The sequence below is a fragment of the Ruditapes philippinarum genome, unplaced genomic scaffold (genome assembly GCF_026571515.1).
Source record: "Ruditapes philippinarum isolate M1 unplaced genomic scaffold, ASM2657151v2 ctg530_1_1_1_1, whole genome shotgun sequence".
Taxonomy (NCBI): Eukaryota; Metazoa; Mollusca; class Bivalvia; order Venerida; family Veneridae; genus Ruditapes; species Ruditapes philippinarum.
In genome coordinates this window covers 133,191-255,812 of record NW_026863984.1, presented here as the reverse complement: position 1 = coordinate 255,812, position 122,622 = coordinate 133,191, and the positions used below count along the sequence as shown (strand labels likewise).

General features: G+C 32.1%; 7 protein-coding genes, 2 long non-coding RNA genes and 1 other non-coding gene across 11 annotated transcripts; 4 read left to right on the top strand and 6 right to left on the bottom strand.

Annotated features, from left to right (window-relative positions):
• Nucleotides 1–1,761: 1,761 nt before the first annotated feature.
• LOC132724014 (uncharacterized) lies at nt 1,762–4,943 on the top strand. The gene is made up of 4 exons (XM_060708825.1): nt 1,762–1,919; nt 3,952–4,181; nt 4,485–4,634; nt 4,876–4,943. The coding sequence occupies exons 1-4, from the start codon at nt 1,762–1,764 to the stop codon at nt 4,941–4,943; spliced, it is 606 nt and encodes a 201-aa protein (XP_060564808.1).
• Nucleotides 4,944–6,491: 1,548 nt separating this feature from the next.
• On the top strand, nt 6,492–8,743 carry LOC132724018 (uncharacterized). The gene is made up of 4 exons (XR_009624833.1): nt 6,492–6,598; nt 6,882–6,938; nt 7,944–8,031; nt 8,533–8,743. It is a non-coding gene; the product is annotated as an uncharacterized LOC132724018 (long non-coding RNA).
• Nucleotides 8,744–12,356: 3,613 nt separating this feature from the next.
• On the top strand, nt 12,357–16,079 carry LOC132724013 (uncharacterized). Its single transcript, XM_060708824.1, has 5 exons — nt 12,357–12,524; nt 13,378–13,516; nt 13,820–13,921; nt 15,103–15,658; nt 15,842–16,079. The coding sequence occupies exons 1-5, from the start codon at nt 12,357–12,359 to the stop codon at nt 16,077–16,079; spliced, it is 1,203 nt and encodes a 400-aa protein (XP_060564807.1).
• Nucleotides 16,080–17,600: 1,521 nt separating this feature from the next.
• Nucleotides 17,601–19,558, top strand: LOC132724017 (uncharacterized). The gene is made up of 3 exons (XR_009624832.1): nt 17,601–17,881; nt 18,702–18,789; nt 19,103–19,558. It is a non-coding gene; the product is annotated as an uncharacterized LOC132724017 (long non-coding RNA).
• A 96-nt stretch (nt 19,559–19,654) lies between these two features.
• LOC132724011 (hydroxylysine kinase-like) lies at nt 19,655–28,607 on the bottom strand. Its single transcript, XM_060708823.1, has 6 exons — nt 28,143–28,607; nt 26,716–26,872; nt 25,814–25,930; nt 23,203–23,342; nt 22,492–22,666; nt 19,655–20,116 (listed from the first exon to the last, which is right to left on the bottom strand). The coding sequence occupies exons 1-6, from the start codon at nt 28,263–28,265 to the stop codon at nt 19,659–19,661; spliced, it is 1,170 nt and encodes a 389-aa protein (XP_060564806.1). The 5' UTR covers nt 28,266–28,607; the 3' UTR covers nt 19,655–19,658.
• Nucleotides 28,608–32,096: 3,489 nt separating this feature from the next.
• Nucleotides 32,097–53,819, bottom strand: LOC132724009 (peroxidasin homolog). The gene is made up of 8 exons (XM_060708822.1): nt 53,745–53,819; nt 40,028–40,199; nt 38,747–38,866; nt 37,370–37,555; nt 36,325–36,540; nt 35,101–35,264; nt 34,606–34,708; nt 32,097–33,184 (listed from the first exon to the last, which is right to left on the bottom strand). The coding sequence occupies exons 3-8, from the start codon at nt 38,860–38,862 to the stop codon at nt 33,124–33,126; spliced, it is 846 nt and encodes a 281-aa protein (XP_060564805.1). The 5' UTR covers nt 38,863–38,866; nt 40,028–40,199; nt 53,745–53,819; the 3' UTR covers nt 32,097–33,123.
• A 3,123-nt stretch (nt 53,820–56,942) lies between these two features.
• On the bottom strand, nt 56,943–67,004 carry LOC132724016 (myeloperoxidase-like). Of its 2 annotated transcripts, XM_060708826.1 has the most exons (6): nt 66,850–67,003; nt 63,210–63,521; nt 59,433–59,562; nt 58,790–59,022; nt 57,940–58,116; nt 56,943–57,021 (listed from the first exon to the last, which is right to left on the bottom strand). In XM_060708826.1, exons 2-6 carry the CDS (start codon nt 63,517–63,519, stop codon nt 56,969–56,971), a joined length of 903 nt encoding a protein of 300 aa, XP_060564809.1. In that variant the 5' UTR covers nt 63,520–63,521; nt 66,850–67,003; the 3' UTR covers nt 56,943–56,968. The 2 variants fall into 2 exon arrangements, with proteins under 2 accessions (XP_060564809.1, XP_060564810.1); XM_060708827.1 differs by lacking the exons at nt 56,943–57,021; nt 57,940–58,116 and adding an exon at nt 58,130–58,254 and having other exon boundaries at nt 66,850–67,004.
• Nucleotides 67,005–72,871: 5,867 nt separating this feature from the next.
• Nucleotides 72,872–72,953, bottom strand: Trnas-aga (transfer RNA serine (anticodon AGA)). The gene has a single exon. It is a non-coding gene; the product is annotated as a tRNA-Ser (tRNA).
• Nucleotides 72,954–74,262: 1,309 nt separating this feature from the next.
• Nucleotides 74,263–94,471, bottom strand: LOC132724007 (eosinophil peroxidase-like). Its single transcript, XM_060708820.1, has 16 exons — nt 94,336–94,471; nt 91,089–91,424; nt 90,207–90,336; nt 89,273–89,511; nt 88,074–88,274; nt 87,575–87,626; nt 86,956–87,059; nt 85,757–85,864; nt 84,627–84,731; nt 84,050–84,224; nt 82,402–82,521; nt 81,008–81,202; nt 79,330–79,545; nt 78,630–78,793; nt 77,951–78,053; nt 74,263–74,751 (listed from the first exon to the last, which is right to left on the bottom strand). The coding sequence occupies exons 2-16, from the start codon at nt 91,420–91,422 to the stop codon at nt 74,691–74,693; spliced, it is 2,307 nt and encodes a 768-aa protein (XP_060564803.1). The 5' UTR covers nt 91,423–91,424; nt 94,336–94,471; the 3' UTR covers nt 74,263–74,690.
• Nucleotides 94,472–99,191: 4,720 nt separating this feature from the next.
• LOC132724008 (myeloperoxidase-like) lies at nt 99,192–118,251 on the bottom strand. Its single transcript, XM_060708821.1, has 16 exons — nt 118,099–118,251; nt 115,335–115,667; nt 113,645–113,774; nt 112,674–112,912; nt 111,534–111,734; nt 110,918–110,969; nt 110,448–110,551; nt 109,884–109,991; nt 108,782–108,886; nt 108,200–108,374; nt 106,442–106,561; nt 104,240–104,434; nt 103,697–103,912; nt 102,790–102,953; nt 101,629–101,731; nt 99,192–99,695 (listed from the first exon to the last, which is right to left on the bottom strand). Exons 2-16 carry the CDS (start codon nt 115,663–115,665, stop codon nt 99,635–99,637), a joined length of 2,304 nt encoding a protein of 767 aa, XP_060564804.1. The 5' UTR covers nt 115,666–115,667; nt 118,099–118,251; the 3' UTR covers nt 99,192–99,634.
• Nucleotides 118,252–122,622: the final 4,371 nt, after the last annotated feature.

Genomic DNA, 122,622 nt, shown 5'->3' with positions numbered 1-122,622 from the left:
CAAGAAGAGAAACTGATAGCAAACAGCATGCATCCATGATCAGACTGCGCGGATGTGCAGGCTGGTCTGGATCCATGCAGGTCGCAAACCCATTATGTTGGTTTTGTCGTGACACGGCTCATTATTATGCTATTGTATTGTTACTATTGTGCTTCTCAATAAAGTAAATTATTTATAAAATTATTTAAATTTGTTCTATAAATTACATGATTTATTTCATCGAGTGGTATGAAAATAAACAGTTCGTGAGTTCATGTGTGGCGGTAGCTTCGAGTGAAATATGATAATTTTCATACCTCATGATGAAAATAAATCTTGTATTTATAGAGAAAAGAAGTTCGTTTATTTTATACATTTTTCACTTTATTAACATTGCAATTTGAAAAACATTCCTCTTAAAATGTGTGTATTGGATGAATTTAGACGAAAGTAGCCAGTGAACATACGGAAAATATGTTTCAGTACAGTAAAAATACGGAAAATGAAAATACGCATTCTATTTCATCAATATATCTCAATATTTCATGTTAATGTTTAGATTCGTCTTCATATCATAATGGTAAACAATTTATAATGCGTGACGCATATGTATTTTGTAAATAAGAACCGCAAACAATATTCTAATTATAATTATACAATACTTGTTACTATGTTTAAATTTTATTTGCTTGATTCCGTAGAATCAAAACGGAAAATGGTCACACGCAGCGACAAAAAATGGTTATGCATGGATAACGTTCAACCCTGCACTATACACGAGAAAACTGACCATAAAACACTGGTACGCAGTCCAGTGTTCAACGCTACATGTTTTGGGTTGCAGTCCAAACGGTAAATTAACATTCAGCATTTCAGAAAGTCTACTAGTCCGAACAACATAATTATCTTTTCTTTATAATTGAAGCTAATAAAGTTTGAAAATCTTTTAAAAAGGTCATAGCAATTGAAACTGTTTTCTTAAATTAAGATGAGAAAGAAAATTTATATAAAGGAATCTGATATAAAATAAGGGATCAGTACCCGGAATTAATGACTATACTAGAACCTTAAAGACTGGTTTACATTTGTTACTTTTTTCAAGTCGGTTTTATATATCTTAAAAGATTTAAACGTCGCATACACTTATTTTTCAGAAATGTTTAACCAAACCTTTTGCAAAAATGGCGGCACAGCTATCGAACAAGATCAATGCGCGTGCCCAACCGGATATATTGGATCATCTTGTGACATACCCGGTATTAACATCACTTTATATTTATAAAATTGCACTAAGGCTTTTAGACCAGAAAGTTATCAAGTGGTTCAAAAATCTCGAAAAATATTTCCAGTCCGGTCATATCAAAAACATCAGTAGAGTCTCTTTAAATGATAAAAGATTATAAAAGAAAATACCGAAGACTTTTAAATACAATCTGTTTATAAATAAAGCACGATTTGCGTCCGTCTAACTAATGCCAAGCTTATACATTTAAGAGCCTTATGTTGAAAGGTTCTTATAAATTTTTAGACATTGGCTTTGGCGAAAATATGTATAAAATAAATGGCGCTGTAACACCGCAAAACGTCCTTACCGCAAAACGTACGCATGTAGACGTTTTGCGGTGCATATCGTACTTGGTACGTTTTGCGGCGGGAGTGTGTAATTGCGTCGCATATCGTCCATATAGGAATTGGACTGAGTGAATGACAAAAAATATTAAAATTAAGCTTTGCTTTTGACAATAGCTTTTCATATAATTGCATCATTTTGTGTTCTTGACTATGGAGGTTTGGTTCTACCGTGCATTTTTACGGGGATGGGTGGGGACTTTTGACAGCGTAGTCGTATTTGATCGAGATAGCTATATTGTCATGGAGATAGGGCCTTTTAGCCGCCTCGTCATAATTGAGCACGAGAGCTTTCGTCGCGGGAAGCGAGGGTAGGTATGGGAATCATCTTAGCTCATAAATGAACTTGATCGAGACCTTATTGTAATACATATTCTGAATAAAAAATTTTAAGAATGGAGAAGAAACGAAAGCACTAATAAGGTGAAATATAGCGCGTTTCTTTTTAGATTTAAACTATAATCTAACTTTGTTGAGATTTTATTGTCGTAGATACTCTCTTGAAAGTCGTCAAGATTGAAGAAGAAATGAAAGCGTTGGAGTGGTAATAATGTGAAATATAACAGATATTGTAATTAAAGGGCAAATAACTCTGGCTTAGGGTATGTGGATGTTAGAGTGGTAACAAGCTAAATTTGGACGGGCAGACAGGCGCATACTCCGGTAAAATTAACACACACTAACACCTGATGATAACTGGTCAAATTCAACGAAAATTAAATAAACTTTAAAATATGGACGTTATGCGGCAGGACCATGCCTTTTTGCCGCAAAATGTACGTCAGAAAATTTGGACGATATGCGCTGCAAAACGTCCGTATATGTACGTTTTGCGGTACGGACGTTTTGCGGTGTTACATGGCGCGTATATTGGTGATTTTATTTAAATGATACAGTACAGTTTCTCGCTTTATTGTGATATTTAATTCAAAGACTCTCGTATTCATAGCCATTTGAAATAGACTGAATTTAAACTACAAATATATTTCTATTCTCGTTGAAAAAGTCAATATAAAATTTCGACTTTAGTACCATTTTATATATTAGTTATACACATTTTTACAGCTTATAATGCATGTATTTGTTAAATGAATATGTAGTTGTAAGTATCATATAGCCAAGGTAGTGGGACCAAAATTATATAGTATATAATTGTTTAAACACGACATTAAAAGGTAAAAAATATCAGTAATGTAGGATCCTACATAGGGCTGCATTTGACTAAAAATTGGAAAGGAAATAAAAGAAAGTGAGACAAAAAAAGGTATCAGAAGAAAAGAAAAACGCAGCCGGTCTTTTGTTGTATATAATCTCATTTAAACCGTCGATATTAGATATTCAGACAGTAACGTTTTTTTCGTGTTTTTTTTTATTTCAGTGCGGGACATGACTGTTGATGACTTTGATTTTGTGGTGAATATCTCGAATATCGTTTATACAAAAGACGCAGCGTTTAATATAAGCGGCGAAGTCTCATTTACGTTTGATGATCAATCTACAGACACCAAATCTCGTCGACATTTGCACCACTCACTGGGCCATCTACTTCATGGCTTGGCTCATTTTACTGGTCATGGAGGAAGTCTTCACTATTCGGCGACTAATTTAGCTGGTTTCCTGCACAGTAATCATCACACATATGGGCACCATCCTTCACATAGCATATACTCGGGTCTAAATAATTTCTTAACTGGATTTTCACACTCCGTTCAAGTTAAATATGGCCATAATCACCATCACTCAAATTATCACTATTTTTACACAACACATGGTACAAATCATTTATCACATGGGGCCTCTTTACATTTTCACAACCATTTTCTACATATGAATGTTCACTATGCAAACAGTAACGGCCACCATCACCACTTTCACTTAAATTTCAAATGGAATCCGTTACCGCACATCAAGTACAACATTGTTAGTTCTTTTCAGTAAGTATTTTGAAAATTATTATGTCATAAGCTTATAACGCTTTATTTTTTACTTTTATTTGGGGGAATTTGATGAAATTTACCCAGAACTTTTTTATTTTGTTGGTAATTGGACCATACATTTGGCTTTATGTTATCCATAAATTGCTTTTCAATCGCCATAATTATATTGTTTTGCATTTCTATCAACCAGTAAGTCTGAAACTTACATAGAACTAAGTGGCTGTTTAGGACTTGTGTTCAGTTTATTGTAAAATTTCTTTTAATATTGTCTTGAAATGTTTTGGTATGTTCAATGTGAAATCACGTTAGTTAAATGTACCTTTTTTGCCACTGTTTAGAATAAATCTTATTCTCCTTTTACAAAAGCTGAACAGCTAGATATTCTTATTTTTTGCCAATTTTTCAGCCCACATCTTGGTGCAAGCTTGTTTATCAACGGACATAATGTAGCATCCTTAAACAGGCCAGCTGTCACAGCACCACATAACAACTTTCCAGGCATACCTCAGCCATTGTGTTTCGGACTTTGTGGCGCTAAACCAGGATCTGGGCCGTCAAACCTTACCGTTGGAAATATTGCTGTTGCAGGCGCTAATGTCGCGACAATGGCAAAGAACTTTCTTCTTGGTTTGCTAGGTATTTGCTATACCATATGATAATTTTCAAAAAAAATACCTTTTGTTTGAAATATATATGTAAACAAAGATGGACAAGCCAAAGCCTCCGAGACAGGACTGGAAAAGCACCAGGAGATTATTGCACAAAATGATAGGGCACAAAAAGTATATCATGAATCTGAAATTCATGATGTTAAGAAAAATATTAATTTCAAAGTGCTACTGTATCTAATAAGGGAAACATCAATAGACATTTTCGAAGATTTATTAAAAGAGTTAATAAGTAAATATGAAATTTCAGTAAGATACCCTTCTTTTCCAGGATTGCCAATGTTGAATCTTTTGACACCACAAGCAACAACTTCAACTCCTTTGAAGACCACTGTAGCCACAAAAGTATCTTCAACAACTTCCCATCATGGCGGTTTTACACTTGCACCCACATCAACTCCACCCGCCACAGCTACCGCAGGTTTACTTTATTTTTGTGATTTCTTTATTGTTTTTTTTATTTATTTAGATTTGATACTTTTTGTAAACAATTGAATGTATATGCATGAAAATTGTGAGAATTCGTGAACAATAGAAGCATCAAAAATGTAAAAAATATACAATGGAGATGCATATGTATTGCATTTGTTCATGTACATAAGTATACACATTTAGATCTATTATATGCCATAAACCGTTATACATGTAAGATTTAATAAAAGCTGTAGCAAACGTCCTTATTAGACGCCGCGTTCACGCAGCGTCTAGTAGATATTCATTTGTCTACTGAGCAATTGGGAAAATTTTAGACTTAATTTTGTGTATTTGATTTTATCAAAATCAAAATTGTTTTCAAATCTTCTAATAAAAATAGTTTTTCTGGTATACAACATGTCACCGAGCTTTAAGGAATTAAAAGGAACGCTTAATTGAAGTGATAGTTCCATGTTTAAATAACATATTTTCTTTTTATCATTATCTCATTTTATTTACCTAACAAATAACGTACCAATGAGCCATTCTATAGTCGATCGTTTTAAAACGGTTGAGAGAAGTAACAACTGAGGCAGTGTCACTCAATTCATTTGCTCCACCTCTGTTGAAAAACGGCTCCTCATTGAAGTGTCGCCAAATCTTATATGATGCTCTGTATGCTAGCATTAAGTCTTCGTTGACGCAGGGGGAGGGAACCAGGACAACTTTGATCAATATCACTTCCCTACAAAAGTACGACGAATCATTAAATTGCAAGTTACAAAGCCAAGACCACGCTTACTATCAGAGAGGCGGTTCTCTTTCAACCGCTTAGCTCAACCATTAATTTTAAGACATACCCGTCTAAAGTCTAATGACGGGAACCAAATTCGGGCAGGGATCGGGTGTATGACTAAAATATTCTACAGGCGCAACGGAATTATTTTTTTTTGCAACACTGGCAAAACGTGTGCAATTTCATAAACATAATTAACATTGAAGCTAAAATACAGATTAACTGAGTGAAAAAATACGTTTATTTTAAAATGTATCAAAGATATTTGCTGTAGGTTATTTTGAAGGATTTTATGACGATTGTTTTCTTTTTTATAAAATGTATTTGTTCTATACTTAGATTCCAGGCAAATATCAATCTTGTGTTTAATCAAGTAGTTTAATCTTTTATAAATAAGAAAATAATACTCGTTACTAAGAACCGTTTACATTTAACAATTTATTCATAACTATTATTTGATATTACAGACATATTTTTGCTATTTGTAAAATAAAGAACAGTTCGTCCTCAAAATCATTCGAACATTATGCAAATCGCACCAATATTTAAATGGACATATTCTCGGCGCAACGAAGATACTTTTCCTGAACCTTTGTCTTGAATTTATTTTATGTAAACCAATCATTATCAACTTTACTAGTTATCCATTTATTTTGCTTCGACCAGACCTTTCAATCTTTGTTGCAACAGACAAACATTTCAGACTTTCAGACCTGGAATTACTTTGTGAATTTATGCATTAGGTTCTACTTTTTCACCCAAATATGCAACTCAATTATTAAACAACGAGCACATACCAAAAACATGGAGACAAATATAGTAATGCTTCGGATATTCAACTGTAATAGAGAACGATTTTCAAGATTACCTGTGACTGTTCACATCATTGATGTGCAGCATCAACATTTAACTTGTATGTATCTGAGCTTTGTTTCCAAGAAATACGTACTTTTCAAGAACAGTTTACGGAAAGACACAGCCATATTATTTAGATATTAATGCAATTTGTTGATTAATCTGTTACATAATGTAATTACTGATACATACTTAAATCTATTACAGCTAAGACATTTACAGCAACAACGCCACCAGCTATCGGCCCATCATGTTATTCTTGTATAAACACCAAGTTGAACGGAGCATGTTTTACAACATCGCAGTGTTATGCCGGCGAGGTATGGGGATTTTATATCATAAACTGTTGTTGAGAGAGATAGATGAACTTTTATGTAACCTTGCGTTACACACGTTCAAACTTATAAGATAGATCTAAGATTTTGAGTATGAATCTATGTATTCTCTAACTTAATTCTAATTTATACAAATATGCTTTTTAAGTAAAATAGGACATATCAATGAAAGTAAATAAACAAATAAAAAACATATAAAATAATAAAAGAAATAAAAAAAACCCCAAAAAAGCAATTTTTCATATTAATTTTCTTTTGGCTCTTTCAGGTTTGTGCTGTGTTTGATACAAACAATGGGTTCATTCACAGATGCATGGGTAAACAGGTAATTGTAGTTTATCTTGCAAATAAAGAAATTTTTATTGAGACGGTTGACAGTACTTTCAAAAAAACTAATAGAACTATGCTAACATTTTTGATAAGGCAAAGAAATAAAACATTACAAGGCCCACAGTAATATTCTAAAGTGATATGTCTGGTATCTTAACTTAACCCCCCCCCCCCCAAAAAAAAAAACAAAAAAAAAAACAAAAAAACATTTTTTTTTATTAATGCTGTTGAATGCACAGAACAAGATCAAAATATGTTTACATTTTGCAATCAAGAATGGGGTTTTCTACTTCTTTTTTAAATATACTTTTCGTTTTGTTTTTTTTTTATATTCTAACCTAAACATTTTTCATTATCAATTATTGATCAATCACCATCATCTAATGGCAATCTCTCAACCTAATAGTGAAATAAATGAGCAAAGTGTCACTTTCAAATCAGATTTATTTCAATATGAAACAAATTCAGCATACAGTTTCCAGCAAAAATGTATTGAGAGCTGACATTTGAAAATCAATGGCCCGTTTTCAAAGTATGTCGCAAAATAGATGTATTCTAAAGTTTTCTTTATGTCTCGTGATAATGTTCATGTATATTCGTAGTACTGGGCGTTGGATTATTCCCAATAATCGTATTGTTTTAGTATATTAATTGAGGAATGTGCATTACAACTATTGTTACAGTCACTTCTTTTCGTTTGATAGCTATAATACATGGAATTTATGAATAGAAAATGTAAACCCTGTAGTATGCATGAAGCAAAATGTTTGGGCGTTCTTTAGGGATTTCGATTATTTCTCCATTGTATTAGGTTTAATTCTATTTGTATTCAAAACAAATTTCAACTGTCGATTACATATTACATAGATGGAGTTATTGTTTTTACCTGTTTGCCATATTTATCAAAATTCTGACTTCGTTTAATATATTAACGTGAGCTATACATTAAAGACTATCATAGCATATTATTTATAATTTTCTACTTTTGATACTGTTCCAGTTATGTGACTCTAATATGAAGAGCTCAAATGGCTGCTGGAATTGTTGCACCGGAAACCGATGTAACAAACAGTGTACTTCTGTCGCAAGTGAGTAGAAAAAAGTATCATGTCGTAAAAAAGTATTATTTATATAGTGAAAATAGTATCATATCATATGATTAAATGTTTCCTTCTGTTGACCGGACACATGTGTTACCTTAAGTTTTAAAAAAAGGACTTATGACACGTAATATGCTTATGATTTAAACAAAACGAAACAAAAAAGGTCTAAAACTGTAAAAAAGTCATTTATTAACTTCCATACAAAATTATTTATAAAAATATTTATATAGAAACAGTAGATGGGCTATCTTAAATTGTTGACGTTTTGGAAACGGTCAAAGAATACCAAAAGATAAAGTTTGAAAAAAAGAATGAACTAGCTACATTTTTAAAGCCTAATGAACCTTTTAACTGTATTTGACAATGTACTTGTTTTAATTACTATTACTGTAAATCTAAAAACTAAAAGAAATTCTTCTGCGTATGGGTAATGGTGGAAAAGAAAGCATGATTTCACCCATTTGTTCCGTTTTTGTATATTTACAGCATGTACAGACACACCCCAATGTGCTCGTCTCCGCCTCATAGGTTACAGTGTATGCAGTGACCCTGTTGTGTCGGTATTAAGTTGTTCAAAAACATGTTACAAATGTGCATCAAGCGGGTAGCTTCCTGGCTTTTTACACAATTACTGTCTCACTTAATGTTTTTTAAATGTTGCTTAAATTTGTTTCAAAAATGTTTTAAGAAATTAGAATAAAATATCATTCATGTACAAATCTTAGACTTGTTTCTTTAGCTTGTTCAATAATGAACGTTTATTGCTCCTCTAATCTATGTGCATGCGCGGAAAATGATGGCATGAAAACTTTGGCTGATATATAAAGGTTTTAATTGGATGACTTGTATTGTTATTTTCCAAAAAAAAAAAAAATGGACATTAAAGTGAGAGTTGAATATTAAGTAGTACAGATAAACAACAACATCAATATCATTAAAAAAAACAATTACAACATCCAAAAAAAATAAAAATAAAATAAAATAAATAAAATATACACCAACAAAAAGACAGATATCTATATGTAAATCAAAATCGCGATTGTGTCACCAGGTGATCAAATTACGCATCTACAACACATTACAGCGCCCGAATCGTTTTTAAGTGTGTTTAGTAAACAAAGGTCCGACATGAAACTTAAGGTTCTGTTTGTTATGGGATTTGATTAATCAATGAAAGAATAAAATGAAATCGAATGAGAATATTTAGTTTAATATTTAGCTCTCAATTTATCTAAATTCAATAACGTATCTAATCAAACTATCTGCACTGTAATTTAAGATGTCACAGCTAAAATGGAACATTACATTAGATCGTTGCACACTTGGTTCAAGCGGACGTAATGCTTGCAAACTGAACAAATCCCGACAGACTCGTCATAAAAATTTATAGTGTCCGCCAGTAGTTTGTCCTGTAAGTGTGTTTGTATGTTAGTTTGTAAAAGGATATTTGAAAAGCACCAGATTTGACGATGTTGTTGAAGATATAAAGAGGTCAGATACATACTTATAATTTGATACGTGACTCTTTTGGTCTATAGATTCTAACCTTTAAGTTCAAACAAGACAACATATATTTTGTTTGTCCAAAATAAAAGTTAAGTGCGCAAAAAATATGTCTATTTTGGTTGCAATTTTGCGCGTTGAAAACTAATGATGCACCAACAACATGTGCTATTTTAAGTGGACCCTCTTTCATGAAATAGTAATTCGTACAAATAAGGTAGTTGATTAAGATGATAAGCAAGAGTACAATAACAATAATTAGATATTACAACACTTTTAAATCAACTTCTTGTGAAAATATTTAGAAGTTAAGATATTTTAAGGAATTGAAAAATGAATTTCCATGAAATGTTACAAAAGACGTTTTGTATCCGTTAATTTCAATTGTTCTCAATTCAATTAAAAAGTAATTATTGACAAGATTCAATTAAAGTATACATAAAAAATAAAATAAAATAACAAAAATAAGAATCCATTTGAACAAACATAGCTATATATATATATATGTGTGTGTGTGTGTGTTTGTTTCATTAGTATGTCAAGCGTTGGTAAATATTGAATGAATATCAGGTGCACCATTTTCAAATGTTACGCAACAAAAAATGTAATACCTAAACAACAACTGTCTTTTGAAACAAACCAAATACATGATGGCTGTTTGACACATTTTACTGTTTTCCACGAGAAGCATCAGAAGCTCTTGTACCTTACGCGACAACATCCTGATATGCAATAGCATCAATTGAGATTTAATATTTTCTTATAATATTATTTGCATTTGAATAAACATAACATGTGAAACATTTATATGGTGGAACTTTCATCTTTTACAATATTACAGTGATGACCCGTTTTTTATTTTAGAAGTATCTGTTAATTTCATTTTTTGATATGTTATTCTTCCTCAAGCATTTTTATTTAAGTTATTTGATAACTTCACAGTGGAATTATTAAATTTATTTCCATGCTGTTTTTGACAAGTGACCTGAAAATCATACAATTAATTTTAGAGAAGTATACGCGTGAAAAAGGAAAAAAAAGCAATTTCACAATATGTGCCCTTATTTTATCAAACTGTTATTCCTAAAATGATAAAGAAAAAGATGCATTTGTCTAAAAACAAACATCTTTTAGTAGACATAATAACATTAACTTTGGCACAAAGAAAATGCATACACAAGTAATGGCAATTATATATCAGACAACTTTCAAATGTACCATATTAACAAAATATGCTCTGTATGACGTCCACAGGTAAAAGTCCAGAAGATTGAGATCGGGGTAGTGTGGTGGTTAATCATTTGCAATGTTGTGTAAGAACGCGTACATAATACGTACAATACTAGTCATGGTTTACAAAAACTCGAATAGAATTTTCGTAAATATGCGGTCTGACTACTGAAACGCTACCAATATATTAAGAAGAGACGGCAGTAAATCTCAATCTTTTTTATGTAATACCTTTTTCGTCTAAAAGGATGGTAAAGTGTCATTAGTTTAAATGAACCTACAATAGATAAGACTAAAGAAGAAGAGATAAGGTGAGTATCGACATCAAGTTCACATGATCTATTTTAATAGGCCAAGATGGACCTTCATCTGTATACGTGTTTCTTTTTTATATTTGTTATAGCAGATGTCAATGGTAAGAGTCACTTTTTATAAGTTTCATTGATAATATTTCCTCAAACAAAGAAAAGACGCATCAACATCATTTCAAACGATACAGTTTCATAGATTTTTTTTTCGTTTTTTTTACGACTATGTAATGTTAAAATTTGCACATTTGTCGCTTGTTTTTGTATTCTATATGTATTCGCAACGTATCAAAACAATCCAAAAAGAAAGGGAAAATATATAATACGCACGTTAGAATTTTAGAGACCTACAATACGTTGTATCCCTTCTATATTTTTGCAACATGATTCAGGTTTTGACCCCTGTGTTTTCTGCATTTTTCTTTTTCAAAACTCGATATTTGCCATGCCATATACATGTACGTTTTACGTTTACCAAATTAGATATTTTCAACGAACTTATCCGTCTGTCGATAACACTCAACGGAACAGAAACGATAATCATTACCTGTATCGGTTGCATGAACACAACCAATTTCCGCCAAAAAGGTTAAGGGATAATAACCAGTAGTAACAAAGAAATACTTATTTGAACCTTAAGATAAGATTTAAAATGCAAGAACGTCGTACATTCAGTTCATCATTTTGTATGAGAATTTCATCAATTTATGATATACTAGTAATTTTGAATTTTTTAAGCAGTTGTTTATCTTGTTTTTTGTGTGTCACTGTTTTTTTAACGGACAAAATATGCCAAGTAATCATCTTATTTTTATTAACAGATATTCATTGATGAAACATGCAATAATAACTAGCAGTAGAAGTAGTAGAAGTAGCAGAACCAGCAGTAGCAACAGTAGCAGTAGCAGTAGCAGTAGTAGTATCAGTAGCAGTAGCAGCAGCAGCAGCAGCAGTAGTAGTAGTAGTAGTTGTAGTAGTACTTAGTAGTAGTACTTAGTAGTAGACTTAGTAGTACTCAAAAGTAACATTTAGTAGTAGTTTTTAGTTGTCCTTAGAAGTACTCAGTAGTAGTAGTAGTGAAACTTAGTTGTGGTAGCAGAAGTATTAGAAGCAGCAACAGAAGCAGTAACAGCAATATCAGAAGGAGAAGTAGAAGTAGCAATAGAATTAGTAATAAACTAAAAAGACTAATAAAGGACATCCGATTTAATAAATTTCCTTTTTGAAGCGGGACAATGTCACCACAAGTTACGACGTTTGACATTCACAATGTCAGAACACAACGACAAGTTGACATTGACTCTCCCACAACCCATCATGGTTGAAAGGATAAAAATTCGTCTGTGCGACCATGAACGACCATTGGCCCACGAGAAATTCAATGTTACATTTCTAGACGCGTCGGATTTTACACACCAAGAACGTATTTACTCTCAGGTATTTTCATATAAGTATTTTTTTAATGCATGGGTACCGTATTTTATGCAATATAGAAAAAAACAACACATTGTTTGGTTAGATTTACTTAAACATGATATGATTCCTGAAAAAACTGGTTTAAGCAGGGCTGCAGATTATCACCAAACCAAATAAAATACAGTTTCATTCTTAAGCTCAGATTTTTACTTATTTTAAAATGACTATATAAAAAATAATGCAATGGCACGAAGTTTAATATATATTACTGAAATAAAATTGTAATAAGGTTGTAGTAGAAAACGAAAGTATGACCAACTCGGAATTTACATGTAGGACACTCTGCTATTAAAAAGCAATTTTCAAATCGAATTAAATGTTCCGATGTTTGTGTCAATGGTAAGACGAGTCGAAAATAAGGCAATCCTGTTTATCTACAATTTAAACAACGAGTTTCAGTTCCAATTGTTTATTTTGTTTTTTAATTGATGCCACTTAGTATCCAGTCAGCATTTACTTAAACCACTTGGCTTTTTGTTATTATGTTGATGAGTCCAAATTTTAAAACTGTTTTGATTAGAATTCTGTGATAACTTTTAAATAACGTGAAAAAAAATGTCCGATTTATTTGTTGATGATATCTGCATATCTTTGGTGAGCATGATATTCCTTTTTGAAAAGTCAATTACATGTATGTGTTTTTGTTAATTTGAAACCAGACCAATCAGTTCATATTTAAAAGTGTTGTTATTTTTCAGGCTAATGTTAATAAAAATGGAAACACCGAAAACTCATTTCATTTCTGATAAAATGAATATACCTATATTTCAATTTCAATTATTCATTTCTTCTACATTTGTTTTCATTTCTGTAGGAACTGCTTGGAGAATTTGCGGATGCATCAAACTTCATGGTATTGTTTGAACCTGCCATGTACACGAAAACAGTACACACCAACAAATGGCATGCCTTGAAATGTTCAACATTGCATGTCCTGGGATGCACTCCAAACGGTAAGATTGCTGGATGATGCCGTTGGTAAAATTCATTGTCTTTATTATAAACGACAAAATAAAGGTTTTCTTTTTTCTACTTGATTGTTATTTCGCAAAGCACTATTGCAATCTTTGAATGAATTTCGGTAATTGGCTTAAAGCAAATGCAAAAGTCATCATGCTTCGTCCGTGTTTATTATATGCAAGCAATAAAGAAGACATTTAAATACATTGGTAATATTAAAATAGATAAATTTACCATTATTTAAAATAAAGATATTTAAGCAAAATGAAGACTGTCGATATTTTGAACTGTTTCAGACATGTTTAACCAAAGCTTTTGCCAAAATGGCGGAAAAGTGGTCGGAGATCATTATTGCACATGCCCGACCGGATTTATGGGAGCAACTTGCGAACGTCTTGGTAATTTGATAATTTTTAACATATTTACTCCATGAACTTTTATGATATTATGTTGAAAGAGAAAGGGGACTGTTTTAATGATTACATCACAAACAAAAAGGTGAGAAGTAACAGAATATTTAAGGCACTTACGACAATAACTAAATTAAAACTTTCATCATTCTTTGCCGAATATTGATCCGTAAAATAGTACATGTAATGACAATTAATTTAGAAGTACTTATTTACCCATTACTGCATTAGCATTTTGTGGAAAATGGCTGTTTTCATTTAAAAGCCTCCTGTTACAAGTTCAGACTGTTATGAAACTATATACGATATTTCAATATTCACCAAACTTAACACAAATGTTGACTGCATCATAACCTTTGTAACGGCATGCTCAATCTTTAATTTCCTGTTACCATGGCAACGAGCGGACATTTCAAAATTGCCAAAAATAACTTTTTTGAGTTTTTATTTATTCGAACTGATTTCGAAGTGCTGCAACTTCTCAATGGATTGAGATAGAGACAAAGGCTTTTTAGCGTTGGTTACACGTTATCTTCTGATCAAACTGAGGCCAATTTAAGCCTCACATTAGTCAAAAATCTTCTTGGCAACCCTCTGGCATCACTTTCTAACATTTCCCAAACGAAAACATGTGTTTGGGGCCCAAACAGGATTTCTGGCATCCCTTTCTAACATTGCCCAAACAGGACATTTTTTCACTATTTGAGGCATAAAGTTTGGGGGGGGGGGGGGGGGAGAGGGGCAAAAGTGTATATGAGGTAAAGGGTTAATAATCTATAAATTTAAACCATTCAAACATAATCTTCATTCAAATGTGTAAAAACAGCATTCAAAAAATAAAAGTTTCAATGATTTATCACGTTCATATAGACATCATCTATTCAGTTAATTAATATTTTGAATTTATAACCGGAATCTTATTTTGTTGATTTTTAGTAATGACACTGCAAAGATAGTTCCTTTCAGATGTGAGTGAATTAATTCGCTTGATAAATATTAACATATACTAGTAGTTATTCTATCCATGACCACTTTGTGAAAAAATGGCAGAATTTCAGATGTTAAGCTGAAACATCTCAATGGAATGAAAACAAAAATAGTTATTTATATGGACATTTATGTTGACTTACTTAGACATGAAAATAAAAATTTTCATCACTTGATTTCAGTACAAGAAATTGTCGTTGATGATTTTGATTTTGTCGCCAATATCTCCGATACCGTATTTACAAAAGACGCCGCATTCAATATGAGTGGTGATGTCTCCTTTACGTTTGATGATCAAACTCAGCAGAGCAGTGCTCGACGAAACACACACTTGCACAGGCACCATCTTCACCACGGCTTTGCACATTTTACAGGTCATGGCGGAAGTCTCCATTATACAGTGACTAAAACGGCTGGTTTCCTGCACAGTAATCATCAAACAGCTGGGCACCATCCGTCACATAACATCTACTCGGGCCTTAATAATTTCGTTGCTGGTTTTTCGCACACATTTCAAATTAAATTTGGACATCACCATCACCACCTTAACAGACACTATTTCTACACAACCCATGGGATAAACCATTTTTCACACGGCGCTTCTTTGCATATTCTTAACAATGTTTTGCACATGCACGTGCACTATGCAAACATCAACGGCCACCATCATCACTTTCACTTACATTTCAAATGGAATCCGTTACCAAACATCAACTACAAGGTCGTCAGTTCTTTCAAGTAAGTATTGTGGACTTCAAATAACATATTGAATTACGTACAACACTGCCTGAAGAATATCGATATTTTTAATATGAAACAACACAACTCAAACGTACTTTAATGTGCTACTGTTTAATATTTGTAAGATGTTTCATTTTCATGTACTTAACGACCAATATATACATTTTTTTACATTTCAAGTAAACACTTTGGTGCAACGTTGTACATCAATGGAAATTATGTTGCTTCCCTTACTAAGCCTGCTGTGACACCACCACATAACAATTTCCCAGGGATACCAAAGCCTTTGTGTGTTGGATTATGTGGTGCTAAACCAGGGTCTGGACCATACAACCTTACCATGCAAAATATCCTTGTGGCTGGAGCTAACGTAGCGAATCTGGCAAAGAACAATCTCCTTGGTTTATTAGGTATTTAAAACTTTTTTTGAAGTCCTTGTGCAAAGAGAAAACACACCTTACGTCAGCATTTCTTTTGTGCCAACATTTAGTTATCGTTTCTTTTATTTTGAAGGTTACATTTCTTTGCAAATGGTTATCATATCTGCCAAAATTGGTAGTTAAGGAACGCATTATTTGACATTGATATTACTATGAGTGTTAGCAAGGTTAAAATTTGACAAGGCATGATACTTCTTTTTTTCGGTTTACCAATGTTGAATATATCAACACCACATATGCATCTTAATACAGGAACACAGCAAACGAATTCGATACCTTTGAAGACCACCGTGGTAACAAAAGGACCTGCAACAACTTCTCAGCAGAGTGGATTTACTTTTACACCAACTTCAACTCCACCAGCAACCGCGACATCAGGTTCAAGTCATTATTTTATTACACTTTTATGTTTTATGTTGTACGACATACATGTAGTCTTTGTTGACATCAGATGATAACAATCCGTGATGTTGCTTGGCTACATCACATTTGGGTCCGCTGACATTAATAAACGAACAACACGGGCATACATGGTGCCTGGATTAACAATAAGTCAAATCAAGATGAAGACAATAATTCTAAAGTAAGCAAACTGATCTTAACAAGCATTCCACCAGTTATTATATATACACGACATCTCATCTTCCATAAAAATAAAAATAAAATAATTTCTATGCTATTCAAATCTATGTTAAAGTCATGTATGTAAAAATCCTCAAGACTATAAGTTATAAGTAACTGTTATAAAATAAGAGATGTTTCTGTCTTAAAAATTGGTTGAAATCTCTTCTCTTGTGTAACGATTATTATCAATTTAACGTGTTTCATGTGTAAAATGCTGCAGAATATTAAAAGTAAACGACACTCTACCCATGCAGGTCTCTTTGTAATATATACGAATTCATTAAGTAATCAATACATGTTTTGCTTAGGTTATTCGCATTAATTGTGTTGTAACTGAAAGAAAAAATTGCAATAAAATCTGCATCTCTTAAATAACTACTATGCGATGCCTTTAAGGTTCTTTGCTTTCCAACGTGGGATCAATTACGTCCCAATCATTTTGTAAGAATATAGCATTGTAAAATATATTTAAGGGAACTGTCCAGTCTTACATACAATATGACTTTCAAATTTAAATCACGATCATGGTTAAATTGCCACAATAAATCATCCGAACTTACATTATTCAATGCCCTGATAACGGAGAACTATTCGGATATTCTTATTTTATTACAGCTCATACATACACAGTAACATCACCACCAGCAAGCACTCTACTGTGTTATACCTGTACAAACTTGAACGGAAGTTGTACGATGACATCTCAATGTTTTGTTGGCGAGGTATAGGATCTGTTATTGAATTGTATGGTACTTTTTAAATTTATCATGGAAAAAATGTGTGCCGATATAAATTGACCTTTTTTCTGTACAAACACATTTCGAGTATCTTCTCTTCCATTTTAAACTCTTATTCTTTAAAATAATTTGTCTTTCTCATGCAACAGAAGTATATGATAAATAAATTAGAATAATATATCGCTTGGGTTCAAACCCTGTCAGCGGCAAGCCATTGTTTACATGCATTGCTTAGTACCGGTTGGTTCCAGGAATGGATTCGAGAGTGTTTCAATAAACTAATAGCTTCCATACAAAATCGAACTAAAATAAATTTAAATTTGTATGTAATACTTACATAAACTTTCTGTGACTATTATCAGGTTTGTGCTGTATTTCACACAATCAGTGGGTACACCCATAGATGCATGGGCCAAAAGGTAAATGAGCCGCGTCATGACAAAACCAACATAGTCCGTTTGCGACCAGCATGTATCCAGACCAGCCAGAGCATCAGCGCAGTCTGATCAGGATCCATGGTGTTCGCTAACCAACCCTATCACAAGTAGAGAAACTGATTCGCTGGTCGCAAATCCATTATGTTGATTTTGTCGTGACCCGGCTCAAATGTTTTTTTTTTTTACATGATTAAAAATATTTGAAATAAACAGTTTGAAATAACTGACGCGCATGACTTAGAATATCTAAACATCTATTTTATTCCAGAGGCCAATATTAAAAACTTATTACGGTACATGTAGCAGCTAATCTGTTATTTCTTGTTAAGGTTTCTAGTGGAATTGACCCGTATTATAATAAATAGTCCATGTAGATAAAATGAAATAATGCGAACTGTTAAAAAATAATGTCACTTATACATAAAAACGAAATATGCAGTCAAAATGTCAGAAAGTATGTGCAGTTTCAAAAACAGTTTTGATACTATATAATTAACCCTTTAATATTGAATATTGAACGTAAACAGAATGAAATGTTCCTGAAAAATGTTAAGCCACTAATTGTAGTAATTTGTTAACTGTTTAGCATTGAGCATGTGCATGCGCTATTCGAACAAAAGTCAATATATTCGGCGTGTCCATGTCTAAAATCCTAACTGGGGTCCCTTTAAAGGCTTAAAAAGATAAGTATTTATTTTAAAGTATACTGAGAAGCAATGCAATTCAAAAGTTTGGTTTGACATTTTCAATGAACGTTAATTTCTTTTGACAGTCTTTCTTAATTCCATAATGACCATTTCAGTTATGTGAAGCTAATAAGAAGACAGCTACTGGTTGTTGGAATTGTTGTACAGGAAATTTGTGTAATAAACAGTGTGTTTCTGTAGCTGGTGAGTAATATATTGTGCATTCCTGTTGCGTGGTATGGAATATAGCACCAATTATTGTGTTAGTGTCAGAAAAATATCATGTTTAAATAATCAAATGCTTTGATTCTTTCAATTATAATGACTTTTTGTTGGCTTCCTTTATCTAATCTTTACTCTCATAATATATATAATATAATAAAAACAAAAACGCATGATTAAGATACAAAGGTTGATACTTTTATTTCCTCCAAATATTTGAAAAGCTGATCAAATAATAACAATTATATACAATATAGCATTCTACCCTTCTTAATAAGCCGTCTTGTATTTACAGCATGTGCAGACACTCCCCAATGTGCAAGTCTTCAGTCAATCGGATATAACGTTTGCAATGACCCTGCTGTGTCAGCAACAGCTTGTCCAAAAACATGCAACAAGTGTCCTGCTAGTGGATAGCCATGTTATTATTGCCACTGTGTTCCGTGTGTCTGTTAAAATATTGTTGGAAAATATATCAAGTTCATACCAGAATTATTCATTGCTGTTCTTTTTAAAATCCTAACTGTTTTCCCATAGTACATGTATTAACAAATCTAATGGAGTATGGTGCCATGTAAACATTTGCAGATATGCCGTTTTTGGTATGCCGCAAGTATCAAGCAGTTTTAACTATACTTGGAATCTGGCAAGTTTTTGCGAAGCTGAAATTCCGTAAACTAACATATGAATGTTTAAAATTCAAAGTAGGTACATTACATAAAGTCAGCTAGGAAAGGATGATAAAAAATCTTAGTTGTTCAAAGAACATATTCTCGTTACTCCTGATATCTTGTTACTTCTAATATCTCGTTACTTCTGATATCATATTTGATTACGAAGAGCTCTTTACTTTAATATTCACTCATTATTACTTTCCATTTTGAATATAAATGTTCGGTTGACATTTTCCATAGTTTGTGCAGTAGAGGCCATCCTCGTTTCTGTGTGCTTAAGATGTAATCATTTCCCGGCTGCTGTGCGTATGTATGCGCTCCATAAACAAGGGACTGGCAAAGTCGAGCACATATTAGGATTTTTAAAGCTTCAAACTCATCACTGTTAAGACTACACGTCTTGTAATATCCTGAAAGAAAATGGCCGCCTACGTCTGCTTGGCTTTCATCCGGGCACTCAATACTTATGTAAGCAATGCAGATAGCAATATCAAACACAATGTAAGAGTAAGATATGAAACAGAAATCAATCACAGCAGATACATCATGGATGCGTTGGTCTGTTGGTATGTCGTGTTGTCCAGGGACTTCGTTTACAATAATGTTCTGTTCATTCAGGTCTCCGTGAATTACACCTAGCACAAAAAACGACAGCATTAGAATAGGGCTTTAACATACATATTAAGTGACATTTACCCATTTTTTCAACTGTCAAGACGGGCTGAATAAGTTGACACGTTGCAAAACATTTGTCTATAATCATATAATGATTGACCAATAATTGTTGGTGAAAAAAATTTTAAAGATGAAATTTTAAAGACCAAGGGAAATGGTTCATATCAGATTTTTAAAGGTCAATTATGCAATGTATAGAAAGTTTTGTGGGTGACTTGGATTATTTATCATTTTTGCATCGTTAAGTATAAAGTTGAACACAATTATGATAAAAATATAAAATAATTTAGACTTTTAATTGCACACTCATTATTTACATTTTAATAGCCATAATGTCACTTTGAATTATGAAAACTGTTATTAACTACAACAAAAAAAGAAAAAAAAGAAAAAAGAAAATCATTCATATTTTACATACATATCTGTTTTTTTTCACTATCTGAGTTTGCCGAAGTTCAGAACACGAGAGCTTAAATGAGCGAATACATTTAGACAAATAATTATTTTTGGTGCATGTTGCAAGCAGTTACTGGTTTGACATATGAATTAATCATCTTTAGCTTCTTGTGAAACTTGTCATTTAGTAGACTAAATATTTTGTATGCAAGTCAGTAAAAATACCACAGTGTTCACATTTCACTAGCTATTTCTCAAAATATTTCACAATAACCGCTTTTTCTTCAAGTTATGAACATTAATATCCTATAACTTCATTATAAAAAGTATAAAACACATAATTGCCTCTTTCTAAAAAATAACTAGAACTATCACTAAATGTGATTAATACCCCCGCAAGACTGCTTCAGAGAGGAGGAAGTTACCAGTAACATATTACCTCGCAAAGGAATTGAAATAGAGTTATGGTTGTGGGCAATTAAAGATAATTGTGGTTCTTGTATGTTGCATTTCCTTTCAATGTGGTTGACCATTGATGAAGTTTTTATTAAATTACTCTGTAACAAGTCAAGAAAAAGGTACGCTTCTTGAGCACTGCACTTCCTCTAATTACGCTTGAACATTGTATGAAGTTGCATTGAATTCTAAACATTAGTTTTTAAGTTATGCAACGGACAAGAAAAAGGAACAAATGGCAATAACGGTAATTAGTCCAAAAAGAGTTATGATTCTTGTGCACTGCACTTCATCTCACTGCCCTAGACCATTGTATGAAGTTTCTTTGAATTTCAACCATTAATTTTCAAGTTATGCACTGGACAATAAAAAGTAACAAAGGGCAAAAACACTTAAATGAGTCAAGAAAGAGATATGGTTTCTTTGCACTATGCTTTCTCTCAATATACTTTACTGAAGATGGAGATATGGTTATTGAACACTGCACTTCCTCTTATTAGTCTTGACCATTGTATGAAGTTGTATTGAATTCAAACTACCAGTTTGCAAGTTATGCACTGGACAAAAAGTAACAAAGGGCAATAACGGTAATAAGTCAAAATAGAGTTATGGTTCTTGTGCACTGCACTTCATCTCACTGCCCTAGACCATTGTATGAAGTTTCTTTGAATTCAAACCTTTAATTTTCAAGTTATGAACTGGACAATAAAAAGTAACAAAAGGCAAAAACTCTTAAAAGAGTCAAGAAAGAGTTATGGTTTCTGTGCACTACGCTTTCTCTAAATATACTTTACCATTGTATGAAATTGTATTGAATTTCATTTAGTTGTTTCCAAGTTATGCTCTGGACAAGAAAAAAAAACAATGGAAAAGCAACAAAGGCAATAACTCTATAATTTCTCTAGACAGAGTTATGGTCCTTGTACACTGCACTTTCTCTTAATGTGATTGACGACTGTATGAAGTTGTATTGAATTCCAACTAGTAGTTTTCAGGTTATGCTCCGGACAAGGAAGAGTAACAAAGGGCAACAACTCTGTAATAAGTCAAGATGGAGTTATGGTTCTTATGCACTGCACTTTCTCTCAATGTGCTTGACCATTGTATGAAGTTATATTGAATTCCAACCATTAGTCATCAAGTTGTGGTCCGACAAAAGAAAGCAATGGAAAAGTAACAAAGAGCAATAACTCTGTAATAACTTAAGATAGAGTTATGGTTCTTGTGCACTGCACTTTCCCTTATTATGCTTGACCATTGTATGAAGTTGTTTTGAATTCCAACCACTAGTTTTCAAGTTATGCTCCGGACAAGGAAATTGCAATGGACCGCTGGACTGACTGACCGACCGACCGACCACCGAGTGACTCTTATATACCTACCCCGCCCCCACGCGACCTTCTATTCGGGTGTATAAAAAGACAATGAAGTCATTTCTAGGGCATAGTTAAACACACAATGTATTAATAAATAATCATCAAACCTTTGGTAAATGTGTCATATTTTGGTAACACATACTGTTCAAATGCCTCAACCACTTCTTTGATAACTGTAATGTCGGCTTCACAAGGTAATACATCTTGGAATTGTTTTAGGGAGGGTGTTTGGTGGAGACTCCATATGTTTGTGTGATTGTCCGAGAAGTTGTGATTGAATCCCTAATAATTCATGCAACAAAAGAATTAATATTCAATTCCATGTATATCAAAGTTTTCAAAGAAATCTAATGGAAAGTAAAATTCGTCAAACTTATCAAAACGATAGATATTACATGTATTTGGAAAAAAGGTTTAGTAATGAGTATAAACAGATTTGAAGTAGTGGGGTTTACTGTTAAATGCAACCTAGAGGTAAAACACTTGGTTAACTTAAAGATATATATACTATCCATTGATATTCGGTTACTTATCTTTTGTCAACGAGCGTAAGGGATATTGGACACTTCATTAGTTGATGTGATAATAGCAAATCAATCTTTTACTATTCATTCGTTATGTTTAGGTTAAATGAAACACTTGTATATTTGGAGATCAAAACTTCCTACCTGTTTGTTATATAATCCATTGTTTTGAGTTAACAGTCATAACTTTACAGTATAATTGGTATAATTAAATTTTTTTTTTCTTTCTGTCTTTTGCGTTTGTGTTTCGTTTTGTTAAAACATGTATGAATTATTCAAAACAACCATCTATACCTTCATTTTTGTGTGCAGTCTTCCAACAAACCTTCCAATGTTGAAGAAGGAGCCGGGTACATAGGGTGAGTCTACAAACACTTTACCAGGTACAAACGTCAATAACCGTGTCAGATAAGGACCAGTCTTTATGTATTTACCTGCAAAAAAGGTATCGAAAAGAAAACATCATTTATCATTTTATTTTATCATGATCGATGGTATTCCTGTTGGTCTTATATTTCTATTTATAATTTTCCGACCTTGATCTTATAAATTAATTTTGCCTCAATGGTTTTGGCTCAACATATTACATTGAGAACATTTACTAGAATTCAATCAAGCACTCGCTAGACTAAACTTGATAGATAAATAGCTTTTATTTCAGACTTTGCAAAGCCAGGCAATGCGGGGCTTAACGATACGATGTGCTCTCCGTATAGAAAAGATCTGCCTAGCATAATTTAATTTGAACGTCATAAAATTGTCAATTCGAATTCACTTTATCGAGATTTCAACTAAATGAAACGAATTCATGATTTAAGCTTCATGAATTTACAATTTTAACTTCACATGGTCAATTTCATAATTAAAGGATCTCAACGTCACGAATTAATGATTGTGAAGTCATGAAGTTGAAATCGTTAGGTCATGAAGTCTATATATTGTAAATTTATTAAAACTAAATAGTGAATTCTTGAATTTATAAGATAGTAACAGATATTATAAAGCTTTATAAGATCTTAACTAGATGGATATCCCATCTGCTCAGATAACAAAAAGTTGCGAGAATGTGCAAATAAATTTTACAGCTGCTCGATAGGTGTAAAAAAATGCTGAATCGTGTTTGGCGAGTGGTCACATGTTACATCTCATGAGACTGACGGTAAGATAAACACCAATGTTTGATCGATGAAAATTATGATAGGCCACAAGTCCATATCGTACATCAAAACAAACGCATCATGTAAGAATACATTCAGATTGCAAAATATCATCTTGGCTATAGTTCCTGTATCAGTGTTCAAGAGCGTCACTAGAATCAGTTGTTGAGTCCTTCTATGTACCGGTGTGAGTGGAATCATGCTGCCTGCTTGCAATATGTAAGCCAATAAATCAGCCGCGTTTTTATTTACCTTAGCGGTCACAGCAATTTTCGAACTTGACCACATCTTACGTACACTCATTCTTCATACATAAAGAACTTCATGAATGATGGTCGCATTAAATCTCTTTTCCCGGTGCTTTAATACGACTACCCACAGAAACCTCCAAAATTCACTATACACATTGAAAACTGCATCCGAGTAAAAGGAAATACTTTAAGGGGTTGTAAACAGAATAAATCCAACCACCAATGCAGGGCCACATTGATTATATTTTACACATGCCCTTTGTATATCTTAAACTTCATGACCGTTTTTAGGTTCATACGCAAGTTTTTATAAGTTCTTATTCCCTCTCAAAATTATATAATAAAATATTTCTAATAATTGTTTTTACGTTTAGGACACACGCATTATTTAACTTTTGAACCATATACCGCTGTTTATGAGAGGACATGAAAGTGCCACACTGAAAGCTCCACCATCAACGTCGTATTGATACATTTGCGAATGGTAGATGATCGACTTTAAAATATCATCGCAATTTCTTTTGTGAAGTTGTTTAAATTTAACTCATCATAACAATTTTATGTGTATTTTTTACAGTTAAAATTCTTTTTAAAATGTGATAAACCTTAAAAACATTAGTTGCTGAATACGAAAAAAATGAAAATGTTGCCAGTTTGGTTTGGAAAAGGTTAGATTTGTGATTACGACAGTCGAAGTTTAGTTAAAAGTCCATAAAATATTGGCTTTTATATACTTTACTATATGAATAGAGTTTAACATTCATAAAATAATCTACCTTATACAAGTTTGATAGAAAGTTAAACGTGCATAATGTTAACCGAGGTAATATATACTACGCTCTGTCAGTTGTTAGTACATCAGATAAAACTGTTTTATGTAGTGTGATGGATATTTATATTCCGAAGATGTACTTTTTCAACTACGTTTTTAGCAAAAGATCCTGTATGTTTTGTGATTGCTATTGTTACTGTGTGTATACCATACTTGCAAAAAATTACATATATATATATTTATGCAAATAAAACAATTTTCAAACATCGAAGAATATGTAAAATGTGTACTGCAAATATTTGTGCACATTATGTTTATTATAATAATCAATAAATGACATGCATTCATTTCTTATTGGAAAATTTGACTTATAATTTATAGAAAATAAATTTCTAATTACCTCCCTTTATTTACATGAAATGTTAAATTGGGTAATATCTTTATAAATAATGCTTATTGTAACTTACAATATTGACAAATCTTAATTTGAGCATCATATTAATGAAATAAAACCATGAAAAAATTGTGTTACAGGATCTTTAATGTCTATCGTTTATACACAATTACTACAGTCTTCCCCCACCCCACCCATAAAAAATACATTATACATTTAATTATCATCTTATAAATAACCTGATTTTAGTTGGTTATTGTACATTTTTTATATTTTTAATAAGTGCGTCGCTTTTTGTTGTAAAGTCTTTTTCTTTGAATTTAGAAATTACCTTCAACGATATCTGTGAATGTTTCTAAACTCCACTCCTGTCCTTCTGTGTTAAGAATCGGTATTTGGGTTGGTATTCCATGTTCTCTTAAATACTTGCACAATGCATGTTGTGAACCTATGATACAGAGTTTGTTAGACAACATTCAGTAATTATGGGACATTGCAAAACAATTTGAGTTGTATTACCGGTAACAATTTTCACATACAGGAAAGAAAATGCAAAGCGAGCAATTTTCTATTGGATTCTTAACTATACAATGTATTATATATGATCATGAATGTAAGTAAAATGATAAGCTTTTGAACAGTTTTACACATAAAAAGGTAAATCAGATATCGAAAGCTATCGAAAGCAGTATTTGGTTTGAACATTAATTAACTTTTTATTATATATTTATTGGAGGAAAATTCTTTAAATAGCAATCAGAATTTACTGGTAACCTTCAATTTACAAAAATAGCGGGACAGTCTTTTTAATATTCTATTCTCTATTCTCTCTATTTACATTTAACCCTAATCGTTTTTCCAATATAAACGGTTGGTTAATCACAATTATAACAGTCAATCTTTTGAAGTATATAATTATGTTAATTCAGCTGAACATGAGCATAATGTCACAAAGGGACACATTTTAATAATGCAATAGAACTCGATAAAAAATGTTGTAGATAATGTTGCACTTGCTCTAGAAATACACATTCATGCAAAGAAATATAAAAGTTTTTAAAATCAGTCCAGATAGATTATGTGATTTCCGTTTTCCTAACCAAGATTATTTGAAATGATGAAATAATGAAGTTTATCATCAATTGGATGTCGGCCCGGCCTGGCGGATGGCCATTCCTATATTACCCTTCCAATTTTTGCTGCATGGGATGATAATAAAAAACGAGATTTTACCAATATTATCAGGCTGGAGAGACTCAGTCTTGTTGAGTATTTTCAAAACGTAGCCATCTTTGTTCACTTTTTGTACGTGTTTACCCTCATTATTGCTGCCTGCAGCTATGAAGAAGTTTTGATCGTAATAACTTGGGAGCTTCTTTATTTCTATCACCTACAATATTGATGCTAAAGGTATTATTTCTTGAACATGTATGTACAAAGACTAAGTTTTTGATAGATTGAAAACATGTTTATGCAAAATTTAAGAGCGTATTGAAAAACACTCTCATGTTGTTAGCCAAACTGCAATAGTTTGCTATTTTATCTAAATACTTTAAAAGTCACATCTCTATGCTGTACAGGACCTACAGTACTTGATTACGGTGTAGTTATGAGAGGTCAACAACCTAATGCCACGACTACAGATAACCCTAATAGTAATACAAGTACAAATGTTGCTGCAATGCAGCAATTGAGAAGCTCCGCGCAAAAAATGCACTCATTACAGATACCTTACCAAATTATTCCTACGCACAGGTCATGTTATATTCAGATTAAGTACTATTGTAGATTTTTTTCCGAATGTTTTGTAAACCATTTTTTGCATAATTATACTTATCTTATGCACTGTCCATAATTAAAGAGAGGGGAAAGATACATGTATTTAATATAAAAAAATGCTTTCACTGATGCCTACCTGGTAAGGAAAGTAATTCCATTGAATACAAACAAGACTTACAAGACTTGTAAATGTTATGTGACATGACTGTACTGTGTTCTGTTTGTGTCACTACTGTAGTCAGTAACATAAGATGATAAAAATATCAAAGTCTGTTTTTATTATTATTAGAATTGTAACAAATATACAAATAGTAACAAAAGGGACTAATGTTATAATATAGTAATATTACATGCATTTTTTCATGTCAAATTAAAAAAAAAAATGGTTTCTTTCAATACTGAAAGTCGAACACACTCTGGAATGAAAAATGGGATGAATTTCAAAAAGACCAAATCCAGGAATTTTTTGTTTGTTATACACGCGTTACATGGTGATACAGTATTTTTCAATATAATAGAAGACTGTTACCTGAATTTTAGGCAGGTATGAGGAAATTCACTAACATCATGTTCGTGCGAGTCAAATATATAAAAGCTATTTGACATTGGTGATATATATATAAAAAACTATTGTTAATTGATTTATTGGGAGATCAATATACTTTTTTGTTGAATTGCTTTAAAACCATTAATAAAAAACATTACACTTCTTGTTCAAACTGCATTAATGATGCCATCTATCTATGGCCTATGCCGGGCCTATCCGGGCCCATGGACAAAAAAAAAAATAGTAAACACAAATAGCTCCGCGCCTATGGGCGCGGAGCAATAAAATTATACACCAACTCGAGAAATGCTAACACATAGAAATAACAAGTTACCTTAAGTCCATAAAGTCGCTCCAAAAGTGTAGGAAGACATTTCTCAGAAACACGTGGTTTAACGTCGTCTTCTTGTCTACTTTTACTTGTATATAAATTGTTGCTGGTGATGTTTTCACTCATGTTTTGAATTTTATTTCTAAGAGCAAAAATAAATTCATAGCAAATACAGAATATTTCAATTTAGTTTTGTCTTACAAATTTCCATAACTTTCGAGTATTTCACAGAGTCAATCGCATTTTTCTTTACATGCACAATTAATGTATATTCCTGTATAAATACAATCGTATCCTCTTGTACTTTTAAAATTTAGGAAAGATTTCTGTAAACTATCTTAAAAAACGTTTCACTTATATATAATTTCTCCAACTATTTTTTTAAAGTATCTACACTATTTTCATTGTGTCCTTATAATTTTCAAATTATCCACACAGTTAACATTTTCTTTAAAATCAACTGAAGCAAAGCATGAAAATGTAATAATAAAGGTAATTTAATCTTATGCGAGATAAAATGTAACATTAGAATCTTATTTGCAGGGTTATATGAATTATAACAAATAATAACAAAATTTTATTTACACGCTTAAGTGATTTTATTTGTAATCCAATATAAATTTTGATGAAAAACAGATAATAACGCTATAATTAGCCATCTGAGAATGTAGCTGTGAATCTGACTAAATTTTATTATCTTAATTTAATTTATATTATTTAATTGTTGTAGTAACCAGTTGCTTGTTAGTCAATATTGAGATATTCTTTTGAAATAATTTGGTGGCGGCATAATTAACTACTAACCTACCATATATAGTCACCAAACTTTACAAATATGTTTGCTGGCATGTGAATTGTGCGCATGAGTTTTAATTTATACATACATATATAACTAACAGTGTCATAATCTTTGACGTAGCCAGTAGAAATTTGTTTGATTATTTATAATTTACATGTATTTTGAAGCACTGTTAGTCCTTTAGCACTGAGGAGGCATCTGTAGAAATTAGCAGGGATTATTGCTATGGCAAGATCATTGTCACGCCGTTATAAGTCCAAACGCCGCTATATGTCGTATCTATCGCTAAATGTCGAATCATTGCCGATAAATGTCGCAACCGCCACTAAGTGTCGCAAACTGTTCTATCATTTATTTACATGTCGTAATGGTAACGATTGATGCACAGTTTTCCCTTTCCTTTAAATGTCGCAAAACTACCGTTAAAAGTAGCAAGATGTTTATCGTTTATTTATGGTAAAATAATGTTTACTAGTGGTATTATATTGCAAAAAAAAACATCGAGTTAATATTTGTATATACATGTATTAAATAACTTTGAATTATTAGGGAATGTCCCGATCCATCTGCTTACTTGAGAATAAATATGGTTTTTATTTTTTTTTTAAATTAACATGTAACAGCGATTGATTAAAGTATAATATGCAACTACTAGGTGCAGATAACACTCATAAGCATAATTATTATTTTACGTACTTATACAAGGTAATATCTATACGTTTATGTCCATCTACTTAATCTTTCCCATATCCCAGTGAGTTCGAAACACGCCAGGAACCTGAAGTTATCAACATTGGTTGTTCTATACAGGTCCCTGTTTGTGCCTGAAATAAAGCACGGAGGTTTTCCTCTACCCACAAAATGGCACATTTTGGATTGTACTGTAAGTACTAAAAATCATTCTTCTATCTATTATTTTTTCACAGAAGTTTCTTTAATAATATTTTGAAAATAACTTGTCATGCACATTTAATCTTCGATGAGCTTATGTTTTCGACTGCATCTGGTAAATCATCCTGCTCTCAAGGTTATACAATTTTTGCACAAATTAAGTCTCAATTTGTAGGATTTTCATTGTCAGTGTACATTCTGAGGCACTTTCTGACCAATCAAATACTTAAACTTAAATAATTTCTTTGTAACATTGGATCCAGGATGCGCATCTGTTGCCTATTATTTTCAATTTATTTGACATGTTTCGTTGTTTTCTCAAGGGTAACTGTACTGCCTTGTCAAAAATTCTTCTAAAAACTGAGACGGATTCGTCTGTCTCATCGATATTTGCATAATGAATATTGAATATTGACCCTAGAGCTGAATTTGCTTATTTGCTGAACACGTTATCTGCTTTTTTAAACTGCTATCTTTATTTTTTAATCAGAGCTGACTCTTATTTCACAGCCAGTTCGGCATTAATATTAAATGAATTGAATATCTCAGGACTGGCACTGAATTTGATGTTAGCCCTGTATTCAACTGTTTATAATGCTCTACGTTTGTAACGTCGCTTTTTTTATTGGATACTCGTTACGTTTAAATTGTTTATGTACACGGCTGCAGTTAATATATGAAAAAAAATCAATTTTTTCTCTGAAAGAAAATGATGTTGTGTTTTATAATTAATTCGTTATAAAGATTACAGACAGATAAGCCTAGCGGCTTAGCTTATATTACCTTTCAACCGTTTATATGGTACCACATAACCTGTCTAAATAATATATATAGTTTTTCGACAACTCAGAGGATGCTGTGATTTTGAGACCAGCACAATAAGTTACGCATTTACAAATGTATATCGAGCCTGCGTTCAGCTCAGCCATTCTTATAGTATTACCTTTGGTATTTAAGAATGTTTAACATCGATCTCAGAATTGGCTTTGAATAGATCTGCATTGAATGAATTTTAACTGTCGATCTCAGAATCTCATAATCGCATCAAAACCACATCTGTCGGTCCACTATCCTTTCCTAGGTAAGTTCGTACGAAGAGAAACGGAGCGAAAACAATGATCTGATTTTAATGAGATAGAAACCCCAAGCTTGCTATAAGTTTAAACTGAACTCGAATTTCGCTCATGTAACGAATTTGAATAATTATAAATCTCAAAGCTTGGTGCAAGCATGGCAATTGTCTTTTACAAAAATCATTATCGGTCGCAGAGCTAGCTAGCACCCAAAAAAGATTCGATACATTTTAAAATTCGACTGTAAAATTTCTAATATCGATCTTAGGACAAATTTGCAATTTGAGATACTCTTCCGTTGTTTGAAATGAATGTAGATTTCAAAGTTTGATCGAAATTTAGATTAAGCTCAAATTGTTGATCCTGTAAATTGACGAAAAAGATATAATGGTAAAAAATAATTAAAAAACAATCCCAGGGCCAGGTCGAGATTCCAAGCTAGCTGGATATTGGATTTCGATCTACGTTTTCAGATCTCATTGCTTGGAGATAAATTTATGGACTCCTTCGTCCTTAAATAAATCTTATTTTCCCAACAACTCCGTTTAAAAATTAGTATCAGTGTTGTTATATTTTTCAAGTCCTTTGGGATCATTGATGCCAGCACTATTGAGTGTTGAGAATTGAGTACCGCTCAAGCCGGTGCTAGGGGGCGTGGGGGATGTTGCACGTATTCAGTATCCCTCATATCCAGATTTTTTTGCTTTAGTTTCATCAGTTTTTTGTAAAATCAGTCATCAGTTGTATTCAGTTCTCTGTGGTTAGTTGTATTATAGTTTGAACACCTGCACTTAAGTTACCGTACTGAGAATACAAATAGTGCATGTTCGCTGTGTCGGCTCATTTTTCTGGGGTTTACCTTTTGTGACGATATGGAAAGGGATGACGATAGAAATATCATATTTAGATGCCCGTTCATTGGTTACTTTATTCTGAGGTTTCTTATTCTGACAAGGGAATTTATTTTCGCCTATCATACAAAAGACAAAAAACATTAAAAAAGACTCAACAATCTGATTGATACCTCGTGTTTCCGTGCTCCTTCTATTGTTTATTATAACCGTATATTCAAAAACAAAAATAATTGCCTCTCCGTTTCGAGTGTTGTGATACAAACAGAATTCATGAAACTTCGCTTACTAGATTACTGTATTTAATTATATATTAAATTTTTAAACATAAAAACAAAACAAACTCTGTTATCCATTTAATCATTTATCAAAGTAATAATAGTAAATTTGTTAAAAAGGAAAAAAAGCACAATTAAGTATATAAGAAGTAAACTTATTTAAGATATTGAAAATAAACAACAAAGCACGTTACTGTTAAAACAGTTCAGAAAATAAAAAAAATCATATACATGTAGTTACGCAGTACAAAATGTATTCTTTTTATTCATTAGTACTTTGTTTCAGTTCATGAAATTCTTGAGTATCAAACATCAACAAATACTAGTAGAGAGTAGCAGAAATGAAAACGTATTATATGTTTTGAAAATTGTTAGTTCACTGTTCAACTTCTGAAGAGCAACACCATTTGAGAGTGAAATGTTTTGGCTGTTGCTTAGAACTTATGTTCTGGTGTTGCAATAGAGGTGTTACATTGATTGTGGTCGTACTTTTTGACTGGTTGGAACCGTCGAGGTAAAGAGGTTATGGCTTAACAAAGGGATTTTGCAAAACATGCATTGTAAAAGTTGATAAGAGTTAGTGAAGGTAATATGGCTAGCAGTGATATATATGAAAACAATTTTAAAATATAACAAAAAAATATGTCGCGAAATGAAATAATTAAAGTCCGGCTTCTTCAAAAAAAACACTCCCTTAGGACACACATTTTTGGTTGTTGCTGAAACGTATTGTTATGGAATGGCAAAATGTAAAGAACCTGGAGAAGACAATCTCGATCGGAATGATTGTTATATCAAGAAAGCATTAATTTACAAACAATATTAACATACTTAAGTTAATAAGGTTTGTTAAGCGACATTTAGTTAGTTCTAGAAAATGATTGAAGAAGAAATATAATATTATATATCTAAACTTAAATGCTATAATAATGATAATAAATGAAGAAAATACACAATCTATTATAATGGTATAAAAATGAAATGTCTTTTTAAAGATATATTGTAGCATTTTGTGAAGAACAAGCTTGTCATTTTGATGTTTTTTTCCAACCAATAGTACTACAAACATCGTGTTCATCATTCAACATTCATTTACTTGGGCCAGCTCTTGAAGTCTGTTTCCCCTTTTTTCATAATGTCAGAACATCGTGTCCTGAAACAAGAACTCAATTTTTTTAAGCATCGAAGTGGTGATTTATTAATATCAAAGATACATTTTGTTCGTTAAAACCGTTAGGACCGGGTTGTTCAAAACATTGGTTAAAATTAGCCTATGGATAGCTTATCCACTGGCTAAATCCTTATCCAGCGGCAAGCTTTCCAGTAGATAAAATTTCATTGTTCAATAGTTGGATAGTACACTGGCTACCTAACCAGTGGATAGCGTATTTATTCACTGGTAAAGTACCACAATGCAACAGGGTTGGTTAGTGATTCTGGAAACAAAATGACTGATTTTTTTACATATAATAAATTCATTAGAATCAAAAAGCTCCCAAAAAATATTTTTGCATGTTTTGTGCTTTCTTGTTTTTGGAATTAAACAAAAAGTATATCAGAGGCCTTAAAGTATTGCAGATAGATTTATTTTTCCCTTAGACACACATAAGAAAAAATTCCAAAACAACTTTTTTTCAAATTTGAATTGAAATTACTTCCATTAGATGAGTAATGTTCTAACTAAGAAAATGAGTATTGACACTTGTATGTTTTATCAAAGAATAAGAAAGTTATGACTGTTTAACTGAATTTTCTGAACTACAACAACAACAAATTTAGATTGAAAAAGGGTTCTAAAAGCACTTTTTCAGAAATGTTTCAATTTAATCCTATGCATTTCATATAAAATGTTCTAGTTATGAAAAATTAATCATATTTTTGTTAAAAAATTCGGGTTTAAAACAAGTTTAAATGATTTTTACTGTTTTACCACTGGTAAAGGGCATTATCCGGTGGTCATAGGACTGGTAAAAGTTAACCGCTGGATTACGCATTTTATCCGTTGGATAAGTTTTGAGCAACAGAATTTATCCAACAGACAAAATTTAACCAGCGGATAATGAATTTAACCACTGGTTAACACTAACCAATGTTTTGAACAACCGGATCCTGCTGTCCGATAATAATGATGTTAGAGAAGATGATAACGATGAAAGTGATGATAATGACAACGACGATGATAACGACGACGTTGATGCTGAAGAAGGCAGAAATACCTTTTACGTATATGAAAATCAACAATCGATTTTATTTGACGTTGAGCTGACTTCATACGCAATAAAAGATACACAATTATCTTAAGTAGGACACAGTCTCAGTATTTTAATTATTCAAGCTGAATATTTTTATGAAGTAAACAATATCAGGTTGTCAGCTGTTTGCTGAATTTCAGAAATGAATGACCCATCTCTATTTATGACACTCTTAATCAAACATAAAATATAAAGTTTGTCAGTCAACAGTACAGCGCCTGGTGTCAAACTCTACAGTGCAGGATGCACTGCCTTTATACTACTGACATAGGCTTATAATGTCCATCAAGGCAAGGATTAAAAACAAAAACAAAATGCAAACCATTTTGAGTTCGTCTTGAAGACTTCCTCCCTCATTACAGTGACGCCGAGATTACTGCAAAGGATTCTAGCTAGAGTGACCTTCTTAATTTCACGTAGCTGTTCTGTAATTGAAATAAATAATTATGGAAAAAGTTTTGATTATACTGATGATGATAATTATGAAGACATCGATGATGAACATGATGATGGTGATGATGATATTGATGAGGATGACATTGTGGCTGTGGACACGGTATTGATAATGATGAAGATGACATCGCCGACGACAACGACGAAGATGATGGTGATAGTTATAATGATAATAATGATGAAGACAGATCGATCAGGACGATGATGATGATTATGATGATAATGATGATAATGATTTAACAATAATAATAAGAGGCAATAATAATTGTATTGAAAGTAATCAGATATCAATGCGTTTTTTCTACCAAGTTCAACGTTTTTCAGATACAGGTTTCCAGTTCTTTTATTCATGAATTAAACTTACGACCTTTGAATCCATGATTCTCATTTTCATACCAGAACCTGTCACCATGTTTGATGTTTGAGAAATGTTTAGCCAGAAGACACGACTGTGTGGCACCGGATATAGAACCTGGTAAAGGGGTTTCAGCTATCATACCAGTCCAGAGGTCAACATCTTGGACATCTCTATATAAATATATATTAGATTATATTTCATCTATGCATAATAAGGATAAGTATGACATAACCGTTGTCTAAGTAATAGAAAGAGCATCGTAACACGGGGCTATCTGATTTGTACGAGGAGGCGTAGACCCCGAGTAAATATCAGATTGCCGAGTGTTTTGATGGTCTCTTAGACAAAAATAAAAACACGTTCCCTGATGTCACAATATGAAACCCAAGACAAAATAACCACTCAACGATCATCTGAATATGATATTTCTATCGCGTCGTCACAATATGTAAACCCCAGACAAAATGAACCAATCAATTGGCATGCTTTGGAGTGAGAGGGTAATTAATACCTGCACTCCAGTTAAGGCAATCTGCAGATATACGATTTAACTCTGGCACATTTTCAACAGAAATGTCCCCAAACTATGATATAAGCATAAAAATGGCCCTTTGTGCATACAACTATCATAAGTATTCTTATTTATTATGTAAAATGCATAAAGTATCACTAATTGGATATGTTGTTTTTGTGGATATGTTGTTTTTGTGATGATGGTGATGATGATGATGATGTTGTTGTTATTGTTTTTAACTGCAATATTTTGTTCAGAGGTAAATAGACGGTTATACTACTGAGGCCTCTTTAGCACAATGGTTAGGGCTGCAAATCTATATCTTTTGCCCCTCGCTGCTGTTGGTTCGAATCCCATCAGTGATATTCGATTTTACCTTGTGAGGAAGCTGAAATAGCTTTCCAGCTAGCTTTTAGAATGTCGATGGCTGTACTAATACGCCCGCTTGTGAAATAATGCCCTAAGTGGCCCCGAGGTCTTCATTCACCAGTATACTCTCCAGCACATCGGTCCAATGTTCCACTATCGCTCACACACGTGAGCGTTTTCACTGAGCTGCGATGGGAGCGTCGAATAAGCGTCGTATGACCCTTACAGTGTCGGTGTAACTTTGCTTATAAACTGTAATGCTCATAAAAACCATGACACACGACCTTCATTTCTTGTTTCTTGAAATAAAATACTAAATTTAAATGCATTTCATTAATTGAACTTACTTGTAAACACTCTGCATCTTTTCGATATTAGTTTCACTTGTTGTGTCCTTCAAATCATACCAAGATTTAGGGTCCCCCAGGTCACATAATTTACGGTATACGGTATAAGACGGCGTTCCCCATTCCCGTCCTCTCAGGATATTCAGTGTTGCCAGATCGTTAGAATTTCCGTCTTTGTCTAGGAAGAGCAGATTACGCGTAGCGGAGTTCATTAACCTGGAATATCATGTGTAACGGTTTAAACGGCGATTTAAAGATAATTCTATGTCATTACTCGGTGGTCGGTGCACATTATCCACTTTTCTGGATAATCATATAATGCGTTACCAATTTCTTTAAAGGTAACTGACTGTTAATTCCAAATGATTTCAAAGTTAACTGTGACAAAAAGGACTCTTAGACGCAATGTCCGAGGAACAAGCCTTTAAACTGATTTTTGAAAATTTGTTTTAAAGCAGCACGCCCTCAGATACATGCTAATTTTCGTGAAACTTTCGAAAATGTTTCAAAATGTTAGATATAATTGAAAAGTGAACAAAGAAAAACAATTACATTTTAAACATCACTTGCAAACCATGTAAATAACCAAACAGAGGTCAAAATTACATTATGCAAAATAGCCCTTACTGGGATAGCAAAGCGGTAGCAATACGGTGAAATATACTGCAAAATCGGTCGCAAATCGCACATAAAAAAGACATTATTACTTTTATATTGAATCTTGTTTGTTTTCTTAAAATCTCAGTATTGTTTTCTCAAGTTTGATTTTCTTTAAATATTTTGACTCATCTCGAGGCATGCAGCTTTAATGAATATGCTTACTTATAGAATGTTTATCTTATCTAATACTTATTTTCAGTTTAAGCGCAACAGTTAATTTATGGTTTTATGATTTTAGGCTATTGGATTTCGATGGAGTTTCTTGAATGTATCCTTAATTTTTTTCGGAGGTCAGAAGGATAGTGTTTTTTTATTTATTTCATTCTTTTCTTATCTCTTTTTAAATTTTGCCATTCTAAATCATTGACATACAAAGAGCACAAACCTGTCCACATGTGGGCATTTGCTTACAACCATGCCAAGGGTCACTTCATTAATGCCATTATAGTTATGATTCGTCACATGCAGTGGTGTTCGGATGGCAAACTCTTGATTTTCTTGTTCAAATACCTCAGCAGCATTTCCAGTCTGTCTACCTAGGTTTAGTTTATGCGGCATTAAATTGTGGTACCTGCAAAAGGGTAGACGTATAACGTACAAAACAATAGCCATCTCGTAGGTACGTGTACATTTGAATTATGATAAAAATATATAGGTAATAGTTTATTGTGATGTTCAATTGCAATCAGTTCTCACTGCTCGTTAAAGTTGCATTTGCTGTTACTGTAAAAATGCATGTACTACACTTACGAAATACACATTCATGCGTTGTGAATCGGCTGTTGTATATTCAAATGTTGTACACTCACGAGTTGTACACTTACATTGTGAACACTAAAATGTTGTACACTCTAATGTTGTACACTCACAAGCTATACACTCATATTTTGTGCACTCATATACTATTCATTGACATGCTGTACACCTACATGCTGTACACTCACATGTTGTACACTCACATGTTGTACACTTGCTTTTTGCTTTTGAAATGTTTGCATCTGGGCTAATTAAGTGTACAATTTAAATATTTGTACTGACATCTTTGTGTCAAGTAATAGCGTAAAAAATTGTCTAAATAGCAAGGGTCAAGTAACTTATAGGCCCAGTAAAAGGTAAAGGTAAAGATCTTATTTATTATAGTGTCACCCCTACTGAAAGGGCCAGCCATTTCTGACTTATGAGACATCTTTTGCTTGCATACCATGTACATCCCAACCCCTACCACTATGCCAGGCGCCAGGCGGATAGAAATCGGTAACCATTCATTTTAACTACCTCGCGGCTCACGAAGCGGCCATTTCGAAACGAGTCCCACGAGAAACATTCATCCTTGAATTAACTCTCCCCGTGGGGCTCGAACATTCGACCTCCCGATGCGAAGGCGGACGCCTTAACCACTAGGTCAACGGTACCGGTATGCCCAAGTATGTTTTCTTATTGTTGTTTCTCCTATTTTTAATGTTTCATTTTAGTTTCGAAAAGGTACTCACTAGCCAACTGCTTGGAATTTGTTTTACTTCTGTTGCTTTTTGGCAATTAGTACAAATAAATATCAGTGCTGTTGTATTTTGTATTGACGTTGAAATACTATTATTTTTTATTTTGCTACTTTTGCGACACTCCACACAACTGTCACACTTACACTACATACACTTAAATCATTCGTTTTACGTAACAAAACTAACTTCTATTTGCCCTTGCTAAAGCTGTTTTATTCCGGCATAATCTTTTTTTTATAAAGAATACAGTTGGCTTTAAATACCTGTAACAAATGGAAAACGCTTGTGTCATGGACGCGTCTGTACTTTCATCATACTTATATTCTGTGTTGACTTTATGCTCTCTGAGCACATCTTTATCAAAAAGTACAGGTAACATCTCCCTTAAACAAAACAGAGAATATATGAGCTGCGACACGACAAAACCAACATAATGGGTTTGCGACCAGCATGGATCCAGACCAGCCTGCGCATCCGCGCAGTCTGATCAGGATCCATGCTGTTCGCTATCAGTTTCTTTACTTGTTATAGGGTCTGTAAGCGAACAGCATGGATCCTGATCAGACTGCGCGGATGCGCAGGCTGGTCTGGATCCATGCTGGTCGCAAACCCATTATGTTGGTTTTGTCATGACACGGCTCATATTACTTTTAATAAAGATAATTATGTATTTTCGAATTAAGCCTTAAACAGAATAAAATAAACAACAACAACACTACAATAACTATAACCACTACCAGTACTACCAGCACTTCACTAATACCTAATGAGGCTGTGGGTTCGAATCCCAACAGGGACTTCGGAATATATTATTTAACTTGCTTACGGAACGTGGTTGGATCTACTCACTAGTCAGGTGTTAATTCGTGCCTGAAATAATGCACAGAGGAGCATCTAAGGTCTTCCTCCACCAGTAAAGCTTAAACTTTCCGAAAATCACAACTCAATTTAATCACCACTACAACTACTACAACTACTACTACTACTACTACTACTACTCAGACTTCTACCACTACTTCCACTCTCACCACCAATACCAGTACCACTACCACCACCTGCACTACTACAACTACTACTTCCATCACGACCACCACAACTACTGCTGCTACTGCTACTGCTGCTACTGCTGCTGCTGCTACTGCTGCTACTACTGCCACTGCTACCACTGCTACCACCACTACTACTACTACTACTACTACTACTACTACTACTACTACTACTACTACTACTACTTCTACTACTACTACTACTTCTACTACTACTACTACTACTATACTACTACTACTACTGCTAACATCACCACCACCACTACTACTACCACTACTTCTACTACGGCTATTGATAGTGATGCTGCTGCCACAGCCAATGCCTCTACCACATAACCATTACCTTCACCTCCACTACTACTACAACTATCATACTTAAACATTCACTACCACAACCTATGATAATTACAACACAACTCATAGTCAAAGTAAAATTAATATAAAAAATGAAACAAGTATATCAAATGGGTGTATATTAATAAGAATATGCACACTTACTCGTAAACAATGTGTTGTATAAATGCTGAGATGATTTTCCTGGTCTCTTGAAATATCCTCTCATCACTCCAGTCATGAATTGCCTGGAACTCTTTTGCAATACGGTTATGTTCCCGGACAAACAAAGTATGGTATGTCAGAAGCCCGGGGTGCACGTTCGCTCGTGTATCCCCTAAATAAATTGTAAGAAGAAAATAGATGGAAAATAAATTGTCAGTAAAAAGAAAGGGATATCAGATACTCGTATAACTTCTTTAGTAAATCAGAACATTCCTCCGAAGCAAAAATTACGATTTTATATGGGATTTTTAACAACATGTCGGATTAATTACTAAATAAATAAGAAATAAGAATAGTACAATAAGACTGGGATACACATTTTAAACACATACCGATTAATCTGTTCCTTCAAACAGTCACTAAAAAACTCAAAATGATATTTATGTTTTGCTAAGCAACTATTTACAAATTAAATAATTCTTGAAAACAGATTGGTAACTTGAAAACTGGTTGTATTGACTGAGTCTTTTAAAAAGATACATCTTTTTATGACTTTGAAAAACTGTCATTCGTTTTAATCCTTTGCCTGTTGGCGGAGACTAAATCTATTTATGCGACCAATGCAGACCAAGATCCATTTCAGTGTCGTCTGACCATAGTCTCCATTGTGTGTTAGTGAGTTCAGTGCAGTTTATGAAATTATCACCGAAATCATTCTGGTAGAGTACATACTTAAAATGATGGAGTCTATTCATTTAGCGGGATAATGGTAAACTTTTTTCTCGTAACTGTATTAATTAATGACCAAGAACAGAGACACAAAAGAGAAAGGACATGGTGTGATGTCATTTGCGTTATACAGAACAGAAATATAACAGAAAAGCGTGTCAATAAAAAAAGATTGTTTTCGAATTTTCACAGCCTTTATTTTTGGATTGTGACAAATAGATTATTATCAAATAGAATATTATATTCGTGTAGAGTCACTGTGCACCTGTGCTCGACCAGCCCAGTGCTTGTCCAATACTTCTAGTTATGTACGATTTATGCAATAAAGTAAAAATAAAACTCGGAGTTTGTTTGTGTTATTTGTACCTGACGTATAACCTCGACATGATGTAGAAGAACTCCGGCTTTGGTAGACGCTTACCCATTTTGCAGACGATATCAAACAGTACAAAAATACACTTCTATAACCGAGATTGCAGTAAAAAATCTATATTAGTAGTGAAATAATTATAAATTAGGGCAAAGTTGGACAATATATTGATAAATCAACTTTACACTTACGTTACCAATTGATTTTCATATTAAGAGAAGACCCCGAAAATCATCAAAACCCGGCTTTCCATAAAACGCAAGGGCTATGAACATGAAAACAAATATGGCAGCTGGTCGGTAACAATTAGGGAACACAGTACTAAAAGCGTAGACCAACTAAATATTACATAAAGTATCACACTTAACTATGTTGTGCAGAGTTATTTTATTTAAAAATGTATGAGAAAATATAAAAAAAAAATGTATAAGATCGAAATATATATTTTACCCCGTGAGCAACAAAAGTTCATATTTCACTCGTGGCTGGGCCACTCGTGAATTATACCTTTCAGTGCTCACTCGGTAAAATATATTCCGAACTAAATCTTCACAATTTTTTTTATTATATGCAAAGAAACGTTAAGAAAGTCATTTTATCCTAAAAAGAAATAAAAAGCGCCAAAGAATAATACATTTACGAACTAAAGTATGCACACTGGTATATCACTGAAATAACGTAACGGGCTAAAGCCCGGTAAAGTGAAACAATATTAAATTGATATTTGCACTGTTTCAAATAGTGAAATATCACTTTTTTATTTCACGGATATATTTCTATAAACCACTAAAAATCATGTAATAAAACTGATTATTATATACTTATGAATAAAATATTAAAAAATATTGATGAAATAAAAATATCAATGTCAAATTTATTTTTTTACTGCAGTGAAGCATATTTTCCGTATTTTCACTGGTACCTTGCCTGACTTTCTTCTTAATGCAGTCAATACACAAAATTAAATGAGAAGTCTTAAGAATTGTATGGTCAAAAAAAAGAGAAAAAAGTCTATAATAAACAGAAAATTGAAGTTATATTCTATAAATACAGGATATATTTTCATCTTGTGATATGAAAATTACCATATTTCATTGGTGGCTACCGCCATTCATGAAATATTTATTTTCATACCACTCATTGAAAATAAATCTTGTAGTTATAGAAAAAAACTCGAATACCATCTGTATATTTTATATGTCAATCGTAACGTCAAAGATGTCACGAATGTTTTGCAACAGTAAGATGACGTCACTTAACGACGTCATTTGACAACGTCTCCTAGCAATACCAGAATGAGGGCTGAAAGATATCCACGATGAATGCTGCAATTTGCCATTAGCTGAAATGTCCTCACATAAGGTGAGAATCATAAAAGTTGAGCCCTCAGATGGTACGGGATCTTTACCCCCACTGAGGGCAGATACAAAGAAACTAATGGAACAACAGATTATGCTGACAAATAAAAGAAGTCAAGTTTTTACTTACAAGGGACCAGGACAGACCCGAAGTCGTTCTGTACCTGACAGAACATTTAGAGAGGTCCAATTTACGCATGCAAGGGAACACAGTGTTTCGAGGGCTACAGGGGCGGAATATCGCGATTTTTCCGACTCAAGCGACGATGATTTAGAAGAGGAGGAAGCCAAGCTAACAAATTCACCAAAGCAGAAATTAGAACAACTGGCTGCTGATATAAGTACGAGTTTAGAAGACAAAGAGGAAAATCATAGAAAGTCAATGGATGTATCAGCCAATAAAGTGGTAGAGAGTACAAACATGAAAAACGAGGCGGGAAATAAGGTAAACTTTTCACTCTTATGCTTAGCACAGTACTTATTACTAACTAAAATGAAGATAAACTAATCACAGTGATAATATTTTGTATGCAAATATCTTGACTGATACTTTTTTCATATCTAATGTTTATTATGTATTTGCTATTTGTTACATGTCTACGTCCTCGTGCGGGATTTGACATTAATATGAGGAATATATTTTATTTTTTATACACATGAAACAGGCATGCTTTTGTACTTCACGGAAAATATTCAATACTTCTGGCTTTTGCAATAAAATGGTCTATTAAGGGGTTAAAGTGAGTTATATCTTTTTGAGCGAAAATTGTAAACCCAAGTTTACAGGTGCAATGCACAAACCTATATCAAATTAACAATATGTATGTAAAGATACAGAACAGAATGACATTAAGTGTATCTAATTTGTTCTTTATTAGTGTACCTGACAGTTCACGTTCTTGCTTTAGATTATTGCCGAATAGCTTTGTTTGTCAATTATAATTGGTACTTAGAAATTCCGAATTTATTTCATTCTTTTCATGTATATCATTTATATTACACCAGATACTGCATCATTTATATCACACCAGATTCCTTACCATTTATATTACACTATAGTCTGTCCCATTAAAAATGGAAATGAACTTTTGCCTGGTGTGAATTAACAAAACGAGGTTGAATAAAAATTTAACTATTTTTGTAAACTAAAAAAAAGTCACCCTCGGGATTTTTCAGGATTTTACTCTAAAATGTCTACTTTTCTTGTGAAAGCAAATTTTGATTTCTCTATGGAAAATCTCTGTTGTTTTTTTTCCGTAGCCATTGACGAAGTACTCTTCTTTTGAAAATGAACGGGAGAAAGCACGTGTCATGTTTCTAAAATATACACGAGGTTCTCGGGGTCGTTTCATGATTATTTTACAAAGCTGGATCTACAAGATGTAACAGTTTAGTTGCAATGCATGATGAAAAACTTTAAAAAAATGAAAAATAAGCAACAAGAACACCGAGTCAAATGGATAAAATATCTAGAAATTACACTTACTTTTAAGCTTAATAGAATTCCTATGAATTTCGGAATAGATATTTATAAACGTCCCTTCTGAAGATTCCTTCATTGCCAGTATCTATCCAGTTCCGTAGATCCGATTTTTTCTACTTCGAAACTCCTAAATGACATGACTCCTACACATGATGATCCAGATTTTTTAAACTGTTAATCCCATAGGCACTTGGTTTCGGGATAAAAAGCCTTTTGAAGGGTTTGTAGGACTCAAATTTGATTGAATGTAACGATTTTTTATCGTAGATGTCTCGATTCTAAATTCGACATTTTTCCGATATTACTAAAAAATAGTAATATCGGAAAAATGTCGAATTTAGAATCGAGACATCTACGTTAAAAAATCGTTACATTCAATCAAATTTGAGTCCTACAAACCCTTCAAAAGGCTTTTTATCCCGAAACCAAGTGCCTATGGTTAATCCGTCTCATTATTAAAACATTGTTCAATTTATGGAGTTATCTGGGTTAGCAAATGAAATATGTAAATGAAACACATCATAATTCATTATGTTCCAAATCCATAATTCAAGAACGGCCCATCAATTTTAGTTGTCAACATCACAATGCTTATAACTCTTGAAAATGGATTCCAGACGAAACTTTATTACGTCAACAACAATTTACGAAATATATGACGTAACAATAATGCCTCGCGATTCCAGTTGCGGCATTGACAGAGAGCGGCTAGGCATTATGTAACCTCAAACAGATAATTTTAAGCGTTGAGATGAATTTGTCTTGATGGAATTTAAAATAATTTTTGTATACCCAGATTTTGCAACTTAACTGTAAAAATACACCTTCAATTCACATATGAATAATAAAACTTTTGATAACATTTAGATCATCTAGATAATTTTAAACACACTTAATGACATGAATCTACAACAATACAATACTTCTTCCATTAATTACATATTACATTCGTTTTCATTTTATGTTTTAAACAATTTTACATATTTCTCAGAAATAATTTCCCTACATATAATCTCGTTTTTCATGACTTCTGTAAATCCTACTATTTTAGCTACAAAATATACAATATGCCGTATTTTTCTCCCGCGAAAAATATGCTAGATCTATTGTATTTTCATTGAATATTTTTAAATTTTAGGAAGGCTAAAATTATTGAGAGAAAGTCACTTGGTGTTTCTCTTTGACTCGATCTCCCCTTCATATTAACATAATAATTATATGTAACACTTTGAGTCTAGAAAAACACACATATTGTCGCTTATTGAACACTCCAATTCAATTTATTCAAACTTATTCTTAATAATATCAAATCAGTGAAATCACTGACATTTTTGTTGAATTGTGAGACGGGAAGTTAAATTTGTATTTACAAACTTAAAGTGTATAGGCCTACGTTTGATTGCTCAAACTAGAAAGCATGATATTATTTATATTCTTATAATTTAACATTTTCCTCGAACGCGAGTCTGTGTTCTCTCATTAGCCAGGGAGTTAGTTAAAGTAGACACTGTGGTAACAAGCAAACCAATTCTGAACGTATAGTGATGAATCAGTTTTCCTTTCTATATATTTCTTGTCAGATTTGCATGAAAAAGTAGTATTTGTTGGCGATTTTTTGTGAAAGTTGAAACCTACGGAAAGTTTTAGCGCACGGACATCGCACCCGAAATAAGAAGGGTAACATATTCTTGTATCCCATCGAACCTGGTCAATTTAATTATTTTTGAATAGAAGTGATACATACTAATGGACAGAATTCAGACAACTAAAGAATTGTGTAAATTAAACATTAATTAGCAAAGAACCATTTTTATAGTCTTCTAGCTGGGTCATGTGGGGGTTACGTTCATTGAACGCCGCCTTTCCTTGTTGATATTGTTTATCATATTCTAGCTAGTGTTCCCGCTCCCTACGACATGCTGCGGTAAGATACGCACTTTATTGGAAAGCTATCTAATCAAATCACTTCATTGTTCTTTTTTATCTTAAAAAATACGACAGTTTATCATGGTTATTAATTTAATCTTTGTGTGTAAGAATTTATAAAGCGTTTAGCGATATTTTAGCTTTAAATGATTTTGATTATTTTAATAATAGTTTGCTAGTAAAATTGCCTTTTTGACACCAACTTTGTTCTCATTTTCCATCTTAATGATAACATTTAGCTATTGATCAGTAAGTAAATAAATATAATCAAATTTTTTATAATTAACGAGTACATTTCATCGTAATTGTGAGACGAACCCTAAATGACGTCTATATGGGCGCCGCCTTTTGAAATGGACGTCACGTCAAAGTTACAACGTAAGTCAACGGGGAAAAATATAATTTTAACATTTTGACCATATTACTGACTTTATTGAAAAAAATGAAAAAATGCCTAGAGATATTGACGTCAGGGTTAAGATGACATTAATTTAAATGATTTTACTATTATATTAAATAAAAAATGGAATGTTCAAATTGATGGGACAGACTATAGATAATATATTCATTAACATCACATCAGACTTCTCGGTCATTTACATAACACCATCTACTATACATTTACATGACATTTAATAATATATCAGTTACAAAATCGCACCCAATTACTGCATCATTTACATCACACCAAGATACGATATAATAAAAAACATTGAAGAACATTATTTGTTTCGTTGAATTTAAATTGTATATGTTTGGAAAACCTTTGAATGAAATTGATGTAAGCTGCACCACATTTGTAATACTATCTCTTTATCGGGATTCTTCTTCAATGAAGGGAAAATGAAGACCTTGATAAAAAAGAAAAAGTTGTAAACGCAGAAAAGGAAAACGAATGTGACCAGGAATTTGAGAAAGAAGAAGAAAAAGAAGATGAAGTTATTAACTGTGTTTTTGGTTTCATTATCACATGGATGGCCAAAAGGATAAGAGAAACGTCGGGAAAAAGAAAAGAAAGGCTATAGCTAGCCGCACCCCCACACCAAACGCTAGGTAAGAATTATACTTAGTACACAGTCACACACATCGCTCGCATTTTGTGACAGAGAAAAATTATGAAAATATGAAAGACAAAAATGGGTTTTTATTTTATTTAACAAGATCAAATTGCATGACAATATTATTTCTATTTTAGTTCAATATGAGCATTTCTATTTTAGTTCAATATGAGCATAGAAAAGCACGTGGCGGGGAGTCTTTTACCATTGAAGTAGACTGCAAACCACTCGTTATGAAACCGATATTGCCGCCAATTAAAAAAGCTGACGGGCCTGTAAGTATAAATGTTATATTTTGAATACAACATACTTTCTATGCATACTGGAAACATTTTTGACGCAAAATGAAAATATATATATGTATTAATAAGGCATTTAATGTAACTGCACTATTTGCTATTCGCTTTTCAGTCAGTGTATAAAAATGTTAAAATTTCCCCTATAAACGATCCGTGGTTAAGTAATTTAACAAACGTAATTAAAATAGTAAGTGTTAAAGACATTTGAAATTTGCCCTTCGACCTCAACTAATTAATAAGTTATATTATTATTCTGGAACGTTAAAATGTTATATTTAATCCAATGTGTATTTTCAGCAGACATTGTTTCAAAATAAATTAATCATCCCCGCTATATAAGTACCCGGGGGAAAAACGGGAAATAAGGGCGAGTATTGAACTAACAAAACCCCGGCCCACTTTGGGAAACGTTAAAGGTTGCCAATAGTTATTGTTATTTTTATTTTTGTTACTACAGTTAATATATATAATTTTAGACAAAAATTGGGCGTATTTTTTCAAAAGGGATAAGCTTTGAGCTTGCCTTTTTAATGTGTTACATTTTTTTAAAAAAAAAAACAACCCCAGATACGACTTATTGTGAGGCTCGATAAGAAAACGGCCCGAAGCAAAAGTAGGGAGCTTTTTCTGGCAAGGAACACCAGAGGAAAAAGAAGTTCGATAAGATGTTGTCTAACAACCATTTATATTAACATTTACATGTATATTTGTTACTTAATTTTTACATTTTATAAAAGATATGTGTTTTCGCTAAACCTATGTTCAGACAAGAATTGTATAATTTGACGTTTAATGAATTATTGATTTCGGATATGATAAATATGTATTTAATTATAACACAAATAATGAGTAGCATTAAATACGGCCCAATTTACTTACACCAATAAATTTCTAAATTACCATCAACCAGATATAATTAACCAGTAAAACACATAAAAAATATATCATTACAACTTACACCAGTTACGAAACTATATGATTTATATCACACCAAGATACTTTATCATTTACACTTTACACTTATTTCTAGTTATTTACATCCACCAGATTACATATAATTTTTCCACACCAGATTAAAATTCATTTACATGGCATAAGACACGATATCCATTTACATGACACCATATAAAATATCCATTTATATATACAACCAGATAACTGCATCATTTACATCAACCAGATTTTACCATTTATATTACACTTAGAAATTATTAATTCAACATCACATCAGATACTGTATCATTTTACATAACAGCCATCTACTTTATCATTTACATGGCATCCTAGATACTATAGCTTACATAATAATAATATATCAGTTACATCACGACCCAGATACTGGCCACCATTTTACATCACACCAGAATCGATTATAATGAACATCACACCTGATTCTATCATATTTTTCCATCACACCAGATAAGTATCATTAACTGCACATATATCATTTTAAATAACACCTAAATACTATAATATCATTTACATCACATCCGCCAGATACTTTATCGTTTACATTTACACCAGAAACTGAACCATCTATATTACATCAGATACCATATCATTTACATTACACAATCAACAATATCATTTACATCACACCATATACTATATCACTTACATTACACCAGATACTATATCATTTATATCACACCAGATACTATATCACTTACATTACACCAGATACTATAAGCTATCATTTACAATCACTACAATATTCTATAGTAATTACATCACAGCAGATACTCCATCATTTACATTACACCAGCAACTATATCATTTCATTACACCATCAACTATATCATTTACATTACGCCATCAACTATATCATTTACATTACACCATCAAAACTATATAATTTACATTACACCATGAACTATATCATTTACATTTTCAAATTAGTTAATTTCATTTTTTACATATCAGTATATATCATTTAATCCACTAGATATATAAAATTTTCATTACATATCAGATTATTTACCCAACGGTATATAACATGTACACACTCAAATTACTATTTAATTTTACCATAACCACCAGATACTATATAATTTTACATTATAGTTATATCATTTAATCAGATTTACGTTATTCATTTAATCACACCAGATTAATCATACATCAATTTACTATTTAATTTTACATACAACCAGTACTATATATTTACCTTCAGTCATTTTACTCACATAGATACTATTTTCATTTTACAACACCCAGTACCTTATATTCATATGCTAATTTCACAAACAGATTACTATTTAATTTTTACCATTTACACCAGTCTACTATATTAATTTACATTACATCAGATACTATTATCATTTACATCACACCAGATACGTTATTCATTTACATCACACCAGATTACTATATCATTTTACATCACACTTAGATACCCATATATTCATATACATCACAACAGATACTATTTTATTTTACAATGCAAAAGATACCCTTATATCATTTACAGTCACACCAATACTATATCATTTACATACGACCAAATTATACTATATTCAATTACTATTACATCAATATTTACTATATCATTTATATCACACCAGATACGTTTTTCATCTTAAATCCACACCATATACTATTATTCTTTACATCACGCCAGAATTAATATATTCATTTACATAATATCAGATTACTATTTAAGTTAAACCATACACCATTTACCTATGTTCAATTTACATCACATTTCAGATACTATATCATTTACATCACACCAGATTACGTTATCATTTACATACATCATATAGCTTTATTTTACAATCACCACCAACATCTTACATTCACTTACTCATTACCAGATACTATATTCATTTACATCAACATCAGATACCTACTAATCATTTACCATCAACCATTTACTTTATCAATTTACATTTAACACGAAGATACTATTTACTTTACCATTACACAAGATATTATTTCATTTTTTACCCACACCATACCACCTATATCATTTACATCAACACCCCAGATACTTATCATTCACATCACGCCAAATACGATATTATTTACATAACACCAATATTACTATATCAATTAAAATCACACCAAGTAACTATTATTCATTTACATTTACACAAAATACTATATTATTTACATACACCAAGATACTTATTTCTTTTTATAACGCACCACCATTCACTATATCACTTACATCATACCGAAACAATATCTTTACATCCACATTCAGATACTATTTCATTTACATCACATCAGATACTATATCATTTACATTACACAGATACTATATCATTTCATCACACCATATCCTTATCATTATACTATTTCGTTTATATTACACAAGATATTTATATCATTTTACATCACGCCAAATACTTTATCATTTACATTACACCAGATACTATATCATTTACATCACATCACGATACTATATCATTTACATCACACCATATTACTTTATCATTTACAGTACACAAGATTACTATTCTTTTTACATTACACAAAAAATATTGTTTCATTATTCATCACATCAGATACTATATCATTTACATCACACTATATACTTTATCATTTACATCACACCCATACTATATCATTATAACATCACATCAGATACTATATCATTTACATCACACCATATACTATATCAATTACATCACTCAAAACTATATACTCTACGTTACTCAATTGGATTGGTCAACATACAATTGTCACGTTTTTCTTTGATATATTAAGGATTGAATGCAAGCAAAGAAAGGAGGAGTCCGAACACCGGTTTCAGGAAAGAGTTCGACTCTCTATCAGATATAGACAGGCAGACGCCAGAAGAAGGAAATAGGAGCCGCATGTCGTCCCAAAGAGCCATTAGACCGAATGTCAACCAGAGCAAGAAGCTCACTGGCTGCTTCCTCCTCCTCAGAGTCTGTCGACGAGGGCAATAAAACGCCCTCAAGGTCGGCAGCTCTCATTAAATTTTAAACCCGGCCCCTCCCGACACTCCCTTTTAATAGTAAGCCCATACATTTTTGCTATTGTCACGTGATAGGAAGTTTTTTTTTCAAAAAGACTACAAAATTAAACAATTAAATCTCCTTTTCCCAAATCATTTTTCATTTTTAATGTAAAACTTTCTTTTTACATTTAATTATCAGATGACATTTTTTTTATATATTCGTTTTTCAGCCTTTACTTTTGTGATACTTCTATACGAATTTCAAATCATATTGTTTGTAACATATGTCCATTGCCAATTTATTCATTGCCAATTTTTTTAGTTTGTTTTTACTTTCTTCATTTTCAAAATTATGCTTTTGGGAAACAAAGGTTAATATCATTTCTCCCGTAGTCTTGATAAATTTTCAAATTATCAAATTTTGTGAAATTTCAACACAATTGTTATATTTTCAGCACTATTTTCAGAGACAATACATTTTCGATATATTATTTGATCTAAATGATTAACTTTACTTAACATCTTTGTTTTAAAATCTTTTTAACAACCTGACCGTGATCTGCCTTGAACAAAAAAATACATAAAACCACAAAAGCAAGTATCAAATCTACACTCTGACCTTGATTTATCAACGTCAAGTATGATGATACTTACCAAAAAATCTCATCTCATTTATCATCCAATCATTCATTGTATTCATCAAAAACTCCAAGAAACAAGGCATTGGTCTTACGTTTAAAAAAACTCTAAACCTTTAAAAAATGAATTTCTTGTCATACCATATGTGTACATTACAATCACTAATTGTTATACTTTCTAAGTTTTTATTCATTTTCCCTTTTTTAAAAATCTGTTAGTCCAGAAAGCGCACCTAGATCATTAAGTATTGTTTTTGGACATTCTCTCATCTTTAGGCAACAAGGAAATATTTCCGGCTTACACACTATACATACCTATATAAACTGTTTTTATACATTAAAGTTAAAAATTTACACTTTTTTGATTAATTCATCATAATAATATTTTGTTAACAACCGGACCAGGATGAATATCATCTGCCTTGAACAAAAAAATACATAAAACCACTAAAACAAGTATCAAATCTACACTTTGACCTTGATTTATCAACGTCAAGTATGATGATACTTACCAAAAAAAATTCATTTCATTTTTATCATCCAATCATTCATGTATTCATCATTCCCCCCCACCCCCAGAAAAAAAAACAAAAAAAACAAGGCATTGGTCACTTACTTACAGTTATAAGAAAACTTTAATTTTTTTTTTAAATACATATCTTAACATACCCTACGTGTACATTACAATCCCTGATTTTTTTTCTAAGTTTCTATTATTTCATTTTTTGAAATCTGGCTTGTAAGTTAACCTAAAAATCATTAAGTATATTTTTTGGACATTATCATCTGAGCAACAAAGAAATATTTATGATTTACAATATACACAACATTTAAACTGATTTTTTTTACAAATAATTTTTTACACATTTTTGATAATTCATTCATTATTCTGTTATAGCAATAACTTTTTTTTCATTTGTATTAACAGTTAAAAAACAATATGGTTATAAATATCATTGATATATAATTATAAGTTTAATTTTATAATTATTTTTAATGACTATTCACGTGACATGGCTCCGATATTTTAAAGGCGTAAAGACCCTTTGGCCTGCTGTTATAGGGATGTTGTCGGCTTTGGTTTTTTGCATTTTTTGGCATTTTTGTTTCAAATCTTTCAAAACTTCCCTCTCAAACAGATTGCACATTTGATATTATCACTTAAAATAGGCATATTAGTAAAATAAATACATCTACAGTTTATTTTACACATTCTCCTTATACTTGCATATACAAATAAAAACAATTTTGGATCACAAAGCATACTGCACTTGTTGTTGTTGTTTTACTACCATTTTAACTTCTCGGGAATATAAATCATCGTATCAAGTAATCGAGAATCATAGATCAGAGACCCGTTGTCAAAATTATAAACGTATGTCAGGATACAATTCTTTAGTGTGTTGAAAATTTCAAACATTTACCAATTGAATAGTTCTAAAGCATTTTATGCTTTAATGGTATCATAGTTTTGGGACCTTTCTGTTGAAATGTGTTAAGAGTTAAATCGTTTACATTTATATGCCCATGCGTTAACTGGAATGCAGGTATTAGTTACCCCCACACCAGAGCATGCCCATTGAATGTGTCAATTTTTTGTTTTGGTTTTTACTTGTAGTGATGACAGAGAAAGGGAAAATGATAGAAATATCATATTCAGTGTTCGTTCATTGGGGTTTTATATGTGACAATAGGGAACGTGGTTTTATTGTTTGACTATGATACAAAGGAGAATATAGCACGACCTTGCAAACTGATTCATAATCTGCACTGTTTGTTTTATTTTTCACTCAGGACATATTTTTTGAAAACAATATAAATGGTATTGTCTAGATTGAAAAATTCAGTTCGTGTCCATTTTAGAAAATTGAACGGGGTAATGTTTAAAACTTTTATTCATTATTGTAATAATTAATGTCATTTACCTGCTTCAAAGCAGCTGTCTTTGCGGTGGTCATTTGTGGTAGTTATTACACGGCAGTTCGGAACCACGTGAGAGTTTGGGAGTTTTAATTCATTGGTTACTCTGCTCTAAAAAGTCCTTTAAAATAAAAACATATATTGTCCCTATAATTATATATATTGCCCAATCGTAAAAAATATTTCACGATGCTTGATGTGCTTACTAAAGTTTTTTAAAGGGGGGTTTTACGGCGTATGCTAGGGTTATCCTGTATTCGAATTAGACATTATTATCAGCCAGATTTAAAATTTAACCAAGCAATTTTTATAAAAACCTACATTTTATAAACATTTTACTATTATGTAAGCCAATTTGATGTCACATGGGTATTTCGATAATATATCATCCTGGAAATGAATATCACCCTGCAATATTTCCCAGGGGCAAGTAATTATATGATTTATAAAAAGTAATGTTCTTATTCTTTCCCCCTATAAAGTTCAAATGATGAATGACTTCGGTTTGCGGTTGAAAAAGTTAACATTTTTAAAAAATTAGTTTCGGTTATGATAAAAAGATAACACATTCAAGTCTCTAGGGTTTAAAAGATCTTCTTAGCAATCCCTTTACCTCGGTGGGAATTGGCATTTAAGCAAACCCTTAATATTTAGCCTTGTCTCAGGTTGCTAATATTATATAAATTATGCTTGTAGTTCAAGAAATACAAGAAGCCTATAGGAGAGCCGGTGGCATAAAGTTAATGGCGTCTGCCGATCAGCATAACGCTTGTTGGTTCGAATCATGCAGGGATCAAGACCAAGTTCTGTCTTATATCACAGACTGTCGTTAGTTCCGACAAAAAGGTTCAAAAATGATAAATATAATTTTGCTAGAATTGTTTCAAATCTTAGCTTAAATAAATCTGATGGAAACTGGACAAATGGTAAAAATGTGGGACTTGGCATATTTACCACCAATAAATGTCCGGAGGGTATGCTCTTCCTCTTGGCTGGACCCGTAAACCATACTTGCATCAAGATATGACGTAATCTCGTTAATCTGATTCTCCACTTCACTATCTTATAATTATAATAGATTCAATTTAAACATACATGTACAAATAAATAATGATTTGAAATACAGCAGTAAACATTTATGCGAAATACAACTGCATGCGTAAAGTGTTTTTGAAACAAAAAACTGTACCTCATTTCTTTTTTTTCCGTATTTTGGGTTTTTTGAATTTTGGGTTCAAAGTCACAAAGGGCAAAAAGTATAGGTATTTTTTAAACAAAGCTTTAAAGGTGGGAAAACCCCTTTGGAATTTTTGGCCCGGACGAAAGGCCATTGTAAAACCCTTTGGGCGTTTTTGTAAATTAGCACATGAAAAAACCAAACTCCCTATGGGTTCCCAAAAACCCCAGCGGTGGGGGCAAGTGTTTTTTAAGTCAACGAAACCCTTAAACCAAACCCGGGCCCCCGGGCCTACACTCCCCCTTTTTTTCTTAAATTTTACAATGTTTCCCCAAAAATAAAAAACCCTTTAGAAATTTATATCATCCCTTACTATTTTTCAAAAACACATTTAAACCCTGAAGAAACAGCAAAAGAATTTACGGGGCTTTATCCAAATTTTAGGGTCATGTGAAACTACTAGTTACAGTGTCGCATTGTATAACCAACGAATGTTTATTGAGAGACCGAGTAAAATTAATTTTGAATAAAAACTATGTAGAAATAGTCGTTTGGTACACATGAAACCTATTAATTAAGTAAACGGCGTCTAAAATGAAAAAAAAATGATTCGATGTCAGCCAGGGTTACTGATGATTGCGAATCTCCAGCTAGGCCGATTAGAACAATATTATTCAAGTTGTCAAAAGTTCGAGATTTCAATTGATCTATTTGAGCCAGGTCATCGGTGTAATTATCAGCGTTTAGAGATGATATTTAGCACTTGATATATAGTTTACTTTAGCATGACTCTGAAATTTGACCTTAATGAACTTGTGAAAATTAGAAAAATTGGAATCCTGGTACCTATAAGGTATTTTTTTCTTCTAAAATTGCTTTGTTACACTACCGATATATTGTTGGCCCCCTTTAAAAAGACCATTTAATAGAAAAAGATTTTTCTTTTTAAAAAAAACGGGTTTTAAATAATAATTTAAAAAAATTTTGATTTTCTACAAATTTAAATTTAAAATTTTTACGTCACCCTTGAAAAAAATGTGAAACCCTGCCGGGCCCCCAAACAATAATTTTGTGCGAAAAAATTTTTCCCTTGGGTCTTCAAAAAGGGAACCGGGGGGGCCCAAAATTTTTTTTAAAAAGTATAAAAAATTTTATGGATTAAACCCTTACCCTTTTATTGCATTAACCGACACAAATTTAAACATGACGGGTTTTGCCCCAAACTGATTTTTCAAGCGGAAAAAAAAACCTTTTTTCAAAATGACCCAAAAAATATGCTTAAAAAAAAAATATAACTATAGAAAAATGATAAATGATACTTATAAAAGAACATTTTTTGGGAGGGCCAAAAATTTACGGCCCACGGGTTTTTCTTTCTTTTTTTCCCCAAATATTTTCCCATTTTTACAAAGTATTATTTGAGTTTTTAAAATGAAACCCAAAGAAAAAAGACAATCTTTTGAAAAATTTACCTAATTCAGCCAACCTGGGAAAACGAGGAAAAAGAACATAAATATAATTTCCCCCCGAAACGATTTAAAAACCAATATAATTTTGTTTTATGAGGCAAAAAAGGAAGTTAATATGATCCAAAAAAATGGGAAAAATTTTTGGGATTTCTTACAATTAAAATGGGTTTCCCGGGATTTTTTCGTTATAATGATATTAAACAGGTTACTTATTAGTTATAAAAAATTTTTGCAGGTTTTAAAAGGGCTTTTTTAAACCCGGGTTTTTCTTTTTTAAATTTTCAAAAAGTTTGATTATAAAAATTTATGTATTTGGTTTATTTAGCCTTTTTAAACAAGCTTAATTGCCAAAAATTTTTTATTTCCTATATTTAAAAAAAGAAAAAAAGGGAAAAAAAAAAAAATTTTATTAAAATTTACGATAATGTGGGAACATTTAGGTGACTGATTTGTGCCATGTATTTTTGCTTATCAAGGCACAGGCGAAAACACGAAAATACGAAAATCTTTTATCATTTTATTTGCAATTTGATTTTTATAATAATTTTATTGAATAATTATTTTATATATAAAATTTGTAAACTTACCTAGTCTTGTCAGGCTTCTTGCAACACTCTTTCCTATTCCGTACATGTCCTGAAAAACGTAAATGAAAAAGAATTTTAAAGGACAACTTTAAAGGCACATAATGCCTCAGAAACAAATTTGAGCCGTGTCATGACAAAACCAACATAATGGGTTTGCGACCAGCATGGATCCAGACCAGCCTGCGCATCCGCGCAGTCTGATCAGGATCCATGCTGTTCGCTGTCAGTTTCTCCACTTGTAATAGAGTTGGTAAGCGAACAGCATGGATCCTGATCAGACTGCGCGGATGCGCAGGCTGGTCTGGATCCATGCTGGTCGCAAACCCATTATGTTGGTTTTGTCATGACACGGCTCATATTTGTCTTTACTTCTTTAGAAAGGGAAAACATGAACTTTATTATAATAATTATGTATCACTATTATGTTAGATACTTGTAACTTGAAGAAAGAAGTGATAAATGTGAACTAACTTGTCGTTAAAGTAGCAAAATGTAAACAAAGTAGTAGTTTGACTTTCATACAACATACTAATTCACAATTATTGTACTTATTGACAAAATGAGACAGATGAAAAACAATGGTTCAGATAATAAGCCAATGAGTATATATTTGGTACTATAAAAGTACAACAAAATTAAAAAAGTTTTAGAGAAATAAAAATCAGAGCATTTCTGAGACATTATTGACCTTTAAAGAAAATATAGATATTAAGGGTCTGGCATGAGTTGACAGAAGAAATGTATTTTTAAAGAAACGGTTTCAGGAAAATGTTAAACTGTTAAATGAAATCTCAATACATTTTACCTTTTGCAACCAGGGCAGACCAAGATCATAGTGGTCTGCACTGTTCACTATTCAATCAGTATTTATTCTGAAATTTTCCCCTCAAATGATGAATGGTTTTGTCAAGATCAAAACACGGGCAGGTCCATTTTAGATATTTAGCGTGTACACATGTTTTCTTACCTTCTGGGGTTTTGGCAAGGTCATGATCAATGAACTGCAAGAAGTAAAATAAAGCTATCGAAATATCATGAGTGTTGTCCCCTTTCGGTGTTGGTGTACTGTGAACAGCGTTACTCACTCTACGAGCAGACGGTAAATTCCCGCCTTTAACGCTTTTTGATCGAATTTTAGATTTACCTGAAATTGAAACACATGTAAGGAAACGCTATTGTCCTGTTTTTTTTTCTTGCGCCCCGCCGAGCAAAAGTACGACATGGTACAAATTAGCCACCATAGTATTTATTGATAAAATATTTCTTCGAATTTTAGATTTACCTGAAATGAAACACATACTAGGTATAAACGCATTTTCCTGTTTTTCTCTGGCGCCCGCTGAGCAAAAATACGACATGGCACAAACTAGCCACAATAGTATTTATGAATAAAATATTTATTTTAATCAAATGCTTTAATACAACAATAAGAGTGGTTAAATCAAATTAAAAATTATATAATTATAAAAAGTACTAAAAGAAACTAAACAATACATTACCTGGTACCTAATAAATAATACACATCAAATCTGAAGACAGGTATTTAACATTTGAAATACTTCTTTTCTATTTTTAAGGTACATCTCAAGGCAAATTGTCCGCGTGTTATAAGATCTCGGACCATGGGTCTTATGTTCAATTGTCTTTCATGGCAGAAACACGTGACATTAGCATATGGACCGGAACGATTTAGTAATTACTGGTAAATTATCCAGAATTGCCTGTCAGGTGGACCAACCTCCAAGACATACACAAATATGCTTCAAATTGCGTAAACAAACAGACAAACAAACCTACAAACAATGAAAAGTACATACCGTCTTGATATGCGTTATTTTCAGGTAGCCTTATATGCTGGGCCCCTGCGAAACCCCAAGAGAAGTGTTCCTTGTTGTTACATGACCCGTCAATGGTTCTAAATTCTTTACCATCAACAAAGTTACTTTCCTTTGAACAATCAACAACTTGATTGCACGTAGGATCTTTTGCAGCTTTAAAGGCGGTTAGGTCTATATCTGCAAGGCTCCGTAGATTGTCCGAAGCCCCAGTACTATAAAAGAATGAGGTAAAATTGTAGTTAGAGGATCAAAATCTTCTAATTCCTAAATGAAATATTCAGTTAAGTGTTGAGACGATATTAAATGATAAACAACTATTTATACAATCTTGACTTTTCTCCAAAAATTATAAGCTATGGTCCTTGGATTGCCTTGTAAAGAAAAGCATGTTTTATAAGCATATATCTTTTTACATTTTGTTCAATGTGAAAATTACTTACTGGTCACATGTAAAGTTATAATATGGACTCCCTACAAACACAAACTCATAGAAACCATCGAAGGAAATCCTCTAAATTAATATAACAATGTCATTTTACATATAAAATCAATTCCCATAAAGAATATCATTTTCCTTTGTTATAGTATAACTTTGATTTACAATTTGTAGTATTGCACTTACAGAAAATGTAGTGCCACGCGCTCTGCATATTCTCTTTCATTTTGCTCCGCAAGCATCCGCGTTCTTTTGCTAGGTCGGTTAAATGCCCGTAAAGCATCATTTGTAGACCTCGAACCAGTATGGTCAGAATCTGAAAAAAATGAATCAAGAATAAATTAATAATTTGATCAAGTCAAGTCTAATATACGTTATATCATGTTCGAGATCACTTTTGCATGAATAAAATGCATGTATTTCATTTACAAATAAAAATGAAAAATAAGATATACTTATACAGTACAGATATATATAATATAAATTCTTTGATATTCATCAACTGTTATACGCCAGTTACATGTTTTATTGACAATAACGCACAGTACGATATCTCAGATAACGTACGCTTCTTTAGAAAAAGGGTACGATATTTCAAATAAAGCACAGTTATCTTGGTTTATGTATAACTATGACCGTAGACAAAAAACACACGGATCATTGAACTGTACCAACATTTAGGCTGAAAGGAAACCCGCATTTATTCAGATTGGGGATAGGTAATATGGTACTGGGGTTATGGCTTTTAGTTTAGAAAAAGTTTTGTCTGGTACATGAACGTACTCGTTTATAAATCTTCGTATCATTTTTCCTAAATGTAATTTGGTGCTAGCTATATAAGAGGCACTTCCACTATAATTTTTTCATGAGTAGCAATACTTGCAATATTATCCGTTTCAAGTCCCCAAGAAAATAAAAATAATCGCTTTTATTACATGCTTTTCGGTGGTTTATAGAAATATATCAGTGATATAAAACTGGTAATTTCACTGTTTGAAACAGTGAAATTACCACTTTGATAATTTCACTGTTTTGAATTTAAGCCCCTTACGTTGTTTCAGTGAAATACCAGCGTGCACAGTACTGGGTACCAACTTAATGACGTGACGTCGTAAATGACGTCACGTTGTATTATTATTTGGCGCGCTTTTCATTCAGTATTAGCTTTAATGTCTTTTTTAAACGTTTCTTTGCATGTAATAAAAAGAAAATTTGTTTAGTTTAGTGTAAGATTGAAATATATTTCACCTTGTGAACACCAAAAGTTCATATTTCACTCGTGGCTGTGCCACTCGTGAAATATACCTTTTGGTGCTCACTCGGTGAAATATATTCCGATCTTACACGGAACTAAACAAATATTCTCTATTTATGGAAATCAATCTTAAAATCCATCTTTTGACATGTCATTAAAACAAATCCTCAATGCTGATCAAACGCCAGTTGGGATAATACTAGCGCATCACAATTACTTACAAACTATTGATTGGCTCTTATGCACTGTGTTTACAATAAGAAAAACAAAAATCAGTAATTGACATGTACCATAAAAGTAACGGGGGTTTCGAGTGGGGTATTTATTCTATTAAGGGAAGCAAAATACAAATTCAAAGTTTATGTCTTAGCAAAACTCTCATTTCTGTTTATCATGCGATAAAACAGTCATAATATATCTAACTCGACTGGTTATGTAGAAAGATCATGGCCTGGAGCGATATCTAGAGTTTTCCGTAAGGCCGAGAACATTTTACGGCCTCGAACTTTTTCTGTAGCGAAAACCCTCGATGTCGTATTTCAACATAACAGTTTCGTCGCTATACTATAACTATTACTTAAACAGGACTGTCAAGTAATTTATTACGCACAAAAAAACGAATGCTTACATACAACTTCAAATATGACGTCAATAAACCAAATGACATCAGAAAATTACTTCAATTACTTCTCCGCTCAATGTAGTTTAGCGTATTTTTACCATATCTCTTTTTTGTTAGCATGTTAGAAAAGAAATAGATATTAATTTCCCTTGCATTGTAGTATAATAATGCTCGGTTTTTTTTTCGTTCAAGGCTTTGTAACTTTCTGCCTTCGTTATTATATTCCTGCGCATTTGAACTCAAACCGTGCAGTATTCTGCAACAGTGCACTCAAATCCTAAATAACAACTTATTCTTTAGATACGGCTGTATAAGGAAAAATTGGAGATACATTGTAATTAAGCTCATTGCTCGGGAGCGGTTTTTGTAACATAATATGCTACAACATTCTTTAAAAGTAAGACTGAAAAGATTTTAAGAAAATATATTAATGATATGTTTTGTATCCTTGCGTGCAGTTTCATTGTAACTGTTAAATAGTTTGTCAGTTGTGCAATGTATCCGGGTTTTTAAGTAATTAAATTTCTTTAAAGTGAATACATAGCGACAAAAACGCTCTTTAATGTTAGAAAATAGATTTGAATATAATGCGTATCTTAAATGTCTAGATATCAAAGCTAGATTGTTGTCTCACTACAGACATTTTCATATTGTTGTTAATCTCGGGTAACATTCCACATAATAACACAATATAAAAACATAATCATAATATTGGACCCCAAAGTACGTAACGCACTTTTGGGTCGGACCCCAATGTGCGTTTGACCCTAAAGTGCGGTGTTACATAGCCGTAATAAGTAGGAGATAACTTGATTATATGCTCGTTGAGATGTTTAGGACATAAATGTATATCTCATAAATATATATATTGAACCTTAAACAGGTTTATACAGCTATACTTTGAAACATATACGAGTATATCTCATAAATACCTGTATAATCATTATCACACATCTTTATAAAGGTATTTACGTTGATTAAATGCATTAGCAGGATATGAAAGAATTCTTGTCATAATGTTACAGATAATTGAATTTTAAACGCAGCAAAATCAGTTAATGGATGATGGATGTTTTTATAAACATTTATGAAAATCATTTTAATCCCTCAACCGCTTCGAAATTTAGCATGTCGATTAATTTCACAATTTTGTATTTTCTCAATTAAAAGTTGATCCTACATAATGTGTGTATATTAACCCTGACACTGCTGGAATAAAAAAAAAGATTAGCCTTTGTCACCAGTAGATGACAAAAGGACAGCTTTCACGTGTGTGCAGTTTAAAGGAACTCGGTGGCGTAGTTATTATGTCGCAACACCGCTTAATGTCGAACTTGCCGCAAGATGTCGCACTATTGCCGCTTAATGTCGCAACCGCCGCTTAATCTCGCAAAAGCGGCGGTGGTTGCGACATAAAGCGACAATGGTGAGACATGTAGCGGCAAATACGACATATATCGGTGCCACAAACTCCATTGAGATCTAGAGGCATAAAAACATAAAATTTTGAAAATCTTACAAATATCAAGTGAAGCAATGGAAACAAATGCGAATGATAACAAATAAATAAATACTCAGAATTTAATTGAAAATCGATTATATATAAAGTTATATGCAATTATTGGCTGAATTTGAGAGAAAATCAATGCAACGCTTTTCATTATTTCCTTTCACAATAACATGATTATTCTGGAAAGAACAGGATAAGGGAATGAGCTAAAAAAAGTGCACACAAGTTATAATTGTTACGTAAGGTCTTAATTAAGTGGTACACAAATCTCGGAAACATCATTCCCGTCATGTTAAAATAAACGCACCCTCAGTGGAGTCCCTTTTAGCCAAGTCCATACTGTTGGCTGACCAAATTACACTTTCATCTTAAAATTCGACAGACTGATTTATGATATTCAGTTGAGCAAGTCTTCATGCAATGAAATATCAATATTTAATTTTGCTTATTGATTTCAAAGCTTAATTACCTCATATTGCAAACTGACATTAGTTGATAAAGATACAGCGTTAATTTAGGAACAAAGAAGTAGATAAAGCGATTATAAAGAAAAAAAGATTTTTTTTATCTCGTCACCTTCATGTTCACGTCTCTGTTCGGCAATATATTGATCAGCAATACGCCTGGCAAGATTTAGATACTCTATCTCTTTTTTAATGTACGGATCGGGACCATTATCACCATCTTCACCCGCTTCTCTGAGGTTACCTCTCTGTGATTGTTCGTCATCATTGCCCGTCTCGCCCGCTTCTTTTATTTCTTGAAGGATCTCTAGAACACGTTTCAGGTCTATGTCTGGCAAATATCTGTGTTGTTGTGAATTCGGAAAACTGTACACTGAAGTAACTAAGCCATAAATGGCGAAGAATAGGATTGGTAGACGCATTTCTGAAATGAATGCAGGGTATTCGACTTGTTATAAAACAGGACGTAGCTAAGTTTACTAAAGTATCTGAGAATATAAATAAATGGTAATCTTCAACTGAAACAGAACAAGTGACTTAAGTCAAACACAAATCAAATACATAACAGGTATTTTAAGCCTCAGAAATAAAAATGAAAAATGAAATTTTGTTTCTCTAGGGAGGCCAAACATGTGCATTATAATATTACAATAAAATATAAGTTTGAACATAGTTTATTTCAAAAGAAGATACATTATGTTGTTAATATATTTACAATAAGTGGATACACGAATGAAAAAGGATTAGAGCCGAAAGCTATAAGTCTTAAAAAGGTCTTCTCCTACATATTTGTACAATGCAGTTAAATTTTGACAGTGTTTGAAGTATTGTTTGAAACAATGAAGTTAATTCTTAACATATTTAAAACGAAAAGAATATCGAAGATTTTATCTTTTGTTCAAAAGATCTTTTTTGAAAGAATATAAATAATTGAATAGAATTAGAAAGAAGGTAAAGAAGATTCATTCGTATAGGTCAAGGTGGCAGATTATTTTGTGAATCTTAGCTCATGGAAATCGGTTACTTTCACGTATATATATACATGAACTGCTTGTACAATTTTAGAATTTATATCATGGCTAAGATTCTGGTCTCCGTTTAGTAAGGTATAAAGTGTTATAGTACAGATGTTAGAAACAGCATCAAATAGTCTGAGTCTGATATCATTATAGAAGTGACATTCAAAGTCAAAGAAGAAGTGTGTGTGTGTGTGGGGGGGGGGGTACTTTCCAGGAGTCCACATTGACAATTTGGTGAGGGGGACATATTTTTTCTGAATAAGTGATGGTTTAAAGAGCTACATTCTGTTCGGAGCCGTGTGTACATGACTTGCCATTTTCTTTCACCTATGTAATAGTATTTTGGGCATTTTTTATTTTACCTTTAAGTTTCGTTTAAAAAATAAGAAAATGAGACGTCATAAAACACGAAGTAATTCGCGCAAATAATTTGTTAAAAAGATGGTTTAGCTATATGATCATTGAGCTGCTACAGGATTCCCAAAATTGAAAAAAAAAGAATGGGGAAAATTATAGCACGTTGCCTTTACTGTCCGCATATGCGGAAGTTTAGATAAATGTTAGAATTTTGAATATGTTAAAAGATAAAGAAGTTTTTGCTTTGAAATTTGGGGATATGTAAAATGATAGCTATCTTAAATAAATTTTTGCATAATCATTTTCATAATATATTTCTTTTTGTATTTATCATATCCGTATGTATGGGTGTATAATAGGAAGTTAACACTTGAGAATTTCGGAATATAAAACGAATAAAAATCTTCTTTTAATGTAACATACTCAACTATTACCGGATAATGGGTAACTGTTGGACATGACAGTTCGTATTTGATAAGTTTTAATTCATAATTTATACGAAATTGTACAAAAACATTCCAGGTTTATTTTGTACTTCATGCGTTGAAAGGAAAAGATACCGGAACGATAAAATATGAGACCCAGCGTGGCTAAACTAATCTGATTTATTTAAAGATATGATCACATATGTATACACGGGCAAATTAATGTAAATATAAGTGCTGTTCACATAGCTTTTCCTATTTGGCAATTATTTCAGGTAAAGTGATTTATTTTGTAATGAAGTCAAAATTCTACTTTTTTTACAATTTTATGATGGTTTAAGTGTTGATAGTTCGCACCCAGTCCATATCCTCGCCCCACCCCCACTCTGCGCCCCCGGATCAGTAAGCCAGGTTGAATTCACAAAATCACAGTTCAGCCACACGTCGTTCAGGACTGGCCAGGCTGGCAAAACATTGCCGAAATTAGTACCTTCCATTTTGCAAGCAACTGATAACTTCTGTACATGCAATATCAGAGGTACAAGGGAGGATTTCGTGTTTATTCACAACGAAAATTATCTTCACTGTCCGCAAATCGAACACGGGTTGCCCGGTTCAAACGCTCTACCTCCTGAACTTACCGGAATTTTTCTACTTGTATGACAATTTACTTTACATTGAGCGTTTCTAGCATATGATTATAATCACTTATTATAACATGCTTTAAATGCATCTTAAACATTATCAAACAAATGCTAGTCTTTTCTAAAGTCGGAAAATACTCATCTAGTTATTTTCATATAACTAGAAGAGCCAGTTTTCATATTACTGGAAAGCCATGGGGTAGACCTTTATGGCATTTTTGTTGATATAATTCGATGCCCTTTTTAAAAGTGCTTTTGCACCTCATCATATTATGTATGTCGAACATTTAAATAAAGTTGTGAGTTTCATTTAAGCATAACGTTAAACGTTGACTACGGAAGCGTATCAGGGCCTACAGTTGGCGAGATGTTTTGCGCTAAGTTAACTTATTCTTATTCGCAATGATAAGATGTTTTTGCATTTCTCAATAAAATTTACTGATAAAGAAGAAAAGCTTTTAGGCATTGCAACTGAATTTTTCTCGATTTGCTGGAAGTTTTTATCTCTTCGACAAAAATCCTATCGAAACTTCTTGATTTCACGACTTTGCTGAAATATTTAGTAAGACGCAAAGACGTTACTCGCATTGATAAAAAGCTCACGTAATTCAACAAAGTTTTTTTGAAATGATTAAAAACTTCTACGTATTACGTATTAATCATAACGTCTTCATGGAATGTTTTATGTATTACGTATTAATCATAACGTCTTCATGGAATGTTTAAGGTCAAAACGAGAAGAAACAAGTTGACATGACGTGAAACTTTCAGATAAGTAGAGGCCCTGATAAGCTTCCGTAGTTGACACCTAAATATGTATTCCTTCATAGTATAGTAAAAGTTAATTAAGTTTCTAGGCAAAAAATTCACGTTTACAAAAGACCTGTTAAAAATGAATATTTATTTGAAAGAATTAAAATAAAGGGGAGACCTATAGCTTATCAATGAATTACTTTTTAACGAGTATTTATTTATTTATATATATATATATTTATTTATTAATTTATTTATTAATTTATTTATTTATTTATTTATTTATTTATTTATTTATTTATTTATTTATTTACTGGTTTATTACATAATTTTAGATATCAAACTTAAAAAAGAGAGGAAAACTTAATGTTTGTAACATTTGAAATTTTTCTTTCACTAAAAGAATTCACTTTTTAAGGTATAATTTTAAGATATATAAATTGTTTCTCGCATTGTTATAATATTATAGAAATAAATAAATAAAAATTTTAAGAAATGAAATACATTTGTTTGAAACATTATATATTATAATAATAATAATCTGCGTTACAGACCTTCATCTAGCGTGAAAATACTCCAAAATGTTATATTGCACCAAATGAAAAATGCATTTTGTTGCAATATTTATATAATATTTGTGTGCACAACCCATGCAGCAACGTGCTGCATTAAGATAGTAATTTGATATACATCTAGTCTACCCATAAGTTATGCATATTTTATAGTTAAGAAAGAAACACTCATAAATCATCGTTTACATATTTATTGAAATATTAACAAATTTTAAAACTTTTCTTAGCAACCGATAAGCGTGTGCAACTTAACCAAAACCTGCTATATTTATGTAATGGATCGGTCCAGCTTTGAATTTGGAACAGTCCATTCAAAGTTTAAGGGATTTCGATATGAAAATGCGCAAATTGAGCTGCCAACAGGATAGAGCTAGGTCATAGAGTACGGATATGTGTAGGCTGGCCTGGCTCTCTATTCAGGTGGCAAGAGCTGATCACTTTTGGTTCAGCAGGTCAAGGGTAAAATGACCTATGGTGGAGAATATTGTAAAGTAGACAATTTAATTGTTGCAAAACACGGCGAAACTGTACACAGTGCAAGCCAAATCTTCATAAATAACAAAATTGAATTATGCTGTTGTATACGCAAAAAAAAAACCTGTTTGACTTGTTCCCCAACCGTCCCTGTACTCCCCCCCATCCCCTTAAACCAGCCTCAGTGTTAAGGTCTTGCTTTCATAAAACCATAAATTATTGCGTGTCATCTTCTCGTACTCATAAAAACGACTTCACAACGTTGCCATATTTTTGAATGACTTCACGAGAAATACTAATTAATTACACATGTATTTGGAAAATTCTTGATTTTTTGTTATCTATAACACTAAGCGTGCAATCTTTAGTTATTGAACAACTGTATATATTCCTTTTAATGATTTTTGTACGGAAGCTTATCAGGACCTCCACTTATCTAAAAGTTTCACGTCATGTCAACTTGTTTCTTCTCGTTTTGACCAAATACATTCCATGAAGACGTTATGATTAATACGTAATACATAAAACATTATACGTAATACATTGTACGTAGAAGTTTTTAATCATTGCAAGAAAGTTTTGTTGAATTACGTGAGCTATTTGCGAGTAACGTCTTTGCGTCTTACTAAATATTTCAGCAAAGTCGTGACGACAGGATTTTTGTCGAAGAGACAAAAGCTTCAAGCAAATCGAGAAAAATGCAGTTGCAACGTCTAAAAGCTTCTCATATTTGTCAGTTAATTTTATTGAGAAATGCAAAAACACCTTATCAATGCGAATAAAAATAAGTTGACTTAGCGCAAAACATCTTACCGACTGTAGGCCCTGATACGGTTCCGTAATTTTGTTTCTTTTTCAAGATCATGGTCAGACGCCACGGGTGTGCACTTTACAGGTCGCACGGGTAGAAATTGTAGCCGCCATTAGATTAAGGGTTGAAATACAAGTACACAGTGTTTGTTTGTTTGTTTCATTTTACGCCCTTTTCCCAACAGCACCTCAGTCATATAGGCGGGTAGTTTCCTAACCATCGTTCCTGGAGCGTTACACCAGTACTAGACTACCTTCCTCCGCGCTAAAGTACACAGTGTAAATAGGTAGACTGTTTAATTATAAAAGTACATATTGTTGGGTAAATATGATATATAACCAAGGGATTGTTTTCAGCTTGTGTTAACTTATTGTTATGAGTGTAACCTTTTTTATTTAGGTAAACTTACTATTTATAGCGTGAACTTATTAGTGTTAACCTACTGTAACAGTAATTGAAAGCTTATTGTTATAGTTCGAATATTTTTTGGTTAAGTGTTAACTTATTGTTTTAGTGAAACTTATTGTTTTAGTGTAAACTTACTGTTTTAGGTTAATGTAAACATATTTGTTTTAAGCGTTCAGTTATTCTTATAATACTGCACGTTTGTAACGTCATTTTTCATTGGATAATCGTGACGTTTATATAGTTTTATATACACGGCTGCTGTCGATTTATGAAGAAATCTAAAAAAAGATGCTTGCTGTATTATAAATTAGTTATAAAGATTGACAGGTACTATGGACGTATATAAACGGCTATTTGCAATATAACAGTTTATATAGGGCAATATAACCTATCAACGATCTTTATAACTAATAATATAAGTCAAAACCTAGAGTAGTTTGTGTAAACATATCGTATTTTTAGTTACCCTATTTTTGAGTGTTAACTTTTTTTCTTTTTGTGTAAACCTACTATTGTCAGTGTAAATTCGTTGTTAAAAAAGTCAATTTGTTGTAATAAGTGCACACTTATCGTTGTCAATGCAAACCTATTGTTATTGGTGTAAATTTATTGTTATCAACCTAAACCTATTGTTAATAATGTAAACCTATTGTTAAAAGTGTAAACAAGAGAACGGGGAATTCTTCAGATAGTCCAAATGTTGCGGGTTTGATTAAACTGAAATTAAAAAACAACACGCTAGTGTGCACGCTCTCATCTTCAATTTCACAAGAATTCAAGCTGCACGTATGCTTATAAGAACAGGGTTTAAGAATATCAAATCTTATAAAAGTGTATGATCAGTTAGACCTTTTAACCCTGTTAGCATGGTTCATATGAGCCGCGTCACGACAAAACCAACATAGTGCGTTTGCTACCAGCATGGATCCAGACCAGCCTGCGCATCCGTGCAGTCTGATCAGGATCCATGCTGTTCGCTGTCAGTTCCTCCACTTGTAATAGAGTTGGTAAGCGAACAGCATTGATCCTGATCAGACTGCGCGGATGCGCAGGCTGGTCTGGATCCATGCTGGTCGCAAACCCACTATGTTGTTTTATCGTGACGCGGCTCAATTATCATTTTTTGAATCAGTAATAAGGACCATAAGTGCTGTCGGGTTATTTTCTTCCTTGACAATTTTCTTACTATTCAAAACACTTTCTTAGTTATTCTTGTACCGTATAATTCTACGGTGCCGCTTTAAACTGTATAAAGCATTTTCACTTTCTTTCTGTGGTACAAAATGTATGTATGCAAATAATTAATAAGAGAGTGAAAAAATGGCATATACATTAAGTAATAATTTTTACAACTTATAATTGATCAAATTTCAGGATGTCATAATATATCAAAAGTATCTATAGGCGACAAAATAGAAAGTTTAAAGATATGGCTTAAATTTTCCGGGTATATACATGTAATTATACATAACAAGAAACCTTCTTTTATTGGAAATTGTAACTGTAAGTGCTGCGTCATGTAATAAGAAAGAACGATTTCGGCATTTAGTGAAACAAGTATGTCATAATATGACTAAGGAATGCATTTTGCAGAATTCAAATGAGCAAACGATTAAATTTTTAGGGAAAAACAGCAAATCCTTATAAGGCGACATGAATATGCCGGCTGATCCTCGTCTGCACTGGTCGTATGGGTATATACAATAGAAGTCGAAAACCTAAATGATTAAATGCTAGTTTTATAAGCCGCTGAATTTTTTAACCTACCTTTAACATTGTGTTTGTTTTGTTGTGTTTTTTTTGTTATTTTTTTGTGTTTTTGTTGTTTTTTTATTTTTTTTGTAATATTTTAATAAACATTTGTTGTCGTAAATTTATACATCAAAATCCCCTGCTCGTCTGGCTGTCGGCACGCGATAAAAGACTATTTCTATTTATAAAATAGTATTATAGCGTCTCATTGACCTTGTTCATATCCGGGTGTATTGTCTCGTTTAAAAAATCGCACTGGATACTCAGATCCGGGTTCTTTTTAGAAAATACACCAAATTATATCATTGTACTTTTGTACCATAGAATGATATCATATATCGGGATAGCAACACATTCATTCAAAAGTTTAATTTGTTAGTAGGTATTGACAAAGGATATACAAAAATTAATATGTTTTGTCCTCCTATCGAAAGTTCAGATGGTTAAACGATTTATATCAGAATACATAAAGAAAAGGAGGCAATGATGAAAGCACATCATATTTTGGGAGTTTTTCTTCTTATTTTTAACACGGAACTTAAAATGTTGAAAGAACGAAGTTATAAGCAAGCTGAATAGTTTTTTTCACATCTACGAATCCAAAGTCGCTGATGGTAATTGAACCCTGTGGTTTGAAGTGGGCGACAATTACTACACGGTAACAGATGTTAACAAAGAGGATATATGATAAAAAAAAGATTAATATGTAACAAAATACCGTATCCGTAACTACTTAGTATGATTTGGTGAAATAAATTTTTTCAGTCATTCATTTTGATTTGTAGAAATGGATCTTTTTTTGTTGAAATGAGTGTTCCATTATTTTCCACCCGGTCTTATTTGGTGAAATGAATATTTTGTAACATTCAATCTGATTTGGTAAATTAGACATTTTTAAACCGCTTTGTCTGATTCGGTGAATTGGTTGCTAGGGATGTTTTTATCGTTAGATTTATCGTAAATGAATTTTTTATCTTAAGATAAAAGTTTAACTTCCGGGTGGCTTTGTGATAATGACTTAAGATTTAACTTACGATTATCGTAAGTCAAAAACTTAAGATAAATCGTAAGATTTTTTGTAAAAATGTCTGCAGAATATAATTTCATTTTGTCTTTTACATAGTACATAATCATACAAAGTGTGATAATATATTGATAGAAATGCAAAAACAATACAAAATTCATCTGTTTTTAATAGATTTAAGCCACGTCAGGACAAAACCAACATAGTGCGTTTGCGACCAGCATGGATCCAGACCAGCCTGCGCATCCGCGCAGTCTGATCAGGATCCATGCTGTTCGCTTACAAACCCCATTACAAGTAGCGAAACTGATAGCGAACAGCATGGATCCTGATCAGACTGCACGGATGCGCAGGCTGGTCTGGATCCATGCTGGTCGCAAACGCACTATGTTGATTTTGTCACGACAGGGCTCAAATGTGTTATGATTCATTTTAAATCCTGCAATTATATTGGACAATAAATAATTCTCAAACACTTTAAGAAAAGTAGTAATGGTGCAGTATTTAATGTAGTAGATACCAAAATTAAGTTGTAGTTATGTTGAATGAGTAGAACATTTATGACAGAAAAAAAAATCGCCAAAAATCTAAGTATTATTATGGTGGCATATTTCTGCCACCAGATAACCATATAACTTACTACTTAATTAAGAGGTTAACTAGTTACGTAACTAGTTAACCTCTTAATTAACTAGTTAGGTATCAGGTTAACTAGTTACGTAACTAGTTAATCTCTTAATTAACTAGTAAGTTATCAGGTTAACTAGTTATGTATCACGTTAACCTCTTAATTAAGTAGTTAGTTATCAGGTTATCTGGTGGCAGAAATATGCAACCATATTTTATACTGGCCAATACGTTCAAACACAAATGTGTTTAACATTTCATATGGTGGCATATTTCTGCCACCAGATAATCTGATAACTTACTAGTTAATTAAGAGGTTAACTAGTTACGTAACTAGTTAACCTGATAACTATTTAGTTAATTAAGAGGTTAACTAGTTACGAAACATCATATTCATACTTAACTAATATAATAAATTTAAACTCTCCAAGTATTAATGTAACGAAACCTGAAATGTTTTGATAAATCAAAGTTCATGTTTGTTATTTTTGTTCAATTATGAATTAATCTTTGACCAATCAAAATGAATAAATTTGAAATTTCTGGACAATCTATTTCACAAAAACAAAAACTGTTCTCAAAAGCGTTTGTTTAATGATACGTCTTTGACTTAGATTTTCATTCAATGAGAATACGTAAATTCGAAAATTTCCGACAATCTTTTTTGCATAAACTTTCTTTATAAAGTAGCGCTTATTTCACCATTTCTTTAAACGTCTATCCGGACAAACATGCGCGTGCGTCAAAGGCTATTTTAGTTAGACGCTACATAAAGATTTTATAAATGTCAGTAAACATCGCTCCGATGTATTTAACTTCTTAAATTTTTCTAAACATCCTTCGTATAACTTGTTGACAAATGGGTTTTTTACTCTTGTTAAAGGCGGCAAAACAATAAGGCAAAAAATCGTTGTCGGCAGGATTCGAACCTGCGCGGGAAGATCCCAATGGATTTCTAGTCCATCGCCTTAACCACTCGGCCACGACAACTGCCTACGATTTAACAACTTAACATTGTAATGATCGTACTATTTAGGAATGCTATATTTATTTATTGGATACACGGATCGACAATTATGGTGGCATATTTCTGCCACCAGATAACCTGATAATTAACTAGTTAATTAAGAGGTTAACTAGTTACGTTACTAGTAAATTTTTTCAATAAAGAAAAGATCATAACGGGAAATAAATGCATGTTAGTGCCTGCAACTGCCATCCTTTTATTATATTATCATCTTAAAATTAAGAGGTTAACTAGTTACGTAACTAGTTAACATCTTAATTAACTAGTTAATTAATAGGTTAACTAGTTACCTATACCTAACTAGTTAACCTCTTAATTAACTAGTTAATTATCAGGTTAACTAGTTACGCAAATACCTAACTAGTTAACCTAATAATTAACTAGTTAATTATCAGGTTAACTAGTTACCTATACCTAACTAGTTAACCTAATAATTAACTAGTTAATTATCAAGTTAACTAGTTAGGTAACTAGTTAACTTGATAATTAACTAGTTAATTATTAGGTTAACTAGTTAGGTATTTATGTAACTAGTTAACCTATTAATTAACTAGTTAATTATCAGGTTAACTAGTTACGTAACTAGTTAACCTCTTAATATTAAGCTGACAATAAGAGATGGCAGTTGCGGGCACAAACATGCATTTATTTCCCGTTATGATCTTTTCTTTATTGAAAAAATTAACTAGTTACGTAACTAGTTTACCTGATAATTAACTAGTTAATTATCAGGTTAACTAGTTACGTAACTAGTTAACCTCTTAATTAACTAGTTTGTTATCAGGTTATCTGGTGGCAGAAATATGCCACCATAGACAATAACTATTTATGCAGTAACTTACGAACGACCGATTGGAACATTTCAACTCCATAAGTTCCCGATTTCATTTCTACAATTCAATCACAATTTTGACCTCTTGAATTAACGTTTCTAAAATACGGAATTCACAAATTCACGCTTCATGAATTCACGATTTTAACTTCACGAACTCACGATTTCAGCTTCATGAATTCAACTTCACGAATTCACGATTCAAGCTCCTTGAATTCATCATTTCGTGAAGGTGAAATCGTGAATTTATGAAGATGAAATCGTGAATTCATATCTATAGGTGATATATGTTATTTGCTGTAATATCTTGATATTATTTCTGTATAAACTTAAATATTGAATGAACCTTTTTTTTTAAACTGATATCTGTTACAGCTTTTTTATAATGAACACACAACAAGCAACACTCGTTGATCAAATTTAAGAAACCCATATTTTGCTTTTAAGTTGTTTAATGCGATTGTATTGAGCGTAGTGAATACATTCAAGATATAGAATAAAATAGCACAATATATAAGAAAAAGTCATCAAAAATGCAGCAAGATCTTCCACACACATTGTCTTGGAAAATCATTTTTTTATATATATTCAATTAAGAGTAAAGATACTCGTTTGTTAAGATGTCAACGTTATATCGAAACATATAAAAGTAGAATTTTTTTTCATTTTTTTTTTTTTTGCAAATGAAAATAAGTATTATACATATTTAAATTAGTCTGCTGATATTGAATGGGTGTATTTAAGTCCAAAACTAAGCGAGAGTTAAATCTTTTTTTCAGTCGAACAGCTGTGTAAGTCCAATTTCGAATCGAATCTTGATATTCCGTCTGTCAAAAATCAATTTCGAGATTTATCAATATAGTTCAGTCTACCAACTGCTTAAGTCCCAATCTCCACCTGTTCGTGTACGAATTCGACTACAGCTTACCCTGTAACAAAGTTAATGAAAATTTTTACAGTAACTTTAGAGTATATTCTTATCAATTAAGTATTAAGAAAAAAATATTAAATATAATGCATATTTTTCTTTTCTCACTTTCCGTATTTTTACTGTAGAAAATTATTTTTCATTACATTAAAACATATATATGCTCATTGTGTTGAAATATCTCATCTTAAATAAACGTATATATGTAAAACGAACATATTAATAACAATAAGTCATTTTGAACATGATTGCTATTTTATAACATATTATCAGTCTTGCAGTTTCTTTTCGGTAAGACCGATATATATTTATGTTATAACCATTACAAATGAATTAAATATGCATCAATTATATTCTATGTTTCTTGTCTTAGAATGCGGCAAGAATCGTGGGTTTATTCAGTACATGTATGTATATGACCTATTATTTGATGAATGTATATAATTTCACATAGGTTTAAAACTTTAAACATTTATCAAATATATATGTTTTGGATTACATTCATATCAAATGATACTATACATATATATGTAAGTTAAACACAACATTAATGTATTTATACTTGAAGAGTTTGTCGTTATGATCTTCTCCGATATTATCATCATGCTATGTTAAGTATTTCATATGTATATGCACTGTTCATTGTCTAGTATTATGCTGTTATCATGTCATCGTGGGCTTTTAAGCCTAATATGATTGAAATAAAACTATCTATCTATCTATCATATTTTTTCGTATTTTTACTAGTGTCTTGTCGGACTACTTTCATCTAAATTCAGCCGATACACGTCCGTTAAACTCACAACGAGTGTAAAATGTCCATGGGTAAAAATGTTGCAAGCAACTTTCGTTCCTCGTTGTGAGCACCCATTTAAGACGTGTGACACGATAAACAAGGTGAGTTTTTCATAATTTTTGAAGATAACAGACATTTATGTAAAAATATCGGAATGCAGTTATCTAGCGATGTGTTTTCCGAGTATGCACATGTAAAAATATTGCCTGTGGTGGACAATTTGATGGAAATACCGTGCGATGCAGTCACTCGGGGTAGCTAGAAAACTGGAGACAATTTCTCTCCGAACCAAATTTAACATTGAAAACGTCGATTCTGGTAAAGTTTTTGTGCATTCTAACCTGTAACAGATGCTCACAAGTCTTCAGCGTAAATTATTACCTGAAAGTCTTCATATAAACGAAGATATACCCTTTTTTGCTTTAATCCTCGTTGTGAGCACCATAACTTCGTTGTGAGCAAGACAAGCGCAGTGCGTGTCTGGTTTTATATGTAATTCAGATGGTGAAAAATAATTTTCAATCTACCAAAGCAATTAAAACGTTTTTGCACAGCAGCATTTCTTTGCAAGATGTTGTGCATACCCCGAAGGGAGGCATATTAATTTTGAACTGTCCGTCCGTCAGTCCGTCAATCTGTCCGAAAACTTTAACATTGGCCATAACTTACTTATTAGTAAACGGATTTAATTCATATTTGAACACAACACCCCTTAGCACAAGACCTTCCTACGGTTCTGTATTTTTTTTACCTTGACCCCTGAATGACCTTTACCTTGAAGGTCAAATTGTCCAAAAACATTTAAGAGTGGCCATAATGTCCTTATTAGTAAATCAATTTAATTCATATTCAGGTACAACACCTCTTTGGACAAGGCCTTCCAGCTGACCTATATTCGTTTGACCTTGATTCCTAAATGACCGTCACCTTGAAGGTCAAATTGTCCAAAAACTTAAAAATTGGTCATAACTTCCTTATTATACGGATTCTACTCATATTTGGACACAACACCCCTTTAGACAAGACCTTCAAACTGATCTGTATTTTTTTATCTTAACCCCTGAATGACCTTCTATCCAAAAACAAATACTGTTTCCAAATATGAATTAATTCCACTTACTTATAAGGAAGTTATGGCCAATGTTATAGTTTTCGGACGGATTGACGGACAGACGGACTGACAGTTCAAAACTAAAATGCCTCTCTTCGGGGTATGCACAACGTCTTTCAAAGAAATGCTGCTGTGCAAAAACGTTTTAATTGCTTTGGTAGATTGAAAATTATATTTTCACCATCTGAATTACATATAAAACCAGACACGCACTGCGCTTGTCTTGCTCACAACGAAGTTATGGTGCTCACAACGAGGATTAAAGCAAAAAAGGGTATATCTTCGTTTCTATGAAGACTTTCAGGTAATAATTTACGCTGAAGACTTGTGGGCATCTGTTACAGGTTAGAATGCACAAAAACTTTACCAGAATCGACGTTTTCAATGTTAAATTTGGTCTGGAGAGAAGTTGTCTCCAGTTTTCCAGCTTCCCCGAGTGCCTGCACATGGTATTTCCATCAAATTGTCTACCAACAGGAAATATCTTTACATGTGCATACTCGGAAAACACATCGCTAGCTAACTGCATTCCGATTTTTTTACATAATTGTCTGAAATCTTCAAAAATTATGAAAAACTCACCTTGTTTATCGTGTCACACGTCCTAGATGGGTGCTCACAACGAGGAACGGAAGTTGCTCACAACATTTTTACCGATGAACATTTTACACTCGTTGTGAGTTAAACGGGCGTGCGATATACAAAATTTAAGGGGAAAACTTTCAATTGTTATGTCAAAAAAAAGGAAAATGTATATAATGAACAGACACTTCAAGTTTTTTCTGTTATAAAATTAATATAAGATTCATTTTTATCTTGTGGTGTGAAAATTATAATACTTCACTCGTGGGTCCCGCCACTCATGAAATATTTATTTTCATACCACTCGCTTTATAGAAAAGAACTTGAGTTTCCACTATTAATTTAATATACAATAAATTCTTAAAATGATTTTTGGTAAATCACCAATGTAATATATTTGCAAGTTTCTTCAAAAGAGTCAATATCTCAACTTTAATTTCAAACGCTTGCGTTACAAATCTCAATATTCGTGTATAATTGATACTGTAAATGACTATTTAGGAAAATCTGGACTTGGTTTGCAATGTGTGCGATTCACAGACTATGACATTGAGAGCATCTGATTTTTAATTCTGGAGACGATTGTTTGATCCTCGGGCGAGGCGAAATTTCTCCATTAAAAACAGATATCAAACGTTGCATATGTAGCGATTTGAATTCAAATATGCAATGTTGTACACTAGAAAAAAACATATTTTTTTTGTTATATACCAATCAGAATTTGATCGGAACACCTCTGGCCTCATCTTCGTTACGCCAAGATTGTCACAAAGCACTCTTGCTAATGTTTTCGACTGTATTTGCTGTAGCTGAGCTGTAACATAAACAAAACATAATCAATTTAGTATATTTATGTAAAAAGGTGAACCATTAAGCCTCTCTTAGCCCATATTAGTTATCAAAAAATGACTTTTTATTTATTTTTTCATATTGTGCTGTTTATTTCTCTTTCGATAAAAGATGTTATTCAATGTTCCTAACAGATTGATGTATGATATTTAAAGGAACTACATCGAAGTCTGATAGATTAAAATCGTATAATTTAAAATTCTTGCACCGTTTAAATGGTGCTCATTAAACGGAACACTTTGCAATAGATAATTCGTAAATGTACTCGGTACTAAAGTAGTTATCTATGTTTTCGGGCTTTTAGGCAGATTCGCGCATTAAAATTGATTACCTCTGTGAAGTTGTGTGAATAAATAATCTGAAATGTTGCACACGAATACCACTTACATACAGTTAAACACCAAAATCAACTATTTTCGGTCCGTTCATTAAAAAAAAACACAGTAGAGTCACTAATATTTTTTCACAAAAAAAAAGACATTTATACAATTTTCTTAGGTAGGTAGACCTGGTTTGAATTTGTGTGGACTTAACAACTTACCACCTGTAAAGCCAGTTGTTGGATTTTCATACCAGAACCTGTCCCCGTGCTTTAAATTAGCAAAATGCTTAGCTAAAAGACAGGTTTGTGTGGCACCGGAAATTGAGCCCGGTAGCTTCTTTTCTGTCATTATTCCCGTCCAAAGATCAACATCACGTACATCGCTGTAAAAAATGTAGCGTTTAAGGCATTTTCCTGTCAATGATATAATTATAAATAGTGAAATTACCTGTCTTGGCGTCTGAAAATTTAAAATAATCATAAGATATAATAATAATAATAAAAATGATAATAATTATAATAATAGTAATACAGCAATATCATTATTCTTGTCGCGTATTAATAAATAAATAAATAAATAAATAAATAAATAAATAAATAAATAAATAAATAAATAAATGAATAAATAACCATTAAATAAATAAATAAATAAATAAATAAATAAATAAATAAATAAATAAATAAATAAATAAATAAATAAATCAATAAATAAAATAAATAAATAAATAAATGATAATGAATGAATAAATAAATAAATAAATAAATAAATAAATAAATAAATAAATAAAATTCAGTAATCTTACAACCAACGAAATTAAATTTTCTTGGATCTTCATTTTGTTATTTCACCTATCTACGAAGATTCTTAAAATAGGTAGCCTATGAAAAATAATGATATTGTATTAAAACTGATACATACGCATACACCGATGCCATCTTATCTACATCCTCTTGTAGTGTTGTGTTTGAGAGATCACTCCAAGCCGTTGTATTTCCGAGCCCACACAATGCACGGTAAGACGTATATGTTGGCATGCCCCATTCTCTACCGCGCATGATGTTCAACGCAGCTAGATCGAAAGAGTTTCCGTCTTTATCCAAAAATAGCAGATTTCTTGTAGCATCATTCATTACCCTACATTAAAATACATTAGCAATATAATATGATATAATATGATATGAAATGAAATGAAATGGTATGATATGATATGATATCGATATGATACCGATATGAAATGACATGCCTTTAAATGATTTGATGTGTTATGATATCATACCACATGGCATTTCATGCAATGATATGATATGAAATGCAATGATATGATACATGTATGATATGATATCATTGATATGACAAGATATGAAATGACATGCCTTTAAATGGTTTGATGTGTTATGATACCACATCGCATTTCATGCAATGATATGATATGAAATGCAATGATATGATACATGTTTGATATGATATGATATCATTGATATGACAAGATATGAAATGACATAACATGCTATGATATGATATGATATTATATGACATGACATGATATTGAAATATATGACTTTGTTCCTTAGCAGACATTTTAAATACATGTATTTGATATAAAGTAAATGCAATGTCTATGACAAGACACAGGCGCAAAACCCGGGACCTCATACTACTTAAGTGCGTGTCCTCCTTCAATTAGAGAAATTCTCAAAAAAAAAAAAATACGGTCATTTTCAACTTTCAAGGAATTTGGCTCTATATGGCTATATGGTCATACCCGCTAGCCGCAATATACGTACTTAGATTTTTTTAAAGAATGAAAAAGTGGGTGCGAAAACCTTCCTCTAACGTTATGACATACATCTTATGACACATTCTGGGCAACTTGGCTCCTTTTCTATAATTTTGAACCAATGTCGACTGTAATGAATGTGGCTATGTCTTCAAAATCAAAGAAAGATTAAAGAAATACAAGGAACACCTGTACACTTAATTCATAGGAAAAGTGTGAATGTATAAATATTCCCATATCAAATTTTGCATCCATATTGTCCAAATCAACGGAATAGCAATTCTTTTTAATGCGTTTATTTAAGGTCGCCGCCGGAAAACCCATATGGGCGACCGTACACTCAAGTCGGGTCATCCTAGAGCGTCCCGCCGAGATTTTTCGTCGATTATTTTCCAGCTTTATTGGTGGAAGAAGACCCCAGGTGCCCCTCCGGGCATTATTTCAGGTACGAGCGGGCACCTGGGTAAAGCCACCATTCTTCCGTAAGCCAGCTGGATGGCTTCCTCACATGAAAGATTTCGACCCGAGTGAAGATCGAACCTACAGTGGTGAGGGACCTGTGATCTCAAGTCAGCGACTGTAACCAGTCGGCCACGGAGGCCCCTGGAATAGTAATAGTTCCCGCTAGTGTATTTATTAGAAGTTCAGCAAAATTGAGCCAATGATAACTCAAATATTGTATCATTTAAACATGCACTCTTACATGTATAAGACTTTTTATATACAGACTTTTTAGAGCTATTCATGTTAAAACTGTGGAAGTACTTATTTAGCCGGTTATGTCTTAAATCTGATTATGTATAAAATTATGTATCTTACCTATCGACATACGGGCATTTGCTCACCAAGAGTCCAAGAGCAATTTCATCGATTCCTTTATAGTTATCTCTGTTGACATAATTTGGCCTCATAATAACATTTTCTTGATTTTCCTCTTTAAAATTCACCACCGGTGTTTCCTCAGAAGCCACTTCCTCAGCCAAATGCAGCTTCGCAGGCATCAGTTGGTGATATCTTAAATGAAGATAATAGTGTACAAAAGCAGTATCTTTTGAACAATTAATACTGTGTATAATATCGGAAGAAGCTATAAATAGTCTCAATGGCATAACATATATACTAATGTTGTACGTCTTGATTCAATATTTTCTTCGATGAAATATACTATTTTCTAGAGCCAATCTTTGTTTCATAATCATTTGCTCTTTGTTTAAATCGTTCTAAACTTCAACATACAACTTCATTGCTGCATTTTCTTCTTTATCTAGCGCTCAATTGCCGAATTGACCGTTTGTCCCTTCTGGCTGAGTTTGTTTGTTTGTTTCATTTTACACCTTTTCCCAACAGTATTTAAGCCATATAGGCGGGTAGTTTCCTAACCATCGTTCCTGGAGTGTTACACCAGTACTAGACTACCTTCCTCCGCGCTAAACTCCCAAAGCATTGCCCGGCTATCGAACCCACGCGAGAGAGGTAACTGGATAAGAAGTCATCGACTCTAACCCCTCGACCACGACTGAGATGAGACATATTATCTAATGCATTTCTTTGTTTGACGAAGGACATTTCTACATACAAAATGGAATAACATTTACTCTCAATTGCAATTTCGCACGTCATAAGACCATAAGTATCACCTTTGTGAAAATTTATTGGCGTATTAAGAGTATGTTGTCTTGGGCATCATAAAATTAAACACTTATTTTAGACAAAAAGTACGAGTTATTATAAAAAGGGGAAAAAAGACGGAATCCCCAAAGAACGCTCAAATCGACAAAATTGAAAAGATTGCAGGCTTGGTTTGATTGATCCTTTTCATGGACGGTAGTGGAAAATGCAAGTTACCGTCCACGCCTCTTAGCACCGGCTTAAGCAGAACTCAACATTTAAACACGAAAGTGGTGACATTTTAATACAGAAACATGCACAGATGTGTTCATGTAAGTCTTCAGGTATTTTAAAAACCTGTTTTTAAATAATCGTATGGGATTCAGTCTGGAATACTTTGTTCTTTCAATTATGATCTTCCCACAGGCCTAAGGTTCATTATCTGCACGAACAAAAAATAACATTTAGATGCCTGACATGTGCAAATAATTGTTTGTTATTGTAAAAATATAATGAAATTAAAAAAAAGATAAAACACTCCTTACCGCCATTTTACAAACGATAGAAAAACGATATTAGTATTTGTATACATGGCATATTGTTACCTGTATGCCATTGAAAACGCCTGTGTCATCGACGCATCAATGGAAGAATTGTATGAGTAATTGGTGGCAACTCCATACGAGACCAGCTCCGATTGACGGAAAAGAACTGGTAACAATTCGCTATAAAAACAACAAGCAAAATAAAGAAAAATCTTTATAAAGATTATGAGATAAAACAATTATTATTATCAGGGCTACCATAACTGTTCTTGCATAAAAACTGCTCACGCATGTATTCATAAACGGGTAAGAAAACATGCATGACAAGCACGTCTCGTTTTTGCACGTTTTTAATATGCATAATTCAGGGCGCCACGCTATGCGGGCATGGCTTTTTAAGCAACACGCCTACGGATGCATGCCTATTTTCATTTTTTTGTAAATGTTTTTAAAAATTACAAAATTGTCCTGTAAAAGAAAACAAATACGCATTGCAAACGTCACATTCAATCCACATAAACTACCAAATGCAATAAATAGCCCTTACGGCTAAGTCACGTATTAGAAATATGACGATACATACTGTCATTGCAAATAAGATGTTAATCACTACTTGAATTGTAAATATTTTTTCTTTTCTTAACATCTTAACACATTTGTCACAAAATTGATTTTCTTGAAATCATTTGGCTCATCTGAAAGGTATACAGCTTTAAATGCGTTCTCGTGCTTCTGTAGATGTTGGCGCATAGATAAAAGTGCATACACCCTGTATTGCACTGCTATATTTTGATATCTTATATAAACAAATCAAGCAATTTATACATGTTTGGCTTGTTGTACATATCTTAATTCGCAAACAATCTTCGCGGATCTTTTTTTTCAAGTTTTTCCTTGCTTATATTCATAAAATGTTTCATGGTTTTATTTTCCATGTCGAGTCCCAAAATGATTGCATAAATTTGGTATTCAATGCGTTACGAATTGTTTATTAAACTAAAAATTCAGTCCTTTGTGTACTATGTTCTTTATCTTTTAAGCACACTTGTGTCTTCATCTGTATCGCTAAAATATGTATCCTAATATGAACGACAATTATATTTCTTTATGGGGGAAGTTTAACAATGTTTTATTTTGCTTTGTAAGTATTTTGGTCCATAACAAATTTGTCTTCTTATTTCTAACGTATTGTGTTAGCGTTTCTGCTCTTGATGATTTTTAAATCAATTTTCTTCTTTTGTTTTCGGTTTCCAAACTTAATAAACTACTGATTTCATCTCTCCTATACTGAATATTGGCTGGCATATTCAGTTCCCGTCTACTAATTGTGCTATTGTATCGTTTATATTAACTATTGTATTTCTGCGCATAACTTACCATTGGTTTTATTTTCTCTCTAAGATGTTGTTATTTAAATATATTCCTTCAATGTTGCGTGATATACAAACTGTACATGTACACGTTTAGCCTATTGTGGTACTTTGCAAGATGAGTTGCTCTCCTGTCTTTGTTACGATAGACAGGATGCCGATAATTTATAATAATAATAATATATGTTATACTCCTACATCATACATTTTAATACGAACATTACTTGAATACAGTTTGTTTCAAATAGTTTATTTCATATTGGATTGTAAACTTATCAATGTATATGAGTAATTTCCTATAGTGTACTTAAACTTCAAATGCTTTATAATGTACTCACTTATAAACAATACGTTGTATAAGTGCTCCTATTATTTTCCTCGTCTCCTGGTAAATTCTATCGTCACTCCATTCGGGTCTTATTTCGGCAAAAAGTGTTGCAATACGGTTATGCTCCCGCACAAATATTGTATGATAACTTGTCAGTCCTGGGTGAACGTTTGCTCTTGTGTCACCTACGTAATTAGATTATATTTAAACCCCAAAATAAAAAAAAATCTTGTTAAAGGTTAAATAAATTCCATAAAACTAAATTCAAACAATCATGCTATGTTTTGATATGATAACATGTTTTTCTAAATCAAGTCTTTTCTATAAAAAACTTGAAGTGAACAATTTCCCAAAACTGGACAAGCATCGCTTTTTTCGACGATTTCAACAATATATATTATAGGAAAAGTATAAGAAAATAACAATCTGTAATAAATGATTGTCAAACCATTTCTTACTAAAATATAATGTTTATTTGATTACTATTTTCCTTTGGTAATGCTGACATTTACATTAAGAAATCCATTCATATAATAATGTTGTGCGAACTGGCAATATAAGATGTTGTTGTTCTAAAGTTTTCTTACCTGCTTCATAGCAAAATTTATAATTCGGGTCAGTTGAATTGCACGGTAAGTCAGACGCATGAGAGGAGTTAGGCAGAAATCTGTTACTGCTTTCAGCCAACCAACCTGAAATGTCATTTCCAGAACAAACATGGTAATAAGGGATTTTCAATATATATCTATATGTATTCCTACACGTAATTTCTTTGTTTGATTCAGAGTTTAAAGGGATGCATATTTTCTTGACAGCCTGTTGAATGTTTTATTACGAAATTACAATAAAATTGTGTATTCTTCGGGACATTTTATATCGACATAAAATGAAACTAAAGAGTATGTGTTTGAGAACCACACTAATTAACGAATTCTGACATAAAGCGGACAAGGTGCTTGAATGATTAAATACTAAAATCTCGCCTTTATAATCGCTGATATACACGTAAAGTCGGCTAATTCATGTCTTTTTACACCAATTTATATTCGATTTTGATTGTAAAGTGGAGGAATCGCCGAAAAACGAGAAAGTTTACTTATGATCAAATCAGAGCAGAGGTATTGCTCAGTGTAAATAAATCCATTGAACAGACTGAAACCGGAGTTTAATAAAAGCTTTTTTTCTTTTCATTTCTTTTTTCGTGAAAGTTCAAATCATTACAATTCTGTTATCATATTAACAGAAATTTCCATCATCTTAGAATTTAAACGCCCATAAAATGTTTTTCATTAAGAAAGTTAAGGAAATGTCTATCAGACAGGTTTCTTATATTAATATAAAGTGCTACATCAGCTCTCTACATTGAAAGCAACGTAAGAAAGAACACGGTGATAACAAACTAAAAACCTTAATCGATACCTGCAAGACTAAGTACAAAAAATAACTTACATCAATCATGATGATTAACTGTTAACAACAAATTTGCAAATATTTTATGTGTAATAGAATCGATTAATTAGAATTTGCCTCAAATGTTCGCATATGCGTACAAACAGTTTGCTTGTGCAAATGTCTCAACATCTAGGGACAAGCTGGCACAGATCCATCACAACATTTTACTTTATGATAAGTATCAGCAAGATACCGGGACCGACGGACAAGAGCAGATCTTATATTCCCCCATCCAGGTAGCCGAGGCAATAAAAACAGGACTTACCACCAATTCCAGTTCTGAGCTGCTTCTCCTCAGCCACCGTAGATCCATAAACCATACTTGCATCAAGATAAGACGTAATCTCATTTATCTGGTTCTGGAACCCACTTTCTAGAAAAGTTCATTACAGTGGATAGGTCCACAATGCTCACATTTTTCATAATTAGTTTAAATATTAATAAAAAATACAGTAGAATCCTTTGGAAATCATTATGAATTGTTGCTTGAAAAATTGACGATTCAATTCTAAGTGTTGTACGTAGAATGAACATTTATATGATAAATGATAATATTTTGTTCTATAAAAATTTATTATCCGCTATATTAATACATGAACTATCCCATCATATTTTTTAGACTTTTCAACAACTTCAATGTATAATTCTGTCGCGTTTTAAATTATGTCAAATATCATCAGAGTAATTATTCATTGTATATGTTCTATAACAGGCCCTCCATTATAGACTTAATGAGCCGCGTCACGACAAAACCAACATAATGGCTTTGTGACAGCATGGATCCAGACCAGCCTGCGCATCCGCGCAGTCTGATCAGGATCCATGCTGTTCGCTTACCAACCGTTTTACAAGTAGAGAAACTGAAAGCGAGCTGCATGGATTCTGATCAGACTGTGCGGATGCGCAGGCTGGTCTGGATCCATGCTGGTCGCAAACGCATTATGTTGGTTTTGTCATGACGCGGCTCAAATGTTTCTTTAAAGTAATATTCTTTATTTAGCTTCATCACGTTAAATATCTTCTATGGACTTGATCATTTACCAATCATGACAAAAAATCTTATCAATTTTTAGGGCAAATTTTTAAATTTTATAATAAGTACTGACCGAGTGTCAAATACTGCAGAGTATTTTCCAACAGCACGAACGGTTAATTCTCTTGCGATATTAGGGGTTCAATAACATTGGGACATATGCATGCCTTTAACATGTGTTTAAACATTAAATACCTCGAACAATTGTGACAATGGCGTTTGTATTGATTTCCAAACAAATGTGGATACTTTTTTAAAAATGAAACCTTTTCTCCAATATCAAGAACTCTGAACAGCCAAGTAAATTGTGCATGCGACAAATCTATGATCAATTTTTGTACTTTGCTTTACTTCGCATAATTGTCAAACAAAATAAAAATGTTCATCTGCATAACAGCAACAAAATAGTTGAAATCTAAATATATACTTACTGTCGTTACAACGGAATAAGGTGAAACTTCTCCTCGAATCCATACAATAATCCGTTTTAAAATGACTCTCTGCAACCTCCGCTTTAATAGGCATACAAAATAATCTAAAATAACAAATCATATAATCCCACATCAGAATATGCAGTATTGTTACCTTTCAGTTTATTATAGCATTGAAATGAATTATTGCAAATATGTTTTTGTTTGAACGCCATTTGTATGTTCGGTATTGCCCAGACATTTGGTATAATATGAAAATATATGAAGAAAGAAAAAATATGATTATATCATACAATATTGGTAATATAGCTTTGTGTGATGTTTGCTTTAACTTTTTTGCAGATTTGTTAAATTATAGGACGCCATACTGGGTAAGGGAATTTGTTTGACCGAGATGATTAGCCGAATATTACAATAATGACATAAGTGCGAAGACTAATTAAGGTTTTCTGTATAAGATAGATACTTAATGTCAGCGTATGGTGCTGTAACAGATGCAGAGACCAGTCATTTAATATATATATTACAGCAAATTTTTTGTTCGAAGATTTTATAAAAGAATTAAAATCAGGTTTGTTCTGTTTCTTATTGAAATTGCAAATTAAAATCTACAATTCACCTTGGCCTGTCTACGTTTTCCTTGCAACAATCTCTTTTTGAAGACACGTGACCTGTAATGTGAAAATAGTGTGGTTAATTGTAAGCATGCTTTGTAACGCTTTTGTAATTGGTTAGTTATCTTTTGGTTGTTTAAATTGGTTTTTTGCAGAGAACCGTGTTCCCATATACTGTAAACAGGATCTCATAGCATGTTTATAACTTACAGACATATAACAATTAACGTGGATTGTTATAAAGTAATTACACAAATCCTTTTTATCAACCTTTGCACCCTCACCCCCACCCGCCTTAAAAAAAAGATTGTCTACATAATCATTAATTTTCAGATGATGTTTTTTTCAAATACAGCATATCGATAGACATTCACTTTGTTAAATAGAGAAAAATGGAACTTAATGAATGCCAAAAACGGGAAAAATTGAAATTTTGCAGGATCGGTTTGATTAAGCCTGTTAAAACTTAATACGCATATAGAATTTCCAATATTAATTACAAACCTTCGGGAGTTTTTGCCAAATCGTGATCTATAAACTGCATGAAATAAAATATAGCAAGGGAAATGTTATCGTCGTTGTCCGGCTTTGGTTGAGTCGTACTGCTGTGGACGACATTGCTGATGTTACGTGCAGACGGTAAACGTACGTCATTACGTGGGCGTCTCGTACTAGTAACGCTTAATTGACGTAAATGCCATTTTCCTGGAAAAGAAGCAAAGGGAATGTTAGAAATTGTTACGAATTAAAATATAGAATTTGCTGCTGTTTTCAACACAAGTGCTTAACATGCACGGGTATAGGTAGTATTAGTAAGAATATGACCTCTGAATTTGGTAGTCATTGTTCTCCTGAATTCACTAGGGATTAATACATATCAATGTATTTTAGGGAATTATTTGAAACTGTTATGATAAGTGCAAAAAGAAGGGAAATGTTCAATATTGACACAACGTACGTTTACACACAGAGTTTATGTACTGTTTCCTTAAACAAGATGTAGTTTTCATTGAATCATATCACTGTGATATCCACGTCGAAGGCATTTAACATGATACAAGAACGCATATTTTAGATACAGAATATCTTGTCTCTTTTATATAGCAGTATTAAGATTTAAGTTTCGCCTATTGTAAGTGAAATTTTATCCGCACAGTATGATCAGGATCCATGCTGTTCGTTATCAGTTTCTCTACTTGTTATAGGGTTTGTAAGCGAACAGCATGGATCCTGATCAGACGGCGCGGATAAGATTTCACTTACAATATTATTATGTTGGTTTTGTCATGACGCAGCTCATATAGTAACATATTACAACCATATTTGTTGGCATTATTAAGACATTCAAGAAAACAATAATTTGGTTAAGATGTTAGAAATATTTGAATTTAAAATATTGTCATGCATAGAATATCACAAGTACGCATACATTATCGACTTTTTATGCAAAAATTTGACAATAGAAGCAAGCTGCATTAAATAATAAGATAGATACGCGTGACATTCTTTCCCGCCAATAAAGTATAGTAATGCCTTATTATAAATGTGATAAAATAAGATGTCATTTTACCTATGCTAACGCTTAAAGTAACCGACGAGCATTAGGTCGAAAGTAGCGATAGAGCGCTTTATCGTATACAGAAAAAAAGTTTCTCTGTTGTTTACAAGGCGTGATTTAAACATTGATAAAGTGATATACAAACCATTGTGATAGGTATCTGGTAATAATCTCCGGTGTTGAACATATGTCATTCCCCATGTATAATTGTTCCGATTATTGCATATGCCATCTATGGTTCTAAACTCAATGTTGTCTACAAAAGTTCTATTGTCCGCCTTACTGCAGTCAATAGTAATACCGCACGACGGATCGTCCTTTGCACTTCCTGCAGTCAATCGAACGTTGACTTCTCTTAGCAAATCTGAGTCTTCACCAGCAACTCTGCCGTTGATGAAAAAGAATAATCAGATTTATGTAGAATGTAAGGTATAGTTTTTCAGTTCATTTTTTATCACCGTCAGAATAGCTATTAATGTAATAAATATTACCTCGATTAATAACGTTTTTATTAATTTTATTACAAACACATACCATGCATGTGTTGAACCGTGCTTAAGAATTTTTGCCTGAAGTAATCGTGAATGTCTGAGTTTTTGAACATTTAAAGAATCTATTGAGTTAGTGTTAGTCAACGACATCCTTGCCTTTAGTTATTGAAGCAGCAGTTTATATACAAGTTAGTGTTTTGGAATAATTTACATCGAACTTAAAAAGTACACTGTTTATAATCATTCTTCAAAATAATTTAGATCTTGATATGGCTTATGTATGATTGACATTGATAAAAAAATACAAAATAATCATGCTACTTTCGCCTGTGGGTAAAGTTCTATTTGTATACATGCAAAGCTCGAATACAGCTAAATTATCAATCGTTATGCGTCATTTAAGGTATAATCACACATGCCTTAAAACACGTTTAAAATAATCAAAGACTGTAAGGAGCTTTATTGATGTCAAAAGGCATGAAACAAAAGATCTTAAAGTCTTACAAAAACTAAGTGTAACAGTAGAGTTCCTTTAAGATCATAAGATAATATTCATTTTGAATATTCACTTTATTTTATCCTACTTACAGTAAACTTAAGGTCTCTAATTCTGCCTCTTCTCTAGCCTGTTCATCTAAAAGCTGTCTAATTCTTGCGCTTGGACGATTGAAGCTACGTAGTGCAGCTACAGCTGAGCCAGAGCCTGCTACGTCGGACTCTTTAACGTAGATAATATTTGACAGGTAAGGCAGCTTTAATGAATACATCTCACATCGGATGAGTTCTTAACAAATTAATGTTCCCAAAGCAAACAAAACAAAACCGCATAAAGAAGACAGACAACAGTGCCAATGAGGAGACCAGTGCCTTGTTGCAAAATGTACATGGATCATCTGCTAGAAAAGCTTTTGTCTCGGGTGATAGTATCTGCTTAAAAGTCTGGTTAGCAGAAAATGCTAATTGAGAAAAAGGTTATGATAATTATTGTTTACATATACTTCTTGTCTATTCATCTGCAAAAATACTTTTAGTACTCTCATGCATTAGGAATATATAATTCTCATCTTATCCTGGGGAGCAAACGTTTTTTTTATCGTTAAAGTTCAAGGTACTCTACCGCTCACAATAGAGTTACCAAAACATTGTGTTTATTATTGATAAATTTACAAAGTTTTAACTGTAAAAGAGTGTTAGTACCCCGGGTTAAGACGGTACAATCACACATTAACTGTAGCACCGAGCATCACTGTTAGATTAACCAGTTTTGTATCGTTATGAGAAGAAACTATAAACGTTGATAAGCATTTTAGCACCACGATTCTTAGTTATTGTGTTGTGGATATTGGATATTTTTTTATCAATTTCATTCGCATACTTAAATCTGTGTACAAGTTTTAAAAGGTTATATTTATACATAAAAAATTGTTTTATACATTTTAGCCACAGTTTAAAAAAATAAGTTCTAATCACCTTCTGCTTCCTTCTTTTCTATCATGTATGCGTCAGCAACTTCTCTAGCGACTTCAAGGTAGCTCTTCTCGGTGTCGGTATACGGAGGGTCGTTTGTGTTTTGTTGAATTGCTTTCGCGTGTTTACTTTCATCACGTCCTCTTGAGAATGTTTCGTGGTTAGAATCAATGTTCGGTGGGTCGTTTTGCCTTTCACTTTCTTCTACGGCTTCTGCGATCTCCCTGATAATATCTAGATATTTCTCATCCATTATGTTGTCGACACTTCCAGTGTTTGGTAAGCAGTCAATACCGGCGTAAAAGCCGCACAAAACAATGAAAAGTACACAGCGCATGTCTGAAAAATAAAACGATAAAGAAAACAAAAAAAAAAGAAGACTAATGTATCAATTATTATCTTTTATTCTGGCTAATCACTAAGTTAAACCTCCGGTTATCTTTAAACGTGTTTACGCAACTAGTATATATACGCTGTATTTGAACTACTTCAAATCATTATGTCACTCATAAGACGGCAATGTGCATATCTTATGTAGTAGATAATGGAAAATAATGCGTCATGATCTTCCTTAAAAACTTTAACATACTCTCTCTCTCTATCATCTATTCAAGAAAAGCTTTCCTTGATTCAATAATGATGCGTTTAAAGTTTTAAGTGATTACATAACGGATGATACAATGCTAGTGGTGAATATTAAAGAATTTATGAAATAAATAGATTAATGAACCATAAGGAATTTTGATGTATAAGATTTATTTGTTTCGTCTACAAAAGAATTAATTACCTTCGATATCTAATGAGCTGTTCAATGCCATTCGAAGTGAAATAGATTTACGAGCAGCATACAACATTCAATAATTAACATTTTTCTTTGCATGAGAATGACAGAGTGTTCTTAAGCTTTACGGCATTTGACTGATACATGTACCCAAAATAAAGCAGTTTTTTAAGTGTCGTTTATTTCTTCAGTATCTGGTATCTTAAATGTTAACAAACGAATCTGCAGTATCATTAATTCGTTACAAAGGTCCTTTTTATCTTGATTATCGTTGGCGGGTAATATGATATTTTAAATTGTACGTGACATGAATTAATAGAAGGTTTTTATTTCTTCGTTGCATGATTGTGTACAATGATTTTGTATAAAAGTATCTTTTTTATATTTTTTTTGTCGTATCAAAAAGAGGATAATGTAATAAGAATAGCTGTTTTAAAGCAGCACGCCTCCAGATTCATGTTAAATTTCATGAAAATTTTGAAAATGTATTTGACAGTAAAATATTGTGAGGTGAACAAATAAAGTTATCAACATATTGCAGTTGGCGCTTACAATCCATGCAAATAACCAAAAAGAGGTCAAAATGTGCAAAAAAAGCCCTTACTACTTAAGTAAAGCAGTAAAAATATGGTGATAAAATACTGCAAAATCAGTCTTAAATCGCAAATAACATTGATCTTGATTGTTTTTACCTTTCTTGAAATATTAGTACATTTTTCTCAATTTTCATTTTCTTGAAATATTTTGGCTCATCTGGAGGCGTGCAGCTTTAAACATATAGTCATTTAAACTTGATATCCAATTGCGATTACAAAATTGGATAAAATGACGTGATTGCTTTCTAAAGGTTATTTGAACCTCAGCATAAAATTGTTTTGGTGATATTTTTTCTACTTTTAAGGTGTCGACAACAGCCATACTGAACGACAGAAATATTCTTTATTTGGAACGATTAGAATTTATTCAAAATGATCTTCATTTTAACGCAAGTGAACATTTACCATTGCATTTGTTTAAATATATTTGTAAAATATACAGATCTCGTTTCAGTTTGTATCGGCAGTTCCACGTACCTGACTCGCTGACTTGATATCTTTTCTTTTTTTTGACAGACAAGTTTCAAGCTTTTGAAAATAAATGATTATGTTGCCACTGGTCGACATAGAGTTTAAGTTAGCTACATGTAAGAATAAAAAAGTTGTAGGTTTCTGAGCGTATCTGACAATGAGCTAACTTTATATCATAAATTTTTTATTGATGTTTTACAGAAAGCAAGTAGCATTAAAGCGGTTTATCAAACATATATGTCGAAACATATGAAATACATAATATGTTGTAGGGATGTTAAACTGAACATAATCAACTCAACCAAAACATTTAAGCATTTGACACCACTTTGTGTGACTATAAATTATTTTTTATATGCGTTACATGTTTTATTTGGTTGTTTTTTTTACGTATTTTAAGCCGTAAACACATAATGAGTAACTACATTTGGCTAATGAACCTTGAAGCAAAATATTGTTTATATTTGTAAAACAATTTCCAGTTGTTTTTTTTTGTTTAAGTTGTTTTTCGATTTCATCTGCGTGCATGTATTTTTCTTAAATGATATTATTATGATTGTTCCTGCATCAGAAAACATATAAAAGACATAATGTTTCGTAAAACAGAATTTGTTCTCAGTGTAGACCTTTGAAGAAGACTTTAATAAAAAATACATGGACATATTTTATTTAAGAAAAATTGATTTGATGATCTATGTCTTTTTTTTCGATTTCCCCTGATGCCATTTTCGTCTTAGCAGCAGAAAAAATGTATCAGCCAACAATTGTTTTTGACATTAGATATAGCAATTAGCACAAGTTACAATCAGAATTTTTTTTATGTTCACAAACACGCTTTACGTAACTATGACTAGGCGGGAAAAGCTGCATTAATTTGGTATGCATTCATGATAAAAGAAAAACACTAAATTGATCTTTGTAACGAATTTAAATTTATATTTATTAGAACACATCTATGAATATCAGATGTTGCAAGAATGATGCTATACGAGTACGATAAATTTCATCATTTTAATTTAATATATAAACTTAATCATCATTATTATCATTATCATTAACATCATTATTATCAATATTAATAACATCATCACTGATATAATTACTATTTTCAAAATAATTAATCCATATGCTAATGGTAATAATTACATGTACAACAACAAATATATAGTTAGGATATTGATTACCAAAATTTAATTTAGTAATTATAATATATACGTACTTTAGTAAGGATTATATATTTTATAATAAAATAATAAAAGAAAATATAAACGATAAATGAGATTAAATATTGAGATTTTAATCAAAATTGTAAATAAAAAACAAAACAAAATTTAAACAACTTAAAATAAGACAAAGGGATAAAAAAACTTTAAAATTATATTTTTCAATATAAAAGACCTACCTCTATCGACGAGATAAGCACGCCTTGGAAATGATGACTGAATAAAAAAAGTGATATCACTTATTATGCATTCTACCCAGCAATTATCACGCAGGTCACAGGTGGATGCCCTGTCTTAAAATAGACCAAAGTCTTCATTTCGCAAACAAGGCGTTCAGGATTGCGTGTTAGATATGTTTATATGATACGTGATACTAGTATTTTCGAAAAAAGTAAATTTTTTCTTCACATATCAATGACTTTCATCAAGTATCTGTGCAAATACACTTCAAATATAACAAATATCTACTTAAGTGCTTGTTGAAATTGCCAATAAATTTGTGTGATGTTTTTAACTATAAGGGGATAAAATTTGGAAGTGACGGAATCAGTTAATTTTGCATATCTAAGTTTGTACTTGTATTTGCTATTCCCTTAGTTTGACATGCCATCATTTGGAGTTCTAATGTTTTTTATAGCTTCTATGAGCAAGACATGCTCTCTCTGCTGCCCAGTCGTGACTATTCAGGTACGAAACAGGACGCAGGGGACGAGCTGCCTCGATATCTTTAGTTCATGCAGTCCATCAATGATGCTAAGCTGAGCTTCTTAAGCCGTTTTGGAGATTTGTTTTCCGTCATGTTACTATTCGTTTATTATTTACCCTATATAAAAACAGTGGAAAAAATTTGTTCATTGGCGCGCTTTTATTGTTAATAACAATGTGAATCCATATATAATACGCATGCCAAATCGATTATATGAATACTGGTTTGAACAAAGATGAACAAGCTTTGAATACCAATTTTACGCTTCAATGACGTCACAAACCATGATGAAGAAAATTCATTTGTGAACCTTCTTAATCCAATGAATGTTTGATAGTTCTCTCATAGTCTAGATGTATAAAAACTACCATATATCTCAAAAATTAACAAAGACTGCAACTTCAGTCACTCAATAATGTCGTCTGCGTAGGTGTTTGGTTAACTATTTGTAACTAAAGTGTTTTTTTTTTGTTTAACTCTCTGAAATATAATATGGATAATTTAAAACTGTTATTTCATCCTTGTCGTGTGAAGGTTTGAATGATGACTTAAATTAGGCTCATATGATACCATTTTGTATTTTGTTGAAACGTTCGAATCACACCATTCACCGTGAACTATATTGCCGCAGGTGGTTGAAGTTATAGTATAGCTATGTTATATTAATATAAAAGTCCCGGATGTTTTCATACTTATTTCAATTTCAAAGATAATATATATTTTGCGTCATTAAAAAAGCATTAATCAAAATTGTTAAAATAATTAGAAAGTAATGGTTAAAAGCATTCCCGTTTTATAGAAATATAAGGAATTGACAATTAATTATTTTTTAAGATTAAAAAAACGTAAATTTTACTTCGTAATTTTATGTAAAAAAAAACGAAAAAACAAAAAAAAACAAAAAAAAAAAAAAAAAAAAAAAAAAAAAAAAAACACAACAAAACACATTGAGAAAAAAGGTTATTTAGTCCTTGAATATATCCACGAATGTTTCGGTAACTTAAGGATAAAGTATTATGAATTTAAAGAATTTAAGAAAAACAGAAATTTATCGCACTATATGTTAAACATAACATTCGAGCATCGTATTTTAAAAGATGCGCTAAAAGAATACTTTATTGCATTTTCAATTTTTGTATGCAATCTTACAAATATAAATTATCTTCATTTTTAAATTTTTGTAGCAGACTTCAAAACACTTGACTCTGACCGCTTGGATACATTGGATGCGAAGAGGCTATCCGCTTAATTTACCAGAGGTCGTATTTTCTTCTCAGGGGTCCGCTTAAAGAAGCAACCGAGGTATTTCTCCTCTGCCAGTAATGCGAGAGAGTCGCAATGAGACCTTTACAATGCATGTTTTAAATCCAGCAAACAAAGAACTATATCAACATTCAATTTTACTAATCGACATGATGATTATTAATCATATTCAATAACATTATGTTTATAAAGATAAATACTTACCAATATAAACTTTATTACCATTTTTCAATATTTGATGTTGTCATTAAAGATAATTTGATACTCTTGATGCGTGCCATTTGACGTACTTGTATTTGCGACCTTTTGAACGTATTCTTTTTCAATAGCAGTACTAATATTATATATTTACAGTTTAACCCTTAGTCTTCTGACGACTACATATTCTGTGCCGACAGATCATGGTCTTTTCTTGTTTGTTTTTTTTGAAAAGGATGATAAATGGTATTTTCTAAAAAAAGAAAAAAAAAGAAAAAAGGCGGAATATTAAGAGAAGTAATGCAAATACATATATCTTCCTTAGGTAGTACTATTATTTCATTTAAAATGTGCTGTAATGTAGTTCTGTAATGATTTTTTAATGTATATAAACATACGTATTTGACTCCGCAAAAAACATTTTCTATGCATTATTGACATAATAGTTTCATAAGTCATTGTATCAAAAGAATAAAGTACTTTATTTTATTTTTTCTATATATTTAATTAGTATATGCAATATGCATAAATGACACCTTTAAAATTAATCCACTGGAACGTATATTTTATAACTAACAGCAATGTCACTGTAAAGTTAACAATAAGATAAGTTCAAACACATAACTAAATTGACTAAGTACGCATATTTGACGCTTCATGGTTTAATACTCTGTCAGGCAAAATAAACGTTTAACACTTCTTTTGATCGCTGATAAAGGTGCTTAATGCAAATGGATCCTACTTATAAACTTTCTTTTTTAACTTTAATTTTATACGTTTTCAGCCGGATGCAATATAATAGTAAGTGTATACGTTATAAAACGTTAAAAATGTAATAGAAACGCCCATAAATCACAGTAACAATGACAATGTTTTGGAAATTGCAATAAACATTTATGGTGAAAAAATTAAGTCACATCATTTTTGTTTGATAAAATATTTATACTCTATAGAGCGTAAATTGGATAAATATATTGTAAATTTCATAACTATAGTGGAATGTCAACTTAAATACAAACGTCAAGAAAAAAAACGGTTGTTTAATAAATAATTCAAATTTTAGTGTTTTTACGAACATGTTGTTAGATATTACGCGTATTAGACGGTAAGACGTCTTATAGACTTTGGCGCTATTACGTACGTATCATTTTACCGCGACGTGACGTTGACGTCACTTTTGTTAATCTACGGTAAGTATCTTCCCCATTGCCTCTAGTTTTTATTTCTTTGATTACCCCCCCCCCCCCTTCCCCTGGTCTCCTGTCCCCTTCCCCTTTATGTGCCTATTATTATTTTCTTTGAATTCCTAATCAGTTACAAATTATTTATCATTTAAGTTGATCTTGTTTATCATATTTTGTACATTTGATATTAGAGTTGAAAATACAGTTATTGAAATCAGATGTTCATATTGAGTTGTTTATGTCATCCCAACACATGTACCTCAGAAAAGATAGCACTTTTAATAGGTGTTACCTTCACCAATGTTTGTATTTACATGGATTCGTGTTGATATTACGCATGGATATGAGAAGAATGGGTGAAAATCACTAATCACATTGGCACACAAATCTACATCAAAATCAAAAGGCAAATGTTTAATTTAGACAATCGAAAGAATGAATAATATATAATCAATTTTAGTTAAACTTTTCACGATCTTAAAATGTGATCACAAACATTTTAATCGTTAAAGATATAAAAGGGTCAGCGACCACGTTTTCGAATCATGTAGAATTTTATATTCAAAGAAAACATAATGATTAGTTACTTTAAAAACATTTGTAATTAATATAGTTCATATGAATATTGCAGGTAATCTGGGTTTTATGTACATGCAAAACGCAATGTCACATGCTTTTCATTTACAAATATAAACTTTGATAAAGGTAATTCAAAAGACTGTGCCTTTTCCAAGTTTATTAACTCCGAGTATTTGATGATTATCTTTGAATTTGTACAAGTTTCCGACATTCTCTCGGGCTTATTGAATTTTAACTTTGGCTCTAAATTAGTACGTGGAAATTCAATTGCTAGCTAGTTTTTATTTTAACTTTTGTGTACACAATGATGTACACAATGATGTACTACTACTTAAGAAATAATATATCCCAAACAGTGATTTTATCGCTCAATAACATCACTGTTTGGAGTTTGGATGCGAGGAATTATATCACGAGGGCGTAGCCCGAGTGATATAATGATGCGCATCCGAACGACAAACAGTGATGTTATCAAGCGATAAAATCACTAATTTGGATATATTATTTCGATTCTAACACGACATCAACAAATAAATGTTGCCGTACTTGATAGCTAAGCAAAATTGCGCCTGATTTGTTTCCGTACTTATTTTCAGCGCGTCGGATTTTTAGTGGTTACGTCGCGTGTATAATGATTACGTCACATGTCTAAATATAGAACGTCAAACTGTGCATCTGTTGCATAATAACACACACTTTCTGTTCTTCTATGTTCAATAGGGAAAAATGCGGGTCGTGTTAGAATTTTGAATAACGTAATCGTAAGGTCAAAGAAGCTATTCGCGCATGTTTCTATCTGATGCCCACTTTTCATGATCTGTTTAATCGTGTGGGTGCTAGAATTTGCTTTTATGTATAGCACTAAATGGACAATTAGTTATCATATTGCAAAGAAACACAATCATTCGTAAGAAAGGGTTTTCTTTTTCATTTTTCAGCTACCTTTTCTATGATAAAGAATGATAAATTACAAAAATGTGATAAGTTCGAATCAAGGCACTCAAAGTACTGTAAACACTACATCATACATCAAATATCAACGTCTTGGGTCATTTCTTTTACATCTTTTTATAGAATAAAAACAAGTATGACAAAGAATTTTCGATATAATTATATATTTACTGAGTAAACGTAGGAATAAAATAGGAATGTACAACTACAAGAGTGAAAAAAAACCCATTTCAATAACACTTTGAAATGATGTTTATTTTAAAACAATCATGTGTGCATAGTGAATAGAAAATTTCACAAAATATATGTAATCAATATTAATAGATAAAATATGTGAATGGAAGATATAAAATTATATCTGAAATTGAAAACATCTGGTTTTTAAAAAAAGATACCAGTTTCAGACTAAAATATCAGTTTCATGATAAAACATACCAGTTTCGTGCTAGAATAACGTTTCATTGCTAAAATTTTAGTTTCATGCTGAAATATCAGTTTTATTCTTAATTATTTGTTTCGAATAAAACATCATAATTTTGTTGTCTTTCAACTGCAATTTTAAGCATGATTTCAGTTGATGAAAACTTGCCATTCCGACTACCAACCGCTTAAGTCCCAATCTCCGCCAGTCGCCGTACGTATCTCATCACAGCTTTTCCTGAAAAAAAAAAATCAATCAAGAATGTTGTGTTTAATTAAATGCGTGTTGCATGACACATGATTTGAGCCACGTCATGACAAAACCAACATAATGCGTTTGCGACAAGCATGGATCCAGACCAGCCTGCACATCTGCGCAGTCTGATCAGGCCCGGCTTTCACTAACGTTCTCAAAGTAAAAAACTCAGCTCAGATTTTGTTTTCTTTTAATGTACATTCATTCTTGATAAATCATTTTCATTAGCGATCAAATATTCACACATTTGCAATTGCTTTTTGTTGTTTTTTGTCATTGATTGTTTCTTGTTGTTGTTGTTCTTTTTAAATAAAACAAGAAAATATAGATCTTAATGTAATAAATATACAAAACGTTTCCCTGTTGCGTCATCTTACATCAAAACAGCAACTATATTAATATATACATGATATACCACGTACAAAAACGAACACACTATGCTATGTTTTAGTCATAGAAACCCATCAACAATGTTCACTAAGATAGCCGCTTATGTCTTGAGAAAAAAAAGAACAGTCTCAGTTGAGAAAATTCTCAAATGTTGAAAAAAAGTTTAGTGAAAGCCAACTTGAGATTTTTCTCAGGTGAGTAAGAATCTCAGTCAATACCGAGACAATCTTAAGTTGAGATATATCTCAGTTTGAGAACGTTAGTGAAAGCCGGGCCTGGACCCATGCTGTTCGCGATCAGTTTCTCTACTTGTTATAGGGTTTGTAAGCGAACAGCATGGATCCTGATAAGACTGCGCGTACGCGCAGGCTGGTCTGGATCCATGCTGGTCGCAAACCCATTATGTTGGTTTTGTCATGACACATGATTTATTTTTTAAAAGTTAGCTTTCAAACTCACAATTTTGATGATACATAGAAGTTACGTACATAATTAGAGACGCTACAACCATCATTCAGATACTGTTTTCGTTAACGGCTTTAATACTTGACGTTTACTTTGAAAAGCCAATGACACTCATCTATTCAGTATATGGACTAAATAGATTAATATATATGACGGTTTGAAAAAGAATTTTAAAGTGGCAATTAGACTTAATCAACAAGTATCGAATAACAATCGACATCAAATTTATAAGACAACGATAGTAATACAGTTTAACAGTACCAATTGAAACAGCGGAATATAGTTAATGTATAGCTTAATATTTTAATACCTATACATAAATCCCCAGCCATAACAAGTAATAACAAGTGCACCGCTAGGCGGAGCATTATATGCCCGAAAGTGTTTTTCTTTTTTTTATTAAGGATGAAGCATTTGTAAGACATTACATAAATTAAATAAAGAATTACCGCCTTCAAATAGCAATCCTCCTATAAAGTTTGAATAGTGTGGGCCAAATGGAACTTAATTTATGCTCTGGAAACTGTTTTCAGTTTTGAGGTAATAGCGTCCTTGAACTTTGACATTGTGACCCCAAAATCAATAGGGATCTTCTACCCAATATGGACAATCATCCTATGAATTTTGAACACTGTGGGCCTAATGAAACTTAAGTTATGCTCCGGAAACTGTTTTCATATTTAAGGCGATAGTGACCTTGACCTTTGACCTTGTGACCCCAAAATCAATAGGAGTCTTCTACCCAATATGTACAATCATCCTATGAAGTTTGAATATTGTGGGCCAAATGGAACTTAAGTTATGCTCCGGAAACCAAATTGCTAACGGACGGACGGACGGAGAGACAGAGACGGACGGCCGAACGCCAGGGGGTATAACATAATATAAAAACAGTTTCAAACATTTTTAAGGAAGCTTGAAGGAATATCTAAAATGTTGAGCAGTGATTTGGCTCATATGGAATTTTAAATACGACCTTTACTTAACGGTTTAGCTCATTAAAAGTAATGCTATTTGTTAAACAAATGGATTATAATTTTCAGTTTATTAAGATCCATACCAATCAGAATTCGTCCGGAACACCTCTGACCTCATCTTTGTAACGCCAAGGTTGTCACAGAGGATTCTAGCCAAAGTTTTGGTCTGTATTTGTGCTAACTTGTCTGTAATAAAAATATCTTTATACATATATGTATGTTATTTAGAATATACTTTAAGGATGAGATGTAATATTAGTTATATTATTATTATTATTAGAAATATAAGGGCTTTGTTATAACATCTTTAATCAGAGATCAAATATAAAGATTTGATCCTCGTTGAAATAAAAGTGGAATTTAAAGCTTTTATCTAGTGCTATTAAAAAATTGCCAAAAAGTAAGTCGACATATAAAGGTTAATATCCGTTACGCAAAGCTAATACAAAATGGTACGCCCTAAACAAACGTTTGTATAGTTAACTTAACTTGATACTAAACTAAAAGATTTGATATACACTGATTTATCACTCTTTAGTTAAGCTTACTCTTAATTATATCATTCTTTTCGTTATTCTGAGAAATAAAACTTCATTTGAGCCGCGTTATGAAAAACCCACATAATGGGTTTGCGACCAGCATGGATCCAGACCAGCCTGCGCATCCGCACAGTCTGACCAGGATCCATACTGTTCGCTATCAGTTTCCCTACTTGTTATAGGGTTTGTAAGCGAACAGCATGGATCCTGATCAGACTGCGCTGAAGCGCAGGCTGGTCTGGATCCATGCTGGTCGCAGACGCACTATGTTGGTTTTGTCATGACGCGGCTCATTTCATTTTAGTTATCAAGCTTTAAATATCCTGACAGTGAGTGTACATAAGTTATAATTAACAACTTGAACGGCCTTTAGTTTAATAAATATCAAGCTTTGACTAGCCAAAAGTGAAAAAGCTATGAAACACTTTAAGTTAAAGAGAAAAAAATGAAACTTTAAATTAAAGGACAAACATGCAAATTGCAATTCAATTTAACTTACTTTATTAACCTGAGCTAAGATTTATGTGGGTCTCTTCAATTTCTTTACTTAAGGTCAAATATTCAACTCTGGTATCCCTTTAGGAGCTGTGAAATCCAAAGCTCTGACCTACTTTAAGTGAAGGTAGTATGCATATCTGAATTTCCTTAAAGTTTACATTTTTCAGGTTTAGTTTAATTAAGGCGGCAATAAAACGTGCCACTTACCACCAGTGAAACCGAATTCAGCATTTTCATACCAGAACCTGTCCCCGTGCTTTAAATTGGCAAAGTGTTTGGCTACAAGACAGGTCTGCGTCGGGCCCGAAATGGAGCCAGTTAGCTTCTTTTCTGTTACAAATCCTGTCCACGGATCCACGTCACGTACATCGCTGCAAAAATATGTCACGAGTCTCTTAGTTAAACACGTTAATGGCTATACTTAATAAACTAAGTCCAATATGTTAAACTAACAAATTCTTACCTTTAATTCATTTGACAAACAAAGGCATACAGAACCATAGATTTAAATTTCCGAAGAGAGAAATATACTGTAGTAGTTTTTCAGAAATACTTCTGAATTAAAATATTTTGAATCCGTTACAAAAAACTTCGTATGCTTTGTTTCGCCCTGTATGTAGCTGTCTGTCTTTTAACAAAAAAGCTATGGGTTCTCATAAGAAACAAATTGTGATTTTTACACTAGAAAGGCTAAAACGACACTGAACTATTCACAAATCATTTTTCGCAATTATAAAGTAAAAGCTGATTAAATTTTTAGTTGTACTTGTCTAAGAAAAGCATGTTTGCAAACACACACAAATGTATCTTTTTTAAGTTATCACGAACAAAATAGATACATTCAGAAACCCTTAAGAAAATCCAACACGGCAAAATTGAACATGTTGCAGGCTCGGTTTGATTGAGCCTGTTCATGGACGGTACTGGAAAGTGCAAGTTACAGTCCACGACCCCTAGCACCGGCTTAAGCAGAATTCAACATTTAAACATGAAATAGTAAAATTTTGAATTAGAAACTTCCGCAGATGTTTTCATACCAAACCAAAGCAAAGAAAAAAAACATGCATACATACAAAAAAACCATTAATGACAAAAATAGGAATATACCACTTACGCATACACTGATGACATCTTATCTATGTCCTCTTGTTCGGTTGTACTTAAGAGATCACTCCATGCCGTTGCCGCTCCCAGTCCGCAATACTCGCGGTAAGACGTATATGTTGGCATGCCCCATTCCCTACCGCGCATGATGTTCAACGAAGCAAGATCGAACGAGTCTCCGTTTTCATCCAAAAATAGAAGATTTCGGGAAGCATCATTCATTATTCTGAATTTTAAAATGGATTGCTTTATACAATTATATGGCTTTATGATAAAATTATATAAATGTGATAAAATATAATTATATGCTATTGTAAATCAGGTTATAAAAATTTAAAATGTAAAGATTTCAAATGATACATGACATCGTCTGGTACGTCGGGAAAGCTGCAAGGTAATCTGAAACTGCATTAAACGGGAGGGCCATTAAGAACAAGAATAAATGAAAGAAAAAATGAAGCGGCACAATTTTATACAAACGGGCACACAGTTAGTGATTATTCGATAATGGATCATTCTAATGTATGATAAGTGATGACAAAGTGAGTCTTACCTACTAACATATGGGCATTCACTTTTTACAAATCCAAGAGCAAGTTCGTCGATTCCTTTATAATGGTCCTTGATAAGATAATGTGGTCTCTGAAACACGTTCTCTTGGTTAACCTCTTCAAAATTTGCTACTGGTGTCTCCTCAGAGCTCAATTCTTCAGCCAAATGCAACTTTGCAGGCATCAGATTGTGATATCTTAGAAGGAAATAAAGAAACATTTCAAAAGTCTGTCATGTATCACGTAGCCCTTGAATCTGCTATAACTAGAAGTTATTTACCTTTGACACAGTATTAAACACGGAAACATCTTTGTTGGCTGACTTATTTTGAATTTTCATTTCGCTATTCTCAAAACTGGTAATGAACACTATTAAAACAAAAAGAAGCTGGTAAAGTTAATAATACATTCGGCATGTGAAGCGGCAACATCTATGGTATTAAGATTGGTAAAAAGAAACACTGTAGAAGCAGAATGCTCGTTTTGTGGTGATAAGCTGTTAAATGTTATGTCAAAATTTCTTAAAATGGTAAAATTAACATATGAATGTCGAATACTACTTGAAGCTATTTTAAAATAGAAATACAATGTGCTATGGCTATCATTTCACCGGTATGCCGATTTTCCATTTACATCTAAATACATTTGAGTCTCTGATTTCAACTTGACATATTGTAGACGAAATGTTTCAGATGAAACCATATGTATATATCTCCTTTCATTCGTTCATAATGAAGATACATAATGTCTTCAAACAAAAAAAATTGCTTGTTTTCCTTTCCTTATTTTGCATTTTATTAGTTTTTCGGGGTGGAGGGGACGTTTATATTTTCCTTTTCCTAATTTTTTGAAAAGAACAATAATATTTCCCTTCAACCCCCGTGATTCAGAAACATACATTCATAATAAATGAATACGTTATTAAATAACTTTAAGAATATATGAACATATATCGTATATCAGAAATGATCTTAATATAAAAATCCACTTAAAACTATTATGAGATGTAACAAAGTATTGCCCGAAATTATGTTTATGTTTAGCCGGCTGCGAAAAAACTGAATGAGCAAAAAATTTACCCAGTCAAATACGTAAACCTCGTGCATGATACTACTGGCGACACCTCTCGGGAGAATATATCGGACAAATGGAAATTAATTTTCTACATTACATTACAACTTAGAAAATCACATTGAAACGGGGGATAATCACAGCCGAAAACATTTCAAATGGATTAAGCACAGTTCATGCCCATTAGCGCATGCTTTACCTTTTCTTTCAAATTCTGAAAATAATTATGTAGATACCGTGCAAGCAATTTTATTAGTCTGTTTTTACTGTATTATATATAACAAATGTTTTAAATTGGTTCGAATGTTAAATGTTGCAAACTGAGTACCGCTTAAGTCGGTGCTAGGGGGCTTCAGGGATGTTCCACTTTGTCATTATCTTTCATGTACAGACTCTATCAAACCGAGTCTGTATTTTTTCATGTAATTTTGTTGTGATTTATGCTTCCGATGGGTTCCCGCTTTTTCTAGACTTTTAAGTGATCCCGCGGTATGATATGTGTAGTGTGATCATGTCTTACTTTATAAATATAATAGTCAATTGTTAGTGTCAGATATATCATTCAATCTGATATAATGCTGTTAAAACCTGTAAAAAACTGGTCAGACAACTTTATTTCTTATCCTTATTGAACCAAAAGGAAATAGATTTTAGATTTTGTCATTAGTTTAGATCCAATCCAGCCTGTATAGACGTGCATTTGAGCAGTCGACTAACCTTATATTTTCACCGTGATATGCCCTCAATTGATAGTGGAAAGTTAAAAAATGGGGGGGAAAAATGAAGAAAAAAATGACGGTAAACAAGTCCATGGTCTCAAGGGCATTCCGACACAAAGCCCGCGTTCAAATAGTTAATTGAATCTATTGAAACAAATGTCTTTTTTTCCATTTTTATACAATTTAGTTATCAACTAGTTGCAAAATGTGAGATGACTTTTTATTACATGTGTCAGGCAAATTTAGTTGTGACATTCACTTCTTCGTGTCTGAAAGGGCATTCGATTGATTGTTTTTCCTAATGCATGTTATTAAGTCACTTTTTTCATTGGATATCATTATCAGGCTTTAAACAATTTATTACCACTTATCAATGCATATTGTTACACTGTATATGTATATGCTATTATATACCTATATGCCATTGAAAACGCCTGTGTCATGGATGAATCGATGGAAGAATCGTATGAGTAAGTACTGGAAACGCCATACAAATCTAACTCTGATTGACGGAAAAGTACTGGTAACATCTCGCTGAAAGAAACGAGTTAACAGTTTAAAAAAGGTATTATGTTTCAGATTTTGAAATTTAATGCATGTAATAAATATATGAAGACGTTGTATACATATTCCATCACCTAAGTAATTTATATTCAATTAGTTTTCAAAGGTGATTTACTAAGTTCTGTTTCTAGGTAATTACTGTCATTCAGAGTTGAATGTGGGTCCTTCTTATAAATCAATACTGCTTTCAGATTCTATATTTAACTCGTTATTCTCAAATGTATAAAAGTATACTAAGCTGAAATCAAATATTGGAAAGAAATTATAACTGCTACACAGTCTCTTTATAGATATAAAATAAACATGTTTTACTCCACACAAAGTAGATATGTTATGTTTTTAACTCTGTCACAATATGAATTTATAGTGTCAATAAAATAACTGGCAGCTGTTTTTAAAGAAAATACAAACTTTACTTGGACTGTAACAAGTAACGCAGCTTCCCATACATAGTTTATTCGTTGTTTATTAAAAAAAAATATAGCTATGTTCAGTAAGAATTGTATAGACTTTAAAAAAGTTCTTTGAGTAAAATATTTAAGTCAAGGATGAGCATACTGTAACCCAATTTATATTCGCGAATACAAATTTTCGCATTTTGCCGAGGTTGGACATATTCGCGAATATTAATTTCCGCGTTTTCTTGATTTCCCCAAAAAAAAATTTCGCGGATTGGAAAGTCCGATGGGGCAGTAAAATCCATTAGCCGACTATAAATTTTCAATAATTGAGGTCATTATTGGTGTCTTAAATGGGATTAACAATACGCTAGCCTTATATTGTATTGGTAAGTGAATTGTGATCACAATTCAGCAAAACATTTTCTCTATATATGTACATGTACGCAACGTTCGTCTTCATTTTATCTAGAAAAGTCTTTAAGAAATTCGATACTAGTATGAAACCATCTTGTATTTCACAGTTTGTAAATATGTACACCCAATACCCTTTTGTGATGCTCGATAGGTTTCTTAACAATTAACGCAAACAATTATTTTATAGGATCCAAAAACAATAGCCTTTTGTGATGCTCGATAGTTTTCCCACTATTGTCAAACGATTTATTCAAACATTTATTTTAAAATAATTGCGAGTACATTGTGTGCATTTACTTAGTATAGAAGTGTAAATATGAAGAATTTTAAAACTGACACATGCTCCGTATAGTACCCTATACGGAACGTGATTGACAATAGGTCTACTAGTATTTCATAAACGGTATTAAAATGTAGATGTTTATTTTGATTGCTATGTTGACATAGAGTTCTTTTGATATTTTTAAAATAGTAGTAGTTTACTTAGTTTGTGTTTTTATTGCTTTATGGCAATATTCATAACAATTCATTACTTCCTAGCAGGTGCCCGTAAAATTCGAATATATCCGGTCAAGTAGCTTTGCATAACCACGTCTAAAATAAAAAATTCTCTCCAATTTATTCGCGAAATTGTGCGGACTTATTCGCGCAAACAAATATTCACGCTTCGTGGCCATCCGCGAATAAAGCGAATATTAATTGGTCGCGAATATTCGTTGGGTTACAGTAGTATATCTTTAACATTGACTCACATGGTTTTCTTATTTGTCTTACTTTTCAATATGTTACATACTTATAAACAATACGTTGTATAAGTGCTCCTATTATTTTCCTCGTCTCCTGGTAAATTCTCTCATCAGTCCATGCGGGTCTTATTTCAGCAAGAAGTGTGGCAATACGGTTATGCTCCCGGACAAATATTGTATGATAACTCGTCAGTCCTGGATGAACGTTTGCTCTTGTGTCACCTATGTAATAAGACAAATACTAAATGATATAGCAACAATGTATTGGTTCCTTTTTAAGGTAAACTTTATTTATCTATAACCATAAAGCCTATACATGTTTATATATAAAAATATTTATTAAAAATGAAAGAATACAATTAGTACGACACAAACAAATCAAAGGGCATCATCTCGTCCTTTAAACGACAACTGACTTTCTTTACAAAATCTATAAATCTGGGTCATTGTTAACTGGACGTCTGGTATCAAAGCAGTAATAATCATAAAAAATATGTGTTATTCAAGAACCAAAACCTTAACTTCAATACTGAAAGCTATATTTGTTTCAATGGTGTACAATATCGGAGAAATTTTAATTATTTCACAGGTGAATAGAAAAGACAAGCATCCAAATTTTAGCATTTTACCTGTTTTGTAACAATATCTATAGTCCGGGTCTGTTACATTACACGGTAGATCAGACGCATCTGACGCATTTGGAAGGAATCTATTACTGCTCTCTAATAACCATCCTGCAAATATTATCTCAGTTAAAATAGGAACATAATATGACAGGTGACACAAATGGATAAATAGGCATTTTGAGACTACAGCAGAATAAAATTGAAAAAATATTAAGCACACATTCAAAAATGAAGACCAATAGGTTACTAATGTAACTTTTGCGCAAAATCTTTAAATTAATAAATAAATAAATACATAAATAAATACATAAAGAAAAAAACAATAAATAGATGAATAAATAACTAGAAAAATTCATAAATAAGAGCTGATAAATAAATAAATTACTGGACGATTAAATTTAATTAATAAATGAATAAAGAATAGAATAATTAAAAAAAACCAACAACAACCGATTCGTAACTATACATGTAGTGAATGAATTTTATAAACAAGTTAGCCTCTACAAAGGAGCTAATAGCCCTGCCGATATACATGTAGTTTGAAGTCTTCATTTTCTACAATATCTTTCAAAACTGATTAATTTCATCAAAAAATTTGAATGACGAAACCAGTTGGGACAAATACTATTGAAACTTTTCTTCAGGTAAATTTTCATAAGGAATCAATGTTAATAGGTAAAGTATGGACATATTTAGAACAGAAGAAGTGGCAGAAATTAAGACATAATTCCCTTGGTTTAAAAAAAATACGTAAATAAAGGAGAAAACAGGGCGAGGCATCGTTCACAAAACATAAATCTCGAATACTGCTTTAGCTAGTGCTAGGGGCGTGTATGGTAGCTTGCATTTAACAATACCGTCCATGAACAGGCATATTCCAACATCTTCAAGTTCTCTGTTTGAGCGTTTTTTAATAACTTTTCAAATTTTCTTTTTAATTTTAAAATTAAAGCGTACAAAATAGGGTTCAGTAGAAGAATTTGCATCTAACAAAAATATGATTTGCCTCAGTTTAATTTTATTACAAAAAACAGTTTGCATCCAATGGGTCAATACATATAACTACGGTTTTCATATGTTGTCAAAATACGCAAATATTGCTAACCTCCTGTCCACGTTCTTAAACTTTCCTCCTCTTCTAAGGTGGATCCATATACCATGCTGGCGTCAAGATATGACGTTACTGCATTTATCTGATTCTGGAACAGTGTGGCTAAAAAGCATGAAAATAATTTTTCTCTACACCTCACTTGTATTGTTTTGTATCGTTTGATTGTTGAGGACGTAAAATGACAGAAGTATTGTTTAATTTGTAGGTTTTTTTTATAGTTTTCTTATTTATTATGATTGTAAAGTGTTGCATAAATACGACCCGATAGCCAAATGGAAAGAAATCTTTAGAAAATACTTCTTATCCTATCTTTTATAATGGTTGAATTTTTTTATCCTTTACTCAATTTGTGTTAAGGATAAATGCTACGCATTCTTTTTAATTTATTACAATGAAGCCACTCTTGAAGTACAATTCCCAATACAATTTATGCTCATTTTCACTTTTACTTCTATGAAAAAAGTAAAACAGCAGAATCAATAAGTTCTCATTTAATTTTTTATCAGTTTTGTTTTGTTCTTTCTGTTTTCTTTTCCTTACTTGCAAAACATTATTTACCATCGTTACAACGGAATAAGGTAAAACTCCTTCTCGCATCCATACAATAATCCGATGCAAAATGACTCTCTTCAACCTCGGCTTTTATTGGAAGGCAGAAACCGCTTAAATAAACAACAAAAAACATGATTATACATTTTTTTGAAGTGGCGGCATGCTGCCCGAGTAATTAACCAAAGATTGTATAAATTATTTTTAAGAATTGCTGGCCGCGTATGTTCAAATTCCGTCAGGGGCAAGCCAATGTTTCCAAAAGCGAAAACATTGACATTTATTGCTAACTGTCGGTTGCTTCCAGGAACAGATTTGAGAGTGTATAATTAAGTATGTAGCGTCGTACACAATCAAACTTAATTAATCAGTATGTACAAATTAATGACATTGTCCAATGCTTAAGCATTAAACATTTCTAGGCTCTTGCATGTTGGGCTGACTCTTACAAAGTTTTTTTTTCTCAATCTATTACTTACCCTGGTCTGTCAACGTCTTCGTCACAGCAAATTCTGTTGTTTCCTACTTCACCTTTATAGTTACAAAATAGCAATAAATAATTGTTTTGTGCTAAACTGTTTGCTACTTTTAATAGTAATGCCATCATGTTTGTCTTCAATCACTTAATGTTATTTTGGATGTTATTTGAGGAAAGTTTTTAGGAAAAAAATAAGCACAAGTATCAAGCCAAGTGATTGACACTTTCGGTACCAAACTGCATAGGGTCGCAATTCAGATTGCAACGAAAGTCCGTCAGCCTTGCATATTTTACGTGCCTCTGGTTCGATCATAATTACAAAACTTCTCCAAGACAATTAATCAGGGACATGAAGTTTAATGATAATTTTATTTTAGAGCCAAATATCATGTTGGATTATAAGCCGATTACCAAAAATCAATACATTCTCGTTTAGTTATTGTCTATCTTGATATTCCGGTAAGGTGGACTGACTTCCCAAAATGTGTTCAAATCAGCGTAAAACTAGACAAACAAACGACAAGTCAATGAACTTAGGCATTTTAAAATATGTCAAACGAACTTACTAATTTAAAAATAAACAAACAAAGAACAAAATTACACAAAGTGCGTCGTACCTTCAGGAGTTTTTGCCAAATCGTGATCTATAAACTGCATAAAATAGAATAAAGCCAGGGAAATGTTATCGTCGTTGTCCGGCTTTGGTTGAGTCGTACTGCTGTGGACGATATTGCTGATGTGACGTGCAGACGGTAAACGTACGTCATTACGTGGTCTTCTCGTACTTGTAACGCTAAATTGACGTAAATGCCATTTATCTGAAGAAAAAAGGAAATAGCAATTTAGACATGGAAGATGCTATAATCATTACATTTGTTGTTCAGTAAATGTTCGAATTAACTAAATGATATATAACTTATTGTATCAAAGTTTATATTCTCACCGATTAAGACATGTTTTATTTGGATTTCGTTTTTAAAATTGTGAATAAATCTATATATGTAGCGGTGTGATTATTGCCGAATTAGTATACAAAATATATTATGCCACAGAGAGTCACCTTAAATACTAGTTAAAATATAACAGATGAACAGACATAGATGAAATGGACCTGTGGCCAAGTGGTTAAGGTGTCTGGTTAAAAACCAACCAAATGATTATGGTTATAATCCGAGTAATGGTAAGTTCATGAGGTGGACTCGAGACTAGTTTAAATTAAATTTCAAGTTTGCGTCAAAATCTAGCGAAAGTACAGAATTGTGTTTAAACTAACTTAGCAGAGAAAACTTGTAATTCTTCATACATTTAACATGTTCCCCTTGCGTTCAACAAGGAAAATCAAAGTTCACGGAACGAGGCACTCATCACCATAAAAATGAGAACACATAACTTTTAAGAACGCTCAAAACGACAAAATTGAAAATTGTACAGGCTCGGTTTGATTGAGTGTGTTCAGGGAATGTACATGAATGTGCAAGTAACCGTCCGCGCACTCGATCACCGACTTGATCAGAATTCAACATTTAAACATGAACATGGTGAAATTTTTAATTAAGAAATATCCGCAGATGTGTTCATACAGCGGTTATCATGGAACCTTCAATATGATACAGTAGTATTATTCTATGAAAGGAGGGTATGGTGTCTAAGTAAACGAAAGCCACAAAGCTGCCATTAAGCGATTTCCAATGATAAACAGCACATAAGCTGTAAACTTTTTGGATATTCTAATTAAAGTGTTAAAATAGCAAACAAACCGTCATTATAAGTATCATCTAACAATCGTCGGTGTTGAACGTAAGTCATTCCCCAAGTATAATTATTTTGATTGTTGCAAATTCCATCAATATTCCTAAACTCAATGGTGTCAACGAAAGTTCTGTTTGTTATGGCGCTGCAGTCAACTGCTATGTCACAAGACGGATCGGCTTGCGCATTTCTTGCAGTAAGATCTACGTCTACTTCTCTAAGAAGATCTTGATTTTCTCCAGTGGCCCTTTATTTCATAAAACATATTTTTCTAATTTCTCACAAAAAAAAATTAATTTGCAAATTCTCGCGAAAAAAATCATATAGTGACTTTTCCAAGTTTCCGAGTTGGAAGATAATTTCAACTTATTTTTATTTTTAGGACTTTGTACTTGCTTGTAGGTCGCAAGTTCGAATCCAATTCAAGACAGATACAATACACGCAAACAATTTCTTGTAAGGAAATTGTAATGTTCATTTGAAGTTAACATAGTTTCTCAACATTGTTATTGCTGTCAAACAGAAGAAAAAAATAACAACAGAAAAATACACCAAATCCCTACAGGACGCTCTAAACAGCAAAAATGACATTGTGCAGGCTCAATTTGATTAAACGTTTGCATAAGCCTATCGTGTTTGCATAATGTGATAGCCACTAAATCAAATCATAAAATCTTAAGTAAACGTAAAATTATATGAACATCTTCATATTTAACATTTTATTTCGGAATATTGTTGCATTACACGTCCGTTTTTTGTTTACAATATCTTCACTCATTTTAATGTGAGTTTGTAGATACTACAAATTATAGATCAGGGAAAGAAACTGCGCAATTAAATTCAAACTGATTTTCACAGGAAGCCGATGTGATTGAAAATTTGTGAATATAAGTATAAAATCATTGTACCATAAAGAATAATATTCTACTGAAACAACATCGATATAAAGAATAGTATATATTATATGCACTACACTTACAACAAAAGTAAGGTTTCAAGCTCCGCATTTCTCTTTTCTTGTTGTTCTATAAGCTTTCTTATTTTTGAGCTCGGCCGATTAAAGCTACGCAGTGCCTCTCTAGCTGTACCGGGGCCTTCAAAATGAGAACCTTAAAAGAAACAAATACTGACGTTTTGTTGGTCATAAACTTAACCTGTTAAATTTTTATCAAGTGTGTTCTATGAGCTGTTCATTATCAATATTAGGGACAGCTTGGTATTTTGAAGCTCGTCATGGATTTACAGCAACGACTGATTATATACTGCAGAGGATGTTATTACTTTTGTTTTGTGCCTAGTAATGGTTAATAAGACGGATCAGGCTGACTTAGTAAAAGTATTAGCCGAGTTATATCTTCATTCTTAAAGTACCAGCTTTTCAAGTAAGTTTCTAAACAGCAAAAACGTCATCTAGCTGGACAATCTTGTAATATCATAGTAAAGGGACAAAAAGAACAGTAAAGTTGATTACAATATTATTAAAACAATCGTCTCCCCACAAACGTACCTCAAAGTTGACGTATGCTATGGTTCAAGTAATATTAGAGTTAAAGTGACATTATGTCCATACTTTCATAGTCAATATGAGCTGAATTGACATTTTATTTCAAAAGAGTGACTGTTAAAATGGTGTTTGACCAACAGTTTACTTTGGAAAATGTTTTGGATAACATTTAAAATCTGTCTTAAATATCAAAAGACTGTCCTACTCCTTTTACAAACTAAACGTTTCAGACAAATTATAACTGAAAGGAATTATGGCAATATAAAAACTTATTTTGTCTTTTATCTGCTCACTCACTGTTTACCCTTAAATGTGCATAATGCCACTTTAATAATTTCTTTCATATTAAATTTTGATAGTGCAGATATGAACAACACAGCTGTCTACGACGTTACTCATACGTTATGATATATTTCTTTCTCCTGCTCATTCCATTTAATACTTGCTTTCATTCTTTCAAATATAATCAGAAAATGTCGCGGTCAATCGGTCTAATGTTTTCAAACCCAAGTCACCATAAATTTTAACAATTTAATGAGACACTATATCAATTAAATTTAATAAATATGTTCGGAATAAGATATCATTAATTTGTTGATACCATTAACTTATTCAACTTTAAAGTAGGTGTAAGCAAAGATCAAAACATTTAAGGCGACAAAATCTTTTTACCAAATACATTGTATTGACCAGATATGCACAACAAATAATTGTATGATTTTTAAATTGGTTAATGGTAATTGGTAAATGTCATAAAAATTGACCGTCATGCAGTTTTTAAAGACACTACAAAAAATGCTGAGGGCATGTTTTATTATGCGCAAACGCCTCGATATTTTACTTAAAGCGCTTGAATATTAAGCACTGGTTAACGTAGCAGTACAACCTTAAAAATCAATTGAATATATTGTGACAAAAAAGAATAAAAACATGACTGTATTTTATTTATAATGAATTTTTAAAATCATCGAAAAATATCTCGACATTCGAAGCCGTAAAATGTGAATAGGAAATGAAGACAATACAAAAATCCCATTATAGCAAATTTATAACATGGTTAATAAACATTTCCCTGTTATTTTTACGTTAAAACATCACTTTCTAAATTACTAATTGATTGTTATAACAACACTTTTTTATTTTATTTATAATAATTTCTACAAACCTTGGCTCTTGGTCTTTCTATCTTCCATGAACGCATCCGCAACTTTTCTTGCTACTTCAATATAGCTCTTCTCGACGTTGGCATATGGGGGATCATTCGTGTCTTGTTGAATGGCTTTCGATTGCTTACTGTTTACCCTTGTGGCTGAGCCATGATTTGAGTGGATGTTAGCGGGACGATTGTGTCTCTTGCTCTCTTCCAAAGCGTCTTCAATCTCCCTGATTAGATCTAGATGATTCCCATCGCTTTTGCTGTCATATACAGCCTTTGGTAAGCATTCAACTGTGGCGTATATGCCACATAGGGCTATGACAAGTATACAAAACCGCATGCCTGTAAAAAAGTGGCAGTGTACGGTGAAATATACATATGAACGTAAAAATTCTAACAATAATTTGTCAGTCATTATTTTCTTATGTAATACATGTAATAATAAACACGGTATTACATTAAGAGTTACTACATCGACAACAACATTAAGAATTATGATTTTATATATCAATCAATGTTCTACTATTTGTACTATTTGTAGGCAATTAGAATATTAAACCGTTCTTATAAAGATTGTATCTTCCGCAAGTGAATAATTTTTTTTTCAAGAGCATGTGTTTCAGAACAAAGAACATAAAGTAAATTGCATAAATTTATTATCATTGTCTATGTTTGGCTATTTTTTTTTACTGGTGCAAATTTGCAGTATTAGTTCTATATTAGGTGACACAAAACTGGTTTTTGTTTTCAGTTGTGTACATAATTCGCTCATATACCCCTTACATTGTATATTCCACAAAAAACTTGTACTGGTGTCGTATTAGATAACATACTGTCTTGATCTTAATAAGTCTAAAAACCACTACTCTTCGCCATATAAATTGCAAATCCTTGAATATGACTTGAACCAAAGCAATACCAGAACAGGGTAAGTTTTCAATAAAGAAAAACATGTGTATACGCGACCAAGCTCATCGGTTAATAATTGAACTTGACAAATAGAAATATAAATAAAATTGAAACATTTTAGGTCGACTGTGTACCCGATATGAACTTTTGAAACAATTTTGATTTTAATTTCACAGGCCGGTGAATGCGGTATAATAACCTTTATAGAAATAAATTGCTTGCACTTATTTTCATCATGATTTATGTCTTAGATAGGATGTTTGGATATTATAAATAGATGAAACAACCATTTACTGACGTCTTTTTTTGCTTTTTTTAAATCCAAAACTCGGTTCAACCTAGCTTAAAATTACTTACAAAACATTTCGTATTCTATGATATAGATGCAATTAATGAAATTTATGAGATAAAACTTTTAGGGCACAAAGCTCGATTGAAATTTTACACCTTTTCCTCTTATAACTAAGAAAAGGCTGAACTGATTTTGAAGTATTTGATTTAAAGTAACAATTTGTTTCGCTATTTGGGAGTAAATATAAACATCAGTATAAATGAAAAGATTCATGTGTTTCTATATACTATTTAGAGAAGGCTCAAAGAGAAGGTGCCTTTAGAGCGCCGACTTTCCTTGTTGATCTTGTTTATCATTTAAGAATATTTGACTGGTGTTTCTTGAAAATTATTGGCATATACACGCTTCATCATCGTCGGTTACCCACGGTATATATTTCGTTCATACAACAGTATCTAGATTACATAGTATGTAAGAAATATTTACAATTGGTAACCGACGATGACTTATTTTATAAGGTTAATATATCTTGTTCACTATTAAACGTCTGCAAAAGCGCGAAGCACAAATTTTAGCCAAAGTCCCAAGAGCTCAAATTAAAACAATGCAGATGTTTATTCACGATATAAATGTACATTATAACTCTACGTGCATGTATACGTAGAACTAGCCTAATTCGGTATAAAGAAAGCGATTTGGAATATAAATGTTATGTTCTAGGTCGAAAAACTACCGGACCGTCATTGCAGTAAGCTATTTTTCTTGGTACACTACATGCACTATGTCACGCGTATCATAACGTGCGTCAACGGCGCGTAGTCTCGTGCTTTCATCCCGAAATTAATGTTTTCTTCACCTTTAATGTATACTTACGTGTGTAATTTTAAAAAAATACCTATTTATAACTTACAAAGTTACAATTTTATGCATCAATATATGCATCATATAACGTTTATGCTCCTTACGTATTAGTCAAACAAAACTGAAACATGCTAGATTTGTAAACTAAATGGGTAATTATCATATTGATTCACGAGTTAAAAATAAAGATTACAAACCGTTTAATATCAGGATGACTAGTTATTCCGAATTGTTATTATTAATAATAATAATTATAATAATAATAATAATTATATTTATAATAATGAAAAATTTAATGATAATGATAAAAGTATTAATGATAGAACAAAAATAATAATATGATGATAACGATGATGATGATGATGATGATGATGATAATAATAATAGTAATAATAATAATAATAATAATAATAATAATAATAATAATAATAATAATAATAATGATAATAATATAATTATGAAATAATAATAACTATAATAAAAGATAACAACAACGAGGACAACAAACAACAAAAACACAAACAATAAATGATTATCAGAATTAAAATAAGTACAGTGTATTATAAAATAATATAAAATAAAAATAATAAGAATAACGAATATAATAATTAAATATTAGTAATATTGATAATTATTTATTTTACTGATAACTATCAATTGAAAATAGTTTAATTTTTAAATCGAAATCAAATTCAAATGTGAAAAACTTACCTTTACGACAGTGTCTCTTAATCGAAAGAATAATGAATCCGTTTTCTACAAATTTTGTATTTTTATATACACTACCCGTCAAACGTCACGCGGGTCATAGTTGACTGGTTCGTTTAAAATATCGCAAATTGTTTGGTTTTGCATACGTACGAAAGCGTAAAAGGATTATGCCGGATATCGTGACAACAAGACAATAGAGAATATTTAACAAGTTAGCACGAGAACGTTAGAAAAGAAAAATAAACTGTTTACGAGATAATAAAAACATGTTACCTTGTGGTATAAAAAGTTAACTAGAAAGTTAAAAAGATACAATAGTTACCATGAAATTATAAATAGAGAAAAACGCTTAAAATTAACCCGTAGTCGCGCAAAAATATACCAAAACCAAACAAACAAACCAATCAAGCGAACAAGCCCGTGCCCTTGAGAAAATTAAGAAAGAGTTAACCACGTCGCCCTCCGTACTTCCATATATAAATTACCTCAATCAATTCTTGAAGAATCTAAAGGAATGCATGACATTAGCGTAACTGTTTCAATTATTTACGATATTTTAACCCTTAACCTTCCGAATATATGTCATGGATTGACGCACGGCTGACCGGACTCTATACTGGTAGCAAATGGCTCCTCACTTCCGATTTCCAGTCAAGAGGGTAACAGTTTCAAGACAGAATAACTCCAATATGTGTTAGTTATTAGTAGTGCTTAATCGATGAATATGCGGGGGGGGGGGGGAACTACTAGGGTACGTAGGGGCTCTGAATCTTAAAACGAAGAATGATATTGTCGTCAAATTTTCGTCAGTTTTCTGAAATGGATCTTGAGCAATTCCTATAGTTTAACTATAGGTAGACGGTTGATATAAAAACTTTTAGATTAATATAAAACAGATTTTACGTAAAATTGTGTTTACACAAAGAAAGTTTGTATATTTTGATAAAGCATGATAATGATAATCTTTAATTTAATTATTTCACGAATCGATTATAAAATCAAACGCGTAGGTGTTTTTACACCATGGGCATGGCAATACTATATATCTTGTATTATTTCCAAATTTATTCCTACCCTTTTTTCGTGACTAGTTTTGAACACATAATCAAAGTTGTTTCAAATGACATCAATTTATGTTTTGATTTTATCAGTGTGTGACACTTAAATCAACGCATCTAGTAATAATATTTGAAAAGTACTTTGAAATACTTGTTAAGAGAAATGTGAGAAGAATCTTGCACCAAAAGTCACGATTCGTATTTATCTTTTAATTTTCTTTACTTTTTTATATAAATTTAAAGTGAACATATATAAACGTTTTGCGTCAGCAAAAATTTGCTTTCAATAACAAACGTGATTCATGATATTTGTTTTGAACCATTTTTAAAGTAGTACGTGGGCGAAAGTATACAGGGTTTGTAAAAAAGCATCATTAAATTCAATTGGTATATTTTGTCACTAAGTCTAGATAATAGCGTAAAATGATCAGCGTGAAATGGTCATGATAGCCGTATACAGTGTCAAATGTTATATAAAAGATTAAAGCATACCATTAAAATTGGTAAGAGAGGGGATATATTAATGTCTTGACAAGGAAATTTAGACTAACTGTGACCAAGGTCATATTTTTGTACATTATTATTATTATTATTATTCGTTTATTTCAGTCTCTTTCTCACATTTACAAATACAGTACATAAAAAAACATATACATTTAAAATACATGTAAGTCCAATCAACTGAGATTTATAAGAGACATATGTAACTATTATCACATATAATTTGTTTATTTACATATAAAACATATAAGAACTAGTATACTCTTGTTAATCTTATTTATTTTTAAAATCCTATGAAAGAGAAGTAAAAGAAAAGAGAATATACTCCACACTACAAAATGGTTGTAAAATAATGATAATATGTTTGATTTAATGAAACATATTTAGAAATTAGATTAACAAGTGTATTCTAGCAGTTGAGTAAAAACAGTTTAACCCAGGATAAAACCAAAATTGATTTATAGGATTAAAAAAAAACAACTATTTTTACATCTTATTTACTTAAAAACAAATGTCTACGTTGTAATATCAGAAAGATATTTGTATGTGGTACAAATAGGGATTACCTACGAAACGGTCTCGTGTGTTACAGGATCTAAGAAAAAAAAAGAAAAAGAAAACGATCTGATCTAAATAAATTATCGAACAACACCAACAAATATGCTTTCATAATAACAGTTTTCTCTTTTACATCTATGACTAAATTTAGAAGTGGTAGAAACACCCATAGATGAAATAATATGTCTCAAAAAATGTGGTTATTAATCGAAAAGAATATGTGATGGAGGTTTGGGAATGTTTAATATAAATGTCTTATAAGTTGTTATTGAACACTATTTTCAACACTAAAATGAGTAAATTATTATAAAATTTTGCAAATTTATTCCATGCAATAAGAAGAATTAAAAAAATAATAATATCCTAGCAGGACTTGAACCTACTCGCAATGTAAACTCTGTATCCTCAGTATAAATAAATACCCCACCATTTGAAAGTCAACTAGAAAAAAACAATTTGTTCATCAATCTTTACGACCACTAAAGAGGCAGACAATCTTGCACATCTATGAAATTTGATTAGGCAATAAATAATCATACTATTTAAAATTCACTTTTAGTAGTTTGATTCGGAAATGCCTAAAATATAAAACCAAGCCCTGTTTTTCTTTTCACAGGAAAAACAACATCATTCACGATAAATATTTTTAGTACTAACTAAGATGACAGTCACAAAATACCTGCTAGAAACATTCTCAGACTGGTATATATATTTACAGGACAATATTTCAATAAACCTAAAGCTTGCTGAATGCATTTGAATATTTATTTTTGCCACCAGTGCAGACAAAATCCAACCTGTACACCCGTATCGTCTAATCAGGATTTCCACTGTCCCTGTTTTAAGTTTTTAAATTCTTCTGTTTAACGCCGCACGCAGATTCATGATACTTTCATGAAAATTTGAAAATCTATGTAAGAATACAATCTTGTGAAATTACCAAAATAATGCAATTTACACATTATCAATGGCACTTACATGTACAACCCATGTAACTAACCATAAAGAGGCAAAAATAAAGCAAAAATAGCCCTTACTGCGTTAGTAATGCGAAATAAAGTTATTTATTATATACTTAAAAATGAAATATTGAGAAATATTGATGAAATAAAATGCGTATTTTCATTTTCCGTATTTTTACTGTAAAAATTTATTTTTCACTGCAGTGAATCATTTTTTCCGTATTTTCACTGGTGTGATGCCGGACTACTTTTTTTAAAATTCTGCCAGTACACAAAATTTCCAGGAAAGTCTTTCAAATTTTAATGTCAAAAAGGAGAAAATCGTATATTATAAACAGAAAATTCAAGTTCTTTCTATAAATACATGATTTATTTTCATCTTGTGGCATGAAAATTACCATATTTCACCCGTGGCTACTGCCACTCATGAAATATTTATTTTCATACCACTCGATGAAAATAAATCATGTATTTATAGAAAAAACTTGAATATCCTCTATATATACTGAAAAATCGGTCATAAATCGCATATTACATGTAAATAATTACTAGAATTTTGAATCTTTATACTTTTCCTAAAATCTTGGTACATTTTTCTCAGGTTTGATTTTATCGAAATATTTTTGCTCATCTGGAGGCGAGCAGCTTTAATTGATAAATGCTTTTGGCAAAGTTGATAAAAGAATACGAACTTTTAAGGTATTTAGTGAAGCTAGTTTTAAAGTATGGATATTTTCTTCATGATTTTTATATGCTTAACAGAGTATAAACATACCCGATTTTGATAAGAACGTATATGCGACCTCTTGACCGTAAATGTCAAGGTTAAGTAAAAACTGTTATTGGTTTAAATGTAAATGTTGATATAGTGACACGCAGATCGGTATCCTGAAATAATTAAATAAGTATGGACGTCAATAGATATAAATATTTCCATTGAATGACTTTATGTTTTTTTCTCACATGCTTATGTTATACAGCCACGCGGGTTTCAACTAACAATAACATATATTTAAGATTTAAATTTGTTTATATCCACCCACACGGATATGACCTCTATGCAAACCACGCGACAAGCTAATGCTGCTCTGACAAAAGATATATTAGCCGGGAGCATTTTCAGCTTATGTGTCTTATCAAAATATATGAAATGAAATAAACAAGATATGATTAGTTCAATGAAACATGAAGACGCAATATATAATGTTACGTCCTTGGATATTCAATTCATGATAAATTCTATATATCCATATCTTAGATTTAAAAAAAAACTCCAGATATTTTGGTGGTTAGTTTATTAAAAAAAAGCGTGAGAGTTTTGCATTATACGAAATTTGTCTTTTTTTTTATAAAATATGTTTCATAAGTTACCGCATAAATTATTATAATAAAAACAAAAATTAGTTTATCATACAAATAGTATTAAAATGAGTCAATACAAAGCG

Excerpts from the sequence above, each read along its gene's own strand:
- LOC132724014 (XM_060708825.1), top strand. The coding sequence starts at position 1,762 with ATGGAGGTTTGGTTCTACCGTGCATTTTTACGGGGATGGGTGGGGACT. Across the intron at positions 4,182-4,484 it reads CTTTCTTCTTGGTTTGCTAG|GATTGCCAATGTTGAATCTT; the intron begins GTATTTGCTATA and ends CTTCTTTTCCAG. Across the intron at positions 4,635-4,875 it reads ACCCGCCACAGCTACCGCAG|CTGTAGCAAACGTCCTTATT; the intron begins GTTTACTTTATT and ends ATTTAATAAAAG.
- LOC132724013 (XM_060708824.1), top strand. The coding sequence starts at position 12,357 with ATGTCAGAACACAACGACAAGTTGACATTGACTCTCCCACAACCCATC. Across the intron at positions 12,525-13,377 it reads AAGAACGTATTTACTCTCAG|GAACTGCTTGGAGAATTTGC; the intron begins GTATTTTCATAT and ends TCATTTCTGTAG. Across the intron at positions 13,517-13,819 it reads CCTGGGATGCACTCCAAACG|ACATGTTTAACCAAAGCTTT; the intron begins GTAAGATTGCTG and ends GAACTGTTTCAG.
- LOC132724011 (XM_060708823.1), bottom strand. The coding sequence starts at position 28,265 with ATGAGTGAAAACATCACCAGCAACAATTTATATACAAGTAAAAGTAGA. Across the intron at positions 26,873-28,142 it reads AGCGACTTTATGGACTTAAG|GTGATAGAAATAAAGAAGCT; the intron begins GTAACTTGTTAT and ends TCAATATTGTAG. Across the intron at positions 23,343-25,813 it reads ATTCACAGATATCGTTGAAG|GTAAATACATAAAGACTGGT; the intron begins GTAATTTCTAAA and ends CCTTTTTTGCAG.
- LOC132724009 (XM_060708822.1), bottom strand. The coding sequence starts at position 38,862 with ATGTTACCTGTACTTTTTGATAAAGATGTGCTCAGAGAGCATAAAGTC. Across the intron at positions 36,541-37,369 it reads AAATGCCCACATGTGGACAG|GTTAATGAACTCCGCTACGC; the intron begins GTTTGTGCTCTT and ends ATGATATTCCAG. Across the intron at positions 35,265-36,324 it reads AAGATGCAGAGTGTTTACAA|AGATGTCCAAGATGTTGACC; the intron begins GTAAGTTCAATT and ends ATATTTATATAG.
- LOC132724016 (XM_060708826.1), bottom strand. The coding sequence starts at position 63,519 with ATGCGTCTACCAATCCTATTCTTCGCCATTTATGGCTTAGTTACTTCA. Across the intron at positions 59,563-63,209 it reads ACAGAGACGTGAACATGAAG|ATTCTGACCATACTGGTTCG; the intron begins GTGACGAGATAA and ends CATTTTTTTCAG. Across the intron at positions 58,117-58,789 it reads AAATAACGCATATCAAGACG|GTAAATCTAAAATTCGATCA; the intron begins GTATGTACTTTT and ends TTTCAATTTCAG.
- LOC132724007 (XM_060708820.1), bottom strand. The coding sequence starts at position 91,422 with ATGCGCTGTGTACTTTTCATTGTTTTGTGCGGCTTTTACGCCGGTATT. Across the intron at positions 84,225-84,626 it reads TAAATTTTGCTATGAAGCAG|GTGACACAAGAGCAAACGTT; the intron begins GTAAGAAAACTT and ends CTAATTACGTAG. Across the intron at positions 81,203-82,401 it reads GCGTTTTCAATGGCATACAG|ATATCACCAACTGATGCCTG; the intron begins GTAACAATATGC and ends TCTTCATTTAAG.
- LOC132724008 (XM_060708821.1), bottom strand. The coding sequence starts at position 115,665 with ATGCGGTTTTGTATACTTGTCATAGCCCTATGTGGCATATACGCCACA. Across the intron at positions 111,735-112,673 it reads AGATGATACTTATAATGACG|ATAAATGGCATTTACGTCAA; the intron begins GTTTGTTTGCTA and ends TTTTTTCTTCAG. Across the intron at positions 110,970-111,533 it reads TTTGGCAAAAACTCCTGAAG|GTGAAGTAGGAAACAACAGA; the intron begins GTACGACGCACT and ends GTAACTATAAAG.